Below are 144179 nucleotides of genomic sequence, written 5' to 3'. Positions count from 1 at the left end.
GGATCCACGCGTACAAAGTCATGGGTCTAGTAGTAGCTAGTCTGCAATAATTGCTTGAAACTGAAAGCTTTTCAAAATCAAAAATAATGTGAAATTGGTAAGTGTGTATGAATTTCTACCAAAAATGTGTGTTTTTGGCAGAGTAGAATAGGAGCACACCCACTCTTCCCGCGGATGTCGTAAGAGGCGACTAAGGGAGAAACATGTGAACATCAGGCCTCCAACGCGACTGGCCAGCGTGGAGAGTTTAGGCCAAATTGTCTATTTGTGTCTCAATGAGAGAGTTGAGCTTCAACCACACCAACGTGTGCAAATCGCCATCGCCGGCGCGATCATAGGGCAATGACAGGTCGCGCGACCCATTACAATCCGCGCGACCCATGACAGTCCGCGCGACCTGTCATTGGCCTATGTAGGTACGTTGGTATGGTTGAAGCATTATTAGGCGACTAAGGGAGAAACATGTGAACATCAGGATTCCCCAACGTGACTGGCCAGCGTGAGGAGTGTAGTCTCTTAAAATGAGAAAGAGTGTTCTCTCTCTCTTTTACGAGACTCAACTACTACTAAACTAAGTATTCTTCTCTATTCTATGAGCAGACTACTATGACTTGATGATGATGATGAAATGGTGAAGTTTATATTTTTTCTAAAAGACAAAGAACTTGCCAGATTTGAATACACAATATCTTGAGAAATACGGTCTTGAAAGTTCATTTGCATGCAAATATAGTAAATTGGCAATACGCGGTTTAAATTGGTACGCGTGTAAGAGGAACTCAGAAGGTTCCAGTCTGCATACGATCATTACCATATTATAATACTAGTCTTTGCCCACGCGTTTGTCTGTGTAAGTTTTATTGTTGTAAAGTTTCATTAAAATGCGTCCAGTAGATATGTAGGTACATATTTTTGTATGGAGAAGTATTTTATTAAAGATTATTAGCAATTTGTATTGCCCAAATTACTAATAGTCCCATTAGCCCCTCGTGTTAAGCTAAATAAGCTTGTGTTACGAGTGGGCTCACCACAATAGTCGAGCGGCGGTGGGATTCGAACCCGCGTTCCTCGGATCTCGAGTCGGCCACTCCGACCCCTTCACCGTTTGGCTATCGTGGCTTTCTGTAACAAACGTACATCTATCTTCAATGATTTTTAGATTTTACGCCGTACATTTGAGTTTATAGTAGGTATTAAGTACATATTAGATATTTTGGTATTTAAAATAAGTTCTGCTTTGGTACTCATAAAATGTAACAGATTTCAAACGAAGGTAGGTATAACTACGTTAAAATTAAATACGTTATACCTAATCAAATAAGGATATTACATAATCATAATACCTATAACTCTGCCTTTCATTCTTTTGGGAATATTACGGTAATTAAATTACATAACAAGTCAAAAACAAAACAAAAACAAAATAATATTGACAACAATGGATTTTTTATCTTTATAAAAACTGGAAATTTCTAAATGTCCGACGATAAATACACGGGGACAAATTACCGGACATTTTTAAGGCAAATCAGAGTTTGATAATCAGAACCGTGTGTTTAGGGTTCCTTAGTTCGGTTGAGCAAACCTTCGCAAAAATTCGCAACTTACCGAAAAGATTTATTTATTAAACACCCAAACCAGGTTACAATTAAGGTTTCACAAATTGTATAGCACGTAAGCTTATGAACTAAATTGTAACCCAACAACATCCTATAAAGTATAAGTTAGGTAATGATGAATGTTACAACAAAACTTCAAAAAATCAGTTTACATTTTACGTTTTAAATCACTTAATAAAAGATAGATAGATTCATCCTAGACTGCACTTTCACATAACATCCATTCCATTGTAGTCAAATACCTGCCTTATGTTGCATAAAAAATAAAATATAGTTAATGTTTATTGCAACACTACAAAATATCTTCTATATATATAAAAGAAAGTCGTGTTAGTTACACCACTTATAACTCAAGAACGGCTGAACCGATTTAGCTGAAAATTGTCAGGGAGGTAGTTTAGAGCCAGGAGAAGGACATAGGATACTTTTTATCCCGTTCCAAATAAAAAAAAGTCTGCTTATTTATTGCCATTAAGGCGGAACAAAGTTCGCCGGGTCTGCTAGTTGTTTATAAAATCATAGAAATTCAAAATAACAAAAACAGTGATGACTCAATCAAGCTAAGTGAGACAATAAATGTAAAGATATATAAAAAAAAGAGATTCAATCTAATAATTCTGTGGTGAAATAGGGCTGCCTAAAAGATTTTTAGACGACTTGGAACTTTTAGGGAAATTGTTATCACTTGCTGGTAAAGTCCCTGATTAGCCCATTAGAAATTTATCTATCAGATAAGTTCACCACAAACTAGGAAGACTTAGGCCCAGAACAGACGGTGAAACGCAACTGCAACTAAACTGCAACTTTCTGATTATTCTGATGAATGAAACTGAAACTGAAAGTTTCAAACTGGTCGCTTCAAGTGTGGTCTCTCAACGGACGCACGCTATGGCAGAAACTTAGATGCAACTCAAAAGTAACTAGCAGTTGCAGTTTCGTTGCAGTTGAGTTTCACCGTCTGTTCTGGGCCTTACCAGGCCTGTTCATCTCCGCGAGTTTACATCGAAAACAAAACACGCACGATGGCCCACCTACAGGAGGGCAATCGACAAGGCCTCACATACGAGCGAACATTGACTCACGCACGCGTATTCTTGTGTATGATGGAAGAAAATAAAGAAAATGGTGTACTAAATACTGTGCAATATTAAACTGCCTAAATAATAATAAAAACACAGAATGTACTTTTTTAAGTTGCCTCAAGACACTGAGAGGTAAATAAGTAGTTAATAATATTCATGATAATTCATGCTAAATCATGTATTTCCTCCGCCATTTTCAGCAGTTTGGCACCTCACGTCACATCATTTTACCGAAGTCAGCCCTATAGCTTCAGCGCAGTGCCGATCACTGACGTTTGTCAACAAAATGGTGCTTGACTCTTGAGACAGGCTAAATTACACCATATCTAACAATATGGTGTAATAGGTTAGGTTAGGTTAGCCATAGGTGTAATTTTGACATTGAGCATACATTTTTTTAAATACCTTCGCGAAGTAAAACTTCTGTACGTAGTACTTATTATTATTCTGTGGCCTTACACAAAATGTTTTAATTCACGTTTTCTCCCAAGATTCAAACCTACGCCTCCCAGATCTCTAAAGCCCAAGCTTTAACGATCATAACAAATGGACGGAACCATTGCCATTAAATCCAATGCCCTCTTACCCAATTCCTCTTGCCATTTTCCATCGTAAGCAGTAAAACAAAGCGCCCAAAACGGCCACCATTATGAGGCAATTATGAAAAATTACTCGGTACCCAAATTCACAGTGGTCTCTTTTAAAAAAAACAAACAAAAGAACGAAAATCACGGCTATTAGTAATGTGAGGTGAAAAAACACGGTGCCCACTTATATTGTAATTGGAAGGGTTCCGTGTAAAATTAATGATTTATGTGTTATTATACAAATTACTAATAGTTCCATTAGCCCCTCGTACTAAACTAAATATGCTTGTCACGAGTGAGCTCACCACAATAGTCGAGCGGCGGCGGGGACCGAACCCGAAACCGCGTTCCCAGGATCACGAGTCGGCCAGTTCGACCCCTTCACCGTTCGGTTATCGTGGTTTCAAATTGGATGGATTCCGATCGCCGTGGATTTTTATGTATAACGCAATATCTTGGTGGTAAATACCATGTAGCCTGGGTATTTGCAGTCCACTGCAGGACATAGACTTCCCCCAAGGATCTCCACAGGTATCCAGGTACTTCTCGTAGCCACACTACGTCTTACAGCCGGTGGTCGCCATAATAATCTTCTTATTATCTTTGAATGGTCACTTGAGAATTTTCTGTCAGGATCTTCAGAAACTTTACATTGTCTTACAAGTACAGTAGATGAAATTTGGCCAATAGCAAAAATTATAGAAATGAATAATTATCAAAGAATGGTAATTAAAAATTTTACATTACTGAACCCTAAACCCTGGACAAAGCAACAAGGGAGGGAGTAATTTTGGCGAAAAAAATCTCTTTTCAGTTTTTTTTTGTTTGAGGACTTAATCAGTGTTAGGACTGATGAATACTTCTCTTAGTACCTCCATAATGAGGGTAGGAGAAAGGGCCGTGCAACTTTTACAGCTTATACCTGTGTTTGAACATGTACGTACAGCGCACATTAAGCTTTACACTGGGTTTCTTAAGCCAGGTCCAGATCCGGGACAGACGTGTTAATTTTTTTTGTGTTAAGCGGCTATTCTGGTTTTATGAAGTCCCGTTCTAATCACATAGACTTCTGGTTATTGGTCGTTTCATCCACGAAGACGCGCCCCACCAATTTTTGGCCGAGGGAAGCGCGGGGTGCGGGGAGTTTGATCCGAGCAATCCGAGCGTCATTATCGTAGTGTGCGTGTGCACTCATGGATAATTTAGCGTGTACCGATAGCACTCAAACATTAGCGGAAGAATGGTGGGGCGCGTCTTCGTGGATGAAACAATCTCTACATAAAACGTAGTCTTACGTGACACGTTTACACCTGTCTGGTTCCGCCTTTATCAGTCGTAATAGGTATTGTTTTGCAATAGACATGGATAGGCTGATGTCCTGTCGACGGTATCACGACAGCCCGACCCCGGGACAACTCGACCCTGGTCGAATGCTGAGAAGAAACAGCGCAAGAAACTCATACCAATTATAGTAATAATAAGTAGTTGGAATAATCACTACTATTTTTAACAGCTTATTAACTCAAAATAAATTGCCTAAATGAGTGATTCTTCCGAATCAAAGTACAGATATCGAGTGGAGGCCGAGGGTCAAAAGCCGGTAAGAATCAAATTATTCTGTTTCTTCGCTATCTGCGCGTGCTTCCGAAATTCGTAATTGGGAGAAGAAATTCTTCAACAAGTATCTTGTATTTATACAGAGCTGATAATACGCATAAAATAATTTATTTTAATTGATCGACATCGAATGACAGATCAAGAGAGTCGATCTCATATCCTTTCTTCCACTATTACGTTATGCATTCTTTATGACTATTATTTTTTGTTTCATCAAAATCCGTTCAGTAGTTTTTGCGTTAAAGAGTAACAAACATACATCCATCCATACATCCAAACTTTCTCATTTGTAATATTAGTAGGATAACCTGAAAATGAGTCACGATCTGGTGAAAGTCGCAGAAAGTACCTGGATGCGGGCGGCACAGAACCGGTCGTTGTAGAAATCTTTGGAGGAGACCTTTGTCCAGCAGTGGATATCATTTGGCTGAAACGAACGAACAAAAATTGTTCAAAGAAATTTTTTAAGTCCATCAACTCCCCAAAAATAACTTAGTGAATTGTGAAACTAACTCTATTGGCTCCATTTTCAATGTATTCGATATTTTTGTCACAAATATGATACGTTACAAAATGACGGTAAAAACGTTTTTTTTTAATAAAAATAATTTTAACGTCTCTATAAAGATCCATATCGCTGCGTGTGACCTAATTTAGAGGGTGGGGTCAGCTCGGTAACAAGGTTCGTTCTTTATTTGAAACGCAAATTTTTCCCAACGTCTCTCTTATAAACGTTCACGTACCGACCGATGGACCTGACTCAATTCGGTAACATCTTTTTGTTAATAATAAAAGGAAGGTATACTTAGGGTGGTATGCACCATCTTACTTTACTTTACTATAACGATAACCGGTGATTTTTGTATGGAGTTTGACAGATGTTTGACGTTTGTTACAGTCAAAGTAAGATGCTGCAACCCAGCCTTAGTCAAACGATTCTGAAACGGCATAATAAGGCAAAAATTGCAATTGGGTCGCACGCTTGCAGTTTACATTTTAATTACTTATTTCATAAAAAGTGGTTGTTTTTAGCTACAAATATCATTATCAGGAACATGGACCTATAAAAAAAGGCGGACGGAACTCGCGCTGCAACAAAACTGTGACGCAAAATTTCGGCGTTTGTCTATTGTGTGAGTGAATTTAGGGATGCCATGTTAGCCAAAACATTTTACCCATTTATTTTAAGAAAAACATAGATCGGCAGATGTTACTTGGAAATGTAGACAGAATTATTCCGTGCCATTTTAAAAGGATGAAAAGTGAATGCGGTGAGGTTGAGGCGCGAAATTTTCAATGTTCAAATTTTCTTACATTGTTTGCAAGTCAGTGTGTCAGGGTATGTACATAATCTTGATCAAAAATGATTCACGCAGTTACAAATTACGAATCTTGTGTACATTATAATCATAAGCTTATGCATCATCAATATATTATTATTATCTCTGATAGATTTTAACATACAACCTGACACTGACTTGCAATCAATGTAAGAAAATTTGAATTTCGCAGTTCCACATTTTTGGGAAGGATCAAATTTGCCTATGAAAATATATCCCATTAAAACACAATTATTATGATAAGTTATTTTATTTCCATAGTATGCGTAATAAATAACTAAAAAGTCCTAAAATTATTATTAATTTCCCATATTTCGGGTAATTTTCCCACGTAAATAACTGAGAACACTAGTCTTTGACGTATTATTTTTTCGAGTGAATGACGTTTGATTTCAATTAATTTCAATATTTTAATGTCGGGAAATAAGTGATCCCATCAAAAACAATACTTGTCAAAAAAACCAAGTCTCGCAACTCAGTTGTTCTACGGTAAAAAGTTGTGAGATCCATGTAATACCAAGTCCAGGCCAGGAAATCTTTAACGTTTTACATAAATATATTGACTTGGCCATCGCACTAAATAATTTAATTTACACGTGTTTTCATGCGATGGCCAAGTCAATATATTTATGTAAAACGTTAAAGATTTCCTGGCCTGGACTTGGTATTACATGGATCTCACAACTTTTTACCGTAGAACAACTGAGTTGCGAGACTTGGTTTTTTTGACAAGTATTGTTTTTGATGGGATCTCATTTCTTTTTGTATTTTGTAGACAGCAGTTATGTATCTAGAAAACTGGACCGAAATTGAAAAATTTTACTCGACTTGGCGGTTGCACTACCGTGCCCCCAAATATTTTAGTTTTTCCTTGATTCATACACCAAACACTACTTATATTCCAAATTTGAAGCTTCTAGGTCTGCTAGAAGTGCCTTAGAGTTTTGATGATCGGTGAGTCAGTGAGTCAGTGAGTGACAAAATTAAGTAACTTTGACCCGTTATAATTCTTAAACTACTGGTTCAAATTGAATGAAATTTTAAATATACCGTGTCTTTACAATGCCTGCATAGCTAATGAAAATTCAGCCTTCTAGTTTTATCCACAACGAAGTTACAGGCAGTCGAAAATGGCCTGAATTGCTTCGAGAAAAGGATGGTACGGCCGTGCCGCTTTTTTGCTCGACTTGGTGGGGGCACTGCCGTGCCCCCAGATTGGATTATTATTTTGCCTGTGAAATGTGATTCCTTAATTTTTGTTTGTTCGAACAGAACGGTTTTTACACAATTTCGTCACACAAGACATGTCGTATTCGTGTTGTTTTTTCGCTGCTTAAATGAGTCAACTGTGTGAAGTTTGCATTCGAAGTGGTGTATCAGGGTGTGAATGTGTGCGTGCCGGCCTATACGTACAGGCAAGCTGGTGTATCCTAATGTCACAGTATTTTGTTGATGAGAATCCGTCCGACTTTTTTTATAGGTCCATGATCAGGAACATTTAAATACAAATAAGATGACGCCCACTTATTCATGGAAACTTTTTTAAATTGAATACTTAACTTGTTATAAGAAGAATAATTAAGAGTTTTGTTAAGTTAAAATTAAGATAATAATTAATAATGATTTAATAAGGGTTATAAAAGGCAAAAGGATAATTTTAGAGATAGGCAATTACTTTTGAAACTGCCATCTAAACAGGATTTACCTTGAAGCCATCCACTGCCTCCAATGGGATTCGAACCCACAACTTTTCTTGTCGAGTGAGTCACAAAGCTAAGTGGACATTGGTAAATCTGCCAGCTAGAGATAAGTAAAATGCTGCAATAATTTATTATTTAATACAATGGTGACTCCATTTCTGCGTTATGGCGTATGTATGACACATTATGACCAATGATTGATGAACCAAAGAATGTCTACTGATATTAAGTCCACAATTTTTACAAGTTTACGTGCAAAAAGAGTAAAGGAAAAAAACATGGTAATAAAATGCATTAACACCCTGTATAACCTACATATAGTTACATTTTAAATGTATTCATCGACATCCAATTTAAATGTTAATTCACGTCACGTTGGTAATAAAAACGGTACCAAACGGCAAATGTTCCGGATCGGTGAAAAAGGTTTAAAAAGTTTCAAATACTGAAACCATAATCGAGTTGGAACACAGTAGAGAATCAATACTACGGAACTATTCCCACCTCTCGTTCCCACCACTGCAAATCCTGTGTAGCCAGGATCTACAGCTTGACCCAACCAATGAAGGTCAAGTTTGTCCCGGGGGAAAGTTAAACTGTCATTGGACCCGCAACGAAATTATTCAGAAGAACATAGGAGTTCAGAGAATCAGTGCTAGTTGAAGTTTGTAGCACATTATATTCGTCGTGGAAAGCTAAAATGATATTGAATTCGTAGTCAGTTTATCCAATCCTACTAATATCCTATCCCATCCTACTTTTGATTGATTTATGGATGGATGTATGATTGTTACTTTTTCACGCAAAAAGTACAGAATTATTATCGTTTTACAGAATTACATATTACAGGCTATAATTCATAACGCTATTGATCTAACGAAATTAGTTTTTCTGTGATAAAGATGATAAAATAAAATAAAAATGCCCTTTTTCCACACTAAAATTAAAAGATAAACATAACGGGCAAAGCATCTAACGTGTAGATTGAAGTCTAAACTAGAGCAACCCTGTATTTCAGGACTCCAGGACCCATCCGCAGATTAAATCAAACAAAAAGAAAATATGAACACAAAGATAATAATAATAATAAATACTCTTTATTGCACACCACATAAAAAGAACAGAAAGAAAAGGAACACATAAGGTACAATTAGGCGGTCTTATCGCTATGAAGCGATCTCTTCCAGACAACCTATAGAGAGGACAGTTACTTAAAACAAATGAAAGATATTTTTTTTTTCGTATCGACAACAAACCTACACAGTGTCAGCCCAAAACTCCACTACAAGAGTGGCGTTTTCAGTAGCATTCTTTAATCTTCCTGCGTGCAGTTGTTTGGGCACGCAGGGCAACAACACAAAATGATGCTACCAACTTTTGTTCTGTTATGGAAACCGTAATAGCCCCCCAGTCGTTCAGGGGACACGTGTGTCTAATCACTTAGTATTTAATGGCTGCCCGTACATGACGCTTAAAACTTGGAGATTTATTTAATCTGATTTGTTGCTGAAAATATTAAGCCTTTCTGATTTTCTGTGACTTTTTGGTGTATCATCATCAATGATGATGATCCACCAAATCACCAAAAGAGACATAAGTCCTATGGCTGAGTCATCTCTCTTTTGGTGTATGTCTTTTCTTAAAGGTTTGTTTGTTTTGTCCCCTGTCACTGGAGGAAAGTCGAACTTCGAACTCCTATGTTCTTCTGATGAATTTCGTTGCGGGTCCAATGACAGTTTAACTTTCCCCCGGGACAAACTTGACCTTCACTGGTTAGGTTTTTCACCTTGTGACTTTTTTAGCTTCTTTAGGCATGTTTATTATAAAAATATGTACAGACATCACATTACACTAATATTATAAATGCGAAAGTAACTCTGTCTGTCTGTCTATCTTGCTTTCACGCCTAAACCACTGAACCGATTTTGATGAAATTTGGCATATAGATAGTTTAAATCCCGGGAAAGGACATAGGATAGTTTTTATCCCGGTTTTTGAAACAGGGTCGCGCGCGATAAAGTTTTTCTGTGACAGACAAAATTCCACGCGGGCGATAAGCTAGTATCTTATAAAAGGTCAAAGCCAATAATAAAAATTTTCGCTCAATGGCAATTTTGTATATGAAAAAAAATGGTAGACGTTAAAATACTGCGCAAAATCAAAATTTTGCTCTGCTTTTGATTGACACAACCCAAAAAAAACATTTTACAAAATAATTCTTAAACGACAGACTTACGAATGAGCAGCACACAACAAGCCTTTTTTCCAGGAAATATTTAAATAAATCATCTCGACGCGTCAGCCATGTTGGCCAAATGGAAATAAAATGCAAAGTGATTCAACTCTTTAAACCTTGGATATTACGGATTTCGTTCAGGAAGACCCGTTTGTTTATTTAAATCGTGAGTAAAGTAAGAGGATAATAAACTTGTATAAATTGAAAATAATAAATTGAATTAACACTGAAATAATAATTGTTTTATTTACTTATGGATTGGGTAACTGACAGCGATATTCACAAACGATGCTTGCTTAACTGAAGCAGCAAATTTATTTAACGCATAGCGTTGAATAGAGCTCTGTGATTAGTTCGTGTGCCACCCTGTGCGTCCTCGCGCATTGTGAGATCTCATAGTAATGTATGTGACTACGGGCGAAAGAACATAATTCAATTGGCGTTCATTTTATGAGAAGTCAAACACGATTACCGATTTATGAAGCATCACACAAAGAGGGCAGATGACCTCATAAAGGTTGCAGGAAGGCGCTAGATGTAGGCCGCTGTCAACCGGCCAATCTAAATATCATTGGGGGAGGCCTATGTTCAGCAGTGGATGTCTTATGACTGAAATGGTAATGATGATGACAAAACTAATAATTATTATTTTCAGAACAGACAGCCCTCTTCTCCTTACTCAAAAACTGAATTGACTATTAATAAAGATTTTATAATTTACAAAGAAAAACGGTAGATTTGGCTTTCATTCTCCTCTCCACACTGGAGTGTTGTCAGTCTTTTTGATTCGCCAGAGGCCAAACATATTTGTTCTAATAAACGGGTAAACTCGCTAAGCAAAAACTACCTTTATCTCTTAAGGCTTTCATTAAAACACTTTGCGAAACATCTAAATATTCCATAAGGGCCGCGGCAGCCATCACACTGGGCCCAGTGTACCATGGCGATACGCTGAGAAACTCGCCCGATCGGAAAAAGGTTCTCTGACATTATTGTGCGAATGTGAATAGTGTACCAAAATTATTGTGCGTTTGTGAATAGTGTAGCACTTGGAACGTGTTGGGTCACTTTGGGTGTGTTTGTATGGGCGAAATTTAGTGGAAAGTATTATTTCTGTGAAGTATATGATAATTTGACATTTATACGGCGCAGTCTTTGGGCAAAGTAAAGTTTATATTTTGTATCCATATTGTATTCATTGTCGAGCATCCTTGTATTATGGGTACTCGACAGAGCTTAAATGCCTTTTTACATAATACTTAGGAAATATCTACAATATTAAGTTATTACCCACTATGTATCTACATCTTAGAGGCCGGCAACGCACCTGTAACTAGGGTTGCCAGGTGTTTTGGCTTTTTACGGTCTTGTCCGGCCAAATATTGCCTTGTCCGGCCTTTCCGGCTTTTGTTAGGCTTTTTATGTGTCAATAGTGACTGAGTTTTTTGCGCTGCTTCTTCTCAGCACTGGCCCATTTATTGTCGCACGCACGCATCAAGATATTAGGCAACCGATGATGATAATACTCACTCGTGAGTTATCACACTTATTGCCATGTCATGTCCGGCTTTTTTTTTTATGTGACTGGAGGCAAACGAGCAGACGGATCACCTGATGGTAAGCAATTGCCGTCGCCCATGTACACCCGCAACATCAGTGAAGTCACAATTAGTGCGCTGCCAACCTTTTAAATCCCTTTCCCCCCCAATTGGGCCTCCGGTACCTTCACTCACAATTTGAATTTGAATTTGAATTTGAAACACAGCGCAAGCGCTGCTTCACGCCGGTTTTCTGTGAGGCCGTGGTATCACTCCGACTTTTGGGGTAAAATGAAGCACAGAGTCCGGCTTTTGTGTTTTTGGACCTGTCAACCCTACCTGTAACGCCCCTGGGACTGCGGGTGTCTATAGGCGACGCTAATCACTTACCATCAAAATGTTTGTAAGTAAGTATTTGTGTCAGATTATATTATAAGGCCGTAACCGTTAAGTGAGATACAGTCTAGGTAGAGTAGATATTTGCCCTTTACATCATTCAACTACCGCCGCCCGCGACTTCGTACGCGTGGATCCTTTCTTAGCGGATGCCTACGTCATAACATCTACCTGCATGCCAAATTTCAGCCCGATCCATCCAGTGGTATGGGCTGTGCGTTAATAGATCACTATGTCAGACAGTCAGTCAGTCAGTCACCTTTGAGTTATACTTATTAGATATTTCCTAATTTTTAAACACCCAATTTTAGTCGATCTCTAATTTGCTATTTGCACCCTCAGCCACACTTCCGAGCAAGCGAAATTAATTCCAGTACGGATGTTAGTACGAACAATCTTGGCGGTTCTTTGCATCCCATTACCCGTCATTAAATTTCATTTTCACGTCATATCCGACGTGAGGAGAGACGTAATTTGTTTTGGAAAAGTCTACAGTTGTAGATACTGTTTGACTTTCGCTGTTCCTGAAAATGTCTTATTTTTTTAGACGGGGACGTCAAATTCCATCGCTCGTTGATTTGTAACAATTTCAAATGATTTGCTTGTCTCTTCGTTCGTTCGTTTCTGCCAAATGACGCCCACTGCTGGACAAAGGCGTCCCCCAAGGTTTTCCACGATGAACGGTCCTGCGCTGCCCGCATCGGCTTTTCCCACGACCTTCACCAGATCGTCGGTCCAACTAGTAGGAGGCCTGCCCACGCTACGTCTTCCAGCCCGTGTTCGCCACTCAAGAACTTTCCTGTCCCAACGGCCATCGTGTCTACGAGCTATGAGCTTTTCTCTTCAGAAGAAGATTATTTTCACAGATAGAATCGATTGATTAAACTTTTTGATTTTTCGCCCAATTCAACAATCTGGTTACATATTTTTATGATAAACATTTTAAGCTAAAATTGATCTGCCACAAAATATTTTATTTTAATTAAAAAAATAAAAAGCATGGCAGCTCTTTGATTGATATTTTAAACAATACTTACCTACCTAAGATGCAAATCATTTAAAAAATATAAATGCTCCAATTATTGGGTCTTCATCGAATCTGGGAACGTTGGTGTTCAAAGGTAATGCACCACTACGCCAAAAAAATACTAGTTATTCGCAGAACTTATTATTGAAGAACTGTTTTTTTTTTTGGTTGCTTACCTTTAGAAGTAAGAGACAGTTTCCCAAACGCCTATTTCAACATTTGCCCCGCAACACTTACATTTTCACGTATGTCCTTCATTAAATTCCGTAATAAATTAAATGTTGTTTTGCAAAGTAATTTTACGTTTAATACGCTAACAAGTTTGTACTTTTGAACACAATATCCTTATCAACGCGCCTCTTATTATGAATTCATAAGCTTTACGGAGGAACAAATAACCGGTGTGCGGTTTCTGAAAATTTTCAGGGTAGAAAAGCGAAATCCCTACTAATAATAATAATGCGAAAGTAAGTCTGCCTGTCTATCACGACTAAACCACGGAACCGATTTTGATTAAAGGTATAGAGATAGTTTGAGACTTACCAGCCAGCCAATTTGGATTGGAATACGTTGGAAAAGACCTATTCAACAGTGGACATTATTGTGGCTGAAATTATCATGATGAAGGATAGTCTTCATTCATGACGTCTTGTACTTCACCTTTGGTCGGTTCTGCGACAAATATAAAATGTTGCTACTTTAATTAGCATAACTCAGAGTGAAAACAAAATTATGTATAGTTGTTGCAATTCACGAAGGCGAGTGAGCTTTACATAATGTGTGGTGGCTCGCTACTGTTCGTTTTTCAAAAGTTTTGACAGACATTACATCACTATCGTTATGTGCATGTACACGTACACACACAAGTAAGTTACTTAAAGGTAAAGAACGAGACACAGAAGGAGAGAAAAGAGACAATAACAGCTTCAACAGTACCTACGTACTTGGTCGGTTCTTAGTTCATAAGGTATCAGACTCCAATCTCATACCGATTCATACCTCCGTATGGCAGCCATTCCGTACTTTGAAGTAAAATTGCTTTACCATATTCTAATATGTACACCATTTTGATGAGTAAGTACAGGACGTGTGTATGTTGAGTACAGTTTGTGTAGGTACAATGGATACTCGGCTCTATGTCATACGTTTGAGGGTTCAAAATCCCGCTCTGGCTAAATATTTTTGCCTGGTTAATATCTATTTTATAAAAAAGCGAAAGGTCACTGATTGACTGACTGACTCACTCATCACAAAATCTCAGAAACTACAAATGCTAGGAGTCTCAAATTTTGCATGGGGGTTCCTTTTAGAACGTAGTGCTCACTAAAAATGGATTTTACGAAACTCAACCCCTAAGGGGGTAAAACGGGATCCACGCGTACGAAGTCGCGGGCGGCTGCTAGTTATGGTATATATATAAAAACTATATAGCTGATTATTTTCCCTCCTTAATCCTAACTCAAGTTTGTTTCGTTACTATTTCACTGCTGCTCTATATTTGCATTTCCATTGCATTAAATTAGGTTCAATGCAATGCAGCAAGCATACACTAAAAGTTAAGCTACACAATATCGCAAGCAAAGTTTAAAACAAGTGCTTAGAGATTGAGACTCTCTTGACTCGGTCAGAGGTTCTGGGTTCGATTCCTTAACTGACCAACATACAGTGTGTCCGCGTCAGTAGTGATCAAACTTAAGGGCGTGATCTATGAATAATTTTATCCATGAAAATACTTTAAATGTGGATCCTTCAAAAACAGGCTTCAAGGCCTTGAAGTATAGGTACAGGCCAATACTAAAAATAAATAAAAAATTCCTTGTAATTTGGTCAAGCCCCAAATTTGAAGTTTCGTGACACCCAAAGTAGCCAGAAAGCTTGCAACACGTTTTTTTACACTTGGAATAAGATTGTGTTGTCAACTTTTTGGCCACTTTGGGTGTCACGAGCTATTATGCTGTACCTACACTTTCATAATGCGGTTTAAGTCTGATATCAGTCACGCTGGACGCAGGCCGCTACCAACCGGGCAGCATGGAAAGCATTGGGGGAGGCCTATGTTCAGCAGTGGACGTCCTATGGCTGAGATGATGATGATGATGATGTCAGTCACGAGATATTAGAACAGAAGTAGTGTAAAACAAGCTTTAAGCTTAGAACAACTACCTGAAATTCAGAATGCGATGGTCATTCGGGTGAGCTCTGAATTGTATTGTAAAGTTCCAAAGCTCGTTCCCGGTTATTTAGGCAAGAATTTGCGTTTGTTGAGCTTAATTAATTTGACATTATCTTTGCAATATAGGTAGGTAGGTACGAGCGTAGTAGAGTAAAATACTTTCGGAGATATTTGTCGTAAACGTATTTTAACACTAAATTACACTCACTTCTTTTGTAACTATACGACTATTACAGCTGGATAGAGACCTTAGATTTTTGCTTTTACAAAGGTAATACGATAGAGAATAGTACAAAGTTATAGGGGCATTATTTGGAGAAATTTATCAAATAACCAAAAAACAATGATTAAAATGCAGATTTTTCTCAAAATGTTATATTTTTATAATTTTTTGCCATTTTCTGGATATTTTATGTATTTTTTTAGTATTCCCTGTTATTTAGTATTATTACTGTTTTTATTTTATCAGGATATACCTCTTAGTTTAAAAGGAATTGAAAGAAAAATTTCTATAAATTTTTTTAAAAAATCTCAGATGTTTTTGACAAATTTTCCGTCGAAAACCTATTTTCACACGTGCACTTTACCAAGACTCACACTGCATTTGCTTCGTCGATCCAACACTATATCCCACCCTCTAACAAACCCCACACACTCCCAACATTGGCCCCAACGTTCGTCCAGCTTAATGGCATCGGGTCTACAATACGAAATAACGTTGAGCGAGTTGCTTCCGGTTCGTTGGCAGCTTATTTACGACGACACCTAGCGCCGCGCTAAAATTGACCAGGGCCGGATTCAGGGAAAATTTCCTGGGAAATAATTTTGGGAAAATAATGTTTCTGGAAAATTTTCGATGGGTTTTTCTGATCGAGAAGTCATTGGTGGAGTTCCAAAGTGAAAAACGAAATTAAAATAATAATACTGTAAGGTTAAATCAGCCTGATAAGTCCAAAAATAAATTAAGAGGGTCGCTTTTTAAAACTATGACCTATTGAGCCGTATGAAACGTCTTTGGTGGCTCATAAAATCTAAGAACAGATATTATCTAGATTCTTATTATAGCAGTAGGTTCTTATACCTATTCTTGACCCTACTATCAAGCGCGAAGCTCAAGACCGAAGATCAACTCAAGGAGAAGCGATAGTTGTGGACGCCCTCTGCCCCATCTAGGGGACATAGGACCTTAAGTCGTCTATTAGGATCCTATGATCCTTTTAAGAACCTACTTTAATAAAAGAATAAGCGAACTTAACAATAACGTCCACTGAATAGTAAATAATCCACTAACCACAACACAACTAAAACTACATAATAGTCCACACTAGAAAAAATATTCTTTATCTCAATTCCACGAAGCAAAAACACGAAAAAACATTCAAAACTTCGTACATAAACTATACTTTTCATTACAAAATCGACTCTATTGCAACGGCATAAGAGCCCACAATTTAGCTTGAAGTGCTGTCATGACGAACCAAGGGACACATTCGGAGTTACATTTACAATTTGCTAAGTGTTCCCCATCACAGTTTTATCCTGTCCAAGCTTGTTAACGTTCGGTCCGCTGGGAGACAGTCAAAAAGCCAGATGAAATAGCGGCCACAGTTCGACATTTGAATTTGAGTGGCGGTTTTAAGAGATATTTAAAGCTGGCGTATGGATAACTAAGGTCACTTAAAAATTAGGGATTGATAGTGAAATCGGGAATTATTCTTCTTTATCATTAGAGAGTTTCTAACATGCTTTAAGTGAGTGAAAAGTTCAACTGATTTCAAAAAATTACGCATTTGTTCAATGGGTACCTAAATCAATTCTTAGGTGAACAACGGCGATCACTTTAGTTGAATCAATTCACCTGGAAGATGCAGCTGGATGAAATGGTTCTCAATGATATGAGGATACTAAAAATTCCACTTTGGTCACCCAGGTGATATCACCCAGTTAAACCCAGTCTTGGAGGAAAGCGCGAGGAGCCCAAAGGAATAATCCTGGAAATTCCACCTGTCATAAAAATATTAGAACAAGTTATGTTACTTTGGATTAATTAAGTAATTAACATTCTCTTTAACTCGAAAATTTTAAAACAAACACTTTTGCAATCTACCTAAATACACCCCTGTGCAATTTCAAGTACGTATTACACTAGAAGTACTCTATAACCGTACTCTATCCCGATTATTCCCGGGTTCCCGTTTCAGGAATGGTCTCTATCCTTTATATCGACGTGGAGATGAATTAAAGTAGGGTAGCTTTAAATATTAACTATACGTTTATTATATTTAAAATACACACCTAATAAAGAACAGTTATAACATCAGAATAGCTATTAATTTATAAATAGGGTAAGCTACCTACGTGGAAATTCTTAGAGGAGGCCTTTGTCCAGCTATGGCTCATTTAGCTGAATCGAACGAACAAAACGAATAGCATATAGAAAAGTTCTTGAGTGTTCACGGATCGGAAAACGTAATATGGGGATGCCTCTCATTTGGTGGACCGACGATCTGATGAAAATTGTTATGGAAATCCTTGGGAACTTGTCTAGCAGTGGACGTCATATGCCTGCAATGACTGAAAAAACTAATGAAAAGCCTTAATCTATGCTAGAAATAGAACTACAGTTGGAGCTTTGTTCGCACCTAAGTCCGTCCCTGTCTGTTTTCAAGTGGGTATCGCAGCCGAAGCAGACAATAGCGATATACTATTTGTTAGACTAAAACTGGTAAACAATAGATGACCTCGTAAAGATTGCAGGAAGGTGCTGAAGATGCGAGCGTTACCAACCGACCAATGGGGAAATCTTTCGGCCAATGTTCAGAAGTGGACGTCCTGTGGCTGAAATGATAGTGTGATGATGATGATTGACCATTGATTGAAATACAAGCAAATGCTAGAAATTGAACCGAAGTTTAAGCCTAGGCACAGACCACCGACTTTTAGTTAACCAATAGTTGGGCCCGATTCTAATTTGTATGAAGAATCGGCCGATACCGAATCGGTGTAAAGTGCTTTCATACATCTCCATACTGATCAACAGCCCGATCCAACTATCGGCCAACTAAAAATCGGTGGTCTGCACATATGCTAAGCCTTTTTCTGTTTATGTTGTTCTGTCCCTAAGTCCGTCCCTGTCTGTTTTCAAGTGGTATCGCACCGAAGTAGTCAATAGCCGTATACTATAATTGTAACGTCTCGCCGCCATTTGTAGTCGGCACCACTAACTTGGCCGGTTAGTGTACGGAAATTAAGACAATGCATCGTTTGTTTTAGTTTAACTGGTTTAATTAAGGATTAACGTAGGCTTACGAAAAAGAAAAACTGTGGAAAGATGCAGGCCGCTACCAATGGGCCTTTGTGGAAATCATTTTGGAAGGCCTATAGATGTTCAGCAGTGGACGTCCTATAGCTGAAATTATGATGACGATGATGATGAATTAGTCATAAGACACTTTGTTAAATAACATTAATAAATAAATAATTCTAAGACACATTACTCTTTAGGTGACTCTTAATTTAAGATACAGAAACCCAAATTTTGGGTTGGATTTAGAATCAAGTCACCTGAATTTATGGATACTGAAATGTCCCTTACTTAAGGGGTGTCGTCTGGAACACCCCTTTTTTATTAAAACACGAGCCCCCTTACCACAAAATATTAAACGCGCATTGAACACTAGTTTAAATCTGACCTTAAGTGTGAAAATTACATTTTAAACTAGTGTGTAAACTACACTAAATTATTTACAACATTATAGGTTCCCATCATTACTTGAGTGACGGAGGAAGGAGTAATCTAACACCGAGCAATTTCTAGGATAGTAAATTCTCCTTAACGCCAAATAATCTAAATTACATATTACCAAGTAATACCTGCTTAGCAAGCACGTCACGTCACAAATGAATTTGCTAACAAACAACCATTAGCATAATGCCAATTTAGATCAAATACAGGGTGATTAGGAATTTGTATTCGGTTGATTTTCTGTTAAACTGTTAAATTAGATCAAAATTATGACATTTATACCTATTTAGTTCATTAACACGTTATAAATTTCTGTTTCATGATAATTACCTATAGTTTATTAATGACATTTGTACTTAACATTGTGTGACTTGTTTTATTGATTATTTTTGACTTTGCAATGATTTGTGTTGACTTGACCGTTTTACATCAATATGTTCTTCCTTGGACGCCTGTTTCTGGAGCTATGACTTGTACCTACTTGTATTTAATGACCATATTGATGATAACGTATTTTATTTTTGTATTTGATTTGACATGGTAATCCTAATTTATGACATGCATCTAAATGTTAATTTAATTATGTCCAATATGATCCAAAACACATACCTACGTATAATACGTAGGTATGTGTTTTGGATCTGTCTGTAAACATACATTCTCTGATAATAAATAATAGTAGATGTAGTTAGAAATGATTTAGCTTCACCTATGCAGGAGGAGGCTTTCTTCCTAATTATAAGTCCTACTTACTCAAAACCACATTTTAAAGGTTTCAGCGGATTCTTACTAACATAATACAGTAGTTTTTAGCCACGAAACCTATTTCACGTTTGTAATATTTTATATTTATGGTTACGAGTAAACAAAATTGTTTAAGTTTAAGCACAAAGGGGTGTTATGAGCGTATAGAGAGTCTGTAGGACCAAGACAAGCTCCAAGAAAAGAAAGATTAAAAAAAAACCATTATAACCTATCTGTTTTTCTGATTGCCCGCCTACAAATTATTTTATGATTTAGTTTTTCTAATTGCCTTCCCAACCTTTTCCATACACACCCTGTATATCAAACAAACGGCACACGTTGATACGCGGGATCGAGGGCAGTGTGACATGAAAAATTACCTTCTAAGGGCATTTTTCACCTTCCATAGCGGGAAGTTCGCGGTTATTGGTATAGAATTACTAGAAGTGACTAAGAAATCCGATAGTGATGAAAATTGAAACGATGACGACGAACGGTGACGTGATATGCAAAAGAGTCTTCCAGTGACTTGGCCCAATTTTAGCTTGGTCCACGGGCCAAATCATTTATATTTTTAATAATAAATTAAACACAATCTAGAATCTTAAGGTGAGCCCAGTTGCTGGAAGAATAATTATTTAAAAATTCAATTTGCTTGAGTCTTCCAGTCACTGGACTCAAGCAAAATATGAAATTCTGACTTACCTGGTTTTCCAGAGATGCAGCTCAGCCTTCAACACGTACAGTTTCCCAGCGCTGGGCTCTGATTGGCTTCTGCCGTCCGTGCTCCTCTGACGACACTTTTATCTCCACCGTTCCCCACTACTTATTCTTAACATGTACTTTTGTAAAACTATAATTAAAAGTCCAATTTTAATAACTTTTCACGTTAAAAACCGACTTATTCAAACCGAACGCGACACGACGACGAACTCAACTGGCAGTGTTGCCACTTTTCAACAAATGTTACAACTAGAAAATATAATATTTTGAATTTTTTGTCACCAACAAATTAGCAAGCATTTAGAGACAAGTTTTCTGAGACTTACTTGCTTAAATTATTTTTACAACAGATAAGTATTAATTAGTTCTATCAAAAATAAAAATATCATACATACTTGTCGGCCGTTTGGTGTAGTGGTTCGAAACGGACTACTATTCCGGAGGTAGCGGGTTCGATTCCCGCACAGTACAAGCATTTGTGTGCATGAACATATTTGTTTGTATTGGACTGGGTGTTTTCTACGTATAATATTGTGTGTATTTACAAAAAAAAAGTATTTAAGTATGTTTATATCCGTTGTCTAGTACCCATAGTACAAGCTTTGCTTAGTTTGGGACTAGAAGCGCAGTGTAAAATGTCCAAGGATATTTATTTATATTTATTATTACATACGACCCGGTCGAGATAATTGCGTACCTGGCCGCCGTGACGTCACATAGACGCAAAATTATGACATTTAGATGAACGTGGGAGGTGTGCGGGTACGTGGGAGGGAGAGTCGCATTCCAGCGAAGTGCGCAGTTACTCGTAGCTCGATCGGGTTGTACGAAGACAATATAACCAAGAAAAGTGATTTCAAAAATACATACGAAGTAAACAAGAAAAAGTAATTTAAAAAAACACGTAACCCTTTTTCTGGCGCAGACTTAGTGTGAGTTTACTGCGTAAAAAGTGAATTAAATGGAAGCCGTCATAAAATCCGTATTTTACAGCGCCTCTAGCGGAAACTTTCAAGAATTAAAATCTTCATATATTTTTTAACGCAGTCAAAATCGAATGCGTTTGATATCTCACACTACTCCCCTGAACTACCACCAACTGCGCTCACCGCTCTACATCTGCGTCATAACTATGATTTATTAACACCCGGCTCCCAACATTTCAATTAGAAGTTGGACGAGTCACTCAACGTATTGATTTATAAACCGAGCCTTCTTATTTGCTTTGGCAACCAGGATTTATAGTGGGCAGGGAATTGAAAAGGTTTTGTTTTTTCGCGGTTCGTTGTAAACAAACGCAAGATGTTTTGGAGTTGGATGACAGATGTCAAAGGTAGTAGATTTTTTGATCCGTAGTTATTATTATAACCAATTGTCAAATTTTGTAACGGTTATGGATAAATTAACAAAATGTAAACTAATAGGTAGTTAAATATTGTACTAAAAGTCCAAATTAACCATCTTCGAAAAACTATTATTTTCTATTAATATTCAAGAATTCTGTACAGTACCTATGTGAGAGTATTCTTCGCAAATACGTCTGCTATAGGTACTTTTTTCGCAATTCTATGAAAATAAGATAAAATTTGTAGTTTTTTGTATGACCTAGGTACTAGGAAGCTCCCAGACAATCTTTTTGCATCTTCACAAATAGAGTAAGAAGAAGCTAGTGAACGCCAGACCTACGTCATTTTATAAAATCAGATTTTTTATGTATGTATAATATTTGGGCAATAATTAGAAGTATTTTCCCCAACAGCCAGACAGTTTTGATAGTTCCAACTAAGGAGTTGCCTGGCAAGGGCCAGGCAGTTTTTTTAGGGTAGCTCCTAAAGCCACGATGACCCGAACTTCATAATTCACCAACATTATTTCTTATATTGGGAGCATACGCTGACAAACTTTCAGCTTTTATAAAATGACGTGGGTCTGGCGTTCACTAGCTCTTAGTCTAAAACATCTTGACACGTGTATCTTACCAGTATGAAAAAAAAATCACATAATAAGATAAAAGTCTTTTTATACGTAAAATATAAGCAAAACTCAATAACTTCTTTAGTAGCATTTTCAAGAATTCTGTACCTAAAAATGTTAATGCTCAATCTACACACAATGTTACTGGCATTCGACAATTTTCTAAGAACACCATTCTATTTGATAAGAAAACATACTTACGTAAACTTTCAGAATAATAATATGGTGCCTCGAATGCTAAGTTCAAATGTAATAAAAATAGAAGCAGTAAGCTTGCTCTGATTACAAGTTCTTGTGAGTCATGTGGTTCACCATCAGTGGCGGATTTGCAGTTTTGCCGCCTGTAGGCTAGTAAGATAAGGTATTATGAATAGAGCCTAGTAGGCCAGTCAAATCAGATTTTCAGCCTACTCAGCCTGCTGGTAAATCCACCACTGTTCACCATCTTTGCTTCCCTGCCATCCCTATTCCTACTTTTTTGGGATATAATTTGAGAAAGTAACTAGGTGTCTGTTTGTTACGCTTTCACGACTAAATCGCCTCTGATGTTTAGTATTATAGATGAGTCCCAGGAAAGGACATATAAGGATAGTTCCCAGTTTCGAAACACGTGCCATAAAGTTTTTCTGTGACAGTAAAAATTTCACGCGGGTGACAACTAGTGCCAATACTAGACCGGTACGTGTGCGGTTCCCAGTAAAAAAAGTAACAAAGGTTCGAAAGACAAGCTGAAAAATCGGGTTCAGTGACGCACAGTGAACAGGTATCTTTTTCTTTCACAACAATTTATGCAAAGCATAACACCTTATAAATGAATCTCCTTTGAATTACCTATTTGTAATTATCAGACGTCATAAGAAAAAATGTGTGGTCCAAAAAACAAGGTCCCTTTTTCTACATACATTATCAAAGAGACTTTATGTTACTCCCTCTTTACGTAGCGGACCTCCTCTACCTTTTTGCACTGCGGTCGAAGGTCAAAGTTGGAGGGTCGAAGTTTGAAGGTCACTGGTCCCTAAGAATTCAACCCACGTTTCCGAACGTCCATTGCAGTGCCATAAGTTTATAATTTGCTACAAACATTCACGTAGCTACGCGTAGTTGTAAATGATGCCTTCGTGTTTTTTCTTCTGATCATAACTAATAAATACTTTTAACACAAAAATAGGTAGCCCTGAAGTGGTCTAAAGTGGCTTTTTGAAGCCACTATAGCCGAATCTCTCTCTCGCTTTCTGAAAAACATCAATCTGCCAAGCGTGGGGATTATGGCAAAACCCTCCACTATAGTGGAGTAGGCTCATAGTCCAGCCTTGGACTGTAAATGGCTGTTGATGATGATGATGATGATGATGATGATAGAAGAATTGTGAAGGGGTCGGACTGGCCGACTCGTCATTCGAGGAATGCGGATTCGAACCCCGCTGACGCTCGACTAGTGCGGTGAGCCCTCTCGTAACACAATACTTACGAGGGGCTAACGGGAAATTAGTAATTTGTGCAAAAAAAATACTACTATTCTGAATCAAAAAAAAAGTTCTGTATTGTCCTGATGCTCCTGTCAGTAACACACTCAGTTAAAGAAGTGATCTTGTGACTCAGAAATTGTGGGTTACCCGCAGCAAAACGTAGCCTATGTGTTAATCCAGGGTGTCAGCCAACTCCATACCAAATTTTATTAAAATCTCTCCAGCTGTTTAGACGTGAAGAAGTAACAAACATACACAGTCACAAAATTTCGCCTTTATAATATTAGTGTGATAACCTGATCTGACACAATCTTAGTATCGAACTTAGCACCTCTACAGATAAGATAAGAAGCGTTTATTTGCCAGAATATGATTCTATCATAACCACTTTACTTTCAATTCTGTGTTACCAACAACCCACAAATAGGTTAAACCCGTAAATTGAATCGGCCACACCGTACAAGACAATGTGCCAATAAGTAGTTATTTAATAATACTGTGTAAGGCAATAATCACTTATTTTACTGATCGTTGTAATACTTATTAATCTAAAGAAATTATCCGGTCGTCTCACGGTACCAATAAATTAACATATGGACAGCAGAAGGACAACATTATACAAAGTGGAGCCAATATTTTTTACAGTTTCTTTATTTTTATTTAAACAAGAAAATATACAATGTTATAACTTTTAATAGGTTAAGAAGTAAACGATATATCTTTTAGTTACTGTCAAAAATCTAACAATGAATACAAACATTACTATGAGGTCTCACAGTACGCGTGGACGCACAGAGTGACACACGAACCAATCACAGAGCTCTACATAATACTTCTGACTAGCAGCCACTATATCGAAATCAGACATTATTTCCTAGAAATGAAACAGACTGACTGTGCTATTCCAAGTTTTTTTTTATTTCTGTGGCAGTTTTACTGCCAGTAATCTAGCTATCTATTAATATAATATGTGTAGTTTGATCATGAAAGGTTTCAACGTTCTTCAACGTTATCAATCAGTATTAAAACATCCATAAATCATGCTCAACCAAATTTTTTATTTCTATGTCAGTTTTGTGTAAGTAGTTTGTGCAGTATGACTAGGCGCAGACCACCAATTTTTAGTTGGCCGATAGTTGTGTCCGATTTTAAATTGTATGAAGAATCGGCCAAATCAAATCGGCGTAATATGCGCACTTCCATACATGGCCATACTGGTCAACTGCCCGACTAAACTATAGGCCGACGAAAAATCAATGGTCTGCGCCTATGCTAAAGGGTATCAAATCTAGGTATTTATCAATCCATTGAGTCATGGAGCTGTCTACACCATATTCAATCACCACAAAACACACCCTTTAACCTTTCATATCAAATTTTTCTAAACCCGCATGAATTATCGCGCCCTTTGTCCACCAGAACAAAGCCGGAGCCATAAATCCAAGCAATTAATCCGCGGAGCCGATGACGCTGGCGTGGAGCCAGCGGCTACCTGGAGCCGGCAGTCGTTGCCATTTGCATTCCCGTAATGTTGTGTTGACGTGCATAGATGGAGCCCGGGTGTTAAGTTTAAGGACTCTATACACCAAGCCCGTCGACAGCTCGGCGGCTTTGTGTCGACGGCACGTGAGTGTTCCGCAATTTTTTGTTTTGTGTTCAAGGTACATCTAGGAAAACGAAATTTTTTGGAGGTACACCATACATGAAAAATAAAATTTTAAGTAATTATAAACCTTAATTAGTCTTACACTTACTAGAAATAAGTTTATAAGATGATCTTATTTTTCCGAGGCATACCATCTAGTGACTACGGTACACCAGTGCGCCGCGATACACCGTTTGCGGAACACTGAAAACGATCGCTTTACAAGCTGTGCAATTTTAAAAATATAATATATTTCCACTAAAAGGCATAAAAAAGAAATTGCTCACACTGCATAAACCGGTCCTCAATTAACGTTATGGCGGCAAATTAATGGCAGTGTGTGTCCAGGGCGCGGCGTTAGTGTACACTCGTGCATTGCCGGCTGAAACCATACACTTACCTTAGTACACACTAGCTTTTGCCCGCGCTTTCACCAGCGTGAAATTTAGTGTCACAAATCGGCACAAATTATAGCCTATATGTTAATTTGGATTATAAACAATGATACTGCAAAGTTTCAATAATATCTGTTCTGTAGTTTTTGCGTGAAAGAGTAACAAACATCCAGACATCCATACAAATTTTCGCCTTTATAATATTAGTAGGATTGCTCGTTCGTACACTATTTATTACAAAAGCTAAACAAAATGTTATGATTGTAAGTCTGTTAAATTCAAAGGAAACTTTGTCTCTATGTAAAAAAACATAGGATAGTGTTTACTCGGTTACTTTAGGAAGCTCTTAGCCTGCATCTCACCTGGTGGAAAGTAAGTAATGATCAGGTCATAATATGTATTTTTGTGACGGACCCTTTAATTTCTTTATTAATTACTGGTCTTGGTTGGCTAATCGTTATGAAGACACCATACAAGTACAGACATTTGTACGAGGTACCTTAGGCTAAGAACTCATGGCGCGATTTTCACCCGCGCCCGCGGCGGTTGTGGAATTGCGGTTTTATTTCAAAACTCACGGGAGCGGTTATTTGCGCGATTATTCTAAACTCACGGCGCGATTTTAAATCGCGCTGCGTGCTAAGTCAATGGTACAAAATGGTCGCCCGCCGATCTCCCGATTACAACCGCGCCCGCTGCGAGCGAAAACCGCGTCGTGAGTTTGTGCATTCGTTTTCACATAAGTAATTATCTGCATTCTACAAACGCTGCGGGTCCGCAACCGCCGCGGGCGCGGGTGAAAATCGCGCCATGAGTTCTTAGCCTTAGTGTGTAGGTATATTACTAACATTCAAACTACTTCTTAAATAGGTTGACCTACCTTCGCGGCTACCTACGTTTTACAAAAACTATAGTTGTAATATTTTTCTTTGTTCGTTTCGTATTTTCGTGTCAAATAAAGTTTTTCTATATCTTTTTCTACGTGTCACATTTGAAAATTAAATAATAAATAACATAAAAATAACTCTTTTCATACGCCCATTATTTTCGCTATCAATTTTCATGCCACCCCAAAACCGATTCCAAGGTAGCCGCCATATGGAAAATAATAAATTTCTTTTATTGCAACGCAATAACCACGGTCTATTTGATGTAAAAAGAAAATTCAGGGCCATAAGAAGATCGTGACCAGTAAAATAATGTCGTATTAGAGTCGTAAAAGCGGTCCGCACAAATATTTGGCAATACGACACTTTCAGCCGTCTTTAGATAATAAAAACAGCGATATAACAGCTCTAGAAGAGTCTAGTAAATATAAATACATACCTACACTACAGGTAAACCACACAATTTGTTTAAAATCAAACTTCTAAAAAAAATATGGGATACTACCTAAGCGGGTTAGTAGTAGTTTCGCACGATTTTCCTTCGCACAAATATGCGAAAAGTCCCCTTTTAATATTTTTTTTTTAGTAGGCGTTTCGCCCGAATGTGTCAAAAGTATTAAAAACGGGTGCGAAAAGAACTAGTAATCGCATACTACTAGTTCAAAAAAGAGTCAATTCGCACGCAATTGTAATACATACTTTTAAAACATCCGGGCGAACGCCTACTAAAAAAAAATATTATTGAAAGGGGACGTTTCGTGCGTAACTACTACTAACCCCCTAAGCTGTCTAATTTTCTCAACTGTGCCAGAAGGAGGGTTATGTTTTTCACTGTTTTTATTCAAGCTTACATCAATTTTTAATATTTTGGTTTATAAATGGCCTTTCTGAGAGCAGGACATAAAGTAGGTACATTTCGTGGCAAAATTTCCAACAACCTCTGTAACATTATGGATGCAATAAATAATTGAGTATTGAAAAACTAAGAAGTTTTTTTTAGTAAGCTAAATTAGATTTTGCATTAAACTATGGAATTCGGATAATAATGAATACATTGAGCTGGTCTGCTGAAAGAGCTGGAAGGTGGCAATAGCAACTCTGTGACTAGCCTTTACATCCTACTTCCTACTTAATATTATAAATGCGAAAGTTTGGATGTCTGATGTCTGGATGGATGTTTGTTACTCTTTCACGCAAAAACTACTGAACGGATTTTGATAAAAGCTTACAGTATTATTGTTTATAACCCAGAATAACATATAGGCTATAATTTATGGCGATCTGTGACAAACTAAATTTCACGCGGGTGAAGCCGCGGGCAAAAGCTAGTACATTTATAACAATTTGCACAGTCGCTTCCAGTATCCACCTCCAAAGCTCCGACTATAAAAGCTCCACAGATGGCGGTAGTTCACGTATTAGCCCGGGTCGTTGCCTCCGAGGGCATTGTCTCTTACGAGTACTCCCTCGGGGTGCAGTCCGTTAGGATCGGGGTTCGAAGCCGGCTCGAGCAGGCTGTTAAAAGTCTCTATAGAGGTAGGGGAAAACGAGGTGAGTTGTAACAGAGGAGAGTTGTGATATTGTCGATTTTTGGAAACCGCACGTTTGGTAGCTCGAGACTTGAACTAAAAAACGCGCAATGTTACGAGCTCGCTAGTTCTTTAATTTGTTCGACATTGTCACAATTCTTCTCTTTTACAACTCTCCTCGATCTCCCCTACAGACGGTACATCAGAAAAGTTGATGTGAAATTGCACATTATTACTATTTAAGTATTTATTATTAGTTACTATTGATTTATGAATTCTTGCCAATTAATGAAAGTAAATTTTAGCTAACGCAATTTTATTTAAAAACGTCCATATTATAATGTAATCACAATTTATCATTGTTTTAAATTAATATTATTTATTTAATTTAAAAGAAACTATGTAGGTACTAACTTTTAATTGAACTAAAATGTATTTATTTCTTATTTAATTAGTAAGATGTTTCAAATTAAACATGATCATTCTTTACATTTTTATGTTATACCTTTACCATGGTGTCTATGCAAAAAAAATATTTGAAAGAAACAATTTTTTATTTTTTATTTAGTCCATAGTCCTTAGACTGCAACCACAATATAAATTAAACTGACTTTAGTATGGAAATGTCAATTTAAACTAGTGTTCAACATGACATGTAACTTTTTAGTATTATGCACAAAACTTTCAAACTTTCACAATGACCAGGGGATGTCCATACCACACCCTACGGTACCCTATAGTGACGTCACGTGGTAATGAACTCTGTGATTATTAATTATCCTAAAGCTTTTCGCCGTCAAAGTGCGGCTTTTTCATGAAAGCTCTGAATAATACAAACTTCTATATCAAAGTTGCAAACTAAGCCGCTTTGGGTTGTAAAACATTAAAATATCTGTTGAACTGAGTAATTAATATTGTAAAGTACTTAATTATTTGCGAAGTTGATAATCTTTTGTAAAAAGAAAAAAATTTAAAGCACTTTTTATAACTTTACATGTTTAAAATATTAGTAGCCCGCCCCGGCTTCGCACGGTTGCAATGGAATTTCCCGGCTTTTCTTTTCTTTAATATACCTTCATCTTGAATCACTCTATCTATTAAGAAGCGCATCAATATCCGTTGCGCAGTCTTAAAGATCTAAGCATGCATAGTCTAAATCACTACTTAAATCAAGTTTACTATTTAGGTTGATGAGATTTTTCTAAGGCATTTGAACTAGGACTTTTGTTACAATCTCTTGATTGTGGTCTAATGGTCTAACACACAGTTCCCAGGTTTGATTCCCAGTGGGGGCTCCTTTCGGTTATTTTGTAGTAGGGTTTATTCTAAGTCCACCTGGCTAGCTACCAAAATCTTACCTTTCTGTCGCCATAACAACAATGTTAACAGCATTATATGTTTCGGCAGTTGGAGGTAAGATAGCCAGTTCCTCTGTGGTTGAATTCAAGGTGAAGCTCACTTCAACTCTCGGCATGATCATCATTTTCCATCAGAAGTACTCAAAAATAGTACTTCTACAACATCACAATAACCCATGGGAATATGAAAATCGAAAAGTAAACACAAAGTTGAAAACAATACGAATTATAATAAAATTTAGCAATTAACTACTTGAGTAGTTTTAAATTAATTCAAGTTCTAGAGCGAGTTCGTAGCAATTGAAAACGTATCCCCGTTATAAATAATAGCTTTCATATATCATAATTAATATTGTGTCGGATTTCCAACTATAACTTTGAAGTATGAAGGTTTAATTATTTATTTAGTTAGTCGACAATAGCGATGGGTAAAGGAGGCACAGGTATTCATTACATAGGGTATGTAATCACATTACATTACATTACATTACAACAGTGTGATAGTGGTGCCCTCCTGTCAATGTCAATGTCAGATTTGGGACAGTGAAGTGTTTTTTAGGGTTCCGTAGTCCTGACAAGGAACCCTTATAGTTTCGTTATGTCCATTCTGTATGTCTATCCGTCCGAGGATTTGCTTGGAAACTATTGGCACTAGAGAGCTGTAATTTTGTGGAGGCATGTTTATCTTCTACCCCATGAGTGGGGTATCGTTGGATAGGTATTTTAAAATGGCTTAGGAGTTTCTAAGACTTTTTCGATTTAGGGATCCGTTTGCAAAATATTGAAGTTCAGAGTGCCAATTTTCGTTCGAGTAGACGTCCCCCCCTCTAAAAACTAAACATGTTGGCTTGAAAAATCTGGAAAAATTCACGATAATAGTGCTTTTTATGAACTTTCAAGGAAAACTATAACGATTATGTAGGTAGTTAGTTTAAGAGTAATAATCGTTTGACTGATGTATTAATAACATTTCATACCTAATAAAAATTCATTAGAAGAAAATATTAAAAGTGGCTTTAGGTGAAGTAATTTCTTGCTTCTGAAATATATTGTGGTAACGACGGACAACTACGTAACCCTACACTGCGCATGGCATGAACGCACTTGCCTAATTTTTTTATTTTTTATTGTTGGCTGGAGAGGCAACCGCTGAAAATCAGCGTCAGGACAGGACACGCGTGCGTGCAAGCATGTCTCGTCATTAATGCTGAGCGGGCGCCTTTTTGGCACAAAAAATGTGTGTATAGTTTTAAATTTCTTTGTTCTTTTTCAATTTTCTTTTGTGTCAAATAAAGTGTTTCTCCTATTTTTATTAGAGCTTACTGCATTTGCCTGCATTACTCGTATTCCATAACATTGTGGTCAGCCATATGTCGGTCTACAGCAATGTCGACCGACTGGTTTAACGATAGTCGCAGCAAAAACGTACGAGTGTTTGAAGTTGAGGATTGTTGGTTCCGTATTCATTTATATAGAGATTATAAATTATTTTTGAACTCGTTTTTTTTGTAACCTTCATCATCATCATCATCATTTCAACCATAGGAAGTCCACTGCTGAACACAGGCCTCCCCCAATGTTTTCCATGATGACCAGTTGGCAGCGGCCTGCATCCAGCGCCTTCCTGCTACCTTTATTAGGTCGTCGGTCCACCTTTATAACCTCAATAATTATTAACTTACCAAATTGTACGTGAAGCAATCAGCCTCTTTTTGGTATGTAATTCATTTCATAATAATTTTATATCATGTTGTCTCATACCACAGCACTGTTGTAGTACACTGTGCTATTATGTTCTTGTAAGTGACCTCTTTTGAGACAAATAACTATGTCTATTCTATCATCTATTCTATCTATCCACTTAATAGTATTAAGTTCTTTTTTTATGCTATGCTATTTAATAGTGAAGTAGTAAAATTTAAATTTATTTTTTTGTTACCGCCATTTTACACAATATATTGGTTATAGCCTGACCAGGAACATAAAAACCCTCGCCATGTTGCGGAAAACTAATGGTACTAATTTCTTTTAATGGCAACAGTAACTGAAAACTTCATTGACATGTCACCTTGCATGTCAGTCTATTGTTGTCAAAGTGTAAACGAACTTTATTTTAAATGTGCGCAATTGATTTTGTGAATTAAATTGCTAAAATCTTTTTATAGTCGTGAAAGAAAAGTGGTTCACAATGTGTTAAAGTATTTGTCGAAGAGAAATACTAAGGGTTCGGACAATATTTTCATTGAATAATGTTTCCGACAAAGGTTGTCAAATTGACTGACATGTTTATCGTATAGTACAGTCCACTATGAAAATTAGCTGTGGTTTGTTTCAACTACCTATTTTAATTTTTTTTTTGTCACTTTCTAAGTGTTGAATTTTATGGAATTGGGAAAGAAGTACCGAGTTTGAAGCGTTCATGAGCAGACATTGCCGTTGAATATTCAAGTTCTGAATTTGATTATTGATGAATAATAAAATAAATCCTACTAGCTCGATTGATGGTTTCATTTATTTTATTTAAACCAGGTTACCTATAATAATATTTTTTTCGTTAATTTATGAAAATATCAAATTAGCCCGTAATCCTAAATCCTGATACATAAAGTTAGCCTATGAATTTAACACAGGTACGACTGTACTCAGTGTTGCACTATCAAATGCAATTGACGCGCCTCTATGCCAGGGTTTTTATGTTCCTGGTCAGGCTATACAAAAGGTCGAATATGTAGTCAATCAATCAAATAATCAATAAGTATTTTTTGGCTACGTGTCTACATTATCCACAAGATAGTTTTAAAATAAATAATATTTACAAGGAACCCTAAACTATCAAGGGATCTGTTTCAAGTTGTATGAATCCACGTAAGCAATGAGTTGGAGAGATTCTGTGTCTGCGGTCGCATTCCTTAGGGAACCCTATCCCTTAGATATCACAGACCACTAGTACAATAACACTGGTTTAATCACACAACTTGATAATATGAACTATTTACTTACTTCCTCATCGTTTCGGCGAAAGGATGTCCACTGCTGGACAAAGGTATCCCCCAAAGATTTCCACAACGACCCGCATCCAAGTGCTTCCCATGATTTTCACCAGATCGTCGGTCCACCAAATGGAAGGCCTCCGTTGCCTCGCCTTTCTTTGCTCTTAATCTGTAGGTAAATAAGTTAATCCTCAACGTGTAGAATACCTCCCTTTTCCCTCAATATTGGTACCTTCAACCAATTTTGTTCATTTTTTTACCGTAGCCAAATGGTAAAAAACGGAACCCTTATAGATTCGTCATGACCTGTCTGTCCGTCTGTCCGTTCCGTATGTCACAGCCATTTTTTTTCCGAAACTATAAGAGCTATACTGTTGAAACTTGGTAGGTAGATGTATTCTGTGAACCGCATTAAGATTTTGATGCAAAAATAAAATAATAATAATAAATATTGGGGGCTCCCCATACTTAGAACTGAAACTCAAAAATTTTTTTCACAAAATGTTGCTTTACAATAAGTGCCGACCGTAACAGTAGCCTAACGGTGTTAGTGTCTGACTGCCGAGTGTTGGTAGTTCGATTCTCGTCGACCATTGTAGTAACCATTATTTAGAGGGGTTAACAGGAATATTAGTAACTTATACCTACGAAAAACAGTGTCAAAAATACATATCCTTGCTCAATAAAACATTAAATTACTCAATAACCTCTCTTTATAATTAGCTCGCACTGATATCTTCATGTTCTAGTTTTACTGTTTTATTCCGTAAAAAACCTACAAAATGAGCTTTTGATGGCCTCACTAATGACGGCTGAGATAAGTACAGTCGACGACAAAAACTTAATGACTTGTAAGCCCGGCTGGATTGTGAAATCGCTGTTCGACGAGTTTCGCGTGTATTGTTATGTTACACTGATAATAATATTATTTAGATTTAGATTACTTATTCTGGGCATATTTTTTGAAATTATTTGGTATCCTTAAAAAAATGAATTAAATATTTTTGGTCACTTATTATTTGGGACCGATTATTTATGTTAAACATTTATTTTTTTAAATTTTAAATTTTGGAATTTTGTCTGTCACAGAAAAACAATATCACGCGCGTATTTGCTCACCGTTTACACCTACCCTGGACTACGACAAACATTTTAAAACCAAAATCAGCTCAATCGGCCCAGCCGTTCTCGAGTTTTAATCAGACTAACGAACATCAATTCATTTTTATTTATATAGATTTAAATAAAAAAATCGAATCCTCGGATACAATAAGATCGACATTTTGCTAGATTTTTAGTTGAAAATAAAAATTAAATGTAGATCATTAGACAAAGCTTAATTTTTTAAGGGTGGATTCGACCAAACTAGAGTAAATATTAATCTCAGAATAAATCGTCAGTTTTGACATATTTCCCATACTGAAACTGTCAATGTGCCAGTTATACCAGGAGTTATTCTCGGATAAAAGTTTGGTCGAATCGGGCCTAAGGTGTCTAATTTTTTTCATTAGTTTAAACTTTAAAATAAAACAAAACATTTTATGAAGTCAAATGTTTATTTATAGAACGATTTATGATAATGATGTATTGTCAAATAATATAGCATGCAAAGTACAAAACACTGGTTCATGCAAATATTTTTATACGTTTTACATTTTTAACCACCAAAATTATATTTTTGCTAAAGCTTATGAATACACGGAAAAAATAATACAATTATTATCTTTTTTTAAGTCTGAAAAAAAAACTAAATTCAAAAATGCATTTCTATTTTACCAACACTATTTTTATCACAGAAAACATTTTTTTCTCATCTACTATCATTGATCACATTACAATAATTAATTTTTTAATGTATCAATTTAATCTATCTACTTTTCTTTCGATTTTGCTACATTTACAAAAATGTTCAAAAATTCGTATATTTTTCTGAACATTTGCAAATCTAACGCATTTTTTATTCTCCAAAAACATTTTGTCAATGATAATATTCGAAAGTTATTCCACTATAAAGTTTACAAAATATTTTTGTCAGTCTGTATAGTTCTAATAAATTATTTTATTTTATATTAATCTACAAAGGAGAAAATGGAATAGTAAAAATCGATTTTATATCGATAGATAATTTTGTTGAGCAATAGCATTACAAGTCATGAAACATCTAGTTTACAAAATAATAAAATTATAATTTAAAATAATCAATACATAATGAAAATCAAATGACACAAATCTATTTTAAATGCTGAAACTAAGTTTGTACACTTTTTTACATTAACTTTACTATTTACATTTATTTAAACACCATATTTTATTGCTCAAAATTATATTTTGTGTTTAAAAATTAAATAATATTTTAAAATCATGCAATAAAATAATCACGAAAACATTTTTGACGAAAATAAATTCCATTATATTTTTCTAAGTCAAACAAAAAATATCTAGAATTTACATAAAAATGCCCTTTAGCATTAAATATTTTCGGAATAATATATTTTTTTACCAAAAAAGCTTCTCGACTCTTTTCGAAACAAAAAAGTATTTTAAAAGTCCGAATCGGTATCTTAAATCGAATATTTACACTTTCAGTCGCTTTTTATTCTATTTAGGAACATAGTATATTACAATAACTATACTATACTATAGTTATTTACACTTTATACTATACGTGGGTGGCTTGCGACGGCTGGCTTCCGTTACCTGTGAAAAATTATATCAATTTAGATAAGTGGCATAATAATCGTTCTATAACGTTCTCAACGCAATATTTCGGATATTTTTTAAGAATGTCGCCTCATTATCGTAATAGGTTTTTTATTGTACGAGTAATTAATTTACTTGACGTTACTACTAGCTTTTAGCTGATTTGATAAATTGTTAAAATTTACAAAGAGGTACAGTCATGACCAGAAGATAAATATTCTTCATCATTATTTATTATTAATATCCCAAATTATAACATTTTAAAATCCCTGCACTTCCAGATTTTGTATTTTTGTAGAATGTCCCAAACATTGTAATATAGGTAATTTATACAAGTTCAGACAATATTACTGACAAACGTAATTTTGGATTTTTAATTAGATTTCTCGTAAAAATCCACTGGGATTTTGCTCACGCTTTTTGTCTTGTCACGCCTTACGAAATATCTAAAATAAGATCTGTAAAAAAAGATGTCAAAGATGAAACAGATGAATCGGCTGTCGGAAAAAGTTAAATATAGAGACATTCACGTGGGACTGGACCCATTTGAAACAAAGAGAAACTGTCATGGATAATTTCAGAAATAATACAGGGTGGCCAAGCTTAAAGCAAACGATATTTTCTATAATTTTTACCTGTATCTAAAGAAGTTTATAAATGATTATTGTGTTATTATGGAAACAATTGTTTAATGAAGGTAAGAAAATGTTATTAATTTTTGCTCTTACAATTAGTACTTGTTTTAACACGAATAATTTATATTTTACGCAAAAAAAAATAAAGTACATTTTTGGCGAATTTACTATAACGTAAAGTATTACTTTTGTTAAAAAAAATATTTCAAAATGTGAAAATAAACTCAAATATTAATTAAAATCCATTGTGGTGATTGTAAAAACCTTACAAAATCAATAAACATGACTTACCAGTTGGCATAACCACGGAGCTTCTTACAGACGAGTATGGCGGAGGCGCGGGAGTCGCTGCGGGTTTAGCTGTATGCACTTGACTGCCGTAGCCTGGTCACAAACAAAAACAACTAAATAAAAAACAGGTACAGTAATAATGAAATTAAGTACACCATTTGTATAATTTTACGTACAAAAAAAATCAATAAATAATTATAACCTCCTCCTTTTTTGAATTCGGTTAAAAACTGATGTAACCTGATGTAACACAAATAAGTTTGTTGTATTTTTTTGTTAAATTGTTTACTAAATTAAATATAAAATGCTCGTTTTAGAAGCGTACTTTCATTTTTATTTGTTTATTGTAGTAAAATATTTTTTTTTGTATACTTGTGCTGCTTCGAACTTAAGTTTCTTTTAAATAACAGTTTTGTGTAAAAAAGAATACCTATCTATCTAACTTACCAAGTGAGCTATTCCTCAAGTACGGGTTGCCGTATGTGGCAGCGTACCGCAAGTCCACCCCGCCGTGGACTTTCGCGCCTGGTTGCGCGTAGATCGGCAATGCTGTTATAAAAAAGACAAAAAAATCAAATTAATAAAGAAAATAAAAATATTTCCCATCAGCCGATCTAAGTTCGATCTTTGTTTTTTTTTGCCCTTTTCAGAGCCAAATATAGCTTGCCCTACCTTCGGGACAACACTATTCGCATGTTATTGGGAAAAATTGCCGGAATCAAATAAAATATCACCTTTGTAATATTTTTGTTATATTACAGGAAATACAATTTACTAGAAAGTGCGAGCTTAACTGTAAAGTCTCAGTCTAAAGATAAAAGAATCTGTTTATTTTTTTGAACAAAAAGAAAAAAATTTTTTTTAAATCTAAACTAGGTGCCTCACTGAAATAATTTCTGGAAAAAATCTGGAAAAAATATTATTTTTTCCAGATTTTTTAACAATTTAATTTACCATCGCCATCAACAGGCAGTCCCAAGTTATTGATGGCGTCAGTTTCATCAGTCTTCGCTCGTTGCAGCGAGTTGCTCTGCGAGTTGTTGCCTGCCGACAGCGGCAGCGTCGACGCCGTGTCTATGCTGCGCGTGAGCGACCCTTGCAGGGAACTGTTTGGAGGAAGATTTTTTAGTCATTCTACAAAAATGTTCCTAATTTTTTTTACCCTAGTTTTTTTATCAATAAAAAAAGATTTAATTCTTATTTTTTATTACGAGTATGACGATAATTAAATACGTAATCTTTGAGTCTTCTTTGAAATATTGCTTAAGATTCGACGCAAAACCAAAAAAGAGAGAATAGTTATTTGGTGCAAATAAACAAATAAATATCAAATCAATGTAACAAAATCAGAATATAATTGTCTTCCGTTTTTGTAAATACTTCTTGCTTAAATAAATATTTATTTATTTACTTACCGATTTTGAGGCACTTCCAATTGCGTGGGCGACTGTACCCTCAGGTTGGGAGGCGGGATGTATCCTTGGGGATAATCGTAGACAAACGCGGCGGGATTCTGTTATAAGCAGAAATTATTTGATAAATAAATATTCCAAAAATACAGGGTGTCCCAAAAAATAGTGTTGCTCTACCTCTGGTCTTCGGCTTGACACTACTTTTTGGGAAACCCTATACATATATCGAACAATTACGTTTACGTATTTTATTTTTTATTTATATTTTATTTTGTTTTATTCAGAAAACAAACAGCTTACAAATATAAATTGCATAGATACAGTGTAGTTGGTCAAAGCCTATAGTTTTCACCTCTGTATACTTTGTAATGGATATTCGGACTTTTCCATAATTTACATACAATCTATTGCATAAAGTACTTTGGGTAACATTAGTTCGCGGTTTGGTCATAATTCATAGCCTGTAGATTCTGTACCGAAGGTATATCCTATACTTAAGGTAGGTATTTTTTTAAATATTTAATGAAAACAGAATTCTAGGCTTTGGTGGCATAACAAGCCGCTGTACTGTTTATACCTATATTAAGCTGAGTAATAAATTCTATTTAAGTTAAATTCAAAACAAAATAACTAATTGCGAAGTATTCGCCATCATCATCATCATCATCATCATTTCAGCCATAGAACGTCCACTGCTGAACATAGGCCTCCCCTAATGCTTTCCACGTTGATCGATTGGTAGCGGCCTGCGTCCAGCGCTTCCCTGCTACCTTTACGATGTCGTCGGTCCACCTTGTAGGTGGACGTCCCACGCTGCGTTCGCCAACCAACCAGTTATTTCTACCTTCAAGTAACTTACCTTAAAATAAGGGTCACTGTAAGTCGGGTCGGAGTAATCGTTGCTATACCGGAACGGCATCAGCGGATCGTCGTGAAGCTTCGGAAGCGGAACGGGCCCGGACAGGGGAATCCCCGCCGCCATCTTGGTGTCAGAGCGGTCTGAGCTGGTGTAGTCCTAAAGGAAAAGGCTTAAATAAGTTGTTGGTAGAAGAATTTGGAAAAAATATGAGGCTATCAATAACTTTGCGGTTGCTTTGGGTCTTAGTCAAGACTCATAGAAATAGGAAAGCTCATCATTTTTCCAAATCTTCCTCCAAGGAGTGCCATAGAGTACGATCTACGATCTACGACCGGCAGACAGTGGTGACTGAGTTTGTTGCGGCGCTTCTTCTCAGCACTTGCCAAATGTTTGTCTCGAAGCGCTGGTAGGGCAAAAAAAGAATGAGACATGTATAGGCTCCTTAAGAGCATTTGACGATTTGCAAGAACTAATTTAATTAGTCTAAACAAATAAAGATAATTTTGATTTTGATTTTGATTTTGATCTCTCTACTGGTACGAGCTAGCCAAAATCTAGCTGAAAGCTAAAGTAGGATAATTCTTGATATGATCTACATACTTGATTGGTGAGGCATCCTAATACATCCTAGCGTTGTCAAAAACACGAAATGTATTTAAACATTTTTAACATTTAGATGTCACAATTCATGACTGCCGATTCAAGCAGACGTTGGTTTAATCCTCACCGAACACATAGATTGATCGACTTGATATTTTGAAATAACCTCTAACCACAGTAACAGCTGACTAGTCAATTAGTATGGAAAAGTAATTATTTTTGTTGGTTCTATACAATCGCCCCTTTTTCAGAAAGTACTTTTTTAAATCAATCTCTTTGCTTCAAACAGAAACCAACGACGTCATGAAGTTTATGAATATACAAAATACTTATTCAATACCAATATCTGAATACCTTTTATAAAGTTCATATTTCCATCGCTGAGCGATTTAGATAGACCGCACCGATACGAAGCGAATTCGTTCTGACCAACAATCGAATCTTTCCAAATCATTGGTTATGATTGCGTTCGTTATCTAAAAACTACTGAAACAGACTTGGGCAGGATTATCCCTACTTTAACATGTTCTTGATAATAGATAATAGGTTTTATTGGAAATATAGCTAACATTTTTGATAGAAAGAGAATAGGAGGTTTTCGGGAGCTGGATTCTCTAAACAATTTTTTGGGTGAACTATAACCAGTCTGGCCCGGACAATAACTCGCAGTTCGTCCCAAAGACTATGAAGGACACCGACAGGTTTTGGTAAGAAAGCCCTGCCCACCTGGCAGGGAGAGTCCTAAATAGCCCACTGGTCCCCCCAGACTCGTGGGTATATATCATAATGAAAAATGGTGGAGTAAAAATGGTAAAGATGTTTTAGTGGATACTAGTTACTCTTTCGTTGAAGATAATTAATGTTTGCGATAGTGCATTCATCACATTAGAACGACGTCTATCGGAGATTCTACTGGAGTCTGGACATCTCAGATCAATTACAGTCTCATGTGTTTGGATTATTTTTGCTAAATATTTACGTATCGCCTCTAGACCAGTGGATAGCAAGTTGAATTCTCTAGACTCTCAAGATGTTCTTTTCCTAAGTCTAATCGACTAATAAACCGACGGCTTATAAAGTCTCTCAGAATCAGAATCAGCATCATCTGTTTGCTTTAAATATGGTACAAAAGATGGAAAATGGATCAGGTCTCATAATCTTTCGGGCATGCAAATATTAATAAATTAATGATTATCACCTAGATTATAACCTTAAAGAAGAAGAACATAAAAAAAAAACTCACCAGCTCATAGCTCCCATCGCTCTGGTGCAACTGCGGCTTCAAATCACTGATATTAGAACTCCTGTCACTCTCCTTATAAATGTCAGTGGTGGTGACAGTCACGTCAGGTTTCTCGCTCATCTTCTGTCCAGTCTGTCGCCTTCTGCGGTGACAGACGACTAGGAGGATGACGAATGCGGAGAAGATGATGACACCCGTGATGACCCCGATGAGGATCGTGATGAGGGGCAGGGTTTCTGTGGAGGGAGAGATTCTGTTAGATAAGTACGATGATAAACAGGGTGGAATTTTGTAATGCCTAACTAACTAACTAACACTGTAGATATAAAATTTTACTCTAAGAAAACATTCCTTTATTAAAAAAAAAGGAAACTACATTCAAATATTTTTCGAAAATTCGCAATGCGATGTAGAGGACAAAGGCGCCAATTGTCCCAAAAATAAGGGACTATATAAGTCTATAATATCAGGAACCAAAAATAAAAATGTTTCAAAATGGTCTAACGCTTCCAGTGTGTTCCAACCATAAACTCTAAATTTAGCCTTTCAACATACTGGCTTACAAACAGGCTTACACGTAAAACCTTTGTAACTGACGTGTAAAGGCCACGATTGTAAATTGACTCCTCCAAGCTGAAATTACTGAAATATCTTAATATTAAATCAAAGGTACCTCAAACTAATACTCGTACAATACTGAGCAAACCTTCCCTATTTATTTAGGCCTGACCTTCCATATTAATAAACTTAAGAATGTGTAAAGAGGGTTGCCATAGTAGAAATAGAGTGAGTAATCTTACTTTGTACAAATCATAGCAGATCGAACCAAAAACTGAGGCATCTCATGATCTTGTGATAAAAGTGTTATTTTTAAACAAAAATGTACAGTCCAACAACAATCCTGTCGTGTTTAATAAGCGTATAGTAAGCTGTCGTAATTTTATTTTTACTCATTTAGCTATAGGTACAAGCAAGCTCTATACGGTGTCCTATTTATCACATTCTCCTATAATACTCATATACATTTTATACTCGGTATTCCCCTTTTTATTTCTTATAATATAATTTATTATAATAATTGCAAAATCGCAGTTCGAATTTAGTCAATACATAAATGGATGATTTGTAAAGAAGTATTAAAAGCCATCTTGATTAAGTGGACGTGCAAAGACAAGGGCATGATGTCAAGCTTGATGTGCTTAGCTAAACTATGCACCACTTATACTTGCAACAAAAATTTATAGTTTGATAAAATATGATTTTGTCTGTAATGTTGTCTCCATGTTTGTAATTTCAATGAGCCTACTACTTAAACTATACTGTGACAATGCCCCAGGGTACAGGCGGTCAAAAGGCTTAACCGCCAAATATAAAGCCATAGAAGGATTGGTATACCCACAGTGAATAACATTCTTGTTTTCTTTAAAGCAAGTACTTACTTTAGGGTTGAGTTCCACCACCTTATTTTAACTTTAACCATAATGGGTTTTTTTGTATTAACTTTTGACGTTTGTTAGAGTTAAAGTAAGATGGTGCAACCAGCTTTAGTATAAAGTTATGAAAGGAATCACGATTTGGTCAAGATTGATAAGAAAATTTAGATGTAAAAATGTATGCATAAAATGCATACAGTGCTGGATCCAGCACGTTTAAAAAGGTTGTACGGTAAAAAGCACTGTAAGCTGGATCCAGCTGGATTGCTGTATGCTGGATCCAGCAATTGCAATCCCTACACACTGTATAAAACTTTGACTTTGACTAGTATTTTTTAAAAGAAAAAAGAAGCAATATTATAAAAATATAACTCACTTATTGGCTTCAAAATGATGGCAGCGTTTGCGTTCCCGTATTCGTTGGTAACACTACAGTTGTAGGTGCCGTAGTGCCGAGCTTGGCTCGCCTTGATGACCAGGCTTGACTTCACTACGCCATCTGGCAGGATTTCTTCGAGGGGTGCGTATTCCTGCAGAAAATATAGCTCTTATAGTTTCGGAAAAAAATGGCTGTGACATACTACGGAACCCTAAAAACTGGGCCTAAGTCAGACTTTAAGCCATTGGGGCAGGGTCAGATTGAGTACCTACTTGATGCAATCTACATCTGTGCTACCAAACTGAAGCGATGTCACATTAGTAGAAAAAGTGACTCATGCCCGTTTTCACCATCAAGCCCTAAATTTCAAGTGATCCCTATGGTAAAACTGTTCGTTCGTTCGTTCGTTTCAGCCGAAAGACGTCCACAGCTGGACAAAGGCCTCCCCCAAGGATTTCCACAAAGACTGGTCCTGCGCCGCTCGCATCCAGGCTCCTCCCGCGACCTTCACCAGATCGTCGGTAAAACTGAACATAAATTTCATATGTGTCACTTAAAAATTAGGGATTGATGGTGAAAATAGGCATGAGTTTCTCCCGCCACTTATTCTCAGCACCAGCTGTGACGTCACAGTCGCCAGGTGCGCAGTTGATTCTACAATGTTGTATTTTATTTCGTATAAGAACCACATTCATACTCACAGGGTTCTGAATAATGCTGATCTCCTTCCCTTCGAAGTACCATCTGACGTCATCTGGTTTTGGCACGCAAAGGGCTGCACATTCAATTGTCACTCTCTCGCCTTCCAATCCTTGTTGGGTTCGGTTGGAGAGGATCCTTGGTGGACCTGGGAATAGACTTGTAGTTAGTTAAAAGTAGATTTTAACTCGTTTTTAATCTAACAAACTTTATGTAGAAGACACATTTTGGAGTATTTCTTGTTTGTAATTAATCGAAAATCTGCGCCATATTTTAAGACATTATCTTTAGTTGCATGTTGAAAGTTAGATTATTTGTTTTGCATGAATTTAATACAGTGCTCCCGTAGGCCTAAGATGCGCGTCGCGATAAGCGGTTATCACGCCATTTTACTGATTTTGCCCATACATTTTGACGTCGATAAAAGTTATTATGGCGCGCATCTTAGGCCTACAGGTCTTCCCATGGATGTCATACGTTCATCATCATCATTTCAGCCACAGGACGTCCACTGCTGAACATAGGCCTCCCCCAATAATTTCCACACACACACCCTGTTGGTAACGGTCTGCATTCAGCGCCTTCTTGCTACATTTAAGAGGTCGTCGGTCGACGTCCCACGATAATGCGCGATGAATTTCGTCGCAACTTATCGTGTGCTTCGCTTTTAAAAGGGTACTAAAGGCCAAATATGTGAACATAGGCCTCCCCATCCTATCTGGCTGGGAAGTGTAATGGGTGTTCGGTGGTAAATGACCTGATAATGATGATAAGCTTACCTTTGATAAAAACAGTGGCCTCGCTCTCAATTTCAGGGTACCCTTCTACGGAAGCCTTGCAGATGTACCGGCCAGCTGTGTCCCAGCTCACCTGGTCGATCTTGAGGTTGGGCGCCCTCCCTCTAACCTGCTGAAGGTACCGGACGCTCATATAAATGGCATTAGGAGAAAAAAAAATGACCCTTTTTATGACAAAGATTCCTGACAGTAAAAATACTATACCTACAAAGTTGGAAAGTTTATTGTGTGGTTTTTAAAATAGGTAATTTTAGATTTTGACCATGCAACCTGGAATATGTCACTTTATAGCAAAATTGTACCGATGACAAAGATAAGTATAGAAACAAGGATAAAAAAAAACCTATTTGTTGCCATTTTTTGCTGAGATCCAAATATTATTTTCTATGCTAGTTTTTAAGCCTCAACTACTATTAGTCCAATTCAGAAATTATTCATTAGCAATATCAGCTTAGAGTACTCTGATGACCTTAGAAACAAAACTAATAGACAAAGTTAGAAGTAAATAAAAAATATAATGATTATTACGTATATTATCCAAAATAAAATCTTGAATTCAAGCGTAGAAGAAGCTAGAACTTGTATGCTTTTAACTCAAAAGTTATATTCATTTCAAGCATGGTAGCCACTTACCCCGATGCGACCAGGCTCGTGGAACAGCCACCTGATCTCCGGGGCTGGCTGGCCATCCACGTCACAGCTGAGGGTCACCCGCGCCCCTTCTTCTGCCTCGATGTTCTGCGGCCTGGATCTGAAGGTCGGGGGGTCTGGTGGGAGGAACGTTGTGTTTGAAATGGTGCTGGGTGGTCTTTTAATGAGAAAAGATGTGATTTTTTGAGGGTTTTGTGTGGAGAAACTGCAATCTGAATCTGCCTGGACCTGAAGTTATAGCCTATTCCCACCTCTGCTGTTTAGTTAATTAATTTTCTGATTTCAAAGGTCATACACAAAAAGTTTTACAGTGATTTTAGGTTATTTTAGGCTTTTCCTTTCATTTTATATTTTTAAGCTTACCTAATCGATTTACAGATAGAAATGCAGGCGTAAAGTTAGTCATACACAATTCAGTCACTCAAAATTATTAGTAAGTGCCTCAAATAAAGATTTTGACTACAACAAACAACTAAATTCAGAAATTCCATTGTACAAAAACTATCTAATTTAATATTCAACCTAGCTAACAAACAATACCTCTTTCCGTTACCACAAATAAACACTAACATTGAGCACTAAATCGCATTTCAAATGCATATTTTTCAATGCCCCACTTTGCATAAATCCTATGATTGATAAACACAATTCCCGACTCACACTGGGGAGTTGTGTAATTCTATGTGCTTGTGCATATGTTTGCAATAGAAATGTTTAATATATCCGCTCAATCGGGCTCTAGTACGCGCCGCTCCTTAGAGAGATGGACTGAATAGGAAGGCCAAAGCATAGGTAGGTAATTGCAGAAGAGTACGTCAATTGATGCGATGGTAACTGCGGACTTTTTTGCCTACGGATTATAAAAATAAAAATAATGATTTAAGGCTAGTGTAAAAAGGTAAGGTACACGTAAAAAGAGCTCAAGGTTAGAAATGGTAAATCTATCGGATCTATGGCTAAATATTAAATAATGTTAAATTTCCGAGATCACAAAATGAATTTTAAGATCTATCTACTTTATCAAGCTTTTAACTTTATATAAATGTAGTTAGTGGTAATAATTTACCAGTGTAAGGAAGCATATCGAAAAGACGGAAAGTACAGGGCTAAAACAATAATCAAAACATTTGAAAGTAACCATATTTATTAACTTAGTAAAAATAACACTTCAATTTTATTTATCTCGACAAACCACCCATATAGTATTTGATCGCATACAACTGTATCTAACCAATTTTTCTTATTCCAACTCGAACTCTTGATGCTGTTATCCCAATTTGGGCTTACAAGATACGTCTATCATGAGTTATGTTTAGTGTTAATATCGAGTCTATACCAGCAACTCCCAAGAGAAACTAGACCGAGCCTCTCCACAATAGTAACAATTACAGTAGGTTTAATCAAGGAATAATAATATAATGAACAGATGAAAAGGCTAGCTGTTAGACTAGGCGTAGACCACCGATTTTTAGTTGGCCGATAGTTGGGCCCGATTTTAATTTGTATGAAGGAAGAATCGGCCAAATCAAATCGGTGTAATATGCGCATTGCGCACTTCCATACACGCCCATACTGATCAACTGCCCGACTAAACTTTCGACCGACTAAAATCGATGATTAAAAAGAAATGTCACATTACAATCATCATTTTCTATTTTCCAAACTTGAGCATGTATGTAGACAAAGTGACATTCGATTTCGATTCGAGATTAAGATTGCTAAGTATTGTTAGGATAAGCTAAAATGATTTTGGTATATTATTATTTCATGTGTAATAAAATGAAAAAGTAATTTATTGCTAACAAAAGGTTAAATAAATCATAAATAAATAACCTTGGACATTTTACACTGCGCTTCTAGCCCCAAACTAAGCAAAGCTTGTACTATGGGTACTAGACAACGGATATAAACATACTTAAATATTGTACTAGCAGTTCAAGACAATATTGTACTAGCGGCTGCTGCACTAATCTGAGCATTCTTGTTTATGCCTAAACTGTTATTGAAGTGACACTTCTGCATCTTTTTATTTTATGTCTTTGGTGGACATAGAATATTGACCACTCTATGAATAATATGTTACTTCTCTTTCTGGACGTGAAAGTATGAAGTATGTCTGTGTACCTTTGGCATGCTTAAAATTACATATTATTGATTTGTTGTATAATATTACGTAAGTAGGACCGCGACTACGCGCAATCATGTAAACAGTTATAAATGTATGTAGTAAACGGTTACAAATGTAATAAAATAGAGAAATAATGTACGCGCGTTGACATGCGACCATCTTAATGAGACTAAGGCCAACTCCACACGTCGGCCCCAACATTTGATTGGTCCCAACGCCAACGTCCAACGTGTCCATGTAGAAAATAGATCGTCCCAGCGTTGCGTTGGTGCCAATATCTAGGTGAAGTGGCGTAGGATCCATGTTGGATCCAACGCATGGAGCTGGGTGAGTGTTAGAGCCAAAGCACACGATACGTGCGGTGTCGCTGCTTCATCTTACATAGAAATATCTGTGGCGGGCACACTAGCGCCACGTCGCGCGATACGAAGAAATCTTTGCAGTGCGACGCCGCAGCGCATCATGTGATTTAGCTTTAAAGCACTATCATTAAAAATAAACTACTCCACTACCCTAATCTCCCGTACGTGTTCAAAATGACAAACAAACTCACAAGTAACGTCCAAAGTGACAGTCTGGTCCCGTTTCCCCACAGTATTGCTGACTTCACACTTCACGACTGCCTTGTTGTGCTTCCTCGTCACGTTGAAGATAATCTGAAATAACGACTTGTTAGAATGCCTTTTTACGAGTTAGTTTAATGTTTTCTGTTTTAGTTCTTTTGTGATGTTTAGTTTCAGTATTTTTAGGTAGTAGTTTACGGAAAAGAAAGTTTTTCTTTTCACTTTGTTGCACCACCTAACTTTAACCGTGACTATAACGATAACCAGTGTTTTTGTATGGAGTTTGACAGATTTTTGACGTTTCCCAGTCTTACTGTTTAAGGAAAAAAATATTTTGTAATAATGTAGTATAAAAGCCAATGACAGGTCGCGGGACCCATGACAGTTCACGCGACCTGTCATTTCCCTATGATCGCGCCGGCGATGGCGATCTGCACGCGTTGGTGTGGTTGAAGCTTAACTTAGAACTTAAAACTTCATAAATCTTACGTGACTTAAAGCATAAAGGTTCTATATTAGTTCTGCCCAGACTAGTTATGTAAAAAATATTTTACAGTTTATGTGTTCCATAAAACATGGTTGTTTTTACAAATAACGATTCGGTAGGTCCCAAGGCATGGTACAATAAACGCAGTGCACCGCGACTCAGTCATGCATACGATATTAAGAGGCCACTGAAAAATGCACTGCATGTTGCAGTTACAGTGCGCATTCAGTGTTTTGTAAGGACGACTGCTCGTCAAGGTAACATGGGGACAGCTTTATTGCAGACAAAAAATTGCAGTACAAATGGCAAACGTGCCGTATGGCATCCTCTACCAGTTTACCACTGGGCATTAGTGTGAATCTTTCGCCCGTATTCAAAAACATTATTATGAGGTCTTACAGTGCGCGTGAACGCACAATGTCACACATGAACCAATCACAGAGTTCTATTCAACGCTGTGTGTTCGATTTGCTGCTTCACTTAAGCAAGTATCGTTTGTGAATACGGGTGTTTATTCCTTTGCCTACATGACCTTTTTCTTTTCAAATAACTGCTCTAATCACTGAGCTAATAAAGACTTTATAAGCTTGTAGAAGTGTATTTCATGCTTCATTTAAATACGACTAATAGTTCTTGCAACTCACGAAGGCGAGTGAACTTTACTTGTATGTGTACCTATACGTGTACATGCACATAACGATAGTGTAATGTTTTGAGAAACGAACAGTAGCGAGCCACCACACATGTAAAGCTCACTCGCCTTCGTGAATTGCAACAACTATACCTAGTATGAAAGATTTTGAGCTAAGTGAAAACGTCATGCTGTGAGCTAAGTTTTCTTTTACTTCCCATTTATGACAAAAATAAAGGCTCAATTTTAAATCGTCATCAATATAATTTAGGTAAAAGCTTGTCTGGTCTTTTGACAAAAGGTCTGAATTCACAAATTGTCTACAACAAACCCACGTTCTTCAACCTACGTACACTTATGTTACAGCTTGCATTTGCTTTTATGTCCATACTTTTCTCAGTCTATTTATTATACTAGATCGTAGGTTTGACTTGCGAAGAAGATTGTAAATAGGACTGTGTGGGTTGGAACTTCAAACTGCATCTTTATGCTTTTGTGAGGGTTCTTCAAAATTGTATTTGAAATTTTCTCAATGACAATAGTAACGTGCGTTGAATCACGTGTTTTCAACTGTAAAGTTAACTTTGTTATTAAATCTGTTAAGCTATTTTCCTGTTAAAAAAGTGCAAGGCAGTATAAAAACGTTTTCGCACTTACTCAGATCTAAATTCTATCCAAATCCGTCAAAATATGGATCTAGCTAGGTAGCGAAACTCAGCCTAGGTAGGCTGAGTTTCACTACCTTATTTTAACCATAACATTGACATTAACCGGTCATTTTTGTACCTATAGAGTTTGACAGATTTTTGTCATTTTTTGTTCAAGTTAAAATGATGGTGCCTAAGGAAATCGGTTAACGCATATCGACGACTAATTCAGTGGAGACTGATTGACCTGATGATGATGATGATGATAATGTAATGATGATGATCATTTTGTCAGTGTCATGGTTTCGGTGCTACTCATGACTTTACTAGACATCTTACTCAGATATGGTAAACGGGGCGATGGAGACTAAAGCCTGGTCCGTGAGCACGTAGAATCCCGTTCAATGACTCCAAGCTGCCCATCCTTGTCGCTCGCACGTAATTATGTTGCTGTGGCGCTCGCACACTCACTGCGGGCGCGCGTCGCACAGTCGCGACAGCAATATAATTATGCGCGAGCGATAAGGATGGGTAGCTTGGGGTTTTTGGATGGGATTCTGCGTGCTCACGGACCTGGCTTTAAATGATAATGATGACGATGACGATGACGATGATACTCTCCTGTGGGCCGGCGTCGTTGACGTACACTGGTATACTAGTAAATTATAGAAGGTCGTCCTACTACAGCGGAAACTAGACCTTATGATGATGATGATGATGATGAAAATGCTGATAATAATGATAATGACGATGATACTCACCATCTCTTCAAAGTAGTCCCCTATGACGGGACTGTCGTTGATGTACCAGCGGTACATCTGCGGCAGCGGGTTCGCGTCCACTTCGCATATGAACCTCGCTTCTGTCCCTTCTTTTATCTTCTCGTTTTGTAATCCAGACTTTATTCTTAGATTCACTTTTGGCGCGTATTTTACCTAAGAAAAGAAGGTATTTTTGTTCAATTAAACTTTTGTTGAGGCCCCTCGACCACGGCGACTTTTTGTAGTGTTGCTGTCGTGCGTTTCGTTAACGCGCAACAGCATCGCTACTAACGCGCGTTAGTCGCATTTGTAACGCGCTACAGAATTGATGCCAACGCGCTACAGAAGTGCTGCCAAAGCGCTACAGCATCGCTACTGTATCGAAGCAAACGCGCGACCGTGTCGGACGACATCGAGGAGAGAACGGAGGAAAAGTATCGCGGCAACTGTAGCGATCACAGGTAATTTTGTGACGCTGTTGAATCGTGTTGGCTTCGCGACAGTACCACGTTTGCATCAAGTCTGACTAGTGTTTATGTGGGCGAGTGCACACAGCTAGCGACTGCGTTGCGATGTATCGATGCGAACGCGCGACAGAATCGCTTCTGCATCGCTACAAAATGTCGCCATGGACGAGGGGCCTATGCGCTATGGTTTAACAAAATCAATGGGGTGTTGTTACAACGTCATAACACACGTCATTGGTTGACAAGTGGGATTTCCCCTCGATATACTTTCACCGTTGATTAAATGATTAAATGACTATGAAAAAGCTATATTTTTCGCAAAACAAAATTCCGGCCAAGTATTTTAATACGATTAACGCCTACATACTGTTATGAAAACTCTTTAAAAATCTGAGATAAATATAACAATTAACTATCTATTATGTCTCGATTCGCGGAGCTTGAAGGGTTACCTCTAAACGGTGGTAGATTTTTTCTAGTTTTGTCCTTGAGCCGGTTTTAGTCACAGTTGAGAGGTAAATTGACTCAGATGCGCTAGACTTGTAATAGTTATAGTAATTACCTCTATATCTACAGTGGCCATCCTAAACGCCCTGTCGGCGGTGTTCTGCGCCTGACAGGTTATGGTCTGGTTGTGGTGGGACTTCTTCGGTGTGAGCCGCAATACTGACCTGTTTGGAAGATAATAAACGTGTTTATAAACGAAATATAAGGTCAAAAATTGATTTGTAGAATTTATAGTCAAAAATTTGCAGCGAAGAGATAAGCTTTTGACGTTTGAGTAAGATGTTGTAACCCAGGTAGAATTTGGTTTGGCATTTTCAGTCCGACTTACGAGTATGATAGGTACTTATTGACTTGACTATTATTTATTTTGATTATTAACTGCTAGCAATGTTCTAACCAAAGTGGAACTATTTCACAAAATATTATGACTTCCTTTGCGTCTTTCATCATGGCTTACTATTGTTCGAACTCAAAATTCTGAATTACTCGTACTTCATTAGTTTTATCTATACGTTTAAGATATTTCTCACCTCGTTTGGTACCTTTGTCCGTCAGGCATCAGCTCTACTTGGTTTTCCACGTGCTTCTTGATCACAGCTTGGTTTCCATCCACCCATGTGATCTGGAAAACACAAAAATTAAACATCTTCGAAATAAACCAAGAGAAGTCCCGTGGACTGACTTGGAACCCAAAACGAATCTACTTATAAAAGCGAAAGGTCACTGACTCACTCAGTCATCATAAAATCTCAGAAACTACAAGTGCTAGGAGTCTTAAATTTTGCATGGGTTCCTTTTAGAACGTGTAAATTTTGCAAAATCCCGTTTTAGTGAGCACCTCACTAAGACGGGATTTTGCAAAATTTAACCCCTAAGGGGGAAAAACGGGATTCACTGGAACTGAGAATAAAATAAGCGGTACAAAATGATATATGTACAATGTACATGTAAAGATTGAGAGAATAATACGTAATACGCACCTCAGCAGCAGGCTTTCCTCCTACAGACACGCACTCTATGTCCACGGGCTGGTCTTCCGTGGCGTCTATGAAGGCACCCTGTATAATGCGGGGAGGGTCCGGCGCCACCAGTACTGTAAGCTGAGCGTAGCGGGAGCGGATAGCTGGCTCGCCTGGGCAAATAAAACAATAATTTGATACGTTCATTTCAGATGACGTCCACTGCTGGACAAAAAGACTCCCCACGGATTTCCACAAGTACAGTAAATTAGAGAGATATGTGCTCATGAAGTAGACGAAAATACCTGATGATCATAAGCTATGAAATATTGGATTGACTGACTCACTCACTCATCACGAAATCTCAGAAACTACAAGGTGCTAGGAGTCTCAAATTTTGCATGGGGATTCCTTTTATAACGTAAGTGCTCACTAAGATATTTGGGATCGCTGGGATTTTGCAAAATGTAACCCCTAAGGGGGTAAAACTGAGTCCACGCGTATGAAGTCGCGTGCAGCCGCTAGTCCTCTATATACCTCAGTTAAATAAGAGAGAGTCGTGCTCCTGCAGTGTAGACTAAATGACCTGATGATGAAGAAGTTTTCAAATATTAGGAGACTTACCGTTTAACCCTGAGCTGACTTGGCACTGGTACTTGCCGTCATCTTCTAGACTGATGTTCTGTATGTCTAGTGAGTAGTCCCCTGTAAAAAAGAAAGACACAGTTTAATATTTGTATCATCTTTGTGCCCGCGGCTTCATCCGCGTTGTTTTCAGTGTCAGAAAACGTTCAGAATTTCAAGGGTTTAGAAGTACTAGTTATAAAATAGGCTGTCCAGCCGGGCTAGGATGCGCGCCGTGATATACTTTATCGACGTCAAAATGTATGGGCAAATCGATAAAATGGCGTGATAACCGCTTATCGCGGCGCGCATCCTAGGTCTACAGTTATTAAAGTAGCGTCGAATTCGATCAAGTCGTTTTGAATATTGGAAAGATTCGTGTTTGGGAAAACAGTGAGAAAACATTTTAAAGTATTTTTACCTACGCTTCTTTTCAATGATATTCAGCTAATTTGAAGTAGGTATTCAAAAATTTTAAACAATTAAAAAAACACAACATATTAATAAAGTTCTTAGAATAAGGCAGCATAGACTGGCGTGACCACACGGAGAATAAAGATCATGAAAGTCTTACAAACAGGAAAAAGTATAATTTAACAAGACAATCGCTTTAACCACCATAATAAACTGAAAGGTTTACGTGAACATTTTTATAAAACTCCCAAAACTGACCAAGTACCTTTAAGGAGATTTAATTAAGCCATTTTATAAACTGTTAAAAAGAAGAAGAAAATTAAAGTGATCTTCACGGATTTAATATAGGGCAACACGATAAAATAATGTTACTAAAATTGCGTTAGCAGAAATTTAGACGAGGTACAGTCGCGGGCAAAAGGATTACATGCTTTTGGAAAGTCAAAGCAAAATGCCGATGAGGGATATCGTTTTTATACTTAACAGTTGGCACCACTGGCGATTGACATGACCCCACTCTAAACAGTGGCGCCTAAAAAATAACCCTGTCTGTTTGTTTATCACGTTTTGAAACTTAAAACTACTGAACAAATTTGGATGAATTTTGGTATTGACATAGATTGGAACCTGGGAAAAGACACACGCTTAATTATTTTAATAGGACTATTTTAATTTCGATTGTCTATTAATAGACAACAAAAATATTGTTGAAATAGTTTATGGTGTAGTTAAAGGACATTAATAACCTCCCATAGACAACAAAGAACAATCATAGAAGCACTCAAGCCACAGATAATGTACCGCAAATTGATCCCTCTATAATCACCATCTATCATCCCCTACGTTACTCGTAAAATATGTAAACAGACGTCCATTGTTGCATAATACAACGAGAACAGCCAGACCACATATTTGAGGAAAATATACAATATATTGTGTACTAAAACAATTTTTCAAAGTCAAATAGTTACTACAAAATAAAATAAATATAAATCTTTTAACCGCCTCTGTGTCCGCCTTTTTTCAATCCACAACAAGGAAGCTCTTGGCCTGTATCTCATCTGATGGTAAGTGATCATCAGGCCGAAGGTGGAAGCGAGATTCACCCGGAATCCTCAACCACAGAGGAACTGGCTAACATGTTGTTGTGTCAGGCAGTTGGAGGTAAGATAGTTCTGGGCGAAGCTTGCTTCCATCTTCAGCCTGATCTTCACTTTCCACTAGGTGAGACGCAGGCCAAGAGATTCTTCTTTCTTCTTCTTCTTCAAAGTTATATTTTCTTATGTAATGTATTGTCTGTTACCGTTGTACTGTGTACTGACGACCAGCGCGAAATTAATGGAGTGGTTGGCATTACCTATTACATTACAATAATGATCTAACCAGCTGTCTATCAAGCGATATGTCGTTAGCTTTGTATGTGATATGGATAGCTCGAAGAAATCTATTACGTCATACTAGAATGGTCATTTAAAACGTCTTATAAGACAATTTTATTTACGCATTAAAGTATAAAATGGTTTATATTATAATTATGTCCCAATAGAATTTGACCTAACGACTGCTTCAGAACAATAAATGGGCCTTTATTTATTTATTTACAATCTGCTTGAAGGCTCACAGAAAGTCCAAAGCGCCAACAAGTTATACAATACAGATTAATAATATTATGTCATCTGAAAAAGACGAAAATATAGAATAGGAAACTTTTTAGCAATTAATACCATATCGATAATGAAATTAAGTATAGGCCCTCAATAACTCAAAGAGAAAAAAAAACCAGCAATTTAATTATGAAAATGTTTTCATGATATCCTATGAAAATAGGAAATGAACCAAAACAAATTAAAGCTGCAAATAAATTCTAATGAACATTCCTCTAAGATTAAACGAAAATCTCAATCATTATGTTAACAATCCTAATAGCTATCAATTGAATTTCGTTGAAACAAAAATAATTGGAATCAAGCACTTTTCGTCTCGACTGTTCTTCAGTTAATTACATTATTGGACTCCAAAAAAGTCTACTGAATTTTCTGTTAGCTCATTTCTTTTTTATTAAGTCAAGAGAGAAACTGCCCTGACTGTACTTATTAAAAAGGATTCCCTATAGAGGGCGTTTGCCTATCGTTTTAGGGTGCCGTAGTAAAATAAGAAAGAAACCTCTAGCTACGTAATTTTAGGCGCAATATTATTACCAATTCCAATATTTGACGCTTTTATCCAATACCTACTATTGTTATGAGGAGAAATTTTATTTTAATCAATTATGAAGTATATAATTTATGTAAAGTCCGGTCGCCGAGCACGTAGAATTTCGTCCAATGACCCCAAGCTACCCATCTTTATCGCTCGCGCGTAATTATATTGCGACCGGACTATAGAAACATCATAATATTATAAAGATAAAAAAAAATAGATTACATACAGTGGATACATCAAAAAGGTCAAAATTGATCTCGATTGAAGTGAATTTCGATAGTAGTCAACGGCACATCAAGCTAAATGTTGTGACTCTTATGACGTTGTAATACGTGCTATTTTTCAATGAAAAAATGTGTGTTGCAAAAGAGATTTTTGAATTTCATTGATGATTTTACGATGCGTCACTCAGGGGGAGTGAAAAAAAGATAGGGAGAATCCTTTGTCCTGTAGAAGGATAAAGAAGGATTCATGTCATTCGAGAAAATGAAAGAGAGGTGGGAAGGGAAAATATTTCCCCTGTTTACGGGGTTTCAATAGCATTATCGTATTCTGCACTGTTTTAGGCTGAGTTGCACCTTCTTACTTTAAATTTAACAAACGTCAAAAATCTGTCAAACTCCATACAAGAAACACCGGTTATTGTATAGTACGGTTAATGTAAGTTGGTACAACTCAGCCTGAATGTCAAACTTTAAATATACAGAACCCAAGTTGTAAAACCAGCTCTAGCTTGGTGTTTCTACATAATTGCTAATTTAATTGTATTCTTTTCACTGTTTAATCAAATATTTGTTACTCCACATTTACAGATGGAATAAAGTGAAACTTGATTTTTTTATGGAAAACATTTTATTATTTCTAGAACTGAATACAGAATATCATTTGGAAAGATCGCATAATTTTAATATCACTGGGACAAGTTTCGTATGATTTATTATTTAGTAATTGTTTTCGTGATCCTTGTGGATGATCGGTGCTCACTTTTAAATAATTTTATACCTGAACTAGCTTCCGCCCGCGACTTCGTACGCGTGGATCCCGTTTTACCCCCTTAGGGGTGGAGTTTCGTAAAATCCTTTCTTAGCGGATGCCTACGTCAAAACATCTACCTGCATGCCAAATTTCAGCCCGATCCGCCCAATGGTTTGGGCTGTGCGTTGATAGATCACTATGTCAGTCAGTCACCTTTGAGTTATACATACATATACATATAATTTAGAAGTATTGTAGGTATCTAGAGTTCTAAACATAAGAGGGAGAGAGAAAGAGACGCCCGTATTCACAAACGATGCTTGCTTAAGTGTAGCAACAAATCGAACGCACAGCGTTGAATAGAGCTCTGTGATTGGTTCGTGTGTCACCACTGTCACCCTGTGCGTGCACGCGCACTGTGAGACCTCATAGTAATGTTTGTGAATACGGGCGTTAGTCTCCATTTGAGAACCCTTTTGTACTTCTGTTTACCTCATCTTTCGTCAGTTCTGCTACAAATATGGCCGACCCATTTAGCTTTCTAAATGGACTATGTTTATTATTTTGGTCTTCTGCCGAATGACCTCATTCCAGATTGTATCCCTTAACGATATTCTAAGCACTGTCCTATCCATACCTTGCTGAGTGATATGTAGTCGCTTACTGACATGTTTGGGGCGCTAGGGTTTGTGGGTCATGTACTTACTAATTATTTCATTTTAACTCTGAAAACTCAATTAACTTTTATAAAAATATTTAGGTTTAAGTAAATACTTAGCCAGTTCAGTAGCCAATACAGTAAACGTAGAATCTTATTTTGATAGGTTATACTCGTAAAAGTAATGTAAATTGATTGGTAGTGTCAAACTTATCAATATTGTCTCAAATATCGTGGGTCGAAGCACGGAAAGGCGTAACTGATTTTTATAAATTTTAGAGGAGCGACGTTTAAAGATAATTTGAAGTATGGAAAAATGCATTTCGGGCCTACCTGTCAATACTAGCTTCCTGAAAAAGAATTCAGTTACGATCTTTTGTGAGGTTATAAAATGCATGTTTTTTAATAACATGGTGTGTTTAACTCAATATCACCATTTTGTTAGATACGCCTTTGTCGCATATCTAGTTTATAACAATACTAGATACTAGAGTAAACATTATTTTAAGCCATTTTAGGTCCACTTTTGTCTGTAAAAAGTTTACACGTAAGTACCTATGCCAAAAACGCCATTCCAACACGTATAATAAGACACCTAATTACTCCAAAAGCTAACGTACTAGTGTTATTTTAATCATACCTATTATACAACCGAGTTACCATACTTCAAGCATCAAAAATAGATGTCTAAACGCAGGAAAACTAGTTGAAACATACAACTTTTTTTGTAGTATATTCGCACCTATTGCTACTATAATAAAGCATAGACGCTTGATGTGCCTGTACAATGTATGTATCTAGGCCGATAGTGCCTGTTGAAAGATACAAATAGGCCACAGTACGGCACAGTTTAGTTCACAGTTGTTGCTATAGATACCTTTTTGTGAAAGATAAAGGGTGACTATTAGACTGCCCTGATTCTTTTATGTGGGTAGTTGTGAGAAAGTCACAGCCCTGCCAGACACAAATGTGACAGATCTATTTCAAGAACGACTCGCTAAATCTTTTTTTGGGTTTAATTACTTCGCTACGTGAAGCAATCATTTTGTTTAAGCCTGTGTCAGATTTTATGAGATATCGGGGTTTGACATGGTCAATTGGAACGTTTTGATGTCCACCAAAGATGCCAAAATATACTTCTCTTAGGACAATCAGGATGATTCAAACCTGCAATGTCCTAATCAAAGTCAAACTGGGATAAACACAAAATTGGTATCTCACTGATTTTTAATTTAATGTTTCCGGGGTAAAAGCAATAATAATGGTAGACTTTAAGAAAATTTCAGGGCGTTCGTAGTGCGTTCCTTCATCAAACTGCAGAGAACCGCGCAAGCACTATCCTGCGGAGTTACTCCGAAAAACGTTATAATATGTATCATGAATTAACTATCAGAAATTTAGAAATTTGCCATTCCTCTCTTGAAAAGGGAGATGCCAGCATGAGGGACGGTGACAGATAGACCCGAAACGAGCGTTTTCGAGTAATTTTAGCCCTGCTGTGTAGCTTTTTACCTATGTCGTACGCCCCGGGTAAGACCCGCGAAAGCCACGCATCTTTGTCAAATTGTCAATATTATACTATATTGAAGAAATGCCACATTGTTACGAGTCGATACTAAAAAGGTTAGAGCTAAGAAAATTCTCGTGCGTTACGCGCACGGCCATGACTCAGTAAATAAAGAGTTTTTGCACCAACGCGATTTATTTTTAAAATGAAAACGACTAGGAGTTCCGTTTGAATATTTTTATTGCAATTACATATTATAGGCTCAAAACACAAGGTGAAAAAGTAAAAAAAAAAGACGAATCGTTGTTTGAAACCTGACGTCTAAATACCTACTTCAATAGCCCACTGTTGGGCTATTGTCGCCGCTAGGTACTACATGGGTATTCTTATAAGTTCAAAGCTTTACTTTTACCTAGCTAAGTAAAAATAATCTTTTTGTTAGTACTTGTCAAAGTAGGAAAGAAGTTTATCCTTAATGTGTAAACATTTTTTTATAATGTAACGATCTCTTACCTGCCCAAGGAACCCCAAAACATTGATTATCTGGCACAACGGTTGAAATAATGGCGTAACGAAACATTTAGGTAGATTCTCGCTTCTGACTAAACGTGTGCTATTTTTGATACGCAAAAACAATAACTTTTAAGTGTATTAGTTATGATACTTTATTTTATAACAACTAGTAGACCACTTAATCATGCAAACAAAGTGATTTAATTTGATTTGATTTGACACGTTTTATAGATTGATACTATTGGTTAATTACCTACTGATGTAAAATAATTAATCTACTGCTCCACACTCTTGAAAAGCCTAGATCTGTTTTAAAACATTGTATTAAAATGAAGCCACATCCTTCACATTATTAATTTTAAATACATGTTTGTAACATGAAGTAATAATTCTTTTTTTTTTTTCAGTTTGTAAAACACTTCAATTTTTGTAACCATTATAAAAATACTAAGGAGAGTGAGTTGCACCACCTTAACCAACGTCAAAAGCCTGTCAAATTCCATACAAAAACACCGGTTTTTTTTATGGTTACGGTTAAAGTGAGGTGGTAATACTCGTCGTTTCAGCCAAATGACGTCCACTGCTGGACAAAGGCCTCCCTCAAGGTTTTCCACAATGAACGGTCCTGCGCTGCCCGCAGGCCTCCTACTAGGTGGACCGACGATCTGGTAAAGGTCGCGGTAATACTCACAGTTAAATAAATAATTATGGTCGCGAATGCTCTTAGCGACAAAATCAAACCTTTTCTTTTGGTCTTACAAAAAAGGCACAAAAATGCCTATTGGCACGAGCTAAAGTGTTGTCATATAATAATTCAGCGTTCAGTCATATCCAGGCAGACATTAAGTTTTTTAATGTCTCAGTCTGGAAGCCAGCCAAAATAATGATTCAAAGCTGGTACGATTTCGGTTAACAAATTGCCCATTGAGTTGTGTTACAGTGACAATGGGTTAAATAAGCTGTGGTTGTTAATGGTTAATTTATCATGTAAAAAAAGTATAGTTATAAATTAAATAAGTACCAAGAAAAGAAGGTTCATACTCGTACATGATACTTATACTATCTTATATGAATAAGACGAGAGTGTTGCACTTGCTGATAACTTATTAGGAATTATCTGTCAGATGTTATACTCAGGCTTGCTGCCACGTGAATTTCAAGCCAATACCTTCCCCGTTGTGTGTAGCAAAAAGATAAATCGCAAAATATTTATTAACTTTACCGGTTTTGGATTGAGATATCTGGCAGTTGAAGTCACCAGTTACTATAAAACTTGTTTCTAACCTATGTATGAAAACTTTGATTTAATGGGAACAAAATGACCTAAAAACGCGCTACATTTATTTCTAGTGATGCTGCAATTTCATTTGACCTCTACATACGAGTAGGTGGTAATAAAAAAAGTTTACTTTAATATGCAATTTGGTAGGCCAATAAAACACGCAAAACTCAATTCCCCACTAAGAAAAACTACATTATCTACAGTTCTTCAATGTTCTTTGTGCAAACGTTATTATTAGAAGCCACATAGAGTTGGTGTCGATGAACCCACAATTTCAGTTGATGATTTCTTGTGGCATGTGCGTTCTGAAGGACGTCCGGGAAGTATCCGACCTACGTGGAAAATCAAATGACTTTCAATATAAGTAGAATCATCATCATTTCAGGTACAGGACGTCCACTGCTGAACATAATTATAACCTTCCCTAATGATTTCCAGGCCGGGTTGAAAACAGGAATAAGAAAATAAAATGACAGTAGACCTTTTTGGTTTATTTTCATCTTTTTCTACCGTTGTTATGAAAAATGTACAAGTTTCACTCTATTTTGCTATAATCCTAGTTCTAGCCATAAAGTAAAAGACTCGGTAAGACAGTTTTAATTTCTATTATTGGTATTCCTAAAAAACGACAATTAAGGATCATCATCATCCATCATCATCATCTCAGCATTCTCAGCCATAGGACGTCCACTGCTGAACATAGACATTAGTAGGATAGGTAGCTTTAATTATGAAAAACATGTTTAATACGCCCCAAAAACGGTATTTTTAAAATAATTTGTAAGGGCGCCGCGCCAAACACTATGTAGTTATGTTTACCTATTTCACGTTTGCAAACAAACATCTTAAAACCAACGAAGGTCGGATAATTACTGGACACTCAAGAAAATGTGTTCTCAAGGTCATCTGATTTATTTCAAAACAATGATTGAATCTCACGAAATAACGGATGACGTTCTCACAAGCGAAGATGTTATAAACATACATGATCAGTTTCCCACGACGCGATAGTAGTTTTGTTGCGAAAAACTTGAGAGTAAGGAACAAAATTATTTTCCGTCGATTTCCTGAATTGTATGAGAAAAACATGTGTTTGTGTTATTGTTGAAGATGTTTTATTTAAATTCGATCGATGTGAGAATTCAAGCTACAAAGGAAGATCCATAATATATGGACAAAGAAACTACAATCGATTGGGATTAAATGGGTATCAGTAGTTTCATTATTTGACCCCACCGAAAGCTCAATGTCGAAATCAATGGGGTAAAGAAGTTATAGACTGACAAAGTTGGTATGAAAAATCATGGGCTGTTTGTGATTTTTACTAGATTTTTTAATCGATTCTGGGTTTTTTTGGACCATCTATTTTTCGCTTAAATAAAATGATTCGAAGAAGAAGAAAGCAACGAAATCCAATACTAAGTGACACGCTGCTCTGACTGTAATTGCACAAAGAAGTTCCTTCGTGTCCAATCAAAGAGAGTTTTTTTCCATAAAAAAAATACAATAAAACTACTCGCTAGTGACCCAAGGATTCGTTTGTGAGCAGTTCATGTCAATTGATCAGGAGCTGGTTGATTTTTTTTTTGTCAGATTGAGACTAAATTTTCCTTAGAACAATTATTAAATTGTACTCAAAGACTTTTCGCAATTATTCTAATTAAATGTGCATTTTACACATCAAAACATAATTTTAACCCTTCCTCGGGATAGCAATGTAAAAAAACGTGTCACAAGGCCACCTGTAGAAAAGCCCAAAAACTACCTATAAATACCTACGAAATACAATATTTGTGCGGTCGACATGTCGACACGTGGTATATTGATTGACTCATACCTTGCTCCCACATTTTTGTGAAAAAAAATTTTCTTTACTTTTTTAAACATAGCACAAAATAGTGAAGATTATGTACTGTAATGTTCCATATATTGAAGGATCACATACCTTCCTCGTCGCTCCCGATCATATGGTATCTCTCGTACCCACTCAGGTTCCGATGTGTACCGAGCCCGAAGTCGTCTTTGGTCCACTGCAGCGCCCCTGCCTTGTTCTCCACCCGGCACGGGAGGGTTACCCTGGATCCGACGATAGCACTCTGCGGGCAAAGGGTTAAATGGGTCAGAATAGTAAAAACATCGAATTGCAAAATTATCTACAGTTGGTTTATTAATTAACTCTTGCACAGGCAATTAACATTCTTGATCCTTTAGGGAGTAATAATTTAGTAAATAAGATGTCCTCTCCATTAGTTTAAGTCTTTGAGAAAAAGAGTATTTTTATCTAACTGCATCATCAAAAAAACTTATGCTTATTTTTGTAACTTCACGCAGAATTCAAACCCTAAAGGCAGTTGATATTACGCAGATAATGAGCAGACATACGCGTATCATACGTAATATCAAAGCTCAAAACCAAAATTAGACAAAGTTGTACCAGAATTTTAAGCTAGTAGTCAAAATTAAGATTTCTAGTTCAGACTTCAGTCCCGCAAGGACAGCTAGTCTTAGAAATACTTTCCCACAATCTTATTAAACCGAGACAGGTCATTGCATAACGTTACACCTTTGTATAGGTCGCTCAACGAAAGTTGAGGCGAACGTTTACTCACACTACTGATGGTAATTTAAATACAGAACACAAACGACACATTACGCATTCAAGTTCAAATATCAAATACACTAGCTTATAGGTCTAGAGCGTAACTAAATCAGTGCCTGAGGTATGCGAGCAGCACGGGAGGGTGTTTTTGTGATGTCAAACGTCAGCGATACTTCAGATTTTTCTCTAATAATTTGTATGTTCAGTCACGTCATAAACAATGTCACTTCCCCCGTGCCGTTCATATATCTCAGGCACTGTCTCACTTACGCCGTATTCACAAACGATGCTTACTTAAGTGAAGCAGCAAATCGAACACACAGCATTGAATAGAGCTCTGTGATTGGTTCGTGTGTCATTCTGTGCGTCCACGCGCACTGTGTGACCTCATAGTAATGCTTGTGAATATGGCCGTTAAACTCTTTATCTATACCACGCTCTTGTTAAGTTTGCAAGCCAGACAGAGCACTTGTCGCGACTACGCACGAGTCTTCCAGCGACTTGGCCCACTTTTAGCTTGGTCCACGGGCCAAGTCTAACGAATCTATACTAATATTGTTATAAATGCGAAAGTAACTCTGTCTGTCTGTCTTGCTTTCACGCCTAAACCACTGATGCGATTTTGATGAAATTTAGCATAAAGATAGTTTGAGTCCCGGGAAAGGACATAGGATAGTTTATATCCCGGTTTTTGAAACAGGGACGCGCGCGATTAAGTTTTTCTGTGACAGACAAAATTCCACGCGGGCGAAGCCGCGGGCGGAAAGCTTTTTTCTTCTAGCAAGTGGGTACTACGCAAGACGTCAGCGCAGGCAGCATATACAGATACAAACCTTTGCTTGTGTCGATGGCCTCAACTTTATTTGCGCGAACTACACTTAAGCAAGTACAATTCGCGAGCTTATCCCATAAGTACACTCCAGGCTTTGGTATCCTGGAGTTCGCAATATTCCAAATGTGTTGCAACTTGCATCCTAAGTTACGCGGTCGATTCTACAGAATGTTTCGGTGGTAATGGCGTTTTATGGGTTTTATATTTGAACTAGGAAATGTGAAGTGAACTATTTCAACTTGCTATTGCCCACTACTTTGTATATGAAAGTTATATTAAAAATAACTTGAAAAAATCGAACTGCCTAAGTTTGGAATCGAATCCACGTCTATTTGCTTGCCGGGCGACTACGCGACTGATCTCGCTGCGAGAGGCAAATCTTATCTGAACCAATTTTGATGAACTAAATTAAATCGAGGAAAGAGAACACTTTTTAAAAGAAAATTGTAAGTAATAGGGAATTCGTCATTTCTGTCAGCATTTAGAAGTTTTTACAATTAGAAGTTTCGTCAAAACGTAGCAGATGAATTTAAAAGACGTCTTTTTTCTAGCATAATTCCAGTACAAATAGAGGAAATTAAACTGTAAATATTAGAACACTTGAAATTCTTTTCAAGGCGTTTTGCGCAGAAGATTGTTCTTTAATTAAATTAACACTGATTAATTAATCCTTTTAAGTGAAAGATCTGCGTGAAATTGAAATTAAAATGTTAGGAATACTAATTAATATAGTAATAAAGAAAGTAATTAGCATGTTTGTTTTAATTTGACCCGGCGTTTTTTGTATGGTGTTTGACAGATTTTTCACGTTTGTTATAGTTAAAGTAAGACGGCTGAATATGTGCCTATCTGTGAATCGACTATTACCGACATACAAAACAAGTTAATTTTGCTTCGCAAGCGTGACATTAAAAGCTAAGTTGCACCAACTTACTTTAACTGTAACAACAACCGGAGTTTTTAGTAGATTTTTGACGTTTGTTAAAGAAAGGTGGTGCAACTCAGCCTACACCGGTTATCGTTAAAGTTACGGTCAAACTTAGGTGGTGCAACTCAGCCTTATAGATATACACTGAACTATCTCACCAAACTCAATGACAGGGGGGCGCTACCATAGTTCAACTGTATAGTTTCCAACACGGCAAAAATCGGAACCAGTGATCCGGTATTGACGGTGGCGTCCCCCTGTCAATGTCACGCGTGGGACAGTTCAGTGTATTGGGTCTTATAGTATAGATTTCAGTGTCAGTTACAATAATTGTCAGTAACACCGAATCTTGCGAGAGAACAAGCTGTAACAAGCTACAGACAGCAATCGAGTTAGCATCGAGCTCGATTGTGGCACCTAGTGTTACGGTAACAGCCTGAACCTGCCATTAAACGTCTGCGATTTGATACAGCCCTACTATTGACCTAGAGGTAGATTTGAAGGCAGCCATTTTAGCTTTAAGCTTTACAATCGGCCTACTATTGATTGACCTAGAGGTAGATTTGAAGGCAGCTAACAAATTTATTGATAGAAGCTATACATTTTTTTGATTAAAAAGCACTTTATCACATCGTCATTTCAGCCAAAGGATGTCCACTGCTGGATAAAGGCCTTTCCCAAGGATCTCCACAAAGAACGCTCCTGCATTTTCCTTTTGAATACATTGGTAGTTTATAGCTTTACTATAATAGTCGTAATAAAAAATGAAGGTACTAATTATAATTAATGAGTTCATATTCTTCATTTTCTTCAAGACTGCCTACGTATCGTAGCCTCGGAGAAATAGGTTAAAAAATTAATGTAGATCCAGACTTCAAAAATAATTGATATAGGTACCAAAGCATAAACTAGACATAGCTTAAATCGCTTACGTTCAATCCTAAAGCTTAGCTCAGCCCAATCAAGTAATTAAACTACGTACCCCCATACTATCTAAGTTCAATATCCCTAATTGCAAGTAACACTAGGCATCCATTGGCCACAATTACGTACAGGACTCAAACAATCACGTTGATTACAAATTAAACCCAGATTCCATGTGTCTCAGGAAACACATAATCCATGTGTCTGAGGGAACACGTAATCGGTGTGGGAAAGCAATCTTGGGAATTGATTGATGGGTAACGATGGTGCTTGGGAAATCTATGGGACATCCCTTTAGCGAGGAATTTATTGTATCCTATGCTCTGACCCATAGTGTTATAAGTTAGTGACAAAGAAGGCCTTTAGAAGATAATTATAAAGATGTTTTTTCTACAGTTGTTAGGGTTATGGAATTCATAATATTCTACGATTTCTACCATTACACTGTAACAATGAAGAATATAATATTAGCCGAAGTCGAAAGAACCTTACAAATACCACTGTGAGGACACAAGGTGGACCAACGACCTCATAAAGGTAGCGGAAAAGTGCTGGATGCAAGCCGCTACCAACCGGGCGATGTGGAAATCATTGGGGAAGGCCTATGTTCAGCAGTGGACGTCCTGTGGTTGAAAGAATGATGATGAGGACTTCGCTTGAGACTCTGTTTTTTTGGCAAAATTGCTTCTATTACAGATTACAGCAACTAAATTAGATCCTACAGTGTAAAGCTTGACGTGCTGTCTTTAGCAACAACTATTTCTTATTAGTATTAACAGGTCAATCTCTCGATCTCCAACATCAGTAAAACTTATTATTTCCACTTCATTAGAAAGGCCTATAAACTGTTATTTAAATGTTTTCTTTAGATCCTGATTAGCAGACGCATAATGATCAGCTGATTAAAAATCCTTAATTTATTCGTGGCTACTTCAAATTTTATGTCCGATTGTGGAAAGTGATAAACAAAACGGCATATACTAACAGAATACCTATGCAAATTAGTAAAATAATTATAAATTCAAATTATGCTGGTCTATGTGGTTCAAGTTTAATAATTAACTTTAGTTAGAAGATTTTGCTACTCGGCACATTTTAGATTTTATTAGGTTTATCTAACCCGGCGAATTTCGTACCGCCTATCGTTCGTTTCAGCCGAAAGACGTCCACTGCTGGACTGCTGGACCACCTATGTTCACCAGAAATAAAGCAGGATTCTATTGATGAAAAAATAAAAACACTATCTGTTGGGGAGGCCTAATGACAGCATACCTAAAATATTTGCCTTTGACAATAATTGTGCCTTAAGTATTCATCTTTTACTTACAACAACTACTGGAAGGGTGGGAGAACAATAATTCTATTGGCTGTCAGAACTCCTCACTGACTTCTGTGAGACAGAACAACTCACTCACAATTAAACAAGAGTAAAAATAAACCCTAACCCATTTCAAATCGCGTAAGTTAAAGAACAATTCCCACTTCTCGTTATCACCGCTGCAACTCCTGAGTAGCTAAGATCTACAGCTTGACCGCCAATAAAACCCAACTAGTGAAGATCAAGTTTGTCTTTTTTTTTTTTATGTTACAGGAGGCAAACGAGCAGACGGATCACCTGATGGTAAGTGATTACCGTCGCCCATAGACACCCGCAGACCCAGGGGCGTTACAGGTGCGTTGCCGGCCTTTAAGGTAAAGATACGCAATACAAAAAACTAGAGACTGAGAAGCTAATTTTAGGGGCAAACTAAGGGAAAGTTATGCTCGTTTTCACCCCTAATTTTTAAGTGACCCCTATGGTAACACATAACAGGAATTTTGTTTACAAAGGGGTCACTTAAAAATTTGGGATTGATGATGAAAACGGGCATGGGACTGTCATTGGACCCACAACGAAATTAATCAGAAGAACATAGGAGGTAACCGCGTAAGTTTTTAACTTGGGCCATAACCCCAAAATGCCGGTGATAGAAACAAACTATTATCTTTTTATGTTAACAACATCGATTCTATTACGAGCCGGGTGATTATGCATGTATGTATATCAAGATCTACTAATCCAAAATACATATTCATAGTAAATTATTGTTCAAAACTATGCGTAGCGCCGTATTATAATTTACGGCTTACGTTTTTGGAGGTACAAGGCGGTTTTTAACAAAAAAGGCAAGGTTTTTGTGTGCGGATGTCGCTAGATTTAAAAATGTATGTTACAAAAAAATTAGTGCAAAGTGAAGTACCTATTTTGTACTTCCCGTTTATTTTAATAGAAATAGAAAACAGTTTATTGACTCAGTAATCAGACGCAACCTAAGGGCTTGTTCCCGGCAATCCGGTTTTGAGGGATCCAGTAATGCAGGATCCCGCAAAACTGGACTATCATTTGTGAACACATGTGTCTAATCTTATAACTTATTTGAAATTCGAACTACCAATTCGAACGGATCGGATTTTAATACTAAACGGGAACCTGCAAAAAACGGTTCCTGCAGAAAACTAGAGACTGAGAACTTAATTTTAGGGCCAAACTGAACGGTCATTTTTCAACAAAAATTTATAAGTAATGTCTGTACTTAGTTTTGTGTTGAAACAAACATTATAAATGATGCACCGTTCTCGGTGCAGTGATAAAGCTTTCCAAATATGCAGTGAAATGAAGTGAATGTGCAGTGTTTGTGTTGCGATGAGTGAAGTGAATGGAGTGATTCACAAACCGATTTTAGTTATTTGTTTTTTTGTCTTTTTCTTTTCTTTGATCTTGCGATCTCGCCAAATTTTCCACGCTGTTCAATATAACGTGCGGAACTTTTACGTGTACTTATTCACTTATTTGAAAGTCATTTTATACTTGGAAAGAAATAAACAAGCGGGTAATCAAAATAACGATTTTCTACCTACTTGTTCGCAACTATCGATTTTCTGATCGGAAATCGAATGCTTATTTTATTTTATACTAGCTTTATCATAGACAGAGGGAATCGCCTATTTCCTTTTCAACAACCGGGATAAAAACTATCTCATGTTTTCCCCTGTGTCTTATACTATACCAAATTTTATCTAAATCAGTTCAGTGGTTTAGTGTGAAAAGGTGACCGACAGACAATTACTTTCGCATTTAAAATATTTGTTTTTTGTTACAAAAATACCTTGATAAGTGTTACCACGAATAAAACTGGTAGTTTATCTTATAACTAGGTATTTAGAAACTCCGAACTTTTCCGTTACATTTTACAACTCCTTAATAAAATTAATTAGTAAATTGTAGTAGTAAAACACACACAAACTATTTATCTTTATAATGTAGTTAAACTGGATCAGAGTTTAATGACATTAAGGGTCATAAAATATGGGTAATAAATGAGCCATTAGAAACTAGCCATCATTTGGTTTGATGCGAACATAAAATCGAAAGATGATTGTTAATATTTTCGGATTTGTATGAATTTATAGGGTGCGCGGTTGCGTGGGTTGTGTGGAATTTGTATGAAAGTCGAACACTTTCCATTACGGACGTATGATTTCATCGCATTCTTTGGTGTATGGGTTGTTATTTGTGTTTTGAATATGATGTGTATGATGTGTTGTATTAAATCTATACAGAATGATGAGATAGATAGATAAAAATATTAACTTTCTTAGAGTATACAGTCAGTGATTTAAGTGCATTTAGTTCCATTTCTAAGTACTTATCATCATCATCATCATCATCATCATTTCAGCCACAGGACGTCCACTGCTGAACATAGGCCTCCCCCAATGACTTCCACATGGCACGGTTGGTAGCGGCCTGCGGCCTGGTCAGTACTTATAGGCAGTAGGAACTTGCTTCCAAGATTTACAAAGATGTACCACCGAGTACTTTTCGAGTCAAGTAGTTCTTTAATGCTTAATTGCCTAAACAGCCTTCTGCGTATATTTGCCGAAATAATGTTAGTAAAATCTTGCATTTTTAAAGTGACCATGAATAAGAATCTCTTTAGGATTCACTGTGCCATCATACCTGTCTATGATATTAAAACGGAATAGTGTAATATTAAAAGAAAACAAATTTTCTTACCTGATCCTGCGGCTCCATGGCAAATCTCTGCTCCTCCCGCGCATGACAGCTGACAATCAACGCGAAAAACATCCATATTGACATCCATCGTACACTTTGTAGTCTCTTTGGCAAACGGCTTATATTCCAAGCTATTCTTGAAGCGAGAACGCTTACGCTCGACGTGTTCCCACTTACGCTCGAAGCCGGAGCGCTTACGCTCGATGCGTTCTCGCTTACGCTTGATTTCGGAACGCTGACAGCGCGGCTGAGCGCACGCGCTGCTATAATCGCCCGCTTTGACTCATTCGATGCCATATTACAGCGTCAGCCTGACGCATATTGTTGAAGTTCGTTTCATTTGTTGTTTTTGTGTTATGAGGATTTTTGGATCATTTTTTTTTCTGGAACAAAGAAAAAAAAATTAATGATAAAGAACACTGTTGATAACTATTACTACATGCTACTACTACACTTTAACTAATATTGCTAGCTATAGCTAAGTTGCGGGAACAATTTTTGGGTTATAATAAGTTAAAATATCCTTAAAACTTTTCCACGTCATCCAAGTAGTTCCAAACTGACATTACTTGGAATGTTATTTTAAAAATTCCAAGTTATTCCCCACCAAAACCGACGCATCTCATTAGCGAATATTTTTCTTGGAAACCCCACAATCCCTTGAACGTTGGGGTGTCGGAGTGTTGCCATTCACCCTTCTTGGAACTAAAATTACAGTCCTCTTATCAAAACATTTTGTACAGTACATCAAGCTATACATTTTTATTCCAAAATCGCCCTTATTACGACTGCTTAAGATGCTATAAAGTTTAACTTGAGATGCCGTTGTCTGTATCCTCCAACCGTTTCAAGATGGGTACAAAAATAGCAACATTTTGCTGAGAAATTCTTATGGACAAAACGCTATATTTGTTTTCCTTGCAAAATGTGGGGCTTGTTTCAACGGTTTATATGATTAAATTCTGCACTACTGCATTCTGTAAATAGCTCAAATATTACTTTAAGTTTGTTGAAAAATAATATTATGTTTTCAAAAAATTTATACAGCTCGTGGCATTTGGACGGTCATTTCATCAAAGAACTAACTAAAGAAGAGTAATGCATCATTGAAAATATTCTAATGCCCGTTTTCACCATCAATGTGACCCCTATAATAACACTTAACAGGAATTTTATATTCAAAGGGGTCACTTAAAAATTAGTGATTGATGGTGAAAACGGGCATAAGGCCCATGAACCTACCAGTCCTACCACAGAATAACTAATTTCCGCAAGTTTTGAACTATTTAATATTTTAAAATCCGTTGAGTGCGATCGACCGACTGTCTACACTTCAACGATGATTTCTAATATTGATATTAACTAAATCTTATATTTTTCAATAAAGTTCATTTTAGTGGGTAAAATAATTTTATTGTAACTATAAACGCTGTGTATTACAACAACAATTCACGTTTATGGCCACTTCGCAAAATTAAAAACATTCGCAACGCGTCCTGCTGGTTTAAGTGCGAATTAAAAACTTATTATAACACATTTATAGTTTGTGTTACTTTAAATTTATTTATCTATTTTTAAATGGTAACATAAAACAGCAGGATATTGAATAAAACTGCTGATCTTATAACACTTATTAATAATATAAAGCTAAAGAGTTTGTTTGTTCCTCATGATGACTAGAAAATAGGTAGTAATCCGAGTCGAAAAAATAGTTTGAAGTGTGTTGGATAGCCCATTTATCGAGTAAGGCCATCATGCTAGTACATTCATTTAAATAAAAACTGGAAAAAATAATATTCAAATAATTTTCACGCGGAAGAAGTGTGCAGGCACAGCTAGTTCAACTTTAATTTTATATTTTTTGAGTGAGATTGCGTTTATCCTCAATTTCACCTGATGTTAATTTGTTATCAAATAATCCTTATGAATTTTTAAGATAAGGATGCTTAGCTCAGTAAACTATCACTCCTGTCCTAAAGACATTATCTTGTATTGATTCCAAAAAATGTTAATGATTTTAAAACTATTAAGAGAAATACCTATTTCATTATTGTAAGACCTAATATGAATGTGCTAATGTGGTTAAGAAATAAACCATTGAGTATTGTATTTGTTAATTATCATAATTTTTTGCAGCTATTAGTTTAGCGAGTACTTCATCCACCTCATGGACTACTATTCTAGTCCACAAGTAGATTTTCTTGCAAGAAAAGAGCCTAATAATAATATCTTCTAATATTTCTAAATAGTGTTTTTTATCACAATTACATAATTATTTACTATCATAACAAGGGACAGCAGAATCATTAGTTTTTAGGTGTCCATAACGCACCACATGTGTGGCCATGTGGCGGCGATAGCTGCAATACGATAGCTAGATATGACAGGGGGAGTCGAGATGTCGAAATTGTGACGAAATACTCTATTTACCCAACTAGGCCAGAAGGAGGGTTATGTTTTTGTAATTTTCAAGTGTCACTGTGAGTGCGAGGATAAAAAAATAGGTGAAGATTTTTAAAAAAGGACAGAAATAAAGTACGTGTAATTTGTTGGTATGTAAAACTTAAGATCCAAAGCGACCCAAAGTACCCATGTCTTGACCTCCGACAGCAAGAATCGTATAGTGGTACGTAGATATACTCTCGAAACTTACATGGCGAATTTTAAGTCATTATGATTTGAAAACAAAATTCCTCTTGTGTGTTACCATATGATTGATGGTGAAAACGGGCATAAGTCAAATTCTTAGTAGTAATCTGAGGTACCTGAAGTTCAAAACAGATTAAAGGTAAAAGAAAATTTTATCATTTTTATCAGCAACTCCCCCTTTCATTTTGACTGTGACATTTGAAAAGTAGATGTAGAGAAAGTATACGGGACTGTTCCCACCTCACCGCTGCAACTCCTGTGTAGCCAGGATCTACAGCTTGACCGCCAATAAAAACCCAACCAGTGAAGGTCAAGTTTGTCTCGGGGGAAAGTTAAACTGTCATTGGACACGCAACGAAATTAATCAGAAGAACATAGGAGGAGTTCGAAATTAAGGCTCTGACTTCCCTCCATTGCAAAGCGGATAGAGGAGGTATAATGTACCATTATGAATCATTGCAATGAGTGACTCATCAGTAGTATCACGTTTTAGACTATTACTTATTCTGTGGTTTTAGTTCCGTTACTTTGATCATTACAACTTCCGACTCAAAAATAGATGTTACGTCCGCTCTAGACGTTGTCAATCTACACCCTGTCTATTCTATTCTCTTTAGATCTGTGTGCAACTAGCACAGACGATAATAGACTCTACTGAATGGACTGAGAGTGGATATTACAATAACTATTGCTCGTTGTAGACTTAAGGTCATATGGTGGACAAATATTATTTTTATACACGTTTTACGATGGTATACACTCTGCCTAATTGTTAACATGTTTTTCGGTGGTTTTTGTTTTGTTTAGTTTTACGTTTTAAGTCTTTATAATTGGGTGTGAAGCGGCTTCTTTTACATAACATAATTGTTTATGAATTCTTGGTGTTTATAGTTAATCCATTATTACCAGTATTAATTACCACATGCATTTTTTGGGAGTGAGTAAATTAAAAATCAATTGCCATGTATTGTGTGTGACTGAGCATTACTTGAAAACGGCTCGACCGATTTGACTAATTTTATTTCTAGTTGTTTTCAAGTTAATATTAAGGCTGAGTTGCTTACTTTAACCGTAACTTTAACCATAGCTGGTGGTTTTTATACCGAGTTTGACGGACTTTTGACGTTTTTTAAAGTTTAAGTAAGAAGGTGCAACCCAGCTTAATATTATGCTTATTATGGCTGCAAATTATTGCAAATCTACATAACCAAATTTAATGTTTGCTAAATATTTAGTACCCATTTAGTACTTACAAGTAGCTCTACTACCACTCTAAAAAAACCAAGCTAACATTGCCAAACAACGAACAAACACAAAAACGCACACTCATCTCTTACAAATCAATAAGTATAGGCTAACTGCTTTAAAAACAGTGTCAAGATAAACTGTGATTGTAAGAGTGAATTTCACGGATCTTTAGAACTCATCAAAGCGTGGTGTGAGGTTGGCATTTGGTAGGTACAATCAGACTTAAAAAAGTATACATCCGTATTGTAAGTACCAGCTTTTTCGCTTAGAATTTGCTTGCGTGAAATTTAGTTTGTCACAGATCATAAATTATAGCCTTGTTATTCTGGTGTATAAAAGTTTCATCAAAATCCGTTTAGTAGTTTTGAAAGAGTAACAAACATACATCCTTACAAACTTTCGCATTTAAAATATGTATTAGTTAGGATGTGTTTTATACAGAAGTCAATTTCGTTTGTTTTTGCCTTCTATCAAGTATGGTTTTATGACGTGTCGTATGTAATCTATGGTGGATATTTTTATCACATGACTGTGTATTACATTTCTTTTTATGTGATTAAAATATAAAACAAAATATCGACGACAAAATATAAACAAAATGTGTTTTTGGAATTCACAAAGAGAAAATGTCATTAACATCAAAGAAAAATATTTTTCACCGCCATCCGCCATATTTGAGAAACATCAAAAATACTCAGAAATCATTTTGGTATTACATGTTAAAAACAAAATGGCACATTTTCCGAAAATAAAACAATTTAAAGCAAAAACGTCAACAAACATTTTTTTGGACGAAAACCTACAACTACAGTTCGCAGAAATGTCACAATTTAATATCCTTTAACCAAACTGCCCCCCTAGGCAAAACGCACTTTTTGATCGAATCGAAAATCGAATCCGTCAAAACTCCATACAAAAAAGCGGCTTTTCGACCACTTTTCGACTGGTTTGCGATTATAATTTGCACTTTGTCTAGACCCACTGGTACAGACAGCGTCAATTAGTTCGTGACACCCTAAAGTGTCCAAAAAGTATAACACAACTTTATTCCAATTGTAACAAAGACGTGTTGCGAACTTATTGGCTACTTTGGATCTCACGAACTATTTGACGCTGGCTGTACAGTTCGCGTGAACGTTAATATTAAAACTTAATACGGGATTCAGCAAAAAACAGTTCCTGCAAAAAACGGGACGTCTCCGTAAGAGCAAGCCCGTACGCCGTACACCTTATGCAGCTGTATAGATGGTTTCATCCACGAAGACGCGCCCCACCACTCTTCCGCTAATGTTTGAGTGTTTATCGGTACACGCATGTATTATCGGTACATGAGTTCACACGCACACTACAATAATGACGCTCGGATTGCTCGGATCAAAATCCCTGCACCCCGCGCTTCCTTCAACCAAAAAGTGGTGGGGCGCGTCTTCGTGGATGAAACGATCTATAAATAGTTAATAGGTACTATTTTAAAACAAATATACACAGTCCCTTGTACTGTACAGTGTAACTATTCATGAAAATTTCAGGTGAAAATTGAACCACTCTTTGAGTTTCTCTCAAAGGTATCCTTGCCTTTTGGAAAAACTCGATATAATAGAGCTGTTTCAAAGCACGAATTTTAAAACGAAACAGAGAACTTTCACATTCGACACATTGCCATTTAACACTAGAGAGGGGACAATGTCGATAATTTATAAAATATAGATTTTTCCCGCGACTTCGCCCGCGTGAATTTCGCTTTCTGTCACGGGACCATTCCCGTCCCTCGTTCCCACCAATGCAACTCCTGTGTAGCCAAGACCTATACATACAGCTTTGCTGTCAATAAAAGATTCGCTCGTCTATGTTTTCTCAAAAGCTGTATGGAACCCCAAAAATAGCAACTGAATGGCTGTTTCACAGTAAACGCGTACTATTACCCCATCTGTTTGCGCACGATGACGCACTATGAGCCATCCCTTCGCTCAGCCATTCCGTTCCTTGCACTGCAAACATGTTAAAACATGTCTGAAATACAAACGAGCGTGTGAAACCACATTAACATTCTTATTCTAATGCACATAGAGCTCTAAATTAATCGTGTGGCTTACGGATGTGTACCGTACATCCCGGATTTCATATTCATAAATAAAATTGCGTAGTCTACAGTCAACAGGAGAGTTTTCATTTTGAACTGGCTTACAGCTGTTTGAAAACGTTTTAATAAATGAGAAACACGAGTAAAAAGACGATTGTAGGAAATTCCTCAGAAGGGTTTTTAGCAAGAAGGCAGATATTTCATCGCAATCTCACCCGATGTTAAGTTTAGATGCAGTTTAGGATTTTATATGCCCAGTAAGTGCCTATTCAGTCTTGCTTTGAAGATTGTTTCCTTAAAATTTGTTATTAGTTGAGTCTAATGTCATTATTTGTTGCATGGTAGAAGCGAGCTTCTACCGGAATCCTCAACCATAAAAAAACTGGCTATCTTATCATATTATCGAAACTTAAACAAAATATGCTGAAAATATTATCGATATGGCGACAGACTTACGCCCGTATTCACAAACAATGCTTGCTTAAATGAAACAGCAAATCGGAGGCACAGCGTTGAATAGAGCTCTGTGATTGGTTCGTGTGTCACCCTGTGCGTCCACGCGCACTACGAGACCTCATAGTAATGTTTGTGAATACAGGCGTTAGTTATATATTTTGCTCTTTAATTTGTATTTATTGTATTTTATTTTTGGTATCAAATAAATATTTTTTCTTTCTTTCGTGGTGGTAGCCAGCCATGTTAACTTAGATTAAATTTAACTTCCACAGGGAATCGAACCCGGGACCTCTATATCTGAGACAGGTGTTTTTTTCTTAACATTTATCGATCTAAATAACACTTTACCTACTTGTGTCTGTTGCAAAATATTAGGCAATACCTTTTGAATTTGATAAAGTTTAAAGATACTACTTTTATCATACAATGGGCTTACGTAAAATGTTACTACACACATGTACCAACAATCCGGCATATTTCCTTCGCCGAAAAACATTCGCCAACAAAGGGACAGGATCAATTCAAAAACCGACACAAAATGTTTATTTATGAAACCATTTATCTTCCATCTATGTTTGTGAAATATTTCCCGCAAACAAAAACTGGAGATCCGGGCGATAAAGGAAAACAAAAGTTCGTTAGTGCTATTTTTAATCTATTAACATATTAGTAATTAGGGCGTGACGGTTTAATATTTAGGAAAAATGGGTAGCCTTGACTAACGTTTTGAAACGATTACATCACTTTTTGTAAATTATGACTCATATAATAAAATTGGATTTTGCAAAAATTGTGTCGATATTGATACTGAAGTAACATGACGTCTCCACTCTAGTAATTATTTATCAAAGAAATCTCGTATTTATAAGTAATTTGTCATTTTACCAAAATAAGCTGTGCCCGCAACTTCTTATGTAAAAATTTTCTTCCAATAAACGTCTAGTCAATCAAGCCCTATTTTATTATACTTCACATCCTTTACTATAGAGATCAAGCTCAATCTCAAGATCGAAATTACTAAAACCATCCCAAAATCTATCATTTAAAAACTCAATCAGTAGTTTTCAAGACTTGATAATAAACTCTACATTTAAAACAATTTTACTTATCATAATAAGTATCAAAAGTTTCATTTAGGTATATGTCTTCTATTTCGAATCAATTCATAGAACTCGTCAAGAACTTAAATCTCTACCATCTAATAAAAAGAAAGAACTTTTAAACTAAGTAATTGCAATGTAAAGAGAGAAAACCTTTTAAATTGACAGTGATACGCTGTCCTTCTCTTGTTCAATTAGGTTTAAATATACTTAGGCTGGGTTGCACCATCTTACTTTAACTTTGACAAACGTCAAAAATCTGTCAAAATCCATACAAAAAGCACCGGTTATCGTCAAAGTTACGGTCAAAGTTAGGTGGTGCAATTCAGCCTTACTTTAGTAAAAACTAGCTGACCCGGCGAACTTTGTTCCGCCCTAATGGCAATAAATAAGCAGACTTTTTTTATTTCGAACGGGATAAAAAGTATCCTATGTCCTTCTCCTGGCTCTAAACTACCACCCTGACAATTTTCAGCTAAATCGGTTCAGCCGTTCTTGAGTTATAAGTGGTGTAACTAACACGACTTTCTTTTATATAGGTACTAGCTGACCCGGCGAACTTTGTTCCGCCTTAATGGCAATAAATAACGGGATAAAAAGTATCCTGTCCTTCTCCTGGCTCTAAACTACCTCCCTGACAATTTTCAGCTAAATCGGTTCAGCCGTTCTTGAGTTATAAGTGGAGTAACTAACACGACTTTCTTTTATATATATAGATATAGATTCACGGAATTTCCACAGAGGCCGCTTCTGCTCGTCTCTACGATAATTGGCAGTTCACAGTAGAGCTGTTACTTCAGGTTAGTTTTACCACAGTTAAAGCGAAAAGAAAGTTACTTTATTTTGCTTTATATTGTCATTTCGTGTACAGAAGTTAAATGTTTTCTTGGTTATGTATGTAGGTACCTTGGAACCAATCAAAAGTAAGCTGTAACATCAAATTGTTAATAACTTTCAAAATTCAAATTTAATCAAAAGTGGAATTGTGTACAGAAATCGTAATCATTTGACAGTTCATAACGTAGGTACGATAAAGTCAGTTAAACAAAGCGTTTGAAGTATCAAATGATTACGATTGCTTTACACAATTCCACCTCTGATTACATTAAATTTTGTACTTTTGGTTAAATTAATTTGGTAAAACCAGTTCTGCATTTATTTCCATATTTTTTGGGATAGGACAGAGGTCAAGCTACCTACCATAGCAGTTTGATTCAACCATTCTGGACACCCTGTATACTTGTGATAGGGTTGCGTTTGCAAAAAAGATGCTAGGCTGATTTGCACCACCTTATTTTAACCGTGCTTTTTGTATGAGTTTGACAGATTTTTGACGTTTGTCAAAGTTAAAGTAAGATGGTACAACTCAGCCTAAGTCCATTCCAATTCTCAATTCAAAATACACCGGTTATCGTTATAGTTACTGTCAAAGTTAGGTGGTGCAACTTTGTCTAAGTCTGCTGTGTATTTATTTGCGTACACGCGTACTTCTTTATGTGCAAAAGCGCCATAAAGTCTCTCTACTGTATTTCACTATGGTTTTACTTTTGTTACGTTCCATCTATATTCGTTCGAACGTTGAACTTCTGCAACGTTTGTCTTGTGTATCATTAGACACAGCAATTATTCGAGGAATGTAAGGGCTCATTCCCAAAGCAATCCAGTTATGCAGAATCCTGCAAAACTGGAACACAAAATAATTAGCGTCCGTATTCACAAACATTACTATGTGGTCTCACAGTGCGCATGGACGCACAGGGTGACACACAAACCAATCGCATAGCTCTATTCAACGCTGTGCGTTGATTTGCTGCTTCACTTAAGCAAGCATCGTTTGTGAAATCGGGCGTATGTGTGTTTTAAATTCAATGACCAATTCGAATGGATTGCTTTTTGCGTAAATTTCAAAACACCATACCTACTTACTCAAAGGGAACCTGCAAAAACAGTTCCTGGAAAAAACGGGATCTTATTTTGGTTGGAATAAGAGCGATTTTGCGACAAAAATTTATAATGTAATGTGCGGTGGACTGTAGGTATCATTATATTCAGAAATTGTAAATAAGGTGTCATTATTATGAGAAATTGGTACAATAATGATAAAACAAAATAATTCTTCCAAATCATAATTTTTACCATGGAATTAGGAAGTTTTTAAGAAGCCTACTGAATATAATAAGACTAAATCTTTTATTTGTAATGTGTGTGTTCGTTATTCCATTATAGTAGTAATATTATCAGAAAATCTGAAGAAACACGTGGAAAACTTTCCAAGTAAACACAATAGATGTCCAAAAATTATGAAATGTTTCCCCGAACGAAAGCACGTGGGTGTTTAGAATACATATGAAAATTATGTAACAATTTTCATCGTTTTCTAATCGCGGGTACCTACTGCATGTAAAGTAAAACTATTTGACATTTTATAGAATGTGAGCTCAGCTACCAAGTCAGACGTAGCGGGTTTGATTCCCGATAAGATACAACAACTTATTGTATGAAGCTGATTGTAGTAGCCTGGATTTTACTCAATTATCTAATAGAAGAAAGTTGTAGTAGCAAGTGGTATCGCCATTTATTGCTTACTAGCTTTCCGTCCGCGGCTTCGCCCGAGTGAAATTTTGTCTGTCACAGAAAAACTTTATCGCGCGCGTCTCTGTTTCAAAAACCGGGATAAAAACTATCCTATGTCCTTTCCCTGGACTCAAACTATCTCTATCGGTTCAGTGATTAGGCGTGAAAGCGACACAGACAGACAGACAGAGTTACTTTCGCATTTATAATATTAGTAGGGATGTTTACTTTGGGACTATGCATAAAAAACTGCTTTACTAAGCTTATTTCATAGTTTATTTTAACCCTCTCGCAAACCCCAGAGGATATGGTGTCTATAAAAACAAATATTTGGAAACACACTAAAACAAGAATAAAGAATGTGTTAAAACGTCGACACTTTTATTTTATTGCAACGGACGGAAATACAACAAAAAAAGATTTAATTTCGTTTGAAATAAAGTTTGAAAGGAAAAGTATATTCCTACAAACTTCGAACTCCTCCTACTCGTATGTTCTTCTGATTAATTTCGTTGCGGGTCCAATGACAGTTTAACTTTCCCCCGGGACAAACTTGACCTTCACTGGTTGGGTTTTTATTGGCGGTCAAGCTGTAGATCCTGGCTACACAGGAGTTGCAGCGGTGGAAACGAGAGATGGGAATAGTCCCGATATTCCTACAAAACGTGCGTTACTTTATTATGTGCTATGTCACGTATTTTGTGAATAAATATTAGATAAAAATCTTTATTTCAAAACGGACAAATAAAAAATAACAAATTTGTAATAGCACAATTTAGGCGATCTTATGGCTAGGTAGCGATCTCTTCTAGACAATCCAGAGATAACATAAGACAATGTAGATCTTCGTGTACTAACTTCTTTATCATATAATAAAATGTGTTTTTACATCAATCATTTATCATAGAAAAAGCGTTTTTCTAAGGGCTCGTTCCCATGGCAATCCAGTTGCAAAATCCAAACTGGACTGTCGCGCGATCACACATTATTTGTGTTTGAAATTCGAATGGATCGGTTTTTAGCGGGACACTGCAAAACGGGATGTTCGTGTGACGTTAATTAAAACACGTATAACTAAACGGGATCCTGCAAAAAACGGGACCTCTCCGTGGGAACAAGCTCTAACACGTGCTGGAATGAGGTAATCGTGCGAATATTTTGTATTTAGTTTAAGTAGGCAGATGCTAGATGTAATGTTTTGATGTTCTATTTGTAGTTGTGGAAATAGGTCTAGTTGTGCTCTTTTTTAGTTTATTTGCGAACGTAATTTTGTTAGAGATAGAAAAACTGTTTTGTGGCAATTTTTCACGCTTGTTTTTTGTGTAGGACGTATCTTAAAGATTTTTTTAGAACATTAGGAAAACTATAGAAAAATACTTTCAAAAATAATCTCTTTATGACGCTTTTATGATTTGAAAAGTTTCAAAACATTTCACAAATTTTCACCAAAAAAAAATTTTTTATTAAAAAAATCACTCACCCCAAAAAATACGTCACCAAAAACGATCCTCGCACAATTTGGAAAATATCGACACTACCACATTTCGATTCGTCGGATGCGACGCGACGGTGTGCGCTAACGCAGCATACTAAACGCTTTCAGTATTCAGATGTAGTATTTTTAAACTCACGCCCCCTCGTGGGTTAGGGCGCGGGCGCACCACGTGGCACCATCCGGTGTGGTTCAAGGAACTTAGCGAAAAAACTATGTGGCAGTCAAATGGTGATTTCAATTTGTAAATAAATGACCTTTTTTGGAAAAAAATGGGTTAGAAGTACCAAGAAACCCTTTTTTTGTGAAAATTTTACATGCATATGGCGGAAATAAAAAAAATGTTTTACGCGCTGTTCATTTGGTAATGTATTTTACATGAGATTGATTACTTAGTTTAGTCTAGTACCGATCGTCTAAAATTATTTCATGACGACCATTAACTGAAATTATATTCTCAAGAATATTTTCAGCTAGCATATAATATTTTGACCCTGAAATAACCAAATAAATGCTCATAAAAAATATTGCAATTTATTCTTTTATTGCATTTTCACTGCGTCTGCTTTCTTTCACTTTAAGTATGTTTTATTTGGTTTTTGTGACTTCTTCTATCTGTTTTCCACAGTTTCCGACATAGAATTGTACCCAAAATAAAGTTAAAAACTCATTTCGTTTCCAATCACTGCAACTGCACCCTCTAAGCTATTCCTGTCTTCCCCGTCGATATCCTGATTCCGATTTGAAAGACAACAAAGGAAGTCGGTGAATTGGCTATTACGTCTTATTCGTAGGATGTACAGGGTGCACCTTATAAGAGAAGATATACTTATTTGAAACTATAAAAAAAGATCTTATGGAATTTTTCAAGGGAACATTGATCAACTGTAAGAAATAGCGAAAAATAACTTAGTTCTAGGCTGATTTGATACATTTTAGGTGTTGAAAAACCACGTACATTATCATCACATCAATATGCTGCAAGAGCACCTTTAATTTACCAAAGGCAATACAGGATTTGTCGGACACTTGCTATACGCTGGCCAAAAGGGTTGGAATGACCTGATGTTCTCATGTCAAAGTCGTCTTTCATGAATACAAGGGAAGAGTGACAGATTCGATCATTTGAATTTTTATGTTTCATTGTCCTTGAACTTTGATAATACTGTTCAGAAAGCCAATATTTTTGTAAGATAAAATACCTAAGTACTCACACTTTAAAATTATTAACTGTATAATGTGTCTTCTAAAGTCCTAATCCATGTATCACGACTAAAAACGTAATTTTTGTCAAATGTATGCTAATTGACCATCAATGCTAATAAATGATGTGAGTGAACTAACGCCCGTATTCACAAATATTACTATGAGGTCTCACAGTGCGCGTAGACGCACAGAGTGACACACGAACCAGTCACAGAGCTCTATTCAACGCTGTGCGTTCGATTTACTGTTTCACTTAAGCAAGCATCGTTTGTGAATACGGGCGTGACTCTGGCTGATTGAAATGTTATTCGATGACAGCTGTCCACAGTCGTGTCTAATCAACAACTATCGTATTTCGGATGTCATCATTGTAATGTTTTGCTAAATGTGTAAAATGATAATATTACCTTACAGAGATATTAAAACTGTTGGAACAAGATCACTTCAGTCTTTTTGGTACACAGTTAAAACTGTTGGGACTAGACCACTTCAAGTAGGTACTTTTTGGTGATTCTGTAAGAAGTAAGACGAAACACAGTACCTACATCAGACATGAAATTGTTGAAGCAAAATAGCACATAATATACCAAGTTACTATATATTCTGCACCTATACTTCTGACGACACAGTATGTAAATTGATGTAAAAGTCATAAAAAGTCATAAAAAGTCATAAAACTGATTTATTTTTGCAAATAGGCTTTTACACTTTATCACGTCCCAGTATATTAACCCTACCACTGCTTCGGGACAATAAATGGGCCAGTGCTGAAAAGAAGCAGCGCAAGAAACTCAGTCACTATTGTCAGCCTCCTTTTTAAGGATTTTACTAAATGTTACCCTGCACTGAAACTTATATCTTTGAAGCCTTGGCTAGTGCTGATTAAATCAACTACATAGATAGATACACGGTGCCTAGAATACGAAAAATTAAGTAGTTACATTTATTGAAAATTAAAACTCAAATGACCTACACTAAGGACACGCCAGACCTGAAAATGTAAAACGTACACTCTGAAACTTGTCTGAAATACATGGTATCTCTAAATTAGTTTTCACCAATAAAAAGCACAAAAATAGACAAGTTTTTCAACAAAGTGTCGATTTTCCCACTTTGACCGCAACATCATTCACAAGATGTCAAATTCTCATGCTATCAATGAGTCATGACTGGTGATAACCACATGGGCATTCATTAAGACAAGTAAATGAAAGTAAAAAAGTGCTATAGCTTTTTTTGTAAACAAAAAAGTTAACACATTTTGATGGCAAAGCATGAACATTCTTTGAACAAAATATACTTAGATAAGTACATTTAAAGAATTGTGAGAAACTCTAAAAATGTTTGGAGAGATTTATTTTATGTACTTACTTGAGTACATTTTTTTTTAAATTTTCATGCATGGTCATATTTCTTTATTATTTTATCCACAACGCGGAAACTCTTGGCCTGCATCTCACATGATGGATAATGATGATCAGGCCAAAGGTGGAAGCGAGCCTCAAATTTTTGTCAAAAATCGGTATTTTAAAATCAGAAGGTCGGTTTTTAAGCGAATCTATGGCGAATTATCTAATGCGAATTTATCTAATATACATAAGTAGAGGGTATTTCCCACAAGGTGGACCGACGACCTCATAAAGGTAGCAGGAAGGCGCTGGATGCAGGCCGCCACCAACCGGCCACTGTGGAAATCATTGGGGGAGGCCTATGTTCAGCAGTGGACGTCCTATGGCTGAAATGATGATGACGATGAAAGGGTATTTTTTCCTAAAAAAATTAAAGAAACCCGATGTTTCTTTTAAGCTAAGGAATCCTAACCCGTCCTAAGTACCCCGACCTACATCAGCCGTAGGTAATTAAGGGCATCCCACAACACTGTGTGGTAGATCATTAATAGATAGCTACAAGTAAAACTATTTCGTTACTTTTGTTCTATAAATAAAATAATACATAGTAACGAGTTATAGTGAGAAGTTTCATTTAGGTTACGAAGAATATAGCAGGAGATTTTGATGATTCCAATTCAAAGGGAGAGTGAAAGCTTTTAACGTAGTGGTTCCCAAAGTTGCCTGGGCTACGACTCATCTAATACAAGTTCCCAAACTTGTGACCCACCTATAGGAAATTTCTCCTGCTGCCCAGCGGTTAGATACAGGAAGGGCCCACTCAATGTTCGCTCGCGACCCACCACTGGGTATAAGGCATTATTATTTCATTTACTCTTTTTTACAAGGGGGTAGCGCTAGCTATGTTTTATAGACTTTCTTACTCACTTAAGTAGAGCTTATTCGCACGGCGACATTCCGTTTTGCAGAATCCCGTTTATTAGCAATACTTGTTCACACGAACATCCCGTTTGCAGTGTCCCGCAAAAAACCGATCCGTTCGAATTTGTATTTCGACTTTCAAACGCAGTCAAGTGTGTTTACTGGATCCCTCAAAGCAGATTGCCGTGTGAAAGAGTCCTAAGATTTTGTCAAAAAGTTACAGTCCTCTCAACTTAAGCTGAGAATTGCATTTGTGTGAGTGCACACCGATAGTGTAGAGTGGCAAACGGCTTGAAGCGCGGCGCGTCCCGCGCATGGTTTAAACCGGTTTATTTATAGCAAGCGGCCTGAAGCGCGGCGCGTCCGCCACGCACCGCTTCCTTGCCGCTCACATTGTCATACTTCACTTCACCCCCGGTACTGGTAGCAGATACGTGTAATTTTATGTAATTGTGTTCCAAATATTAGTGAAATGGCTCCTAGTGTAAGTGAATTTCCTGTACGAAATCCATTAAGCAGCCAAGTGAAAGAAATTTTATACAAATTGAATATGTATTTTAAAGGTGTGAACGAAAAGTTTTTAGTCTGTTTTTATTTTGTAATTTTATAAAGTTTGTCTTTTTGTTGTATTTTGTAAGGCTGGCTGGACGCCCTCTCTATAAACGGTGCTCGCAGAATATCAGCGTCGAGGTACTTCGTGCCTTGGCATATGCTGAGCGAGGACCTGTTTTTATTTATTTAAAAGGATGTGTCAAGTGTCGTTACATCGGCCCAATTGGTAGCAAGTGTTTTATAGACTTCCTTTTGATAAAACATTAATTTTATTTGTACTCGTATGTGTTTTACTAACGGTACTTTTGGCGATCACTCACACAAATGCAATTCTCAGCTTAAGTTGATAGGACTGTACATACCTACTTGTACATATTATTTTGTTTTCATATACAAATAAGGTGCACAGTGGTGCAAAGCTGTGCAATTTTTGTGCCCAATGCCACGAACTTCACGCACCGTTTCTAACGTGTTATAAGCAGTTTCAATACCGTATTAATACTGTCTAGTTAAACGCCCGTGACATTGACAGCTGTCGTCAGCCCCCGATAAGACAGTGTCTATAATTACGTCGGATCTACCCTCCCAGCCGGAACTCCGGACGGAAATTAGACATTCACGTCGAAAATAAATAAGGAAGCAGTTTAAAATCAGATTTTCTAAGTCTTTGAAGATGCTACAAATGACAGTACGTTGACAGCAAATTTAAAGTGATTTTTTTATTGAAAAGATGTGAAAATAAACTTAGAACCTTACTTCAATAAAACGCCTGAGTTAACATAATTTTAAACAAGTAAACTTTAGTTATATGGCTGCCATATCAACTAAAATAACCCCCTTCTCCTATTGAATGTCATAGAGATCAGTGGTAACCAAAAAAAGAAGAGAAAAAAGCTAAACATTTCATTGAGTGAAACCTTTGAGTTATTATCCTAACATTTTATTAAAAAATGTTGTATATGTTACAACACGCCTAGTATCACAATAGATTGCAATACACTAATACTTTAGCCTATTTCAAAGCTTTTACAAATATCCACTAATAAACTACCTCTAAAAAATTACTCCTGACGATCCCTAATGCGTCCAAAAGATTAATGTTTTGAATCAATTGCCATAAAATATTTAGTACCCGATAATGGACATTGGGTTGTTACCTGTCACTTTGGGGCATAAAAATGACACGAGTGGTTCCAGATGTGGCACGACGAATGACGGCAAACACTTAATTTGTTAAATGCACAGTGGGTGAAGTGGGTAGGTATGTCAATGTGGGCAAAAAACGCGAAGGGTGAGGTCAAAAATGTAAAGCGATTTGGGATGTTGGCAAAAAAGTTTTGTGAGTGATATTGGGGTTTAAGTGGAATGTTTGGATGTAAATAAACATTTGGGTTGCCATAGATGAGCTTTTTAAAATAAAAACTGAGAACAGTTAAAGAAGGCGTTAAGTTCGAATCTTTGTTTTATGTTTTTGCTCATAAGTAACTTGTTGTGTGTAATGATATTAAATATTATCCCGTTTTTTGTTTGATACTAGAAAAAAGTTTGATTCAAAATGTATTAGAAAATCTAATAATGTGCAAATGATACAATACCTATTAACGAATATTTTACAAATTAAAACTAAATTCTATACTAAAAAGACCGCTCTCACAGTCACACTGTCTTCGAAGTCTTAACAATTTCACATACTCCAATAAACGCAACACAACTAAATGTAACAAAGTAGTTCCTAATTTAGAAATTAAAATAAAAACATTCGCGACCGCACTAGTCGGCGATATATCTGTCTCGCTCGCGCTTCCATAAATCGTCTGCGCGCGCGTCGCTTCGCATTTAACCCATTTTAAATATAGACTCAACTAATGTCAGTTGTAATTAGAATTAGGTATATAGTCTAGCGGAATGGACATTTAGGATTTATCATTATCGAATGCTAATAATTTGTGATAGTCTGTTACATTTTAGATGACTGCAGATCAAGGTAAACACTATGGCTGGGGTGGCCAACCGGTTGATTGCGACTATTAGTCCAGTCGATCGTGCCAAGGCAAAAAATACTACATGATTGTGTCCTAAACTATGCTGTTTCATTTAAGATTTCAAGAAGTATGTAAGTGGTAGATCGCCCAGGGTTTCGTTAGTAAACAGTAGATCTTATGTCTAATCAAGTTGGCCACCCCTGCACTATGGCATCTTATGTAGTTGTAATAAAGGTCCTTTTCCAGCATAAATGTATACTGTGTGTATCAGACAAAGCTCAATCCACCTGACTTCGACATGCCTTCTAAAACAGAATTATATTTCTAAGCCTAGGCGCCGACCACCGACTTTTAGTTTGCCAATAGTTGGGCCCGATTTTAATTTGTATGAAGAATCGGCCGATACCAAATCGGCGTAATGTGCGCACTTTCATGTAAATTTCCATACTGATGAACAGCCCGACCCAAATATCAGACAGCTAAAAATTGGTGGTCTGCGCCTAGGCTAATAGGTACCAGGAATCCAGAAGGAGTGGCTATCTTCTTAAGTACAACTGCCGAAACACTATAAAAGTTTTGTTCACACTGGAATTCGAAGCCCGGACCTCTAGGACTGAAACCGGTAGTTTACCTACAACAGCCGGTTTATGCAGCTAAAAATCTTTTATCATTTAAAACTAATCCACAAAAATATTTCTTACATTTTAAAACACAACTCCACTCACGCAAGGCTAAAGGCAACAACTAAAATAATTAACCATTCTCATTTATATTTCACTAAAACATATTATTGTGCAATACTTTTATCATTCACTGTTAACGTTTATGACGTAATTGTAATTATTATTGATGACGTTAATATTTTTCCAGCGGTAATTATGTAACGCCCACTGTGCTAGGGCGTTGTACAAAGCATGAAAAAGCATGTGGGAAGAAATGAAATTAATTAAATGGGTTTGTTTCGTAGAAAACAAAATTGGTCATGGACAAAATAATCTTCAGGGAAACTTTCCACAACTTGCAAAATAACCTCTGGGGACAGTACCTAATTTATTATGTAACTAGCTTTCCGCCCGCGGCTTCGCCCGCGTGGAATTTTGTCTGTCACAGAAAAACTTTATCGCGCGCGTCCCTGTTTCAAAAACCGGGATAAAAACTATCCTATGTTCTTTCCCGGGACTCAAACTATCTCTATGCCAAATTTCATCAAAATCGGTTGCGAGGTTTAAGCGGGAAAGCGTAACAGACAGACAGACAGACAGAGTTACTTTCGCATCCCAACTAATATTATAAATGCGAAAGTAACTCTGTCTGTCTGTCTGTCTGTCTGTCTGTCTGTCTGTCTGTCTGTTACGCTTTCCCGTTTAAACCTCGCAACCGATTTTAATGAAATTTGGCATAGAGATAGTTTGAGTCCCGGGAAAGAACATAGGATAGTTTTTATCCCGGTTTTTGAAACAGGGACGCGCGCGATAAAGTTTTTCTGTGACAGACAAAATTCCACGCGGGCGAAGCCGCGGGCGGAAAGCTAGTTTATAATATACTAGCGGCCGCCCGCGACTTCGTACGCGTGGATCCCGTTTTACCCCCTTCATCTATCTTATGCGGTTTAGATTTTTTCATACAAATGTTTTTTCCCGCTAACTCCCGTTCCCGTGGGAATTTTGCAATATCCTGTTGTAACTAAGCTTTAAGTTTACTAAGGTACCTGCATGCCAAATTTCAAGCGTCTAACTTAAGCGGTTTAGATTTTTCATACAAATGTTTTTTCCCGCTAACTCCCGTTCCCGTGGGAATTTTGCAATATCCTGTTGTAACTAAGCTTTAAGTTTACTAAGGTACCTGCATGCCAAATTTCAAGCGTCTAACTTAAGCGGTTTAGATTTTTCATACAAATGTTTTTTCCCGCTAACTCCCGTTCCCGTGGGAATTTTGCAATATCCTGTTGTAACTAAGCTTTAAGTTTACTAAGGTACCTGCATGCCAAATTTCAAGCGTCTAACTTAAGCGGTTTAGATTTTTCATACAAATGTTTTTTCCCGCTAACTCCCGTTCCCGTGGGAATTTTGCAATATCCTGTTGTAACTAAGCTTTAAGTTTACTAAGGTACCTGCATGCCAAATTTCAAGCGTCTAACTTAAGCGGTTTAGATTTTTCATACAAATGTTTTTTCCCGCTAACTCCCGTTCCCGTGGGAATTTTGCAATATCCTGTTGTAACTAAGCTTTAAGCTTACTAAGGTACCTGCATGCCAAATTTCAAGCGTCTAACTTAAGCGGTTTAGATTTTTCATACAAAAGGATTTTCCCGCTAATTCCCGTTCCCGTGGGAATTCTTAAGTATCCTATAACCTGCCCAGGAGTATGAAGAATAATTGTACCAAGTTTCGTTAAAATCCGTCGAGTAGTTTTTGTTTCTATAAGGAAAATACAGACAGACAGACAGACAGACAGACAGACAGACAAAAATTTTACTGATTGCATTTTTGGCATCAGTATCGATCACTAATCACCCCCTGATAGTTATTTTGAAAATATATTTCATGTACAGAATTGACCTCCCTACAGATTTATTATAAGTATAGATTAAGTTGGGATTTTAGTGATGAACTTTCTTTTTTGTCACTTCATTGGCCTTAAGCACATAATTTCTTAATTAAACTCTGACACTCACGACTCAAGGCAAACTTGATAAGCGATACAATCAGTGCACTTAAAGTGTGTAGAATGAAAAATATTAATTTATTTTTCATCAACGATCTAAAACATTCTTGCTAATATTACCTACGTAATCCTTCAATTACTTGATAATAAGTATTTCAATATTAATTGGGTATCATTATTTTGGTTAGGGAGACACATAATTTTACTGTTTCCACTTTCAGAAGTAATAGCATAAAGTATGTTATGGTTTTAAAATAAATATTCTCCATTATAATTTCCCAAAAATATTTTACATTACTAATTACTTAACACAATAATTTCCATTCCACAATTGCAATTTATTCAATTCCACTAACAATCAAACAACATTCCATTCAAAAATAACCGCAATGAAACTTCCATACCGAAATTGCCTACAAAACATAGCCCAGTGGTATTTACTGACACCCGTCGGGAACACCGTGCGTTCTTTAATTCGCGGCGTTCCCGGAAAATTTACCTTGGAAAAAGGGTGCCAACGTCTGAGCGTATTTTTTTCCCGTTTTTCCCGTCTCTCGCTAAATTTGTCCGCAGTGGGGCAGATAAAAAAGAGCAGACAGGCAACATGCAGACGGATATTTTTGAATCAGCAATGCAACATGAAAAGTAAAAGTAAAGTCACATCAGATGCCCGACTGTCTGTAAGCTCATCTTTTGGACGAATAAATAAGTTGCAATATAAATCTGTTTACACGGTTTAATATGTTTCATGAAGTGAGAGAGAACTGAAATAATCTTTCTTCCAGCATCAAGCATCCTTTTTTATTGGCAGTCAAAATACTTTGCACCTTCCAATCATGATATTTTATTTTTTACTAAAATCATTACGGCTTCTAGAGTAGGTACCTACCTATTTATAATATTAATTTTATGTATTTTACAGGAAACCTATGATGTCATCGGTCTTTCTTGTGTGTGGGTGGACGTCTCACGCTGCGTTTCCCGGTACGCGTACGGTAGGTAGCAGGGAAGCGCTGGACGCAGGACGCTACCAATTGATCAATATGAAAAGCATTGGGGGAGGCCTATGTTCAGCAGTGGACGTCCTATGGCTGTAATGATGATGATGATGATAATTACTGGAAACGGGATCGGGATCGTATCTTTTAAAATACGATATTTCTATTTCTAAATTTAACCAATTAAAGATTTATTTATTTAAAGATTTATTTTATTTCTCACACAAAAATACAGGATACAATATACAATACATTAAAGAAAACTCATTAATGATTGTGTGAGACCGGAGCCTGAGCTAGGTAAATGAATACCTGTGTTACAGGTCACCGGGCCCCCACCACCACGGATTTGAGCAAGTATAGCTAGCAAAGGCGAGAACATTTTAAAATACTAATAGATTAAACAATTTCTACCTTTCTATTAAAGAAATAATATACTCAAGTTTACATGTGCAAGAGCTGTCTGTTTTGCCTTGCTTACCGCAATGCAACAGACTGCTTTTTTTGTCCATCTAGTCCCGCCGGCGCACCACTGTGCTGTGCTGTATAAACGAAAACTTTCCTTATAATTAACGTGATATGCTCGAAAATTCAATATTGTTAACGCCCCGTTGAAATTTCAACGTTATTTCGCACAGGTTAAAGTGCAAAATGTTTTTTCAGCTACGTTTATCTGGTTTTCTTGTCTTTTTGAATGCAATTCGGTTTTAGCGTTTAATTCTGTTACTGGAAGATTAATTGCTTATTCTGTGTAAGCTGATCTTGGGAGTTGTTTTTTGGGCAAATTAAGACAATCCCTTAACACTATTTAAAGTTTGTTTTTACGTCTGTAATTGGAAACTTGAAATACATTTATACGCTCTAGACTTTAGGCTCTGGGAATAAAAAAGATCTTAGTAACTTCTGATGACTTGATTTGTTTTTATTTCTTCACTTATTGCTCTTGCACTTGTAATAAGTAGTACATTCTGGTCTTTGAAGATACATTGAATTTATTAGCTGTGCCCGCGACTTTATGTGCGTAAAAATATATCTTTTTCAACATTGTTCATTGGTCGTAGCGTGATGTTATTCAGGCTATTAGCCTTCCACGATAAATATACTATCTAACACAAAAATATTTTTTCGAGTCGAACCAGTAAGTAAGTAGTTTCTGAGATATTATTTATGTATAGTTCTGGCGAAATAAACGTATGATAGAGTAAGATTAGCTTATTCACTCACGTCTTGAAGGCTGTCGTATCCAACACCGGGCATTACATAGGCCATAGGCATTTACAGCATACTTGTTTTTATCAAATACTAGCTTTCCGCCCGCGGCTTCGCCCGCGTGGAATTTTGTCTGTCACAGAAAAACAATGTCGCGCGCGTATTTGCTCACCGTTTAGACCTACCCTGGAACTACGACAAACATTTTAAAACCAAAATCAGCTCAATCGGCCCAGCCGTTCACGAGTTTTAATCAGACTAACGAAAATCAATTCATTTTTATTTATATAGATAGATAGTATTTCACGTATTATAACGTGTCAATACACAAAAATTAAATTACCGTAACATACCTGAAATATAATAAGTACCTAATACGAGTATTATCAGTCACTTTCAGATAATTTGCCCAGCAAACGTGGCACGTGTACCACTGTGTATCAATAAATCCTCTTCAATTATTAATCTGGCTTTATATTTAGCCAGACAAACAGGTCGATGGTCCGATAAACATTGAGCTTAGTGCATCCGTTTGAGTTTCGTCATATCCAACTACGGATTCAATCTAAATGCATTATGATACTTATGCCCGTTTTCACCATCAATCCCTAATTTTTAGGTGAGCCCTATGAAAACAAAATGCTTGTTATATGTTGCCATAAGGGTCACTTAAAAATTAGGGATTGATGGTGAAAACGGGCATTAGGTAGGCTAAGTTGCACCACCTAACAAAAATCTGTCAAACTCCATACAAAAAACAGCGGTTATCGTTATAGTTACGTATAACGATAACCGCTGTGTTTTGTATGGAGTTTGACAGATTTTTGACATTTGTCAAAGTTAAAGTAAGATAGTGCAACCCAGCATTAGTAAGTATAGTTCCTTCCTGTTCTACACTAATATTGTAGAGGGGAGTTTGTTTGTATAGAATAGGTTCCCAAACTACTAGACCGAATTGGAAAAATTCTATCACCATTAGAATCCTACATTATTTATAACTAGCGGCCGCCCGCGACTTCGTGCGCGTGGATCTCGTTTTACCCCCCCTTCATCTATCTTACGCGGGTCAGATTTTTTCATACAAATGTTTTTTCCCGCTAACTCCCGTTCCCGTGAGAATTTTGCAATATCCTGTTGTAACTAAGCTTTAAATTTACTAAGGTACCTGCATGCCAAATTTCAAGAGTCTATCTTACGCGGTTTAGATTTTTTCATACAAATGTTTTTTCCCGCTAACTCCCGTTCCCGTGAGAATTTTGCAATATCCTGTTGTAACTAAGCTTTAAGTTTACTAAGGTACCTACATGCCAAATTTCAAGAGTCTATCTTACGCGGTTTAGATTTTTTCATACAAATGTTTTTTCCCGCTAACTCCCGTTCCCGTGAGAATTTTGCAATATCCTGTTGTAACTAAGCTTTAAGTTTACTAAGGTACCTGCATGCCAAATTTCAAGAGTCTATCTTACGCGGTTTAGATTTTTTCATACAAATGTTTTTTCCCACTAACTCCCGTTCCCATGGGAATTTTGCAATATCCTGTTGTAACTAAGCTTTAAGTTTACTAAGGTACTTGCATGCCAAATTTCAAGCGTCTAACTTAAGCGGTTTAGATTTTTCGTACAAAAGGATTTTCCCGCTAATTCCCGTTCCCGTGGGAATTCCTAAGTATCCTATAACCTGCCCAGGAGTATGAAGAATAATTGTACCAAGTTTCGTTAAAATCCGTCAAGTGGTTTTTGTTTCTATAAGGAACATACAGACAGACAGACAGACAGACAGACAGACAGACAGACAAAAATTTTACTGATTGCATTTTTGGCATCAGTATCGATCACTAATCATCCCCTGATAGTTATTTTGAAAATATATTTCATGTACAGAATTGACCTCTCTACAGATTTATTATAAGTATAGATTAACATAGGGGGTACGAAGTTCGCCGGGTCAGCTAGTACAACAGAAGTCTACTGTTAAACGAAGTCCCGGGCGGTGTCATACTGGCCGACTCATGGATCCGAGGAATGAGGGTTCTAATCCCGCCGCCGCTCGACTATTGTGGTGGAACCTCTTGTAATACAAGAATTATTAGGTTAAAACTAGGGGTTTACGGGAAAAAGGGCCTTTAACAAAAATTACCTGCCATCCAGGCGCTTCCCAGAATTTCATTGTCGTCGGTCCACTAAGTTGTTTTTGAGGACATATTATTATATTCTACCTACACAACATCTCTCTTATAATCTCTTAATGATAAGAGTCCTCACAAGCTACAGAGAGTTTTTAGTATAGTTCAATCGGACTAATCAGTATGAACAAGTATGAAGTACGCACATTACACCGATTTCATATCGATCAATCCTTCATAGAAATTAGAAGCTGACCAAACTATCGATCGATAAAAAATCTATAGTCTTACGCAAAAAACTGTAAAGCAAACTTGAAATACAACAAAATTACTCCGAAAAACCAAAAAACTACCACATAATTAAGAAAGAAATAAAGACTTTTATCGCTCCATAGTTCCATGCCAAACTCAAAGTTTTTTATAGTTTCGTTTGAGAAAAAATGTAAATAGTATCGAATTTTATCAAAATCAACCTAGCAGATTGATTGTGACAAGTTCGCATACCTTTTCATCAAGTAGATCGTAGATTAAACATTCGAATCCACAGAGCGACAGTAACCCAAAAAACTGGTAGCAGAAATGGTATTTACATGGTCCGAGTTATTTTAGTTAAAGAGAGTGAAGAGTTCACGATTAATATATTTTTGTTGATTTTACTTCGTAATAATAAGCTAATTAAAATGTAAATAATTCTGTATATTGTAGATATCTTCCCAAAAAGACGTGAAAGTATTATGACTCCACGAACAAGATGTTCGAGATACATAGAGATAAATGGCGGCATAGAAGAAAAAGAAGTACCTACCTAGGTATTTTGGCTCTCTTTGGATTTAAAAGAATGATGAAACTTTTTCTGGTTCATACTTAAATTATTATGTTCAGTCGATACCCATTTTTATTAAAATTACTTTTTAACTTTTTTTATAATAATACATATTATTTTATCTAAAACTATCTTTCTCCATAAAGTGGCTTTCTTATTTTACACTGCCAATGACAGTCAAGAGACATTTTTTAACAAAAAAGTTAAATTACGATCGGAACAAAATCGTGAAGTGTAAATCCTATTCCAGCGTGACCTCTAAGAAACCTGATACGTCAAAGATTTCTCGGATAGCAGAACAACACCGTAAAAGTAATTAAAACTAATTGGCCCGTGGACCAGTTATAGCTAATTTATGGGAGTTGCTTGGAAAAGCTTATGGTGACGCTTTGGTGATGGGAGATGGCGATTTGGTTATGTTTTCTTGATAAGGAACGTGTACCAAAATATTTAATGATATTTAAAATAATGGATAAAACTAACCACTTTTATTAATGTAGACCAATAATGTAGATAATGAATAACAAGTCCAGAGCTTATCTAAGTCAGTGCCTGAGGTATAAGAGCGTCACAGGAGGGGGTTTTGTGACGTCAAACGTCAACGAGACTTCAGATGACTGTATGCTCTGTTACGTCATAATGTCACCCCTCCCGTGCCGCTTCCATACCTCTGATACTGACTCATTTATGCTCTAAACCTGTAATATTTGAAGTTATTTAACGCAGTGATCTTACTTACTTACTTGATCCCAGTTCCAAAGAGCAAGACTCTCTAGACTCGGTGGTTGTAGGTTTGATTCCCATTGTAACGTACTCATTTTATATCATAGTAATATCACTTTGTCTTTGGTTTGGTTGTTTGAAAGAGATAAACCATGTAGATTGCACTATTTCAATCAAAATAGCAAATAAAATCATAACTCTTTTTTTAAGTACCTAGTCGGTAAAAATAATTGGAAAAGAACTTTCTCATTGTAAGAAACTTTTCTGTATTTCTGCAATAATGATTTTTTTTCTATTGCAGGCAATATTAACCCCTCTGCTACTAAAATCGCTATTTCTCCGCTACAAACAACCTGTCATAACTATAGCTTACATTACAATAAAAAAAAACAGTAAGCAGTGACACACAATACCGCATATCTTAGCTGTATTTGCATATTTTCCAATGTCGTAAATACCAAGTAGCGAAATAGACATACGGTAGCTTTGGCATGTTTGGGTTTGACCGTTACCGCGTTGAGTTGGTAAAGATTTGAAAAAGAAAAAAAATACTTTTTTGCTCAGAAAAAGGGTTAGGTACATTTAAATCGAACTGAATGGTGATAGACTAGGGTATTTCTATGTAATTTAACATTTCTTACGAATGGTACATACAATACAGGTAAAATGGATGATGTTTCGTTCGTGGAAGAATGAATATTAGAACATTTCCTTAAGTACCTCGTTGTTCGGTTACAAGTAAATGCTCTAGTGTACACTCACCTTTATGCTATAATAATATGGCATTCTCTTCAAGTCAGGTGATACAAGCAGAGAGTTTAAGAATAATTAATAAAATAATGTTCAAGCCAAGGGTGGAAGGGATCTTTGCTCTACTACTTAAATTAAAAACATACCCTCCTTCTAGCGCAGTCGGGTAAAAAACCACATTCAGCATCAGTAGAGTGAAACATGATCCTTCATAAAACCAGTTCAATACTTCTCAACCAAACAAAAGTTTAACACCTTCATCCCTTCTTTGTCTGACATCCCCAAACCGGGTGTTTTCACCGTAACATAACTCTATTTTCACCCTGTATAAATCTTTCGGAGTGACGATTGCTTGTCGGCCCTTCGGTAAATCACTCGATAAGTCATAGATCCTTTTGATAACGTGAGTGTGATAGTGATAGTTTGCGTACGGGAATAAATTGTAAGTAAAGTCAAAAACTGCGGCTTCTATGTAGTTGATATAGGTACGATTTTTCAGTAAACTTTCTGCTGAAAACCGGCTGATATTTTTGGTACTAGCTGCTTACTGCTATTAATTCAAACTTCACCATGTAAGTAAGTTAAGATTAGCAAATGATGTACGGACACCATTCCCCAATAATTCTAAATCACAACATCTATAGAAAGACACTTTATTCTGCTCTGAAAAACTTGCACTTGCATTGTAATTGAAAAAAGTAGTTTAATAGAGTTGACAAAATAGTGACGTCACAGGCTAGTATTGAAAATAATAGTGACAGATTTAAAAAGTACGTCCATTTATTGATTGGTGGTGTCAAATACCCTATTAGTATCTATCTAAGCGAGAAGAGATGAAAACGTAAACATTGTATTATTATGTGCGCATTTTGTTTTCTTGATTTTTTATTTTTTATTAACCTGTTCACGCCCAGTGACACAATTTTTATTGTAATCAGTCTATTACTATACCACTAGTGACCACTACTATGCATATGTACATAATGTACTTACAATATAATATGGAAAATACCTTTAAAAGACAACTGCTACAGTTCCCATGCCCCAGTAGCAGGTGACAAGCCTGTTACATTCCACGTACTACATACAGTACATCAGACTGTACATTTTGTCGTAATATCGACCCTGTTGCAACGCAATAAGATGCAGGGTTTAGCTTGATTTGCTGTTGCTGTACCGGTCATTAGAGTGATTATCGAGTATGCAATAAGTAATAGTTGACCGCTGCATTTAATAAGTGTACTTTGTTCGAGCGTACTATCGGTTCTCGATTGGTTAAGACGAGTGTTGGGGTAAAAGTGAGTTTGTTCTATGAAAAATGAGAGTTTAAATTAATATATCCTTAGAATTTTCCGATGCGTTATCTAATCCCAAACTAAGCAAAATGTTTATTATGGTTGCCAAACAAAAGATATAAACCAAAACAATTTACGTAGTACTTTTTTGTAACACAATTAGAGAAGACCCAGACCATTACACAGACTTTAAATTAATGTTATTTTGATGGTATTTTTTACACTGATTCCTATTTGAAAAGCCTCGTATAATCAAGGATTTAAGATTGTTACATTAAGGAATGTTGTAAGTAGTTCAGGAATCTAAAACTGAAGCCAAAACTGTTGGTCTATTTTCAGCCAAGTTATTTTAAGTTGCTAACTGCCACACTAGACACAATAGCCTTTTAATTTTCCGAGGCTCACCGGTGAGCCGCGTAGCGTCCAACGTGTTAACACTATCATTATGATATAACTAAGACACGTCTATTCTATTTTTTAAATTTATCGATAAAAATATCTAGTCGACAAAGCACTCGATCGACTTCATGTAATAAGCGACTTAATCTTAAGCAAGCCACTTACACCTGTTACAGGTATCGAGATAACTGACGTTTAATATCGAATTAGAATCGAGTGGCGGGTTCCGATTGGCGCCGAGAAATAATTGGGCTGTTCCAGTTCATCAGCAAATACTAGGGTAAGCTAATTAAGGGTTACTCTTAGTTATACGATATTTTAGGATACAGCTAAATATGTGTGCTGTGCATCAAAGTAATATAATCAATAGGCTAGCTGCCCGCGATTTCGTACCTACTCGTGAAAACAGTTTGAATATTTTTTCCCCTGAGCTGCTCCGCCCCTATTGGTCGTATCTGATGATATAATAGCTGAAAGCCTTCCTCGAGAAATGGGCTATTCAACAAAAAAAAAATTTTTTTCAAATCAGACCGGTTCATGAAATTATGGGTTTCAATAAACTAGATCTTCTCAGCAGTAGCCCATAATCTGTCCCCAAGCAGTGGTAGGTTTGGGACATGTAAAATTTTACTTTGGGAGCATAATTGCATAATAGACAATTTGACACCATTCCCCAATAATTCGAAATCACAACATTTTTTAAAATACATTTAATTCTGGTCATAAAACTTAATTATTTTTAAATTACTTGAAAATTAAGATTTTTGGTTGTATTGTAATTGAAAAACAGTAGTTTGAGTTGACATAATAGTGACGTCATTTGCTTGTATTGCCATACAAAATCTGTGGCAATCTCGTGTTGTCAGTTTTTAAAAGTACGTCAATTAATTGGTGGTGTCAAATAGTTAAATGATTTGATTTGAGATTTACTATAATATACTTTGCCTTATTTACCGCCTACCACAGAAATAGATTTCTTAGAAACATCACAAAAAGCTCCTTCCCTTGTGATGGTTCTTATTAGATTAGAAAAACCATGCTATCTCACACTTTATAGCGTCGTGGATATTTTTTCTACGTATTAGGAAACCATTAACATCTTTTATCGAGTAATCTGAGAACTGTGGACGCAACAATAAATCGATCGGGCGATATATCGAGTACGCGATGTATCGATACGCGTGAGAGATGACGATCGATGTGTTGACAAATTGGGGTAATAAGGGGCTTTTGGAGTGTTATAAATCGCTTTTTGGGAATCTTTAGTTGTATAAAAACATTCGGATAACCAAACTCGTAACGCCTCTCTTTAACTAACTTTAAAAAAGGCAGTTCTCTTTTTCTTTTATTTTTGATACATCAGAACTCCGTCAAAAGGACAATAATTGCATTTTATTCCATTTGTTTAAACATTTTTCACGCTAGTTACTTTAAAATAGGAGTAGATGGAGCTACGTCTAGTAGTGGACTGTCATTACCTGAAATCATGAATTATGATTCTTTCACCTATAAGGTGAACTGATAACCTTATAAAGGTTGCAGGAAGGTGCTAGATGCAGACCGCTACCAACTGATCATTATGGAACGGCTGAAACGATGCTGATGATGATGTCATTACACCCAGTATTAAAACATCGTCCAATCCTATGCCACGGTCTAACATTGTCGTGACAGGTCTACGAACGTGTTAACAACAGCTAATTGTGATGATTCCTCTGGATCATTCTATAACAATCACACAGATCTTAATTCATTGTGATAACGTCTATTTTTCCACAAAAATTAAACACGCTGTTGTATTGAATACTTACGGTAATGTTCTGGGAAACAGGTGACGATGTATAGTGCTTTGTTTCGTCAGCACCAGTACTGGGGCAAGTGTGGTATGTGTGTTAACAAGATGGTATATCAAGTAACGGTTATGTTTTACACGCGAACTGCGATAATTATCTTATCTCACAAGCTGTTAGTAGAGATCCATTATTTTTAAAATGTGCAAAACTGTTCCCCTATTTTGTTCACTTGTTTGTATATTCTATCTACCTACTACCAAGTGGTCAGTCCTACTAAGTGGTCATGTTAAGTATTTAGCTTAAGTTGGTGCAACTCAGTAATGTGGTAAACCTTACTTTAACCGTAACTATAACCGGTATCTTTTGTATGGAGTACAACCCAGCCTGAGCCTGAAGCGCTTAGCTTGCATCAATTCAACTGATGGGAAGTGATTATTAGGCTGAAAGTGGACGCAAGCTTCACCTCCAGGTGGAATGCTCAACCATAAAGGGATTGCCTGACTTTCCTCCAACTGCCGAAACGCAACAATGCTAAAACTATGTCCATCTAAAGCCTGGTCCGTGAGCACGTAGAATAAAATTTTGTCCAATGACCCCTAGCTACCCATCCTTATCGCTCGCGCGTAATTATATTGCTGTCGCGACTGTACGACGGGAGCCCGCAGTGAGTGTGTGAGCGCGATAGCAACATAAATACGCGCAAGCGATAAGGATGGGTAGCTAGGGGTCATTGGACAAAATTCTACGTGCTCACGGACCAGACTATATCTATAGGTATCATTGGCGCTACCAAGAGATTACTATCTAGCGACAGGGAAGCTTAAATTGTCCCGTCCTAATTTTTGTTTTTCTTAAACTTATCTATAAGTTTATTGGTATGCAAAAATATTAAATCACACCAGTCTGAGTTGCACCATCTTACTTTAACTTAACAATCGTCAAAAATATGTCAAACTCCATACAAAAAACACCGGTTATCGTTAACGGTAACTGCGTTAAAGTTAGGTGTTGCCAGCTTTAATTAATTTTTTGAGAGTGTATTACTTTTAAGTATAGCTTTAATCCAACGTAGTCTTTAGGAGCCATATCTGAAGGAAGCACTACCTAGGACAAATCTGGTGCAATTAGGCAAATGCTTTTAACCGTGAGTGTACGGACAGACGGGCCCTTTGTTGTGGCTCAGCACTACGTCTAGATCTTAGGTAATACCTACAACGGCTGTGGTAGAGAATAGGCATTCAAGCGTAAATTACCTCTTATTGCACGGACAACCAAATATTGTTTCAGTTTTCTGAATAGGAACTTTATAAAAAATTATAAAACTTTAACCGACTTCAACAAAAGGAGGAGTTCTCAATTCCGTTAGTACTTATCTTTTTTTAGTCATCTGTAGTAGTATTATTTTGGATTTCTGTTTTGCAGCAGTTAAGTAGATAGGTATGACAAGCCTATTACAACTTTACTGGGCTATCCTTTAAATTTGCAAAGAATTCGAATACATAAAGATTATCTTAGAGCCGATTTTTCAATCGTCAGATATCTTTTATCTGAAGAATAAACTTGTCATTTTGACATATTTTCCATACTGAAACTGTCAATGTGCCAAACTTATTCTCAAGTATAAAGTTATCCGACTATTGAAAAATCAGCCCTTAGATAAATTTCGAGTAAAGTAAAAATTGTAAACGAATCGAAGACGTCCTCATACTAAAAACCATCAAGCCAATAATATAGAAAATATAGCCCTCCTTCTAGCGTAGTTGGGTAAAAAATACGCCCCTTCATTTACAAAACGAAACATCAGAAGTCACTTTTTTAGTTCAAATCCACAGACAGATTACAAATCTAAAAATAACACCTTCATCTCCTGCAATATGCAGATCTTATAAATTGTCATAGCTGCTCGTATAACTACTCACATTCTGCCTCTATTTCTTTTCCCAAGTAAGTAGTTACATCGATATTACTTATTGAACGCTTTGAAACGCTTTTTCAAACTAAACACTGTGCATCTTATGCCGTTGCAATAGGTATTAATTTACAACAAAAGTGCATATTAGATCTAGTTGAACCAGTATTGGTAATGACAGTTATTCTAACTTGTCTCGAGCTGGTTCGCTTGGCTTGTTTTTATGCGGCGCAGTAAACGCATATTTTATTTTAGAACTGCAATGGCGTCGAGCGAGAGTATACTAAAACAGAATACTGAAATATCTTGGGTGTTATCTCAAGTACGACTCTATACTCGTACTCAAGAATATCAAACTCTAGTCCTTGATACAGGATTACTTAGTTCAGGGACTATTAAAAATCTGTAAGTTGTGATTGAACCGTTTTAACGTTACAAATAAGCTCTTTCCTATGGAAACGTCCCGGTTTTTGCAGGAACTGTTATTGCATGATACTAATAAATGGGATCCTGCAACAAAAATATTTCATTCACACGAACATCCCGTTTTGAGTGTCCCGCAAAAAACCAAGTAGATTGAATTTGGAATTTGAATTTGAAAAAAAGACACTGCACACTTGTGCACAGTATTGTGTGATCACACGACAGTCCATTTTTGCGGGACCCTGCATTACTGGATCTCTCAAAACTGGATTGACGTGTGAAAGGGCTCTAATATGTAATGCACTAAACATAATCTAATTTTTGCCACAAAAAATTTTCGTTAGCTAAGTATTTGCGCAGCGATGCATGTATAAAATGTATAATAAAACAGTTGTCTGTCTGTACGTGTGCCGCATTTTGCACGTCGTATAAGAATAGAAACGGCAAATAACATGTCTTGCCCGTATTGGAAACATACTGGTGAAAAGTTGGACGAACTTTTTGATTAATTTTGATTTGATTTATTAATCTTAAATGCGACAATGCCTGTTATGTTTTCGTGCCTAAACTGCTAAATAGATTTTGATTGAATGTGGTATACCAGAGATAGATATGACCAAGAATTAATGAAGACATAGACATTTATTTGCAAAAAATCTCAAAAGATATCTTAAAAGGATAAGACTTACAACGTTTGTTAAGACTTACATCGTACATTACATAAATAATTTTGAATTTTTTGGATTTGAAATAACGCCAGCATGGCAAATCGAAGGATTTTAAATTTTTTCTCATCTGTCCTCGTGCATGTCCAGCAGTGAACAATCATTGGCTAAAATGTATTTATTTATTTTATTAAAATTACACAGGTAGGTACTTAATTGTTGATACTTAGGTAAATTGCAAATGAAATATCTATTCAGTTTAGACCGAGACTTGGCACTTATGAACTTGCTGAGGCATCGGGCTGTCGATTCGAGATTCGACGAACGCTAGCTCGATCCCCATCTAATGCTAGATCGATCGATAGGTAAACCTACTTCTAATACCATACCTAGGTGTTTAGCTTATATCATCATCATCATCATCATTTCAGCCATAGGACGTCCACTGCTGAACATAGGCCTCCCCCAATGCTTTCCATTTTGATTGATTGGTAGCGGCCTGCGTCCAGCGCTTCCCTGCTACCTTTGTGATGTCGTCGGTCCACCTTGTGGGTGGACGTCCCACGCTGCGCTTTCCAGTACGTGGCCTCCACTCCAGAACCTTGCTGCCCCATCGGCCGTCAGTTCTGCGTACTATTTGCCCTGCCCATTGCCACTTCAGCTTCGTCGCAACGGATTAGCACCGTCGGGCTATGTCAGCGACTTTAGTTCGTTTATGAATTTCCTCATTTCTGATTAGATCTGAACGTGAAATGATAATTTTATATTATGTTCGTCAAAATAACTCTCAATATGTTCACAAATGTCGTGTTTTTCATGAAACCGGGTGGCACAGCGTATCTATGTAAATTGCATTACGGCGTGCCCGCCCCGTTTTGTTTTTACACCGATATAAAATAACTTTGGCTAACAAGCCCTGAAAGAATGGCCCTGATTGGTACATTGGGGGTTTGTTTTAAGACTAGTTGAGACTGCGGCTTTGTCTGCGAGGATTTTGATAAAAAGTCACTTAAGTAAAAGTCAAGTTTGTGTTTACACCGGTATAAAATAACTTTGGCTAACAAGCCCTGAAAGAATGGCCCTGATTGGAACATTGGGGGTTTGTTTGAAGACTAAACTCGCGAACAAAAATATGGAATCACCCTATTTGTTTCGAGCGATCACAAAAACTAAATGACTAATAGACGACAAATAAAAATGGTACGTACCATTTTAGAGGTAATGTTTCCATACTTTTACTCGTAAGTATAATTGAGACTGCGGCTTCGCCTGGGAGAATTTTGATATAAAGTCACCTGAGGACTTGTTTCCATGGAGCCAACCCGTTTTTTGCAGAAACCGTTTTTGCAGGTTCCCGTTTAGTGGTATGCGTGTTTTAATTAAGTTGTTATTAAAAATATTTATTCTGCCGTTCTGTTGACTGTACAATAACTTTTTATTGGTAAAATTATTCGCAGAATTATTTTCAGAGTAATTTAATATCAGGAATTCCGTACAGATTTCAAAGTTCTATACCCAATATGAAGTTTGTTAAACTGAAGCCGTAGAACCTACGAAATCTTGTTAACTTGAAGAAAGTGAGAAACCATATAAATGTCAATTGCGTTCTTCTAGTCAGGATACTGTAGGGAGAGGCAGTGGCATCATTTGTAAAATTAATTAAGTGAATAACTGAATGTATGTAGATTGTAGGTGGACCGACGACATCGTGAAGGTAGCAGGAAGGCGCTGGACGCAGGCCGCTACCAACCGGGCAACATGGAAAGCATTGGAGGAGGCCTATGTTCAACAGTGTGGACTGTGGATGTCCTATGGCTGAGATGATGATGATGATTAAAAATAAAGTAGGATTAAAATTAATTTCTTTATTTTAACCTTCATCAGACGTCCACTGTCGGACAGTAAAATTCTTAAAATATTTTTCCAAAATATCGTAATACAAGCAAAACTGAAAGCACAGAAGGCGACTTTAATGCAATAAAGCATTCTCTCTCACTGAACTAATCTATTCTAATATTATAAATGCGAAAGTAACTCAGTCTGTCCGTCTGTCTGTCTGTCTGTCTGTCTGTCTGTCTGTCTGTCTGTCTTTCTGTCTTGTTTTCACGCCTAAACCACTGAACAGATTTTGATGAAATTTGGCATAGAGATAGTTTGAGTCCCGGGAAAGGACATAGGATAGTTTTTATCCCGGTTTTTGAAACAGGGACACGCGCGATAAAGTTTTTCTGTGACAGACAAAATTCCAGGCGGGCGAAGCCGCGAGCGGAAAGCTAGTTAAAAAATATGGGCAATCTTTCTGTAGTCACCTCCACTATGTAGGTACTCAAGTAAGAAGAAAATTCTGGATCGATCGAGGAATGTAAACAATTAAGGCGTATTTACACTTAATCTCGGGTCTAATTGGGACTATCTACTAGTTTGTTTGAGAAGGCGCTTGGAAAAGGAATATCCATTACTTATAAAATGTTTTGTCTAGAGGGGCCTTCGTTTGCATTTCTTAAATATGGTTTGTCTTAGATTAGCTGGTTTGAAAATGCACATACATCTTAAATTGCTTTCAACATTGTTGCTTATACTGGAATACATACTTTAGCTAAAATTAAGTTTTAAGTATTACACTGATGCCTGTTTTCACCAGGGATGTTATGGATATCCGTAACCGTAACCGAAACTTTCGGATATCCGAAATAAAAAAATATCCGTAACCGTAACCGAGTCCCATTGCGATGGGCGTCGCAGTTGCGACAGGGTAGCACTGCTCAGTTCACTTTTTATGTCCTTGTAATATTTTTTCTGTCCTTTTTTCCGTATACCTTTGATGTTCATCGTAATAAATGTTTCTCTCTTTCTTTCAATAAACGTATAACGTCCAATGTACTAGCAACTGTCATCATCGTACCTATTAGTATTGCCTATTACAAGAAAGAACATTATGTATTCTGTTTGACATAAAACACTATAAAAAGATTCCTCGTATCACTCACACAAAATGGAGCGAAATAAATCTTTGTAACATAAAGAACAAATTGTACATACCGTCCCGATAAGGCTGTACGAGTGGAATACTAATTTTTAGATAGTCGACGTATTATTTTGTCTTGGAACGTTATACACGAACGCACAGCTCACGCACGGATAAGTGTAAACCCTTAACGGCTGTCAATTGCAAACGACGTGGTTTCGATATGGGAGGTGTATTAGAATAGAAGGTGTCGTAAGAGGCGACTTAGGGACTACACATCAAACAGAGAATGGGCAGCAGCGCTCTCTGAAAAACATCAATCTTTTAAACTGCGATCTCCTACCCGCCTGCCTAGCGTGGAGATTATGGCAAAACCCTCCACTATAGTGGAGGAGGCTCATAGTCCAGCAGTGGACTGTAAAGGGCTGTTGATGATGATGATGATGATTAGAATATAACTGGAAATAGTTCCCAGTCGTAGGTAAAGATCGGAAAAATGTTTTATTTTGAACTAGCTTTCAGCCCGCGGCTTCGCCTGCGTTAAGTTTTGTCTGTCACAGAAAAACTTTACCGCGCGATCCTGTTTCAAAAGGCGGGATAAAAATGTCCTTTCCCGGGACTCAAACTATCTCTATGCCAAATTTCACCAAAATCGGTTCAGTGGTGTAGCCGTGAAAGCGACACATACAGACAGACAGAGTTACTTTCGCATTGATAATAAGTATTAAGTAGGGATTACATACAATAAAACCGACAACCTCATAAAGGTAGCAGGAAGGCGCTGATGCAGGCCGCTACCAACCGGGCAATATGGAAATCATTGGGGGAGGCCTATGTTCAGCAGTGGACGTCCTAAGGCTGAAATGATGATGATGATGACGATGACGGGAAGAACGGGATATTAGAATGTATACAGGGTGTTAGGTAAATGGGTATATGAGCCGACACTAGCCCATGTTAACATGGGCATATAAATGGTATGGTGAAGTCAGAAATTTGGTATCGTAATTTTTTTATTTTTTATTTTCATACAAAATAAATTTTATAAAATCCGATTTATATGAAAATTAAAATAATTAAAATGAAGATATCAATTTTCTGACTTCACCATACCATTTATATGCCCATGTTAACATGGGCTAGTGTCGGCTCATATACCCATTTACCTAACACCCTGTAGAAACTAGTGTGACTATCAGATGTAATTAGTAAAACCAGTTTTTCTGCTGCATTACACCGAAAAACCGGTTTTAGAAAATATCTTTGATTTTGTGACCCATAAGTGTTACATAAATTTTAATGTTAAGTCACTGATTTTCAATACTAATTTTACTTTCAATCAAGTAAGCACTGCTTAGGCTGGGTTGCACCATCTTACTTTAACTTTGCCCAACGTCAAAAATCTGTCATCCGTCAAAAATCTGTCAAACTCCATACAAAAAACACCGGTTATCGTTATAGTTACGGTCAAAGTTAGCCTTAGATATTGAACTTTACACCGCACGCCTGTGCTAGTTAGTTACCTAACTGATGTTAATTTTCTAATAGTTTAAACTTGTCAATCCATCTCTAAAAACCAACAAAACTATCGAAACGCAAACACTTTAAACAAACTAACATAATTGTGCTATCGTGCGCTGCATCGATTAAATGCATCAAGCTAAATACTGCACCTTATCCCCTTGCAATAGAGTCCATTTTGCAATGACAAAATTTGCAAATACTCGATTTTCTTTCCCACGGCGTGAAGGAATCGATTTAGTGAACTGTTGCCTTATTCACGGTACGCTATGGATTAGTGGTTGAAACCGGTTGGGTAGTGGGTTAGAAAATTATTTGTGAATTGGAAGAGTGAGTGCGTTAGATAATTTGCGATTGGTCACAGTATTTTTGGTGGAACGGGGAAAATTGCATCGGTCCTGTATTTTAAACAGGTTTATGTCAATTAAATTATTTCATTAATATGGCAAAATATGTAATAAACGCCCTAACGCATGTATTCACAAACGATGCTTGCGTAAGTGAAGCAGCAAATCGAACGCACAGCGTTGAAGAGAGCTCTGTGATTGGTTCGTGTGTCACCCTGTGCGTCCACGCGCACAGTGAGACCTCATAGTAATGTTTGTGAATACGGGCGTTAATTCACTGAGTCTGAGAGACCAACAAAATACATATTTTATAGCCAAGTCTATAACTGAACTGTCTTGTGGATCCCGTTTCACCCCCCTAGGGGTGGAGTTTCGTAAAATCCTTTCTTAGCGGATGCCTACGTCATAACATCTACCTGCATGCCAAATTTCAGCCCGATCCGTCCAGTGGTTTGGGTTGTACGTACGTTGATAGATCACTATGTCAGTCAGTCAGTCAGTCAGTCACCTTTGAGTTATATACAGGGTGACTGGTAATTAGAGGCGGAGACGTTAAGGGGAGGTAGTCCTAGACTATCTCCCCTTAACATCTCCGGTCTCATAGGGATATCTGTCAGAATAACCCTAGACTACATCCCTTTAACGGCTCCGCAACTAATTACCAGTCACCCTGTATATTCAGATTAACCACAGTTCTATAATAGTTCACTTGATCTCCTTAAATCGACTTTATCTCTTAATAAGGAATTATTGACCGACAAACTAGAACTACTCCGATGTAGTGGTTAGCTGCAATAAATTATGCACTCTATACCCTGTGGTTAAAACCGCTTTTTAATTAGCAGTTAAATACGCGCCGGCTTGATTGAAAATTGATACTGTCAGCATACCGATTAGTATAAAGTTTAGACTACACTATGTTACTAACTCAGAATACGGAACAAACCAGAAGGAGTGTTCGATAACATTTCTACGCGGCAACTTGTGTCCAAAATACTTCCCCTCCCGCGCCCCTCTACCCCCTTTAGTGTTACTAGCGCCGTGTGACACCCCCATTTTTGGGGTAAAATTATGTAATTTTTTAAAGAGATGTTAAACAAGTAAAAAGTAAGTAAGTGAAATAAGTACACACGGCCACAGTGTTAACTATCCATTTCCGTTTTTGCTCTCGCTCTTATCAAATGGTGATTCTTTGCGATAGAACGAGACGACATGACTGGCCATAGGCATAGATAGTACCTACCTACCTATGAATTTAATTTTTACTCCGAAGTAACTAAGTGTAGATGATTATTTATTTCTATTAAATAGTGTAATATACTATATGTAGGTATATGTTATTTAAAAGTCAATTACAAAAGTCGAATATAAATTTTAGAATGCCAAGTAAAACAAAAAAGAAACTTAAGGTTCTTTATTATGTAAACATATCGACAACAAAACATTTGTTTACGGCGCAGTAGTGCTTTTAGTTTAACTTTTCTTGGAGTCAAAAACAGAATCCAAATCAAAAACATCACTAATACTTGAATTTGATTGCGAGGCAACTCTGGCTGTGTATCCTGAAAGAAAATCAGAGTAAGTATGTAAGCAATAATTAATTACTTAAAATTATTATTAAATATACAAATATTGCTGCTGCTGATCTGTTGATACCAATGCCTTACTTTTGAATAAATGGGAAAGTATGAAATTCACGATAGTAATTTATTATCTCCTCATTATTAGGGAGTAATATTATAAATTAATTCAATATATTAAAATCAAATCAAAATCAAAAATATTTATTCAGTTTAGACCACAAGTGGCACTTATAATTTAATTAATCAGGTTGTCATGTCATGGATGAAATTACACTAGAAACTAATTAAAACAAAAAGGATGGGGAAAATATTCCATTATTCTGTGGTATCGCTAACAAAATTAACGCGTGATTTTTTTATAGACAAATGTAATTCAATATAAAAAAGTAGGGTAAAATATTCCGTTGACCTGTGGCAACACTTACAAAATACAACCGTGATTTTTTTTGAAAATTATTATTTAATTAAAATGAATTGGAAATGTGCTACTTACGGATAAAACATGATCCCATGCACTTTCTTCGTAATTCCAGTAGCATTCTTACATGTTGGAACGGCACAAGACGGCATAATTTAATTATAAAGTGTCAATCTGACGGATATGTAAACAATGCGCGCGCCGGCCATTGACTAATTGCTCTAAAGTCAAATTAGTGCGATTTGGAGTAATTTATATGAATACACATTTACGCCCGTTGACGGTTTCTGGTTTGTTCCGTATTCTGAGGTTACTAAGAAATAAACTATTAAGGGTAATCTCCTACCATGAGTAGCACTATCTTACTTTAACCATCAGAAGTCTGTTAAACTCTATATAAAAACTCCGGTTAAAGTTATAGTTACGGTTAAAGTTAAGGTAATGCAACTCAGCCCTACTCTTCCCGTGGATGTCGTAAAAGGCGACTAATGGGACAAAAATGCGAACATCAGACCTCACAAGCCCGTCTGGCCAGTATGGAGATGTACGACCAAAAAATATGATTTATAATTATGTTAATATTTCTAGCATACTAAATATTATGTCCAAGGAAATCTAACAAAACGTATTTTTTCACTCTCTAAGACTAGAGTAACTTTTGTTCAGAATTTATATGAAAAAAGCTCATAGCTTACCTTTGCACAGTTCTTTGGTGTGGTCTTGGCCTAACATTTAAATAGTAATCCTTAATCCAATGGAGTAAGGTCCAATTCCTTCTTGTAAGATGATTAATGAGTTTAGACTGCTCAAAACCACTACGTGCTACCGACATCAGTCGATTAGTTACTATGATATACATAATCTTGTATGTCATGTATGTTTGTTGTTTTTCTCAGAGCTACACAAAAAGTAGTCTGTCATGACATATTATTTATTTGATTAAATTAATTACCAAAGTTTTCTGGTTCTTTTATTTAGCACAACAAGGAAGCTCTAGGTCTCACCTGATGGAGGCTGATCAGGCTGAAGGTAGAAGCGAGCTTCTCCCGGAATCCTCAACCATAGACTAACTGGCTATCTTATCACTGCAGCAATTTAACGAATTTAGGAAAATTTCTCCAACACTCCCCACGCGCTGGCTAGACACATTTTGGACACCTGTAGGTCTAGATTTTGCACGATAAGCCCATACATTTGTCTAAAATCGTCGATAAGATTTTATTATGCTGCGTGTCCTAGCCCGGCTGATGTTCGCATATTTCTTCCTTAGTCGCCTCTTACGATATCCACGTTAATAGTTGGGTGGGCTTATTAACCCTACCGGATTCATACGGAAAATTCGACTGCATATTAACATTATTAACGTAAATTACTGTCAACCTGACACCAGCGGATATGACGAAATATTTATTCCGAATCGTGCGATAAACTGACAAAAGGCGCATGCGAAATTTCGCCATATATTTTAATAAAGCTTAATTGACGATTCTCGCATGATGTCGTCCCCCGGTGAGTTGGAGTTGGAACCGGTTGGGAAACCGGTATCACAGGCAAAAGAAATGAGCCAGCACATACCGGTTTCGAGGCTGTAGAATTTCTGCACATAAATATGCAATGGTAGAGGATTCATGTCTATTCACACAAGTAATGACAGGTAATACATAATTTTTAACGAGACAAGCTGACAAACAGGATTGTAAGTAAGCAGTCTGTTATAATATTTCTGTCAAAGAGTAAAAAGTATGATACTTTTATGCATTTTGATAGTCCCACTTTAATAAGAAAAACACATGTGCCCATTTCCAGCTATACGAGAGCTAACTCTTTTAAAAAACCGGTCAGTTTTAATATTTTTTAAAGCATAGCACAGCTGAAGTTTTAGGGAGTTTCAATACCACTTAAGACTTCCAATTTCAGGAATCATAAGCATTTAAATAGATATTCTAGGAACTCTAGGAAGGTCTTAAAAATTCCACATAATATTTTATGCTGCTGTCTCAGAAATATAAAGTTCTTACTAGATAACAATTCAGAAGATAAAGGCGCTTATTGTAAATAGAAAAATATTTTACTCTCTGTGTAGGAATTTGTAAGTTCTTTTTTATGTGAGTGCCATTGGAATACACTTGCGATTGGAACTATGTATTTGGGTACTCCAAAGGAATTTGTGATTTGAATATGTGAATTTTTAATAAAAGTATTTTCATTTACATTTTCATTTATTTACTACCAAATTACCGATTTTTGTCCGAAATAAGACGGCTTATCTTTCTGCGATGTTAACCCAACGGGTAGTTTTTTCATAATTGGACGGTATTGTCCTGTTTTTTACTTGTAAATATTTATTGATTGCCACATGAAAGATATGGCGGATCACCGTTATGGTTTGTTTGATTTAAATTGCGTTTTGGGTACAACCCGGTCGAGTTAACTGCGTATCTGGCGGCCGTGACGTCACATGGATGCTCTGGCACGGACAGGGCAAAAGCGGGGAGGTGTTGGGGTAAGTGGGAGGGAGAGTCGCATTCTAGCGAGGTGCGCAGCTCAGTTTGCTCGATTGTTGTTGATTGAATTCAATGAACGAAACTTGTCTCTTGATGTTTAAGGCCGGGTAGCAGAGAAAATGGCGAAAATGAGGTTTTCATTTTTCATTTTTGAGGTACTAAACAGTAAAATTAAAGGCTAAGATTTTTTTTGGGCATAGTTGAGGATATTTTCTAGGGCTATTAACGGATGGAAACACGATTTGATGAAGTTGACTCGATAGAATAAATTCCCAAAGTTACCTCTATTCGTTTTCTATTTATGGTTTTATTTTTAAAATAAGCGATTTGAGATTCTGAATCTTTTACTAAACTAAAGCTCAGAAATAACTTGAGGGCTTTTAACGGATGAAATTTTTATATTGCGTCTTATTTAGTTACTATGTTAAAAAATGTGGAAAAAATCGCCCATGACGGCTTGGACAATCTCAATCAGTCGCGCGGTGGCGCTTACGGAGGACGGACGCGTGTCAGTTTTTTGGCCGTGACAGTTCGCGATTTGTCAATATTTTTGACAATGATGACTTTGATGAGTCACAGTATAATAATATCAGTGTTACAGGAGAAAGCTAAAATTTTTGATAATTAAGAATGAAGAATGTTCACTAATTTTGTTTTTTAGCTTTCTGTATTCTCTGTTAAAAATAAAAAATACACATGAAAGAATTATTTCGATACGTCAATTAGTTTCCAAGATATTGAATTTTAAAGGTGCGGGCGGCGGCCGGCCCGCCATTTTCTGCGCGTGACGTCATATTACAGCGGCTGGCTCAAATTTGTATGGGTGGAATCTTGCAAGCTGAATTAAGACCCACTTCCGGACAACCGATTAAGCTGAAATTTCGCATACACATGTAATTTGGATGACCATGCAATATTATGATGACATGGAGCTGATCTGATGATGGAGCTGGAAGGTGGCCATAGGAACTCCACTATAAAACGACTTTACTCCATTTGCACAGGGCTCGTTCGTTTTGTAATGACGAGTACTTCGATTCTAAATAGTAATCAGGGTCTGATGATGGAGCTGGAAGGTACTTCGCAATAAAACGACACAATTGCATCAAGTTTGGGTTTGGTTCAATTTTAATTTCTGTGATGGGTCTGGGTGTTAATATGTATAATATGTATGTATTTACAAAAAAAAAATGTATTTAAGTATGTTTAAATCCGTTGTCTAGTGAGCGGACACTGTGAATGTACGTCACGCGGGGTCACGTGACCGTCGGCGGCACTCGATATTTAAGCGAACTTTGATTGCCTATAAAATCATAACTACTTGATATTTTTGAATGAAATAAAAACCAATGTATTTGTATATGTTAAAGCTTATCTGTAACAAAGGTTTCAAGTGATTTTGCATACCTAGTAACATTCTCAATTATGAATTTTGTCTACCTATTGAAATCGTTAGCATCCTTTTAAACTAAGACTCTACTCATGATACATAGTACATTCCTCAAATATGAGACAAAACCAATGAGTTAAAATTACATTTTAATAGTACCTACATACAATCGTCTTACACTCTTTAGAAGAGCACACTGACACAAATAAATAATAAAAAACCAGCCAAGTGCGAGTCGGACTCGCGCACCGAGGGTTCCGTACAAACCTGCAAGGTTTACAAAGTTCGTTCATTACGACAATCGAGTCATAACTATGGTATTTTTATTGCAAAATGAAATTCATAACATTACAATGGGGAAAGATGGAGGAGCATAAAGGACAATGTTCATTTCTGGCCTGGCGTGGACAAGCTGCTAATGAAAATATGAATTTGCCAAAAATTTTTAATCAATTTTTAAAGTATTCACTTAGTGTAACTTTGTATCAATTTGCCTTTATAAAAATCCATTTTAAATAGTACTTTAAGTGATAATTACAACTTCCTGTCTTTAACACTCAATTCAGTGTTGCCAAAATGAATCTTATCGGTAAGAATCGATTCATATCGATTGTTTTTCGACTATGACAAGTAGTATTTTTTTAAATACGTATTCATTAAAATGACATTTATAAAACGTTTTTAATATTCCAATAACACTACCAAAAATATTTAAATAACTAAATGAAACCTTATTTCACACACACCTTATTATACACCTTATTTCGAGTCATCAAAAAATACTATCGATTTTTATATCGATTATTTTTATTCATCACCACATTATTAGCATGGCAACACTGAAAATATTATCACAGCTGTTATCTGTCATTCGCTTTGTTTTGTATTTTTCATCGTGAGTGTTGTTTATTTCTCAAAACCAAGTCTTTGCCAAAATAAAAGCAGAAGAGTGTTGTATAAGTTTCCCTTTTGACGACTTTATTTTTTTGACCATGGTCCTCGATGCTTCCCTTCCCGATGACCCTGGCATACTCTCGAACTACGAATCTCACTCAACCAATGACCAATGGCTCACTTTCGGACATCGAACCTTGCCTAAACGCCGACCACGGCTTACGTATGGACTCCGACCCGAGCCCCAATGTTAACCCCAGCCCGATTTTGGATAATGCAACCAGCAATTCCTCAATCTCATGAGGAACCTATGATATGTATCAATTGTATAGCTGACATGATGCAGAGGAGGCGACATAGCCTAGAGCTTATTAAGTTCAGTTTGTTATAACGTCAGTGGATGACTCCTCAGCTGGTAAGTTATTGAATGACCGTGTGGACTTGTTGAATACCTTTTACAATGTACTTGATCAACTACCTTTACTGTAGATTACCATAATCCTAATAAAACCTTTTTTTTTTAGATTGGTAACAGCAGTGTATGTTGTCACTCATGTTGGACCGTGACCACGGTGTGGCTCTGCACCAATCAAGTACAAATAATATTTCAAATGAAGAAGCAACCACTAGCACTGGTAACGTGGATTATCTTTGTTACAAATACGTTTCATAGACTGCATATTAACACGGAAAGAGAATCACATATTCGAAAATAATGTAATAATGGAACAGATTTCACCTCGTCAAGTAAGTTTTTTCATAATTATTTTCATTATATTTTATTAAAGACATTGGCTTGATATATTTGAACAAAGTGTATATTTTTTTCTATAATATACAAATACTTCTTACTGATAGATAAAAATTGACATCACATCTCAATATCTCAAAGAATGAATTTGAATGATACCATAATTAATTTCTTTGTTTCAGCTGCGGGGATCAGACCAAATATGTCATCCCTGATGGCAGTGAGCTGATCGAGCTGCTACACATGCTGTGGAGCCCCAACAAACACATGATGGGACGAGGATTCATTTGTCCTTATATTGGCCGAATAACAGTAGGTTGCTGTGCTCATGTTATGACAATTTTGTGGTTTTTAAGCTGGGCAAGGTATCAGGAACATGTATTTCCACCTGCCTAGTTCCTAGACAATATTTTGTTGACCCATGAGTCAGATTAAAATAATAATAATAATAAAAAATGGTGTTTTATTTTGCTTCTAACCTTTCTAGTCTTAAGCAAAAAAAAATTTTTTTAAGGACTTGGATACAAAATGACATTTATATTATGTTTCTTACTGGTATAGACTATTTAATAAATAACAAATTACATGCTGTAATGTCTGTCCACCTCAGGCCAAAGGTCCCATACTAAGTGGGCATAACCCTTTAAGACAAAGATCTCTTCTTTTTTTTTTCACGGCTTAAAGGCAATTAGAGGTACAGAGGTACGCAGGTAACCGCGTGTGATGCTCATAGTAATTTTCGATACAGAACCCCGTACATACGTCATACATATTATAGAAAGAAAACACCCAGACCAATGCAAACAAATATGTTTCTGCAATTTTAGTATGATATTTTTATTTATTAATAAACAAAGAGACTTAACAAAATTGATGCGTGTACTGATTAATGTTATTAACCACATGCAAAGCTTCGTGAATTGCAACAACTATAATTTATTATCCAAGCTCTAAATAATCGCTACTAAGAATAACTTATCATAAAATGTTTTTCCAATCGCTCAAGCTCCCAAAGGCCTACCGATAGGTCGGGTGACGTAATCTTGAAATTTTTTAAGCCGGCGCAGAACTTCCAGAAGGTCGGGCGACGCCACGGCCACTTTGAACCGTGTTTACTTCTGCAGTTATATTTTATATTTATTCGATTCTAGAATATATTCCCAAAAAGTCTGAAAGGTGTTTTAATTTGTATCACTTGGATATGATTTGTATTAGAAAGTGTTGTGAGTGTGACGCTTGAAGGGAAGGAAGTCAACCTAACCTAACCAACTGCGTATTTCTATACTGTGTAGCTGGAAATTGTGGCGGGAGCTCTTTGGCGCGCTGTCTTCGGCGAAGAATTGCGCGCGCAGATTTTGACAGCGCGAAATACCTACTTTAGCAGAAATACCAAGCCTTAACGGTATTCTCGAAATTAGTATAAAAACTGGGAAATTTCGCATGTTCGAAGTCAGGTCAATCAAGAGCTACTGGTTTAATGTTTTATTGATGACTGGTTTCTTTTCGTAACTTCGCCCACGTAGATTTTGATGCGAAATTCGTTCAGATTGAAGGTAGCTTAAATTACTCTTTTATATAAATAAGCAATAAAGAATTTGAATTTGAATTTTTGCAATCAGTTTTCTGCCAATAAAATCCCTTCAAAATCAGTTAGTTATTAGTCTTATGAAAAGGACTTTTAAAAAATAAATAGTCCAGCTACTGTTTCGGAGTTAAAAAAAGAATATTAGTTTGATTCATACCCTTTTACACTTATTGTAATTTTGTTATATTATAATAAACAATCACTTCATTTCTACTGAAGTTATAAAACGATTAGTAATTCACAAATCGTAATCTACTTAACCATCTAAGTGCCTACTCGAAATAAAACTAATAATAGTAGGGAATTTAGTGCAATGATTTGTATGGAGACCCCTCCACTTTGGTATAGAAGGCTCATTTTTGCAACAGTGGTTCTTTGGGTGCTCCTGAGTGGATTTCCGTCGGTAGACATCGGGAGCCCCCCCTGTGGTAGCAGGGGGAGGGGGGGCAAGTCTCCTTCCGCCGCGCTTCACTTTAAGGCCCATATCTTCAAAACTATGGGTATTAGGGCAAGTGTGGTATCATTTTCAGATAATTAAAGGATGGCGAATTCATTTCTAGAACAAACTTTTTGCCTTTTCATACAAATAAATAGAGATATTGAACAAAATTCACAAAAACCAAAAAGTATTTTTTTAAATAAACGTCGTTTACTTTTAAACCACTACAGATAATCTAATAAAAAAAATATGACCTGAAAGCTACATTTATCAGGATTATAAAAATATAACATTGTATCGTACTTTTTTCGCAAAAAGTAGGTGAAAAAATTTTTTTCTTCAGGACACAGCGGGCGAATTTTATTGCGCATCGGAAAAAAATATTTATTTTATCCATGAATTCATACTATTTGGTTCATAAACAAGCAAGGATTATTATTTTAGAATTTATTTAGAGTTGCTGGCACATCAATCTACCATGATTTGTATTTTTTCGTCAATTGATTTTGAACTCTGTGTGTGAGACGTAAGGTTGAAAATGCCTTAAATACATTTTAATATCGAAAATATCATAAGAAGAAAGCACTAAATAAAGAACTTTAATTTGTCTAAACGTCTTAATTATTATTATAATTTTAATTAACACTTATTTCTACATACTATTGTACCAGTTATTTAACGGAAAGGTAAGTGTGAGGAAAATGAGGCTGTGACCGTTTTAGTTGTTTTTTTTCAGACAGCACCACACCAGCTTCTACACTACTTCTTGCACTTACATCTCACCATTTCCAGGCAAGCCTCGGCAGCTACGGGCATACCGGTCCATGTAGGCTCCATGTTGCTATCGACTCTGGTCCACCCCCAACCAGTCGGGTAAAGGGAAGACTGAGTCGGTTGTTTGCAACTAATCCTATACGCGAACCCCTTGGATTGATCTAATAAGTAAGTGGATAGATCTTGAACAAGGGATGACCAGAAAAGAGGACCAAAATCCCAACAGAACAGCCTAATCTGGTTTACTGACAGCTCAAAGATGCAGTAGCGGCGTAAGGGGGAGGCGATGGGGGCGGTCCGCCCCGGGTGCCAAGCATCAGGGGGTGACACATGTCGCACAGATTAGTACTCACTGGCGCATCTGCATAGCAAGTCGCCACTGCAAAGATGGCCTTGGGAACGGGAACGGGCGTCTACTGTAAACACTTCGAAGATAGTGAACGCTTAAGGAGGTTTGCTACAGTGTTTCAAGCTGAATTCTACGCTATAATTGTGTGCGCTAAAGAACAGGGGTGTAAAAAACGCAATATTTACATCCTGATCCACAGCCAGGCAGCACTCAAACAAAAAGCCATCGCCTCAGTGAAGCTTGATTCTAGAATTATTCTAGATGCAATCTTAAAGATGAACAAACTCGGAAGGCATGAAAAAGTGTCCCTGATGTGGGATACCTGGACATACACGGATCAAATGCAATGGGAGAGCCGACAGCCTCGCGAAACTAGGGTCAGAGGCGATACCTATTGGGTCAGAACTGATAGGTACTTACCTTTATCTAACAGCATACCTCATGGCTATAATATAGCCATATCCAAGAAGCACAGTGCTGAATGGGAAAGCTCCAACGATATAAGATAAGCCTCTCCAAATCATTCCTAAAGGGAAACACAGGGTCATGGAGAAAACTCATTAAGCGGAAATAAAAGGTAAGCCCAAGCAATTACTGGTACGCAAACTGGGCATTATGGAACGAACCACATGTCCCACAAAATGGGCCTAACAACAGAAGACAGCTCTCGAGCATGTGGAATACATGTGGGGTCCATGAATCAATACTGTAAGGATGGGTATGCTTTGGTCAGCATATTCGGCATCAGAAAATTTAGATGATAATTTTACTTAGATGGCTTTCACTCAGATGCTTAATTCACCTAATGGATAGGATTTTTTTGGATGATAGGGAATAAAAAAGGGAGCATAAAGATCCTAATGGGTCGCTGTGGACTACGCTTAGACCTAGCTTAGCTTAGCTTAGGCCCTACATAAGATAACCCAGACAGCAGCAGCAGCTTTGTATCAGCATTGGCTACTGGCAGTATATTAAGGGATTCGTGTATAGGATCAGGTGCAAGCAACCGACTCAGTCTTCCCTTTACCCGACTGGTTGGGGGTGGTGTCTTCCCTTAACCCGACTGGTCGGTGCAAGCAACCGACTCAGTCTTCCCTTTACCCGACTGGACCAGAGTCGATAGCAACATGGAGCCTACATGGACCGGTTTGCCCGTGGCTGCCGAGGCTTGCCTGGAAATGGTGAGATGTAAGTGCAAGAAGTAGTGCAGAAGCTGGTGTGGTGCTGTCTGAAAAAAACAACTAAAACGGTCACAGCCGTAACCTTTGTGCTAAAAATATCTCCCGTAGTTACTATGATTGTGAAACCTCATTTTCCTCACACTTACCTTTCCGTTAAATCACTGGTACAATAGTATGTAGAAATAAAAGTGTTAATTAAAATAATAATAATAATTAAGACGTTTAGACAAATTAAAGACTATTTAGTGCTTTCTTCTTATGATATTTTCGATATTAAAATGTATTTAAGGCATTTTCAACCTTACGTCTCACACACAGAGTTCAAAATCAATTGACGAAAAAATACAAATCATGGTAGATTGATGTGCCAGCAACTCTAAATAAATTCTAAAATAATAATCCTTGCTTGTTTATGAACCAAATAGTATGAATTCATGGATAAAATAAATATTTTTTTCCGATGCGCAATAAAATTCGCCCGCTGTGTCCTGAAGAAAAAAATTTTTTCACCTACTTTTTGCGAAAAAAGTACGATACAATGTTATATTTTTATAATCCTGATAAATGTAGCTTTCAGGTCATATTTTTTTTATTAGATTATCTGTAGTGGTTTAAAAGTAAACGACGTTTATTTAAAAAAATACTTTTTGGTTTTTGTGAATTTTGTTCAATATCTCTATTTATTTGTATGAAAAGGCAAAAAGTTTGTTCTAGAAATGAATTCGCCATCCTTTAATTATCTGAAAATGATACCACACTTGCCCTAATACCCATAGTTTTGAAGATATGGGCCTTAAAGTGAAGCGCGGCGGAAGGAGACTTGCCCCCCCTCCCCCTGCTACCACAGGGGGGGCTCCCGATGTCTACCGACGGAAATCCACTCAGGAGCACCCAAAGAACCACTGTTGCAAAAATGAGCCTTCTATACCAAAGTGGAGGGGTTCTTGCACTAAATTCCCTACTATAAGGCCACAGATCCAGGAAAATGAAGTCCAGTTTTACGATTATAACCCTTATTGCATCGTAAACTCACGAACAAAGACATTATAGCATACAGCAGCACAGCACACAGCCGTCACGGCCAATCAACCCTGCTTACATTCCCAAAACACCAATCAGACCCCAGAATTCGTGGAACAGCCGATAAATCCTCTCGATTGAACCGCAGTGAAGGGGTTAACAGTGGGTTCTTTCAATATATCGCTTAAATCAAAACATTTTGAGGATTAAAGATGTAATAAGACTATTAGGGAGCAAAATTCAATAAGCTAATATCATTTTTCCAGAACCCGTCGGGCCGGCCATAGACACCCCTGAACAAAATTTTATGTATTTTAGCCTAAAAATTTTTAAAGGTTTCGCCATTTATTTTGTGGCAATAGGAATACGTGACCTCGCAAACTCAATTTTGACCAAGACTGGCATAAAATAAAAGTAAGTCCTACCTAACCCATATACCTACCTAGTCTATTCATTATTTATTTCATTATTATTCCTTGTCTATTAGACTATAAGAGCGATTCAAGACAACATTATGGCTAGTGCCTAGAAAAAAAGCCCCCTGCCCCTTACAAAGTGAACGATCTTTCATGAAAAATAGTAGTTTAAAATTAGCAATCACCTTGTAAGGCCCATATTGCTGCTAGCTTAACCCTTGTCATGCCACTCAAAATGTGAGTACTGACCCTTCCTATATTGTACCTCAGCCAATCACAATGCGACAAATTCCAGACAGAACAATTAAAACGCTGATGGAAGATGGACCATTTAATGTGAACGTGTGACTCAGTCTTCCTTTTTATTAAAATTTTCGGATGTTGACAAATGCTACTAAACGGTAATTTGACTAATTGGTGCTCATTGTGGGACATAATAGGGATAGTTGTGACATAAAAGTGAATTTTTGTTGGGAAATATTAGAGAGAGACAGCGTCAAATATGTAGTTCGTGACACCCAATGTGTTGTTTAATTTAATGTGACCCTAAGTTTTTTATGGCTGGGTTGCACCATCTTACTTTGACTTTAATAAATGTCAAAAATCTGTCAAACTCCACACAAAAAACACCGGTTATCGTTATAGTTTCGGTTGAAGTTAGATGGTGCAACTTATCCTAAGTTTAGGTGGTCAAAAAGTTGACAACGCAACCTTATTCCAATGAGGGCTATCGTTTTAGCGCTCACCAGTTAGCGCCACTGTAGAGTAAGGTCCTGTCACTTGCTAGTAGCGAAGACAGTGGCACCAACTGGTGAGCGCTAAAGTGGTAGGAGGACTATCGCATTTGCACTCATCAAGATGGCGCCACTGTAGAGTAAGGTCCTGTCAATCGCCAGGGGTGCCAACTGTTAAGTATAAAAACGATAGCCCTCATTGTAACAAAGACGTGTTGCGAACTTTTTGGCTACTTTGGGTGTCACGGACTATTTGACGCTGACTGTACATGACGTGTAGTATGGGGGCTTTGTAGGGTCAATTTGAACCTTCGCGTTCAAGAAATTAAGACTACATGACTTTCTGAAAAGTGTTCTAGGCGGACAGGTTAAAAGAAGGTAAAAAGTCAAAAAACTAATTATTTTTTTGTAGGCTTTTGTAAAGCGCTTTTACACTTTTCAGTATTACTTTAGACGTATTCCACTTAGAGCACCCACCCAAATAGCACCTGCGTGAATAGCACCTGGCCTATTCCACTCAGAGCACCTATCGATATTTAATTTTAACCCTACAACTATTCTAGGAGGGCAAGTTATGATTTTATAGGAATACCTACCTACATATTGGTTGCCGTAATAAATTGATTCGAATGAGGGTTCCAGGTTCTATTTCTGTCTGGATCAATAACAAAATCCTCTTTTCCTAAAAAGATCATGGATATTCTGTGAAAGTATGAAAAAATGCTTTTCAAATCCTATTTCTAGATAAAAATAATTTATCAAGATCCTATTGAGTTCTTTACTTCTCTGAAAATGGCAGTAGAAATGTTAATAAACTACATAAATAATTAAAATAAACTTTGACTCGCAAAATAATAGATCCTTACCAAATACTAATGGTGCCTACTTATTATGTCAATAATAGTCTTTTCCAAGTAAATTAGGTATTTCCAAATTCCTACTTTTGCCTACAATACTTAAGTTAACCACTATATCCTGAACTCTCCTTCTATAACCTTCATTATTTGCCAAATTGGGATCTACAGCTCAAGTTATTTTGGATGGTTTTGTAGCGTAGAAATCGTCTATCAAAATGCGTAGGTGGTCTTAATAATAAGCCAAAAAGAGTCTTATTGCAAAGGCATAAGAGTGATAGATTTAAAGATAAATCATAAGAAACTCCATAAGTTATTATTATGGACGAAAATAATCAATTATATGTTTATGAATACAAACGATCATTTCGCATCTCTTCTATTCTTCATATACATTATTTATTACCAATAATATTAACATTAAAGTATTGCTTTTATACAGGGTGTGAGGAAAATATGCCTAAAATGTATATGTCATAGTTCACGTATCCGATTTATCATATTGGTTGTTTTACATATTATTTAAGCTTAAAGTGATAGGCACAGCAGCATACATTATTTCTGATGAACGAAGTCGGTACGAAGTTCGCCGGGTCAGCTAGTTTAGAATAATTTACAACTTAAGAAAAGTGTTTACCTACTTAAGTAGAGAATGAGTTAGCTCAAGCTAAAAAGCTCAATTTAGAAAATTATCATGTTGTATCGTTACGTTAGTTACTTTGATTATTCACCATTATCTTTTTCGAAAATAGTTAAAGTACGAATTTTGATTATTTACCCTACTCTGAAGCTTGATTACGCATCCAAGCCTATTTCCCTGACGACTTAAAAATAATACTAATGATAAAATATTTTTAATCGTTCAAAATTAAAAATCTAAAGCTGGGTACACAATATAGTAGGTATACATTTAACATCATAAAACGTGAAAAAGGGTAACCAAATAAACCGTTCCAATTTTAAATAGAACTGCATTCGTTAAAAAATTGCAAATCAAATTACCAACTGTGATGGCGCCGTGAAAAATATGAAAACACCTTTTGTTTTCAAAAAATTCACTAATGAAACTGTGGTACAATGAAAATAATTGACTCGTTCTGCGTGGAAAGGTTTTTTTTTATCGTTGTACAGTATATCAAGGTAAACAAACCTTATTTCGACGTAATAGGGCCGATTTTTCAACAAAATGTATAGTCCGATGTGTCGTCGACTGTATTTGATGGTGATTTAGTATATTCCAAATGGAAAATTCTTTTGAAAACAGTTGATTGCAACCATTTTATTTTAAAAGCGTATTGTTTTTTAGATTTATTTAAAAATACAGAAATAATTTTGCAAAGTTTTTTATTGGAAGAGTATATTATAAAGTTGAACGTTTATTGAAAAAAGAACTTTGTTGAAAATAATCTAAATAAAACGTATTTATACACGAAAAAGACGTAGCAACCGTATAAATGTCACAATATTTTGAAAGCAATAAAATCTTAATAAAATCCCAATTTATACTGTGAATATCATAGCAATATCAATAGGAAACCTAATACACCTATTGTGTACACCATTTTAACAAAATCAGTGTAATAAATTGGACACTAATGGCGGGTAACTCTTTATCTAGGGTTACCAGACTACAAAATAGTTTATTTCCAAGAAATCCACTCAATATTAGTTTTAGTAATTAACTTTAAGTAAAAATATTTTAGGTAATATTAGAGGCCAGTAGATCTCATAAATAAAACACTGAATATTAAACTTTCACATTATAATATATGGCCTTAATTTAAAATACAATAAAATTCATCACTTAGCACAAAAGCGCGGGGAGTCGTCACTCGTCACCACGCGTCCCTCTATTCTAACGTTTGATCCTAGTGTGACATTGACGTATTGTCAATGTCACACTATGACATCAGCTCACTGCTCAACAGCCACAACGATACCGTTATTTTAACGTTTTAGATTTTTCTCAATTAACAACTTACTTAATGTTATAATACATATTGAACTTTTTACTACTTAGTTAAATGTTTTTAATGATAAGAGAGGGCTAACGAACTTAAAGGTTACCATGATTGTAATAAATTAATGTTAATAATCAGATACCAGAAAGGTCAATATCCTGTATTGTAATGATACTTGCATGAAACTCTACTTAAGTGCAGATGCTAGTTTTGATTGATCTAATTTTAATTTAATCTTAAAAAAATATTCAACTTGGATATAGTTTCTTAATTAGAGCCATCGCGGTTGTGACCATTTTTTATGGACTTATATTTATATTTATTTTAACTTTTAGCACATACATACATACAATGCACTGTGGCGGACTTAATGCCGGATGGCATTCTCTGCCAGTCAACTTCTAGACTTCCTAGTATTTAACAGTAATTTAGCTTCACTTAAGTTTCAATGCCATATTTAAATACGTATAACGTTTTATCAACCATTAATGAATAAAACCCAAATTCCACAACCCAACGTCAGTACTTCAGTCAGTAGATATCGTACTTCAATATGGCAACCCTGTCTCTATCAAACGCCGAGCCGGTATAAAGTAAAACCGATTGCATACAAACGAAAAAGAACAAAAACGCACCCATTGAACACCTGCCCTAATTAAATGGCCCTAACGTATCAAACCTGTTTGTTCGAAGTTTCAAAATATACCAATCTAACTTTGAACTCTACCAACGATGACGCTGTTTCTTATGATGTTAATGTTAAGGTTCAAAGTGGCGTAAACCCAGTTGCTTAGAAGTGTTTATTTATGTTGGTTGTTGTATTCATCTCGAACCTCTCATTTTTTTCGGACACCCGACTACTTTATAATGTCTTTTTTATTCGAATCTTCTTTTTAGTTTATTTTTAAAGTGTGTGCTTACTTTATTCGTGTTTTAGTGTAAATAGGCTTTTTGTTATTATTTGCATTGCGGTGTTAACTTTAGATGAACAGTTATGTGTCAAGTTTAAGTAGATACAAGTAAAAAAACCCATTTTTTTTTCTCTACGGTATACTTAAATAATTATCTGTGTACCTAAATAGATAGAGGCTCATCTAAAGCTCATCTTAATAATAACATCAACTGCTTAAACTTAAGTTATTTCATCTCATTCCAATATCTGAAAAGAAGCTTAAAATAAAAAGTTTATTAACTATTTACCTTCACATTTCAGTGCCACTAACGTAATTAACAAAATTAAATAAACTCTGAACTAATTTTCTAATTAAGATATTTCTTACTTTTACAACTAAAAACTAAAACGTACGACGGACTGCGATTTATCTTAACTTTTCAATAAAAGCAGCTAACTTTGAAACTAAATGTTTCTCAAGACAAACTCGAGTGAAAATCTTAGGTTTTCAAGTCACGTACTTCTGTAGCAACTAGTACAGCCATCTATTGGAGTTTTCACGAACTTCACTATTGCTAAACTAAGTTTCAGTTTTATTTTCTGTTTTTCATTCGGATACATTTGCTTAAAGTTTTTATTTTGTATCTTGAAGCAAATTGAGTTTTTAAGATAATTTTTTTTTTGAGAAAAGTTTGTACAAGAAAATTAACATAAAATTCCTACTCTTGACTAGATTTAAACTTCACATTTTATCTTATTTAAGTAATTAATTTGTTTAGGAATAATAAGACTATTTGATTAATTGTGATTTTCAGTCATTCATCACACTTATTTCATTTTTAAATTATTATCATAATTAAACTTATTAATATCTAGAACCTAGAGAAAAATAGGTAAAACAGCTGTAGTTAAAGAAAACTTACCTTTTAATTTATTCAGTAAGTAGTCAAAAATCCAAGTCACACAAAATCCATAAACTAATCACCACACTTAAAAATAAACAATCGATTGTCAACAAAACAAAACACAACACAAAACGTCACTGAACAAAGTTCCAAGTTTAAAATCGCACTCGAAAGGCAGCAAAAGTTTTCGAGCCACAAAAAAAGAAAATAAAATTTCAAAAAGAGAACGCGAGTTGGCGCGAAACGAGACGTCAAACGTCACCCGGCGCGTGGCGATGGCACGACGCATCGGACCACACTGGCCAGTTTCACGATGCACAGATTGTAGGCTGCATGATAAGCTCGCGCATGCAATGCGCTTTTGGAGATAGAAAATTGATGAACAAACTTTTTGACGGATTGAAACGTAATATTTGCATTTTTGTACTTTGTGCATTCACTTGCTTTGAAATTCAAAACTATGCTTATTCTATGTGAAAAACTTCAGAATAAAGATTTCTTAAAACTTAAAAATAGGTAAATGTATGAATTGGAGTAGCTTGCAAGGTATATTTTGTAACAGGAAAAGTAGGATTAAAACAAATTCCATGTCTCCATTCCCCTTGCATTTTTTCACTCTACATTTTTAAACATGAAGATGAATATTTATTTAATCAAAAAATATCATTTGCTTAAAAAATTTAAATATCTGCCAGTTAGTTTTGGAGAAGTTCGTATTTCTAGAAAAGGACTAAGTAAGCAAAATTATGCCTTGGAATTTATTGTTAGTTTTTGTGTGTATAATGTGTTATAGTCTAAACTCGATTTATAGCATATATGATATGAGTATTATTTAATTTTATAGGCTCTTCGCGGAATAGCTGATTTATCCTAGGTTTGAACAACGCGTCGCGTTTCTTTTTGCCCCTTTGACTGTTTTCTACGAGATTGTAATAATATATAAAATCCATTATTGGCTGTAAGAACAAAAATACCTGTTTATATTATTATTATAAAAAGAGCTGTGGTTTTCTGAATAAAGAAAAATAAAATAAAATAAATAAATAAACCTTGGCGAACCGGAGCTTCCATGTTTCACTATGCATAACGTATGTTATGCTTTATAAAACAAAGTTTCTTTTCTCTGTCTACGAATAAAATACGTCTACAATTTTTGTTTGTATGTTAACAAACTACCGTCTCAAGTTTCCCACAGCCAGTTAAACATAACTGAACACATTCTGACCTTGCAGCAAGGCCTAACGAATCCGTGTGTAACAAAAAGAACTTTTCTCACAGTTCAGTTCCATTCAACTCGACAAAGGCGACTTTCCTTGGGATGAGCTACTTTACATCAAAACAAAGGTAGGGCTGGCAGACATAAAAAACTGTTTTTTAGGTGCAACTATCTATAAATTCGACCATTATTGTTGTAAGTCCTTGCAACTCAAGAAGGCGAGTGAGCTTTAATTGTGTGTGTACGTACACATGCACATTGCACATAACGATCAAAACTATCAAAACTTTTGAAAAATTAACAGTAGCGAGCCACCACACTAATAATGTACCCAAAGCCCTATCGCCTTCGTGAATTTTAACAGCTATAACTGTTTATGACTCTACATTATTGCAGTATTATTTAAAAAACGGTCACTATAAAGATTAGCTTCTAAAAACTCCACATAAACTTACAATAATAAAATTAAACATCCTTAATTTTTTTTCATCTTTAACACGCTCACTGCGTAACCATTTTTCGTAGACTTTCAGCCAGTGCGTATGAGGTCTTTTCGAGTCAATATTGAACTTCTTTACAGTGCGTATGAGACCTTTTCTGCCTCACAAAATATTGTTTCTAAAAATACTTTAAATATAGCTCAGGAAAGACAATATTGGCTTAAAAACTTTTCTATTATAAACTTAAATAGATGTTTAACCTTAAACTAGCTTCGCCCGCAGTTATGACATTTTGGTATTGAATAAATTAAAAAAATATATATGACATCTTTTCTGCCTCATTTCGCACTGAAAGAAAGTCCAATTTGTGTCTCGACTAGGGATGGGAATAAAACAAAATTTCAGTTACCATAAAATTATAATATTTGTTTTTAATTAAAGTGTTTTTCATTAAAACAGGGCAAACAGTAGGATTTGTCACACAGAACACAAAAAGTTTCAATTTTTTTAGTTTTTTTTTTTGCAGCCTGAGTGCTATTTAGTGTTAGTCTTAATCTGTCGTAGCAACCTACGCAGCGCTTTCGTTGACCACCTTTTTTAAGCGAATGTTCAGCACATCATCGTCGGCCGTTTGGTGTAGTGGTTCGAAACGGACTACTATTCCGGAGGTTGCGAGTTCGATTCCCGCACAGTATTTGTGTGCATGAACATATTTGTTTGTATTGGACTGGGTGTTTTCTATGTATAATAATATGTATGTATTTAAAAAAAAAAAGTATTTAAGTATGTTTATATCCGTTGTCTAGTACCCATAGTACAAGCTTTGCTTAGTTTGGGACTAGAAGCGCAGTGTAAAATGTCCAAAAATATTTATTATTATTATTATTATTATCTGCCACTAGGAATACCTGAAATAAATACGTGCGTTAAGTGTATACAAATGCCATTTTTAGTTAAAAAGTCAATGTTAATGTGTCACCGGCTAACAGCGTGCGTACGTATCGAAACTTATCACATCACTACTCAAAATGCGCGGCGCCCGCGCCTCACTCTGTGCGGTTATGAGGCCTGCAATTTTTGAGGCAGTTCAGACCTCACGGCGCACTGAACGTGATTAATTTCTATCCAGTGCGTATGGGACCTAATCGACCTCATACAATATTTTCTACGTCATTATGCTAGGCTTCGTAAGAGAAGCAATTTGATATATTTGTCTCTGTTGTACTCATAGAAATGTTAAAATAGTCGCCCCCCGCACAGAGTGAGAGAACGCGATTATGACTGCCGCACCTGCGATAAGTTCTGCATGTGGCTTTTTAGACCTCATAACGCAGTGAGCGTGTTAAAAAGGGGTATTTTAATATTATTTTTTTATTCTAGCTCAACAGCCCAATAAAGTAACCAGACCATCTCAGTAAAACCTCTTTATTCCTTTTTTTTTTTTTTTTTTTTTTTTCGTCAGGAAAATACATTGATTTGTATACCCACCAGCCGCGGGGGCAGTTAGTGGGTTATGTGGGGTTCTCCCTGCCAGAAGGGCAGGGCCTACCCACTAAAAACCTGACGTTGCCCTCGGTAGCCATATGAGTCGGGAACGCGGGCCATCACTATCGGCATTTTGCCTCAAGCATTCGTCCGCGTTCCCTGCTCGGCATTTCACTCGCTTAAACCAAGCCCAAACCAAGGAAGGCGTTATTACGCCTTCAACCTCCTGCGAGCGGCACGCAGGACACGTGCTGCGCCGTCGCGGCCTCTTTAGACGCCACCAGACACCCCCGTATCTGATGGCCGAGGCCTATTAGGAAGGGGCAGATGGAGGTCATAGAGCCTCCTTCTGTGCCCATGACGTCGGCGGCGGGCAATGGGTGCGTCGGGTGATGCTTCCCGCTCCCTCTCCGCAGCTTCCTTCTGTGAAATGACTGCTTCACAGAAGGTGAGAACTCTACGCCACGCCTCCTCTCCGTTGGTCATATGGTGGACTAAGACCGGTAGAGAGAGGTCATTTCCTAGGCATATATTGAGGGCCGCGCGCTCATCCGCCCAAGCTGGGCATTCTTGGAGCGTGTGCTCAGCTGTATCCACAGTATCAAGGTTGCAGTGATGGCAGCCTGGTACCTCTTCTCGGCCTATTCTGTGAAGGAAGGCCCCGAAACACCCGTGGCCTGTCAGTAGCTGGGTCATCCGGTAGGTTAGACGACCATGCCGACGTCGCAGCCACTCCGCTAGGACAGGCAGAAGTGCCTGCACAGTGCGACGCCCGACTTGACTAACGGCCAAGCGTCCTCTCCAGCATTCTAGGGCCATCTCCTCCAGCTCTTCTTTTTTAGCCTCAACCTCACGGGGTGCAGGCCTTTGCCCTTCAGATTTCTGGTCTCCCCGCCACTGGTATACCGCGGCGAGGACCTTGGCGTTCAGGTCCCAAGGCATGCTCCCAGCCAATGAGAGGGCTGCGTCTGCAGATATTGTGCGGTACCCGCGGACCACCCTCAAAGCAATCAAACGCTGTGCCTTCTGCAGAAGTAGGGTACTTTTTGCTGAAACAGCTTTGTACCATACTGGGGCTCCGTACAACGCCATTGAGCGAACGACTCCAAGATATAGACGACGACTCACCGCAGCAGGCCCACCTATATTTGGCATCAGCCTGCTAAGAGCACCAGCAGTCGCCATCAACTTCGGTGTAAGGCGCTTGAAATGCTCGTCGAACGTCCATTGTCCATCCAATTGGAGCCCCAGGTAACGTAGGGACTTCCCAACTGGGATTGTAGTGCCTCCAACGACGAGATGGGTCCCAGCTGGTGGCGCCTGCCGAGGCCCATGGAAACACAGAGCTTCAGATTTCTCGAGCGCCACTTCTAATCCTAGTTCGCGTATTCTGCGGACCACGATCGCTACGCCGGCCGTAGCGCGTCGTACCGCCTCTCGGATATCATCCCCGCGGGCCGTCACGAGAGTGTCGTCGGCGTAACATGTCACACCGACCCCCGTAATTAGACGCCCGCGGAGGACCCAATCGTACCCCAGGTTCCACAGGAGAGGCCCAAGGACCGACCCCTGTGGAACTCCACACAAAGCTTTCTGGCGGAGAACTCGCCCATCTTTCCCTTCCAGAGTAACCTCTCGGTTGGCCAGATAGTCGGCCACTACGTTTTGGAGGTATAACGGGACGCCGTGGTGTACAAGAGCCTGCCTGATGCAAGCCCATGGTAGGCTATTAAAAGCATTTTTAATGTCAATAGACACTGCCAACAGTACCCCTCCTCGGGCCACCGCTTTTTCAGCTAGCTCTTTGACCCGTAAAATGGCATCTACCGTCCCTCTTTCGGCTCTAAACCCAAATTGGGTAGTAGCTAGGTTCGGCCCTTGCTCTTCTAAATGCTTGATAAGACGCCTAGCGATAATTCGCTCCAGTAACTTGGCTATCTCATCAAGCAATACTATAGGACGGTACCCGGAAGGGGAGTCTGGTGGTCGCCCCTCCTTCCTTAATAGGACCAAACGTCCACATTTCCATTGCGCTGGAAAGCGCCCCTGCTCAAGACAGGCGTCAAAGAGCCGCTTTACTCTGCCCCCAAGGGTCTCTTCGGCCAGCGCCCATGCCTTTCCCGAGAGTCCGTCTGGACCCGGGGCCACATTCTTCCGGCGCATTCTTAGATAGGCTGCTCCAAGTTCACCCTCTGATATAAGCTCAGGTGCAGCTGTCGAGGCCACTGGGTGGGGCCTCATGGCTGGTGGAGTATGTTCTGCGCGCGCTGGAAAAAGACCTGCGACGACCGTAGCGAGCACGGCCGGTTCCAATGAGAGCGCTACCGGAGGAGCCCATGGTCGGAGTTTTCCCCTGACAGTTTTATATGGCCGTCCCCATGGATCACTGGTAAGCGTGGCAAGCAGATTTTTTCGCGCCTCCACTTTAGCTCTGGCTATGGCAATCTTTAGAGCTTTTTTGGCCTCCTTATAGGCTTCGCGAAGTGGATCGTCCTGGTCTGGATCGCGGACACGTCTCCGGTGGTGCCGGTAGGCTTCGCGGCGTGCTGCGTTGCACGCTCGACGCAATACAGCGATGGCCTCTGACCACCAGTAGACTTGTCGGCGAGGAGGCAGTGGACCAACGCGAGGCATGGACGCATCACACACGTGCGTCATAGCTACCCGGAGCCATTCCGCCTCCTCATCCACCTGGACGGGTCCAGCTGGTGTTGGGAGCCAGGCTTTTACAAGGGCTGCTGCCTGAAAGGTATCTCTATCTAAAGCACCAAGTTTCCACCGCGGATATACGGTGCCACGCCCGGCGAGACTGGGTGTATTGCTGTTGGGTGAGGCGGCTATATCCCATCTAATGTATAGATGGTCGGACAGTGTTTCCACCTCAGTAAGTACTCGCCAGTCAGCCGCGCGGGTAGCAATCGCAGGGCTCGCCAGGGTTATGTCCACAATAGATGTCCCCTGTGGCCGAACGCATGTTGGTTCGGAACCCGTATTTAAAACTACGAGCCCCAGTGCTGTGGCCCACTCTAAAACTAAGTCTCCTCGGCGGTCTGTGGCGCGAGCTCCCCAAGCTATTGATTTGGCATTAAAATCGCCACCCACCAGTGCAGGGAATTGAGACTGCCGTATTATAGCACTCAGTCTGTCCAGACTAGCCTCAACTGCAGCAGTGCTTTTACTGGGAGAAAAATAGACCCCTACTAACAGTATATCACTCCATTTTCCGACAACAAAACCGTCTCCTTTCTCTACCACCGCAATTTGCAACCCTTGTGCCACTTTTATGGCAACTACACCTTCCAGATCCGCTGCCCAGTCGTCTCGGTCGGTGGGAACCCAGTACGGCTCTGACACAATCGCCACGTTCATGGACCACTCCATCATATGCTGTAACAATAAGTCTTGAGCACCGATGCAGTGGTTAACATTCGCCTGCATGAATTGTAGAGCCATTACGGGCACTCCACCTCAAAATCCATCGCAGGTCCACTGCTCTGGACCTGAGTGTTGGCAGCCGGTAGCGTTGGCTGGCCCTTTATTCCTCTCTTCGGCTTCGGTGGGGTGCAGCTTTTGCTCCCCATCTTGTGGTTTGCTCCTTGGCCGGCTTCTGCACAGACAGGGCAGTGTGGAGGAGCAGTACAGTCTCTTGCCAGATGTCCCGACACACCGCAGCGGTAGCAGTTTCCGCTGCGGTCTATGCCAGTCGAGCACTGTGCACTGACGTGACCCTCCTGCAAGCACTTAAAACATTTGAAGGGCCGCCTCTCTAAAATTTTAACGTGGGCCGATACCCAACCCACAAGAAGTCGTCCTTTAGCCAACTTTTTAGCGACCGCGACGGGGACCTTTATGACGACAGTCCCACAGCCTGAGAAGTTTTCTCTTATAAGGCCCACCTTTACTGACTCAGTTGCGCAGCAGCCAGCTTTAGCCACGGCGGCCACAATCTCCTCCTGCGTTGTGGAGTCATCTAAGCCTGACAAACGTACGTCTACTGTCTTAATCGGCCTGGAAACTCGCACTGCATCCTCTGGCAAGACTTCTTTGAGTTTTGCAGCAAGTGCATCTGCTCTGTCACCACAGGATTCCCCTGGCACCTCCAGGAGTTTGGCACCTGTTTTGGTGCTCCTAAACCGCATGGAGGTTATATCGAAGTCACTAATGTCAATTTTAGACCTTGCTTCCCGCATAACTTCTTTGTAACCTATTCCCTTCCCTACTGCATCCGGCTGTAAACTGAGCACGATGGCAGCCGTGCGAGGTGGGCGAAGTTTGGGAATCTTGGCCTTCGTTTCAGATTTACGAACCTGGGGCTGGATTTCAGTGAGTTCCTTCTGCCTACGGTTTGCTCCTCGCCTAACCACTGTAGACCACCCTTCGTCAATTGACACAGGAGGAGGCGGAAGTGGGCGTGACTCACGCGCAGGTTCTGGGGCCGAGCGTTTAGCACCTTTTCTGTTTTTGCTACGTCTGGTAGCAGGCATGGGCTCAATGGCCGCAGGCTTGGGGTCATCAGGTGTTTTACTTGCTACTTCTGGTTTGGCTGGTATGACCTTTCTAGGTGCGGGTTTTGGAGCGGACTGCGGCTTGGCGGCTGCCGTTTTAGCTGCTTTCTTAGACTGTGGCTTAGAGGCAGTTTTTGGTGTCATTGCCAGAGGTGGAAAATCAGTGTCCATCACTGTCTTCTCTCTTCGCCTATCCGCCGCTAATGGGGGTCGGAGACGTTCTTCAGGCAATAGCCTGGGCTGTAGTGCCTCGATCCGCGCATTCACCATGGTCCCGACTTGGACCATGATGTCACGCGTAAAATCATCCCGCTCCGGCTGCGTCTGATTCAGCTGGGTGGCGGGAGCTTTATTGCTCTGCTCCTTTAAGAGACGGAATTCCTTGCGGAGTTCTTCCAATTCCTGGGACATTTTCTTGTTTGCGGCTGTTAGCAGCCGAATTTCCTCCGTTGGGGACCGCGCAGAAAGGACCTCAAGTGCCCCCGCAATATTCATGGCGGCCTCTTTGAATGTCTTTTGAATGGGACCTGAAATGTTGCCGCTCTTTTTAGAAGCAAGAACGACGGCATCCGTGCTGGTGCGTATCTGCTGCAGCAGTTCTTCTGTTGTTTGTTCTCTTGCCGAGTACTCGGCCCGGTTGCGCATCCGGATTAATTTGCTCGTCCAGAGCTCGGCCTGCTCATCGGTCTCCATTTCCCGTTGTTTCTTAAGCTCTCGGGCCTCTGTCTCTTCGATAAGTGCACGCTCGGCGCATGCGCCAGTCTTGGCAGGCCTTCCACGACACTTTTTTCCTACATGTGCTTTGGCTTTGGGGGGTCGTGCTGATGAGCTAGCAGAATCCGAACCTTCATTTGTCTCGTCTCTATCAGGCATATGAGGCCTTTTTGTTGCCGCCAACCGCGAGGCAATGCGCGAGCTGGCCCGCGAGCTCAGTCGCGACCTCTTTGATGCGACTGACGCGAAGGACACGTCAGATGCACTTCCGTCCTGTTCTGAGTCATCATTCTCGATGCTTTTCAATGTATCTCGCCTCACAAAGAAGCGGGAGTCGTATCCAGTTTTATGTACATTTTTGGCATTTGAGCCATCGCCGCTTTCTACCATATTTACATTGTTTATACATGTCGGTTCATGCTCAACATCACCGCCCTCTTCGATATTTACAATACTACAACTTTTTACAATATCTACAGCATCGCCGCTTTCCTCATCTCCTATCGTACTATATACATTATTTACATACGCAGTTTCCTGCGGAACAGCGTTGGCCCCCCCGTATACATAGGGCCGACTGCCTTGTGGGCAGCCACGGGATTCCCCAGCATGGCTGGGACCCGCCCGGGTACTATTTTCCGTTTGACGACTGTTCATTTTTATAAACTGCTTGCGGGCGCAGCTGCCCCACCTTTCCTCCCCGGATGGGGTAGCGGCCAACGATACTCCGCTGACCATATCGAATCTGTTAGGACCCGATATCGCTCTTCGGCCCCCACCACACCTTGGCGTTTGAGGGTTTTAGAGACTTTTCCTTGTCTTGGCCCCGACTTCCATAGCCGGGACCCCCGGTCCCCCTCCATTGGGGGATTACGGGTTGCCCGACCGGCCCGCCGAATTGACGTAACCTGCCGCGCAGATGAGATGTTAGCCGCCCGCATGTACAATCATGCGGACGTTGCCCAGGATGCACCAGCGTGGAGGTCTCTCACCATCGCACCCCAACCTCTTTATTCCTAGTCCTACCTATTTATCCAGATTATTTTTCTAAATAAGTAGTTTACCACCACTTAACTTATCATCGGTTTATGGTCTCAAATGCCTTTTACTGGCCGCCTCCAGCAAAGCCTAATAGTGTCCAATCATGAAATTACTAACAATAATTTATGTGGCACCCCTGAGCGCGCCCTTTTTTACCATATCTCTATCTCTTTCGTATCAAACCAACATCACATTATAGTCTCGGTTAACACCTGTTGTGGACTATCAACTTAATTTGTACCCTACTGTTTTATTAATAAGACAGATAATTGAATAGTATTTGTTTCAGTCCGTAAATGCTTGATTCCCGATCTCAAAAAGTACTTATTGAGCCTTTTTTTTCAGCGGTGTTTATCTTTGGAACCGAGTGACCACTTAAAATTGCTGAGTATACTTACATCTGGACCAAACCAGCTTTTTCCAGAGAAATCTATGAACCAGTTTGGTATTATTATAATACTTTATACACCTGGCATATGTTTGGATTTGAAAATTGTGTTTATAAAACAAGGTGTGAGAAAATTGTAATTACTGCTCTATGGTTGGGATAATGATATCATTTATTATGAAAATTAAACATTCAGACCATAAAAGAGCCTTCCCTTGCCTTAGTTTATCAAGCAAAAGGAATTTTATTGATTTGTGTGTTCCATGAAGTACATAACGGGACTATTCCCACCTCTCGTTCCCACCGCTGCAACTCCTGTGTAGCCAGGATCTACAGCTTGTCTGCCATAAAAACCCAACCAATGAAGGTCAAATTTGTCCCGAAAGAAAGTTAAACTGTCATTGGACCCGCAACGCAGAGGAATTCGAAATTAAGGTTGGACTTTCAGTGCAAAGAAGTAGTAAAATTATTATTGAAAGTAAACATTCCATAAGCATTTTTATATGAGAATGACAGCAAATGACAAAACCTACTTTAAAATGATTCATCACTTATTTTATTACCATATCTTTAAGTGCAAGAATAAATTAATGACTCAACACTTATGATGGCCATCTATAAAACCACTACAAAGCGTTTTAACCTACAAATATTAAGATTCCTTTTGTTTCTAACAAATGTCTTTAACTTTCATTTAAAGTTACAGTTACAAATTCAACCTTATGCTAATATAATTACGGCTGTTAAGATAGCGAGTACTTTTCTATGTAGAGTCATTGTGCATTAATAATTATGAATCTCAGACATTCCAACAGATCATTAAAACTATATCACTATAGTTAGAAAGAGAAAAAAACTGTGATTAATACAGGGTCGCACGCATTCTGAATGGCTCGTAATTATAGTTCTTGTTTTGATTTTGTTGGGTAGTTTTCAATTACGGTAATTCCCACTACCCTATATGAGTGAAATAGCAATTTAATTTTGTACTTTACCACTTTCTATCAATTTACAACTTGTGATAACTACTGATAACACTAAGCAGCTTACGTGATACCTACTTCTTTATAAAAAAACTGTAACGTAATGAAAATGTAAATTTACAGGTCACTATAGATTGCTCCTAATTTTGTTGATATTTTATACCGCAAGGGTCCAAAAAGCAATAGTAGAGTTTAAGAAAAGACATACCTACTAATGAAGAATTTGATTTCAAGTCAAAATTTCATCTAGCTTATTCAGGTGGACACACACTATGAGCAATCACCTGTAATCCAGCTCCAAGCGTATTAGCAAATATGTCCAAATGGTCTTCACAGTGCAATGCTCACGGAATACTATTAGAGTCGGTTACAAAGGCTTTGCCTAGGTCAATGTATTGAGATGGCACTATCTAATCGATTATTACATTAGTAATACCGTAATACTCAGCTGTATTTTGAATTGTTAAGGTGAGTATCAACTAGAGCATTTTCTCGAGCATTTCTATAAGTCACGTTCTTACGAATGTTTTGTCTTCGTTATCTGGCACCCACATTATAAAATTTGCTTAGTTTGGGACTAAATGGCTAAAATAAATAATAACTAGTTTAAAATGTCCAAAGATATCTAAATATATAAAACTGAAAGGTACTGACTGACTGACTGACATAGTGATCTATCAACGCACAGCCCAAACCACTGGGCGGATCGGACTGAAATTTGGCATGCAGGTAGATGTTATGACGTAGGACGTAGGCTAAGAAAGGATTTTACGAAACTCCATCCCTAAGGGGGTAAAACGGGATCAACGCGTACGAAGTCTCGGGCGGCTGCTAATTAAACATAAGATACTAAATATTAATTCGTATGAATATACATTTTATAAACAAGTTAGTTATTTTCTATAACATTTCCCACGTTAAATGAAGACTACCTATCGCTTGATTAATTTGCACCAAAACTAATTAATCGTAAAGCATACAATTAATATTTAATAGCTAAAAATACCAAAACACACTAAACTACTAAGACTAAACTAAATTAATTGCTGGGAAAATTTTAAAAAACTCAGTTTCAATTCGTTTTGAAAACAATGGAATTCCAAGCGCACATATTATTTAAAAAGTCTCACGTAATATACAAATAATTTGTATTTTAAAATAGAAACACAGAGCGTACTTAAACTTATAATCGAGTAGAAATCTGAAGTGTTAACGTTTATATGAGTAAGTGTGTAAAGAATATAAATTGTTTGACTTTACGATGACACTTGCAACTGTCAAAGTCAATGATGTTCACTTGTCACAACTTAATGATTGTATTTTAATTTTCGTTTAGTATTTGATTATTTACAGTTCTATTGATAAGACAAGCGCCTTTTGCGCATGAAGTGTAGCAAATTAAAAACTTATCTATCAGATAGAGATTAGATTATTTTCAATTTAAAGTCATTCTTAGTAGGGAAGGCTTTATTTGTTTTCTAAGTCTGAGTTGCACCAACTAACTTTGACCGTAACTACAACGATAACCGGTGATTTTTGTATGGAGTTTGACAGATTTTTGACGTTTGTCAATGTTAAATTATGATGGTGCAACCCAGCCTTAGTCTTTCAGCACGTGCTTCTAAGTGATATCATTTATAGTGAAAATGAAATCAAATACTCGTAATACAATAACTAAAAGACAGACTAGGCATTGCCTGTCCTGTGGTACTCTTATAATAAATAAAATATCCTCTATAATTTTTTCATTTTTTTTATATTTTAGTTAAATATCCTCTAGTCTCAAACTAAGCAAAGTTTATTCTTTATACATGGGTACCAGACAACAGATGACTCTATCTATACTTTAAATTCATGTTATCATTTTGAATAAATTCCACGCTAACAAGACATAAACATAAACACAACATTGTCTTCATATCGCACCCTTAGAATGAAAGTGACTTAACTCAAAATTCCTGTTACTCTCGATTTCACCAAAAACTGACCTTATAAAGCATGCTCTATATCCCTGTATAGATAAAGTGACCTATCTCTTAGTAAACGCAGAGCAACGCATACTTCGGTCTCTTTCACTAGTCCCGCTTTTCATGTATGTATATTGTGTGAAAGAGGCAGAACTAGTTTTACGTCGGCGGTGCTTGCGAGTGTGCGTGTAAAACATTGGCGGATCTCGAATTGTATCTGTTTATTACAAAAATACTGTAAAGGTAAGTTCATGATTTTTTTGTCATAAAGTGACCTTTTAATAAATAGGTCTGTATTTAAACTAAATATGTTAGAGTATTCAGTGTTCATCTAAGGATTCGGTCTGTTTAGTTAAAAATATAAATGAAGGATACACGACACTTTTACGAATAGGACTATTTATGACTGAACTAACCTAATTTAGTTTTGATATTTTTGATATTGCGCCTGTGTAGAAGAAAAAATAAAAAGGACCGTTTAACATATTTTTGAAATATGTCGCTTTAATAAAAAAATTGTTTAAGATAATATGTATAAATTTATGTACTTAAGAGTTTAATAAGTTGTGTTGTTTCAGACTTTACTTCACAAGTTTACTAGTAAACTAAGAGCTAGTGAACGCCAGACCTACGTCATTTTATAAAAGCTGAAAGTTTATCAGCGTATGCTCCCAATATAGGTTATAATGTTGGTGAATTATGAAGTTTGGGTCATCGTGGCTTTGGGAGCTTCAGAGCTACCCTAAAAAACTGTCTGGCAAGGAGTTGGAACTGTCAAAACTGTGTGAGTGTTGGGGAAAATATTTCTAATTATTGCCAAAATATTAAACAAAAAAAATCAGATTTTAAAGTATATCCTATATTGGGATACGCTGACAAACTTTCAGCTTTTATAAAATGACGTAGGTCTGGCGTTCACTAGCTCTTACTCTATAGTCAAAATAACATCACATAGTTCAAGATATGTTTAGTTTGATGGTAATAACACCTCCAAACATGCAAACTGATAATGAAAACAAAGACAGGGAGCTTTTTTTCCCTCGGGGATGACGGAGTCAAACAGCTTCTGAAGAGCCTTTAGTGCCGGCGCTCCACCTGCTTTCAGAAGCTCAGCCGTGATTCCATCATCACCCTGTACCTTGTTGTTTTTCAGGTGTTTGAGAGCCATTCTAATCTCGCACAGACTGACGTCCGAGATATCTTATAGTGTCGGGTCAATCTAGCTCTTGGGTCTTCAGCTAGATTTGTGATCAGGTGTGGTGCGTACACTCGTGATAATTTTCCGTAGAACCTCAACCTCTTCCAATATCTCAGGCCCCGACGAGATGACTCTGCCATCCTCGGTCTTCAGCTTGGTCAGTTGGCTTTGGCCAACAGACAGATCTCTTGCTATAGAGCCCTTGTTACGCTCAGTCGCCTCTTTAATTGGGTCTGTATCAAATTGGCGTAGGTCGCGAGTTGAGTATACTTGCAGAACCAAGTTTCTTCTCTCTTCCATAAGTTGGTGAGGTCAGAGATCTTTTTGGTTCCTTTTGAACGACGGGTTTTAATGAACTTAGACCCAGTCGTTTGGACAATTCCTACGAACCTGTCATTGCATTCGTCCACATTTCCGTAGTATCCTAGGCATTTGAAAAGATTTTGCAATTCGAGATAAAAGCTTTCGGGGTTTTGGAGCTGGATGAGCGCTAGGCAGAGCGAACACTTCATCACCTTCATTGGATTCGCGGAAGATATCGTAGTCATGCTCGATGGCTTCTCGATGTATGAAGAGCTTCTCAACAAATAGTTCTTAAAATGATCATGGACAAGACAAAAATCATGTCAAATATCCGTGTTGTAACCCACACCTCTGAAAGTTAGAGACTACACTCGAAGTTGTTGACAATTAAGTGTACCTGGGACAATCCAGTTAGGTAGGTCTAACTTCGAGAAAGAGGTCAACCGTCGAATTCATGTCGGCTGTGCTGCGTTCGGGAAGCTTCGCAATATTCTCACGTCCGAAATGCCGCAGTGTCTCAAAACAAAAGTCTTTGACCAGTGTGTGCTGCCAGTGACAACTTAAGGATCTCAGACGTGGTCGCTTTCTATGGGCCTCATAAGAAGGCCCGAGGGCGATGGAGCGTGCTATTCTCGGAGTCTCCCTGCGCGATCGAATCAGAAATGAGAAGATCCGCAGTAGAACCAAAGTGACATAGCACGCAGAATCGCTAAAATCATGTGGCAGTGGGCGGGGTACATAGCTCACAGAGTTGATGGGCCGCTGGGGCAAAAAAGTTCTCGAGTGGCGACCACAAATTGGAAGATGTAGTGGCAGGCCCTCCACTAGGTGGATCGACGATCTGGTGAAGGTCGCGGGAGGTGCCTATGCGGGCGGCGCAGGACCGGTCGTTTTGGAAATCTTTGGAGTAGGCCTTTGTCCAGCAATTAGTAAACGTCATTCGGCTGAAACGAACGACTAAGAAGCAAACTATACCCTTGGGCTATACTTCGGTTAGTTTTTTTCATATAAAAAGGCTACCTTATAGCACCCAATATCTGAATGTGTAATTCTAATTATCCGAATTATCCAACACTGTCTTATTGCTCACCTACCTACACCAAGAAATCTTTCACCCAAAAAGTAGTTGGTAGTGTACATCGTATTGTAGTTAGTACCTAGATAATTATTTTTTTAGGTTTGGTTAGGTACCTGACAGGTTAGAGCACTTGCCCCACCCTGCCCCACCGTGGCTACGCCCATGTTCACTAACTTATATTCACATAACATTAAGTATAGTAATGACTTATGTCAACAGATTCATTTGCAATATGCGTCATAAACAGACTTAATTAATAAAAAAACTCATCAGTTTCAAAAGTATTTTGTAATAAAGTGACCTAATTTAGAAGTACTTTATATTTTATGTCAAAATATATACTAAATAAAGTATAATTACAAAAAATACTCTGCCAATGTTAACTCAAAAGGTTATTCAATAAATCTACTTAAAATCAATCAAATGCGACGGAACACGAAAGAGATATAGTAAAATGTATTCAAGACTACACTTTTTTGAAGACTTTCTTGTTCATTTACCACAAATTGCATTTTTTGGATTCGGTCACTTTCATTCTAAGGGTGCGATATGCACCGTCATCGTGCAAGTTACAGAACCACCTTCGGAAGCCCTACGCTACCAATATAACTGGATTATTAAATAAAACAGCGCAGGATTACCGAACGCCGATACTCTGCCTCTCCCTTTCACCCGCCACGCGACTCTACTCTCAACCCTTTCTGATACACTAAAATTTACCATACTTCTCTCTGTCACCCGGCACGCTTATGTTCCCATCTCGCTCGCACTGGGTGAACGTTCGGAACATCCGCCGCGACCTGTTCCAAAGAATGACAGGTGCAAAAACTCCCGAGTGTCCAACTACAACCGGCCACACACCAAACAAAACGCTACTATCTTATGTACTGGCCATAAGAGCGATTTTGGAATGTTTGACGTGCGGCCAACTGTACATTCCTTGACCAGTCTTTCAAACCACAGATTACTGAGCGCCAGATGGTAGACCTTATGAGTGGCGATGCCTTTGCGTGGAATTTAAAAAAAAGATTCACTTGGCTAGTTGGAAAGTTGTTATACCTATTGGTCATTTAAAAAAGTTTATTTAAGTTTCAAAAGGTTTTATACTAAGAATAATTACCAATTTTTATGAGTAGGTACTTACCTACTTTATGATCATTGAAAAAATTTTAACGTTAAGAGTTGCATCTCTAATAAACTTTACTTAAACAAGCGAAGGGTCTTCACTTCGATGGCAATCATAGGCATTTAGATTTTTTCAAATTATTAAAATTTCCTGTAAGATTAATTTATGAGTCACTAGTAAGACGATTTAACTTTAAATGTTCTGAAATCAATAGATTGGTTTATTTAAGAGTTTAACTTCAATGATGCTACATCTAGAAATGTAGAGCTTTCGTAGTAGAAAGATTTGTAATAATTTCTAATAGTTTCAAAGAATGGATAACAGTTTATAATAATGCGTAAGGGCTTATTCATAACCATGTTCTGGTTAGTTAAGATTAATCAAGAGTTTCGGCATCATCATGATGATGATCAAGATATATTATACAAGTTTTGTTCAAAACGGCCGGCCCAGTAATTTCGGAGCCCATTCAATACAAACCACCCTGAAATCTTTCTTTTCTTCCTTCTATTCCATTTTAAAGGGTATCATGATCTAACACACCATCAATATTTTTTCTAAAGATCTTTAAACATGGCTAATCTGACTTTGATTTCCACCACGTAATATCAAGCACCCAAAAAAAACGAAATGATAAAAATCATAATACGATTTACAAGTAGCAAGCATCTTGTTATCCAAGAACAATGCATACCAGTTGGTCCAGCCAGGTGTTGCAAACAGGTATGAACTAATAACACTCCTGACGCAGTCGGGTAAAAAACAATAACGTACAGTAATTGCATTTATAAGTACAACTGGACAATAAGTACCGGTCATCAAGGCTCCGATTCTAGTGATCAGCAGGGCTATTAATTTCGATTATACCTGTCTCTGTCACTCCTGCTGGTATTTTAATTTGTGTGAGAGAGACAAAACAATCGAAGCTTCGGATAACGTAGTTGAGAGTAGCCCCGCAGAACAGGTTTGTTTTCATAAAAGTTTGGGTTTGGAGTTGAATTTTCGACGCTAATTTCGCGTTGAATTTCGCAATTGCAGAAAGGGTGGGTATGTCTTTCTTAAGCAAATGATATTTGAAATGGCATGTTTTATGCTATTTTGTGTTTAATCACTTCCATAGTTGTGTAAGATTGTGATTTAGATCAACCAATAAAAATAGAACTGCCTACAAAATATCTTCCTTATGTTTTTATAACTATCAGGTACGAATTGCTCTTTTTATCCGACTATTGCGATGCAAAAAAGGGTTATCATTTTGTGATGTATGTTTTCAAACTGAACCTGGAGGACCTGAACTTTTAGTTCTAAACCCGCTTGGCATTGTCTACTCTGGGTAAAAAAAATATATTTATGGAGATAACTCATGTGAAAAAGACAATAACGTCCTGAAAATTCTCCACCTACAAAAATGGTGAAAGACATTAAAGTTTTTTTTTTTACTTTTGCCCGCGTGTATTTCGTTCTTTCACAGAAAGTTCACTTTTGGTTATGAGTCATTTATTTACAGTAACAAAATAACCCGTGGCAACCACGGGCCGGAAGACGTTGCGTGGGCAGGCCTCCCACTAGGTGGACCGACGATCTGGTGAAGGTCGCGGGAAGAGCCTGGATGCGGGCAGCGCAGGACCGGTCGTTATGGAAATCCTTGGGGGAGGTCTTTGTCCAGCAGTGGACGTCATTTTTGGCTGAAACGAACGAACGAACAAAATAAATTAATGTAGTGAATATTGTGACTT

The 144179-nt window shown here is 37.3% G+C and overlaps 1 protein-coding gene across 3 annotated transcripts; it reads right to left on the bottom strand.

The window, feature by feature from the left end:
* Nucleotides 1-35280: 35280 nt before the first annotated feature.
* LOC135084462 (irregular chiasm C-roughest protein-like) lies at nucleotides 35281-126285 on the bottom strand. Of its 3 annotated transcripts, none has more exons than XM_063979241.1 (20): nucleotides 126018-126285; nucleotides 69136-69518; nucleotides 61741-61891; nucleotides 52245-52325; nucleotides 51642-51793; nucleotides 51192-51283; nucleotides 50717-50825; nucleotides 49688-49861; nucleotides 47152-47254; nucleotides 44453-44586; nucleotides 43802-43931; nucleotides 43025-43170; nucleotides 42321-42474; nucleotides 40512-40747; nucleotides 38669-38824; nucleotides 37813-37910; nucleotides 37352-37503; nucleotides 36845-36946; nucleotides 36398-36490; nucleotides 35281-35468 (listed from the first exon to the last, which is right to left on the bottom strand). In XM_063979241.1, exons 2-20 carry the CDS (start codon nucleotides 69430-69432, stop codon nucleotides 35431-35433), a joined length of 2598 nt encoding a protein of 865 aa, XP_063835311.1. In that variant the 5' UTR covers nucleotides 69433-69518; nucleotides 126018-126285; the 3' UTR covers nucleotides 35281-35430. The 3 variants fall into 3 exon arrangements, with proteins under 3 accessions (XP_063835311.1, XP_063835310.1, XP_063835312.1); XM_063979240.1 differs by lacking the exon at nucleotides 126018-126285 and adding an exon at nucleotides 80723-80832; XM_063979242.1 differs by lacking the exon at nucleotides 126018-126285 and adding an exon at nucleotides 80723-80832 and having other exon boundaries at nucleotides 43802-43928.
* Nucleotides 126286-144179: the final 17894 nt, after the last annotated feature.

Source organism: Ostrinia nubilalis, chromosome 26 (assembly GCF_963855985.1).
Source record: "Ostrinia nubilalis chromosome 26, ilOstNubi1.1, whole genome shotgun sequence".
NCBI classification, from domain to species: domain Eukaryota; kingdom Metazoa; phylum Arthropoda; class Insecta; order Lepidoptera; family Crambidae; genus Ostrinia; species Ostrinia nubilalis.
Note: the sequence above shows the minus strand (reverse complement) of the source record. Positions and strands in the feature narration are given on the sequence as shown.

Coding starts and splice junctions, on each gene's coding strand:
- LOC135084462 (XM_063979241.1), bottom strand. CDS start 69,432: ATGGCATCGAATGAGTCAAAGCGGGCGATTATAGCAGCGCGTGCGCTC. Junction 38,825..40,511: donor GCGATGGGAGCTATGAGCTG/GTGAGTTTTTTT, acceptor CTTTTCCTTTAG/GACTACACCAGCTCAGACCG. Junction 36,491..36,844: donor CTTGAGGAATAGCTCACTTG/GTAAGTTAGATA, acceptor GTTTGTGACCAG/GCTACGGCAGTCAAGTGCAT.